This window comes from Cervus elaphus, chromosome 11, assembly GCF_910594005.1.
Source record: "Cervus elaphus chromosome 11, mCerEla1.1, whole genome shotgun sequence".
In the NCBI taxonomy this organism is placed as follows: Eukaryota; Metazoa; Chordata; class Mammalia; order Artiodactyla; family Cervidae; genus Cervus; species Cervus elaphus.
The window spans coordinates 55,306,817-55,446,155 of NC_057825.1; the positions used below are offsets into that span (position 1 = coordinate 55,306,817).

A 139,339-nucleotide genomic window follows, 5' to 3' on the forward strand; every position below is an offset into this window, starting at 1 on the left:
GTTATTGTAAATATATAGGCACTTTAGATATTCTATCCCCATATATGAATTCACTGAGTCCTCTCAACAATCCTAGTAAGGTAGATGCTATTACTATCCCCATTTCATTTACAGATGAGAGAACCAAGGCACAGAGAGGTTAAGTGACCAACCCAAGGTCACACAGCTAGGAAGTGCTGAGCCAGGATTTTTTAAAAATATGTGATATATTTACTCTTTAATGCAATGCTATTTTATTTGTTTTTGGCTGTGTTGGGTGGGGGGAGACCCAAGTCCCCAACATTGCAAGATGGATTCTTAACCATTGGACCACCAGGGAAGTCCCCTCAGCCAGGATTTAAATCCCAGCATGCTGGTCCTCTGCTGTCCCTCAGAAAGTGACATCCTGGGTGAGGCCTGAGAGGAAAAGCCAGGCAGGAAAAAAGCACAGGGGGATGAGTGTTCTGAGCAGGGCCCATGTATGTATCATTCGAAGGTGACACAAGGAGCTAAAATAAGTATTTAACCACAAAAAATGTGAAAGACCCTTCCAGCTGAGAGCAGTCCTCTTTCATCGCTCTTTTTTTTCAGACCTTGGCCTAGAAGCAGCAGTGCAGGGATGAGATGAGGTCTGGGGGAGGTGATCCAAGCTCCTTCAGTCTCTCTGGGCGAGAAATAGACTTTGGTGCCAGGGCTCCAAGGCTTTCCAAAGGCCCATGGCAACAACTGCCTGGGCTCCTGGGAACAGCCTCAGGCATCCGGGATCCTGCTGCCTTGCCAGTCTCTCTGTCCCCTCTTGGCCTCATTTCCCAATGGCCGCAACATCAATCAAGGACGAGACCTAAGGCCCGACCTAGCAAACAGCTGGCAAACTATTTTTAAAATCCAATTTAAAATTGTATATGTGTAAGCCCCAGTGTACTTCTCTGGGGGATTCTATCTTTCAAATGGAAATTTTTTTTTTTAAGTCAAATAAGGTAATCTCTGTTTTGATTCCCATCAAGCCTAAGTGAAGGGCCCTGCAGCCTAGCGGAAGTGCTAATCCACTTTAAGCACAGGCGAGTCGGAGCCTGGGAGTCAGGGTGACTCCAGGACCCAAGAGAGAAAGGTCAGAGCTGCTGATATTTATCGTGTTAACACTGTTAGTGTGTGCTCAGCTTTGTCTGGAGGAAGAGAAGAAATAGAAGATGTGAATTATGGCCGTGGACATGGGGGAGAGCGGGGCCTCTGGGGATCTGCCCATAGGTTGTACAGCTTCCTAACTCTTGGGCCCCTGCGAGACCCCTTCTGAGAAAACAACGAATAGAGTACTGAGTAGAAACAGGAGGGAGAAGACAGCAGGGTGCTGGGGCAGAGAACAGAATAGAGAAGTGGAGAGGGAGGGCAGAGAGGGGTGGGGACTTGAGTCCTCAGCCCTTCACAAGGCCTGCTTGTCTAACTCAGGCCACTGTCTTTTTGGTGATTCTGCTGCTGCTGCCAGGCCTCGGGCCTCAGGCGCCAACGGTGAGATAAAGCATCTTGTCCCAGGGCCAATCGCACAGCTTATCCTAGGAGGATGGCAGTATTTTTTCTTCTCCTGACAAACACCTTTTGCATTCAGCCTCCCAGATTTATTCGTCTGGGCTTTGCTTCTTTGGGAGACCTAAACTGGATGGCTACATCTAGAAAAAGGGTTTCTGTAGCTTTTTTTTTTTCTTTTTCCAGATACTTTCTAAATTCCACTGCTCCTACCTCACTCTTTTGGACACAAACAAACTTTAGGGTAATTCAGAATGACCCTTGGCTGCCTGAAGGGTCAGGCCTGAGGTGGCCACAGCCCTGGCCAGAGTCATCATCCATGCAGGTGAGAGTTCTGAGTCACTGGAAGGCGAGACATCCTGGGAGTGGAAAGGAGAGGGCCCTGGCCAGGCAGGTGGGGTTGGAGTGGAAGGAAGCTCCTGGCGGAAACACCTAATAATTTGTTTGCTGTGAGGGGACCCACAGAGGAGCTGCAGGAGGCTGGTCTCAAGAAAGAAGACAGTTCTAGAAAGAAGGAAGGGGGCAAGGCAGGGAGACAAGTCAGAAGACGGCTTTTCAGTAAAACTGTGAGCCTATAAATATAACTTTCCAGGGCTCACGATCGCTGGTGTCTTGAAGCCATGAAGTCGTCATGGTTTCACCAAGCAGCTCGAGCTCAAGTCTCATCCTATAAAAAGCCATTTTGGGGACTTTCCCGGGTGGTCCAGTGGCTAAGACTCCACCTCCCAATGCTGAGGGCCCAGGTTTGTTACCTGGTCAGGAGAACTAGATCCCATGTGCTGGAAGTAAGAGTTTGTATGCTGCAATGAAAAGATCCTGCATGCCGTAAAGAGAACTGAAGATCCTGTGTGTTGCAACTAAGACCTGGTGCACCCAAATAAATAAATATATATTAAAAAATGAAAAGCCGTTCTTATATTGAACTCATGGATACCAAGCCCTCAGCACATGCCAGGGTCTGGTTCATGGTAAGTGCTTTCCAAATATGAGCCAATATCATGATTATTATTGAGCAGAAAGCTGCCTCTCTCAAATTTTTAGCCATTGGCCCAGTTCTGTCTTTAAAAGCAACCAGGTCCATGTCTGATTGCCTTTGTTCTCATTTCCATAATAAACATCTTTGGTGGCTGCCACTGCATGGCTTCCAGACAACCTCCATGGTTGTCCTCAATAGACAATCAGACCTGTCCGTGGGCCTGTAAAACATTTTAAACTTGGTACCCAGGCTTGACTCTCATATCTCAGGTATTATCATCTGACCACCCAAGAACACAGTGGAAAAGTACTCCTTGAGCTCTCTAACCTGCTAACATGCAAACCATTATACTAAGCATGCATGAAATGCTGGAGATGCATAGATAAATAAAACACAGTGCCTGCTGTTTGCAAGTGCCCCAATAAATTGTGGTCTAGTCACACAAGAGAATATTATTGGGCAATGGAAATGAACTGTTTATGACTGCATACAACAATATGGATGACTCTCATGGATGTGATGATCAAAAAGCCAGACACAAAACAGTAGCTATTATTTCAGGTCTATTTCAAAATTTTCAGAAATGAAGCTAATCTATGCTGTTTAAAGACTGGACAGCGGGGGTTACCTGGTGGCTCAGTGGTAAAGAATCTGCCTGCCAATGCAGGAGACTCAGGTTTGATCCCCGACCCAGGAAGACCCCGCATAGCTAAATAAAAATTTTAAAAAATCAAAAGTAAAGACTATACACTGGCTCCCCTGAGGAGGGATATGGAGCATGTAAAAGAACACAAGGAATGCTTTGGTAGCTATAATGCTTGGTTTCTTCACCTGGGGACTGATTGCATAAATGTATTCAGTTTGTGGAAATTCTGTGAGCTATACATTTAGAATATGTGCATTTTTCTGCTTGGATGTTATATATTAATACAATGTTAAGGGGGAAAAAAATCAGGCTTCCCAGGCGGCACTAGTGGTAAAGAATCCACCTGCCACTGTAGGAGACCTGAGAGACTTGGGTTAGATCCCTGGGTTGGAAAGATCTCCTGAAGGAGGAAATGGCAACCCAGTCAACTATTCTTGCCTGGAGAATCCCATGAACAGTGGAGCCTGGCGGGCTACAGTCCACAGTGTAGCAAACAGTCAGAAATGACTAAGCAGCTGAGCACAGCACAGGGGGAAGAGTATCATGAACAGGATCAAGCTAATTGGAGGAGACAGAGGGAGATAACTTTTTTCAGCAAGGTAAATGTCATGATACTGAAATAAACAATGTTTGTTACAGCCATACACACAGAAGAAGGAGCAAGTAGCTGAGGCTCAGGGATGGAATACGGGCAGTGAAATGTCCTGGGGGGACTCAAGAACTAAACAAGAGCTGAACATCATTCTCTAAGACTGAATACTAGGGAAAGAAGGTAAACCTTGTTTTAGATACACTTATAGAGAGAGGGCTGAGATGTTAAAGGCACTCAACCCTGAGCACCTCGTTTGTTCCCTCAAGTAGGAACGCAAGAGAGGCCACATAGATGAGAGTGGGAGTGAAGTGTGAGAAGTGAACATGGTGAAAATTTGGAATAACTGGGGAATGAGAGCCAGAGCCAACCCAGGATAGGTAGAAATAAATCGATGGATGGTACAGGAAGAAGCCCGCAGAGCTATGAACCATGATCCTGGAGTGGCACGTTCTCACTGGTGGGTGGCCTTTTCTGGACCATAAACGGAAAACCCAGGGTTGGGATGTTGCTGGGCAGATGTGGCAAAAGCAAGGCAGTTGGCACTGGTGAAGGATCAGCTTAAAAAAAATCAGCCAAGGACATCCTTGGTGGTCCACTTGTTAAGAATCTGCCTGCCAATGCAGGGGACAGGGGTTTGATCCCTGGTCGGGGAACTAAGATTCCACGTGCCACAGAGCAGCTAAGCCCACGAGCCAGCAACTGGAGTGTCTGGTGCCTGAACAAAAGATCCCGCAAGACGCAACAAAGATCCTGAGCGCCACAACTAAGACCCGTCAGTCAAATAAATAAATATTTTTTTAATATAGACTATCAGCTTTCCTTTTTAACAACTCTCCTATTTGAAGCTGTCTTTCCGCCTCCACCATCACCTCCTCAATTTGAACCCCACTCTTTTGACCAGTCCCCCTGACTCTGGCCATAACTCCCCTCCACCCTCCAGCTTACTGCCCTGGAGGTCTTCCTAAAACCCCAATGATGGGTCACAATGTTTTCACCAATACAGAGAAAACAAGTTTGCCCTGTGTCAGGAAAAACCATAAACTCCCACCAAAGGGATCCTTCTTCTCTCTCTCATTTATCCCTTCATGTTCCTTGTCTGCTTTTAAAATACTTATTTTTTAAAAAATCTTACATTCACATGACATTAAAAAAAATAGTATAGAAAAGCATCAGATAAAAGATAAAAGTTATCTTTCCTCCTGCCGACCCCTAAACCACCTTCCAAAAGTTACCATTTCTTATGCACCGTTCCTGAAAGAAAAAGTCTATGTAGATCTATTTTTCAATTTAACACAAAGGAGATCACATGGTTGTGCACATTGGTTTATTTTTTTTAAAAAACAAAACACATTTAGATCCTTCTATATCAGCATATACAGTTCTATCTCATGTTTTTAAGAGTGCATACTTTTCCATTACATGGGTGTATTTAACTGGTCCCTTGTTGATGGATGTCTAGGTATGTTCCAATTTTTGTTACTACTGACAATGCGGCTGTGAACATACTTGTGCATGATTTTGGCATAATTTTGCCAGTATATCCCAAAGGCAAATTTCTACAGTAGAATTGCTAAGTCACTGAGAATAAGCATTCAAAATGTTGCAGACGTTGCTAAATTGCCCTCCAGGAGAGTTGAATCTGTTTATACTCCCAGGAATAGTGTATGAGGATGCCTGTTTGCCCATAAGCTTGTGAACACTTGGCATTACTAGACTTTTGTTTGCCAATCTCATTGCTGTATGATGCATTTCTTTAACTATGAGTGAGGCTGAATACATGTCTAGGCTAGGCTAGGTTAAGTTGCTTCAGCTGTGTCCAGTGTTTTGCAACTCTATGGACTGTAGACCGTCAGGCTCCTCTGTCCATGAGATTCTCCAGGCAAGAATACTGGAGTGGATTGCCATGTCCTCCTCCAAGGGATCTTTCTGACCCTGATATCGAACCTGCATCTCTTTGTCTCCTGCACAGGCAGGCAGGTTCTTTATGAGCACCACAAGCACCACTTGGGAAATCCAAATACATGTCTATTCGCTATTTCTTTTTGTAGATTCATATCCTCTGCCTATTTGCTGGTTAAGTTTATGAGTCTGGGTATATGAACCACTGTCTCTCCCGGAGATGATAACAGATTGATAGAATTCCATGAATTTCAATTTTGCCCAAACAGGAGCCTCAACCAATCAAAGATGACAGTGGGGTCGTTCCAGAAAGTTTACGTTAGGATATACTCTTGGAGCTTCCTGTCCACTGATGCTTGATCGACTGACCACTCCCTAGTTCTTGTGCAATCATCACCCCCAAAAGAAGCTCCATATCTATTAGCAAATCATTTCCATTTCCTTTTCCTCTGTCTCTAGACACCATTAATCTACTTTCTGAATCTACAGATTTTTCCTATGCCGAACATTTAATATAAATAGAATCATAATACGTGATCCTTTGTGACTGGCTTCTTTCACTTAGCATAATGTTATCAAGGTTTGTCCACACTCAAGTATGTATCAGTATTTCATTCTTTTTTTATGGTCAAATAATATTCCATTGTATGGATAGATCACATTCTGTTTATTATTGATACAAAATGGTTTGTTTCCACCTTTTGGCTATTAGGAAAAAACTTGTATGAACATTTGTGTATAAGTTTTTGTGTGAACATATGTTTCAACTCTCTTGGGTATATATCTAGGAGTGGAATTGCTGAGTTACATGGTCATTCTACGTTCAGCTTTCTGAGAAACTACCAAACATTTTCCATAGCATCTGCACCATTTTACATTTTCACCAGTAATATATGTTCCATATAATGGGGTGTTCCAATTTCTCCACATCCTTCTCAACACTTGTTATTATCTGCATCTTTTATTGTAGCTTTGCTAGTGAGTATGAATTGGTATCTCATTGTTTTGATTTGCATTTCTCTAATGACTAATGATTTAGACCATATTTTCATTTGGAGAAATGTCTATATACATTTAAAAATTAGACTTCTTGTCTTTATTGTTGAGTTGTAAGAGTTCTTTGTATATCCTGGTTATTAGACTCTTGTCAGATATACAACTTGTAAATATATTCTCCCATTCTGTGGGTTGTCTTTTCACTTCATTGACAAGTTTCTTTTAATGCAGAAAAAATTTTGATTTTGATGAAGTCTGATTTATCTATTTTTTACTTTGGTTGCTTGGGGTTTTGGTGTCATATCTAAGAAACTATTGCCTGGTTAAAGACGACGTAGATTTACTCCTATGTTTTCTTTTAGGAGTGGTTGTAGACTTAGCTCTTACATAATGACATCTTTGATCTATTTTGAGTTAATTTTTTGTATATGGTGTGAGGTTGGGGCCCAATTTCATTCTTTTGCATGTGGCTCTCCAGCTGTCCCTGCAGTGTTTTTTGAAAAGACTATTCTTTCCCCATTGAATGATCTTGGTACCTTTGTCGAAAATCAATTTACCATAGATGTATGAGTTTATTACTGGACTCTCCATCCTATTCCTCCAAATTTTCTTTAATGTGTTATATATATATATCTCCTAAAAAATGACTGTGAAGAAGGGATAGCTGTATCCATGTTCAGCTCCCCAAAGTAAAACCTACATAGGGTCCATGTACTATTAGAAACTATCTTTGATGATTTGGCTGCTTCTTGTTGTTCAGTTGCTAAGTTGTGTCTGACTCTTTGTGACCCCCACGGGCTGTAGCACTCCAGGCTTCCCTGTCCCTCACTGTCTCCCAGAATTTGCTCAAATTCATGTCCATTGAGTTGCGGATGCTATCTAATCATCTCATCCTCTGCCATCTCCTTCTCTTTTTGCCTTCAATCTTCCCCAGTATCAGGATCTTTTTCAAAAAGTCAACTCTTTGCATCAGGTGGCCAAAGTACTGGAGTTTCAGCTTCAGCATCAGTCCTTCCAATGAATATTCAGAATTGATTTATTTTAGGATTGACAGGTTTGATCTCCTTGCAGTCCAAGATTGTTTAGAATAAAATGAGTATTACACAAGAGGCTAATACACACTGCCTTCACTGTGCTCCCAAGTGTTTCTGAGGGAATGTTGGGATGGAAGTATGGCTAGAGGCCAAGGGGAGATGGTCAGAGCCTGGCAGTGTCATTGGTGGCAGCAACGGGCCTGGCATGGGCAAAAGTCCAAGGAGAGGGCAGAGTCTGTACATACCAGGCCACGTTTGCAAGGCTATTCCCGGGGTAGTTAGTGAGAAGTGTTTCATAAGGCCTAGCCAGAGTCCAGAAACCATGAATTCAGTCCAGTCTCCAAGTTAAAAAAAATCTTAATTCTCAATCCAAAAGAATGCCTAGGGTAGTATCTCTGGAATAGGATATCAGAACACTGTAACTTAACCTGGGACTGTGGGCAGTATCCAGGATGTGTGTGTGTGTGTGTGTGTATGTGTGTGTGAGGTTGGAGGGGGTGTTGAGGAGAAAGGGAGAGAAAAAGATTGGGGAGGGGAGAGAAATCTATTTTGGACAGTATTTTGTAAAGTTTGTATATCTAAAAAAATTTAAATTCAGTGGTCTCCCTAGGGACAAATATACTTCAAAGAATAAATTAATGGAGCATGAAGGGGCCTGTCCTTTTCACAGAGGGCTCTGCAGTGGCACTGACACCTCAGAAGCAGGTTGTCTGGTATCTGGAACCTTCCCATGGGATCTGTGCCATACAAAATGACTACTCAGCCTGGGGGCCTGACAAGACGGAAGCAGGTTCATCCACCATACTCCACACCCTAGAGATAACTCATTTCTGTTCGTTGCTGTTAATATTTTTTTTTCAACTTATAGAAATAATTCTTGAAAGTTTTTACAACTTCAAACAACACAGGAGTGAATACAGGAAAAGAGTAAATCTCACCCCACAGAAATAGCTGCTATAAATTTTGGTGCTTAGACTCCCAGAATATAGTCTATGAAACCAAAAATATTATTTATGTATATATATATATATATATATATACACACACACACATTTGTATTTACACATGTGCAGTAATTTTTACAAAGACAAGATGATACTCTATATTGTTTCAACATGTTTGTCTGTTTGTCCTCCTTGCTCGGCTTGAGGGATCTCAAGCCTGACCAAGCACTGAACCTCTAATGTGACAGTGAAAGCTACTGCAAATTCAGCTACCACTGAATTTAAATTTTTTTAAATATACAAACTTTACAAAATACTGTCCAAAATAGACTTCTCACTCCTCCCAAATCTTTTTCTCTCCTTTCCTCCCCATCCCCAAACCACGCACAAACACACACACACACACACACACACACACACCCTGGATACTGCCCCCAGTCCCAGTGAAAGTCCTGATTCCTTGACCACCAGGGAATTTCCTCAACATGCTTTTTCTATACAGAAGAATATCACAGATCTATTTTCAATCTGTACTTATAGTTCTACCTCAGTCCTTTTAATAGCTGTGTAGTATTCTATTATGAATGAATGAATGAATGAACAATATTTCAATCTCCCTGCTAGCATCCATTTAAGCTCTTTCTATATGCTATTTCTTTTGCTATTATAAAAATGCTGTTATAAACACACAACATACGTGCACATCAAATGCTAATATTTCTTTAGACTAGGTTGCTAGAGGTGGGTCTGCAGGATACTAGGGAACATGAATTTAAATTCATGAGATATTTTAAAGGATTCTTAACTTTTAATATACGATTGAGCTTCAGAAATTATGTACAGAACTGTGTGTGTGTATATATGCTGCACGTTTCTACGGAGAGATCCCCAGTGTTCTGCAGGCCTACAAAAAAGGTTATCAACCACTGAGCTGCAGGGAGCTGGCATTTCCCTGTGGCTCTAGAACACAGTAGTGAATTTGCAGGTTTTAAGCAATTTTATTGAGCAAAGACTTGTCCAGCAACGGTTACTTCTTGTCCAGGTCCAGGGCCACCTGCAAGAAGAGCAGTTAGTGGAACAGACGAGAATGTCTTGGCCCTAGAATAAAGGTGGACTACCACAGACACACAGTCATCGCCACAGGCACTTCCTGTGTGTCCAGATGGTTAGGGCCTCCCTTGTGCCTCAGTGGTAAAGAACTTGCCTGCCAATGCAGGAGACTCAAGTTTGATCCTGGGGTTGGGAAGATCCCCTGGAGAAGGAAATAGCAACCCACTTCAGTATTTTTGCCTGGGAAATACCTAGCAGTCTACAGTCCATGATGTTGCAAAAGAATTGGACACAACTTGGTGACTAAACCACAACGTGTGTGGTTGGCTGGTGTTCTTGGATCTCAGGTTGGGAGGCCATCTCCACGGCACCTACAGCTTCGCCTCTAGGCAGTGACAGCAGTGGCCAGCCTCCAGTCTGTTTCACCACCCCTCCTCACTCATGTGGCTCCAACATTCAGGGTCCAAAAGTCTTGCCAAATGGGACTATCCCCTGTCAGGCTATTCTTAGAGACTCAAGTCAATGGTAGTCCACAGACAAGGGCCTTCCACTGCGCAGGGCTGTGGGCTTCATCAAGGAAGACTTTTAAGGACTTACAAGTTCATCCCAGTCCTCAGAGAATGCAAGCAAGGCTGCCTTCTAGACAAAAGAAAGAAAGAAAGAGTTAGTTGCTCGGGTTGTGTCCAACTCTTTGTGGTCCCATAGACTGTAGCCCGCCAGACTCCTCCGTCCATGGGATTTTCCAGGCAAGAATAATGGAGTGGGTTGCCATTCCTTCTCCAGGGGAATCTTCCCAACCCAGGGATGGAACCCGGGTCTCTCACATTGCAGGCAGACTCTTCACCATCTGAGCCACAGGGCACAGATAATTTGGACCTTTACTTTAGAACTTTAGCATCAACCATAATCCTGCAACGTTTCCAATGGCTCAGTGGTTCTCAACTGGGGAGTCCATTTTCAACTGCCAATTGGGGGAGGGGGTGCTACTTGCATCTGGGCTTCCCAGGTGACTCAGTGGGTACAGAAATCTGCCTGCAATGCAGGAGACACAGGTTTGGTCCCTGGGTCAGGAAGATCCCCTGGAGGAAGGTATGGCAACCCATCCCAGAATTCTTGCCTGGAGAATCCCAGGAACAGAGGAGCCTGGTGGGTTACAGTCCATAGGGTCATAAAGAGTCAGACATGACTGACGTGACTGAGCACACACACACTACTGGCATCTGGACGGTAGAGGCCAGGGATAGTGCTACATGCCCTACAGTGCACAGAATAGCTCCCTACAATAAAAAATTCTCCAGCACAAAATGGCACTGACACTAAGGTTGGAGAAACTGCAAAATATCTGATTAGCAGCATCTACACACTATTTTGGACTAGAGAGTCACCACACTTTTGATGCTTCATATGCTACCTGGACCTGGCTCATGTGACGTTTCTGCTTTACAATCAATTTTACACAAACTTAGAGAAATCTCTTTCTTTTCTTTTTAAATTGAAGTATGGTTGACTTACAATGTTGTGGAGAAATCTATATCTAAACAATGTGAGGATGAATTCTCAGAATATCCTTTCTTATCAAATGGATCTAAGTATGTATTCTCTAAATTTCTGTGGCCTTTTGACTCCAAAAATAATTTTTAAAAATTATATGCTATAAGCATGTTTTTAAGCAGACATATAAAGTCTTCTTTCCATCATTAAGTAATGGCTGAAAGGTTGTAACTTTCAGCATATTGTAAACATTGGCATTTAAAATATAATACGCCATCACTTGTAAATAGAGCCAATGGAACCTATATACCATAGAGAGTTAATACCCACAATCATTCATTTAAAAATAACATACAATACAGAATTTCCTGATGGCCCAGTGGTTAGGACTCCATTCTTTTCATTACCAAGGGCCTGGGCTCAATCCCTGGTCAGGGTACTAAGATCCCATAAGCTGTGTGGCGTAACCAAAAAGTAAATAAACAAATAAAAGTAATGAACAATTAATAAATAAAAATGTAAAATACATGAAAAAATTCTTCTTTAACAGTGTAAAAATTTGTATTATTCCTTTTTCTCTGTGAATTCCAATCTACTTCCTCAGAAAAATTGTATACTAATGTAATATATTTTATATTTTATCTTGAAAGTCTTTTATTGATCACCTTATCACCTATTCTGTACCAAAATATGCATATAAAATGAAATATATATATTAGAAAATGCTTATTATTACTGTAAGTTTCTCAGAGTTAGCAAAATTTCCTTTGGTTTGATTTATTAATATAATAATCAGTATACAACTGATCAAAATATATATTAATATATTCTAATTTTTTATAATTATCCATCAAAAAAGGAAAAATATATAAACATACATGTGTATATGTATTGATACACTAGTTTAAGATCCATTAAAGAATATTACTTACTGCTAGGAGGTACAGGATACATTACTGATCTATTTTTCATTTTTATAGACATAAATACTAAGTAACCTTGTTTATATAAACAAGTAAATATGGAAGGGATTTTGTTAGGGCAATTACTACATATCTTCAATTCTTTTTGAGTTAAATGCCCCCAAAATAATAAAAAACCACATAAGGATATACTATCCAAAATAAACCCTGAAAGCTCCACTAAACACCAAACTAATGGGGGAGCTAGAGACAGAGCTTCCTGTTATTTAGAGTCCTCCTTCTACCTCCCCCTCCTCCACACGGCTTGTTTGTCCCAAATTCACTATGCAAATGAATTAATCCATTTCCCTATCAATGAAGTTGAACATCTTTTCATATGTCTGCATCTCCTCCTGGGTGAATTACTCACCTATACTCTTCTTCCCAGTTTTCCTAGCCATTCCAAAATGGCTGTTTGTAGTTTTCTTATCAATTGGTGCTAACTCTTTGTCTGTCATATGTGTTGAAATGTTTTTTCTTCTATTGTTTGTCTTTGAAATTTACTTGTACAGTAATTTTTAATTTTTATGTAGTTGAATCTATCAGTCTTTTCCTTGGTGTTTTTCAGATATTCTCTAGAAAGGTAGAAATGTGAGTTTCGACAGCCACTTGGAAAGTAATCTGGCTCTAACTACTAACATGTAAAAATATAGGTATCCTTTGTCTCAGCAATCCCACTTTGAGATAATTTTTTCACAAAAACAAACATACTGCTTCACAAAGGTATATGTACAAAGATGTTACTCTCACCAGAATTTTGTATAGGGCAAAACTGAGAAACAACTTGAATATCAACCAGTAAGGCAACAGCTGAATGAATTATATGGTAGAATCATACTATAGTATGTTTCATTGTTATAAAAGAATGATTTTACAGAACAGTGTGAATGTTCTTAATTCCAAAGAACTGCATGCTTTAAAATGTCCAAAATAGTAAATGCTAAGTTTATTTTACCAAAATTTTTTAAAAAGAGAAAAAAATTAAAATTATTTCTATTTTTACATAGTGTCCTGGAGAAAAGGCCATGAAAATTGTTAAGAAAAAAATACATGTTTCAGGTAAAATGTGTGTGTGGCGTGTTCATAGAAATAGGTATGGATGGATACAAATCAAATTTTGTGGTTAATTACCTCAGTTCAGTTCAGTCGCTCAGTCATGTCTGACTCTTTGCGACCCCATGAACCGCAGCACACCAGGCCTCCCTGTCTATCACCAACTCCTGGAGTCCACCCAAACCCATGTCCATTGAGTCAGTGATGCCATCCAACCATCTCATCCTCTGTTGTCCCCTTCTCCTCCTGCCCTCAATCTTTCCCAGGATCAGGGTCTTTTCAGAGGAGTCAGCTCTTCGCATCAGGTGGCCAAAGTATTGGAGTTCCAGCTTCAACATCAGTCCTACCAATGAACATCCAGAGCTGATCTCCTTTAGGATGGACTGGTTGGATCTCCTTGTAGCCCAAGGGACTCTCAAGAGTCTTCTCCAACACCACAGTTCAAAAGCATCAATTCTTCGGTGCTCAGCTTTCTTTATAGTCCAACTCTCACATCCATACATGACCACTGGAAAAACCATAGCCTTGACTAGATGAACCTTTGTTGACAAAGTTAATTACCTCAGGGAGTGTGAAATATCTATCCTTTGACATGTAACAAAGAGCATGAATTCAGAGCTCAGATCCAGGCTCAAGTCCACTACCTGGGTGAGTTACACGTCAGTTTTTTCATGTATAAAACAGGAAGAGAAATAGCATCTGCCTCATTGGAATTGTAAGGCACAGAATTGGAATTCCTCATCGGAATTGTAAGGCACAGAAAAGATGCTAGGACAGTGCTTGTCACAATAAATTATAGATGCTGTCCTCATTAGAGTATTGTCTCCATCAGTGTCTTCTCCATTGTACCCTGTGCATTTTTCCATCTCTCACTCCTTAATAGAATTGTCAAAAGATTTGATTATCAGAAGAGAAAAACAGAGAAACAAAAACAGGTTACGAGAAGCCTCACACTGAAGGGAGTCACATAGTATTGGACTGGCCAAAAAAGTTCATTTGGGTTTCTCTGTAAGATGTTACAGCAAAACCTGAATGAACTTTTTGGCCAACCCAATATTTGTTTCAGAACCCATTAGAGTTTCCCAGGTGGAGCAGTGGTAAAGAATCTGCCAGCCAATAGAGGACACGCAAGAGATGTGTGTTTGATCCCTGGGTCAGGAAGATCCCCTGGAGTAGGAAATAGCAACCCACTTCAGTATTCTTGCCTGGGAAGTCCCACGGACAGAGGAGCCTGGTGGGCTGCAGTCCATGGAGTCTCAAAGAATTGGATGCAACTGAGCACATGAGCAGAGCAGAGCTAGTTTGCTTCTGAGGCCATGTCTGAGTTTTGGTCCTAAAGAACTGGCACCATTTTGGAGATAGCCGGCCTAGATTTCCTTCTTCTTTGCCTGTTATCACATAGAAGGTAGTCTGGAGCTCTCTTCTCAACACTGCACCTTCGCTATTGCTTTTTGATACACACAGTGTCATCTCCCTTTCTTTTCCTGCCAAATCAACAGCTTCTTGCACTGCAAATACTTTCTCTTCCTTACTGGTACTCTCTCCTTGACTGGCAGATGGATAAGACCTGCTGTCCAGGTTGTCCACCCACCGGTGTTGACTCTTTTGTGGAACTCCTGCTACATTAATGTTCTTGAGGTTGAGATCTGGAGCCTTTAGGTGATTAAATTTTTCTATGTGCTTTACATTTCACATTCAACAAATCTCATTCACATTGAATATGAAATAAAGCAACAACTCCTCCTAGTTTATTTTAGCCTTGGAACACTAATGTATGCATGCATACATGCATGCTCAGTGGTGTCCAACTCTTTGGGACACCATAGACTGTAGACTGCCAGGCTCCTCTGTCCATGGGATTTCCCAGGCAAGAATACTGGAGTGGGTTGCCATTTTCTCCACCACGGGATTGACCCAACCCAGGGATTGAACCCATGTCTCCACCTCCTGCACTGCGGCCAGGTTCTTCACCACTGTCACCCAGGAAGTCCACTACTGTATAGAATCAGAAATTTCATTACTCTCAGAACAGGATGGCAATGAGCTCCCCTGTCAGTAAAGAGCTTTCAGTGTTATTAATTACAATTCTGGTGACTAAAAGAAAGCCGCAGCTCTTTTCATTGATTTTACATGATCCCTGGGTTTTTTATTTCCCCACCTCTTTGTGCCATTCCTTCTATTTATCCTTTCGTCTCTTTCTCTTTCTCCCTCTCTCTCCTTCTCCTCACATATACATTCTTAAACACCTTCTGTGAATCAGACTCTCAGTGATAAAGCCTGAGCAAAACTGACCACCTTCTTATTGTCATGGGGCTTACAAATCTAATTGGGAGTTGAGACATTCATCAAATAATCCCCAAATCTGTAATTTCAAAGAGCACTGAGTGCCATGTAGGAAAAGAGAGGACCCTGTGAGAAATCTGTGTGGGTGAACATTTCATCCAGAAAGAGGCAGCTGAAGGCTACATCCAGGAAACAGCAGCTGAGCTGAGATGGGAATGATGGGGAACAATTAGCCAGGCATCTCCCCTCACATAGAGCTCTGGGTGGGCAGAGACCCAGACTGTCATAGCACCAATCCTGGGTCTGCTGGACAGAAATGCTCATAAATAGTTGTGGGAAGAAAGGATGGTGTGAAAAATATAAATCAGTGAAAATGTGCTCTGCTTTGTGCTGTGCGTAATCAATTAAGAAATTTAACTGTTAATAGTTCAAAGAAATTCAAAGCAGAAGACAGAGAGGGGAAAGTGGCACAAATGAGGTTAAAGAAATAGCAGCTAAATCACACTGAGGCCTGTAAGGGTAGGTAGGGATTTGGCTCTTTATCCTCACACAATTGGAAGCCACTGAAGGGTTCTTTTTTTTACTGCTGTGCTAAAGACTTTACTTGCGTGATTTTGTTTAATCCTTGATGCAATTCTATGATAGTACAATTATTATCCCAATTTTACAGTCTGAGGACTCCGAGGTTTAGAGAAGGTAAGTTGTTTGCTCAACACTGTTAATAAGTGGCAGAGGCTTGACTCCAAAACCCCTACTCTTAACCATTAAAGTACAGATGCTAGGAACAAGAAGGAGGAGGTAAGCAAGTATGAACAGCTGATTCTAATCTCCTTGGAAGGAATAGTCTCACTGTGGAGTTGGTAGCATAGGGGTATATAAAGGCTTAATGACCTAATAAATGAATTTAATCCCCTTGTTCTGATTCCATATTAATCAAATAACTTTCTAATTATATTCTGGATTCCCCTATAGATTCTTCTGCTGGAAGATCATGCACTGACCAGCCTACACAGGCAACTTGTTTCCGTTGCAAATTTTTTTTTTTTTTTTTCGTTGCAAATTTTATTACATATTGTAAGCTAACTGGCATTCTGCTTTAAAAAAAAAAAAGGTGAAATACTCTAAAACAAACAATAAATTATGAAAGTCTTTGTTTTTCCACGAAGTTAGTCTGAAAAATATAAACCAATAAAACAGCATATATATTGTCTCTTTAGTGATTTAGCCTTGTTCCCTGCTTCGAGGGAACATGGATGTGGTCACAAAGTCTAAAGATGAGCCCTTTTTTTAAGTTCTTTGTCAGAATCCCTAGTGCTTCCATTGTTTCCCAAACAGCAAACCGCCTCCCCCTTGCCTCTTGAAAACCGAAGAGAGGATTGTTCTTCCGAACTTCCCTAATTCTCTGAGCCGCAAGCAGCTGGAGCTGCTGCAAGGGGTCTTATTCATCTCCCAAGGGTAACAAGCACCTTATCCTAGAAGCAGGCGCTTTCCTAATAACATCATTAAACCCAATGTTCACGCGCTCGGGGTCACCGCAACAGCAGCAGCCACCCCCCCTCCACCCCCCATCCTCGGCCCCCTCCCGGCCCTGCACCGTGTCCGTTGCCCCAAGGGCGGGAGGAAGTGACACGGGCCCACCCGCCACTTGTGGGTCTTTCCAAACGGGAGCCATGAAGCCGGTCCCCGACTCCCTGCTCCTCGCTGGCTCAAGTTTGGTTTTGTTCTTTTTTCTTTCCCTAGAATTCCTTTAATGGGCAAAATTGGCACCACGCAGGTGGACATTATATAAAGTGAAAGCTTCAGGAAACAGACCATTCGTTTCACCTTGATCTGCTGAATCACACACAAGGGCGAAAGAGACTCCCCCCGCCCCCACCCCCCCACCGATATTCAACAGTCTCTTGCACAGAAAACTGAAACGACCCTCTAAACATCGACTCTTTTTGTCCCCTCCAAGACATTAAAGTCAGCAAGTGCAAGGTCAGCCTCGTGAGCAGCCTCCTTTCTCGGAGGACAGGCTGGAGCCCAAGAGGCCGAGCGCAGCCTCTGCCGTAGGGTCTGCAAAGGGTAAGGCCTCTCTCCAAAACTCTAGCGCAGGGGGCGGCAATCGTTAAAATTGATGCCAGAATTCTCGTTATTCCCTTTTTCGGCCATTTTCATCACAGAACCATTAACTAAGACACTGCTAGCAACTGGACGGCCCCCCGCAGGACTGCCAGCCCCCGGCAGCGCGCAGGGAGGGGAGGCACAAGGCCGCGCGAAGGCTCGTACGCTGACCGGCCAAGATGGCCACTTTCACGTGGATGTGGGCCACCAGGCTCCCGGTCACCCGGGCATCCCCAGGTAGGGCAGCCGGAAAGACCCTCGGGCAGAGCCAGAGGACAAAACCCTCGTCGATTCCCTAGGCCACCGCTGGGGGACGCGACCTTGCGGCCAGACAGCCGGGCCAACGGTCGGGAGGGAGGTGCCATGTCACAGCACAGGGGAGCAGGCCCATTAAGCCCTTGTTTGTCGTCCTCCCCCGTGGCTCACGGAAGAGTACAGTGACCCTGTACTCTTGTCTTTTCCCCCACCTCTTGTTTTTAGTGCTTAAGATGGCGAATATTCGCAGGAGGGGCGCGTTACCCCCGCTCCCTCCCCCTGCCCGGGACAGTGGTTCGGCCCGAGCTCCTCTCTGCGCACCGCCCCTTCCTTCTTCCCGCGTCCCCGCGCGAGTGGCGCATTGGCGCCGGGCGCCGAGGGGCGGGGCTCGGCTCGGGCGCGCGCGGGCCCCGTGTATAAATAGTGGGCCGCGCCGCCCGCCACCTCGTTCGCTCCGCGCCGCCAGCCTGAGCTAAATAGACTGCTGTCTTCTGCTCGCGCACTTCGCAGTCGTCTTGCCGCTCCCTTTTCTTCTCTACGCCACTTTCACTTACCACCACCACCACCATGAACGGGCAGCTCAACGGCTTCCACGACGCGTTCATCGAGGAGGGCACGTTCCTCTTTACCTCCGAGTCCGTGGGGGAAGGCCACCCAGGTGAGGTGACGGGCCCTGGAGCCAAGCGAGGGTCGGGGTGCGGGATCGGACCTGGCTGGTAGGACCCGCTAGCCGCGGTGTCCACGCCAGTGACTCTCCCGGCTGGTGGTGGGAAGAGCGGCGGCCGCGCGCCTTCCTCGTGGCGCCGCCGGTGCTGAGCGCGTGGCCGCCGCTCCCTCCCCCGCTTCTCTTCCTCTCTTCCCATCCGGCCGCGCGCCCCGGCATGCGGAAGATTCCAGAAAACGAGAAGGGCGGGGGCCGCGGCCGCTCGTGCTGTTGCCGAGGAGGGCTCTATTTCCTCCTCTCCGCCCTGCGTGCCGACCCACCTCGAGTGGGTGACCCGCCCCGCGTGCTCGCGTCCGGCCCGCGGGAGCGCGCGCCCCGCATTGCAGCCGCAACCACGTGTCTGCCGCATGTGGCTTCTGGGCGAGGGAGCCGGCCGGTTTGCAGAGCGCGGCCCAGGCCTCGGGGAGTCCGCGCTCCCCATTAATTCCTTGGCTGCGGTGAAGGATGTGACATGCCCTTAGCCGGTATATGGTCTGGCGTCAAGGTGACAGCCTCCAACTAAATATAGCGCTTGTCGGAGGAGCCCTGCCTTATTTGGATCGCGCGTGAAAGGGACAGGAAACATGAATTGAGTGCGAGGCGCCATTGCGATGGGGCTGACCGTTAAGCAGGGTTTTACTCCACACGTCCTACGGGCTTTGTCCAGCGGTCCGCCATTACGGGGATCAATTTACACGCGAAGGAGTGAAGCAATACCAAGGGACTTTCGGTCGCAGCCTGAAAACCTCGTATGGTGAAGATCACAATTTTACTAGTCTGATCCAGATCTTTCTTAGGATGACCACAATGACAGATGTCGTCTGATGGCTTAAGGAGCCATTTCTCTCTAGTAAGCCTCCTGTGCCGATGGTGAAACGCCACGAGCAACCTAGTGGTCTACGGGAGGACAGACCCTGAGGTCCTAGTGAGTGATGGTCAGATGTGGTGTGGTGGTTTTGTTTGTATTTTCCCAGTGCTGGGAACATGTGTGTTTGACCCACCTTTTATTAAGTTAAAGCTGCAGGCGTTCGAAAATGTTTGGATTGTTTTGGCCTATGGCATGAGTGCGGTACACGTTTTACTTAAGATTTTTTTGGATGGTTATAGAAAATTTAGGAAAGTAATAATTGGGGAGCTGTATAGATGAGTGGAATATCAAGGATTCAGAATACATTTGGGTATTTTCCAGCCTACTCAGCTTTTGATCCTGGATTACTCAACACAGAATCAAATTGTTGCCGATAATCAAATTGTTATCCCCTTTGTTCGTGAAGTGTCCTTGCTTTCATCATTTAACTCTTCAAGTGACATTTTCTCTCACTTCCCTAATTGGTGTTCCTTAGAGGATCATGGAGAAATTGATAAACAGACCACACTTTGCCTTAGATTTATAATGAGAATTTTAAACTTGGGGGGATAAATGTAAGTATTGTTGTCTTTGAAAATTAACGCGTAAAGATAAATGTTCCTTGTTTTGCTTTTGATTGGAAGAAAGCCACTTTCTGTTTCTACTTTGATTTGAATCTCCGGTATGTGGCTGTTCTGTATAACAATGAAAATTGGTTTTGCCTGGGAACTTTAGTTTTTCAAAATGTTTGAAATAGTGGAAAGACGGGACTGATGTCCTTGTTGTATTAAACATGCTAGGTGTTCCGCTGGCTTACCTGAATTGCTGATCTTGTACAGCTGTAGTAAAAAACCAGGGTGTCAAGTTTGGAAACATGTATCACTGTATCCAGCATTCTTCAGGAAAATGGTTTCTGCACAAGGAATGCTTTACTTAGATGGCAGTTAGGTATGCTGTTGAAAATGGTTAAATTGATAACTTCTATGTTATATAGGTTTTGCCACAATTTGTAGGGGGTGGGGTGGGGTGCTGTGCTGTGCTGTGCTGAGGGCATATGGGATAGAGCCCTTGCCCCCTCCTGTGGAATAGTGGAGTCCTAACCACAGCATGGAGGGAATCCCTGCCACAGTTTTAGAAGAAAGCATTCACAAAGATCTTAACAGCTATAGTTATAGGGAGGGAGGCATGACATACTTATATTAGTAGTAAATTAAAGAAATTGAGCCAGGAATTTTTTTTTCCCCCCAGATAAGATCTGTGACCAGATCAGTGATGCTGTTCTTGATGCCCACCTTCAGCAGGACCCTGATGCCAAAGTGGCTTGTGGTAGGTTCAGAACACTTCTCATATGATGAAAAAATAGCATGAAAATTAACTTTATAAAGTGATGTTTGAGTGTGAACATCTCTTTTATTAGAAACTGTTGCTAAGACTGGAATGATCCTTCTTGCTGGGGAAATTACGTCCAGAGCTGCTGTTGACTACCAGAAAGTGGTTCGTGAAACCATTAAACACATTGGATATGATGATTCTTCCAAAGGTATGTTTTAATGAGTTAACTTTCTAACCTCATTTTTTCAGATATTTTCTTCAGTCCTCTTTAGCTCTATTTTATTGAGTGTTCCTAGGAATATTTCATTCCACCTGTATACTTTTACTGTACTTTTGTTCTGGCCCTATGCTTTTCTCTAAAAGTACTACATTTAGGTATATTTTATTTCTTTAGCAGCATTTAGAGTTCCAGATAATTGTTGTAAGTTTAAAAATATTGCTATGGCCCTTAAAAAAACACATTGTTTTGTTTATAGGATTTGACTACAAGACGTGTAATGTGTTAGTGGCCTTGGAGCAACAGTCACCAGATATTGCTCAAGGTGTTCATCTTGACCGAAACGAGGAAGACATTGGTGCAGGAGACCAGGTATCTTGGTAGACATCTGTTTGCATCTCTTCTAACAAATTTTGAAGCTTGGATTGATTGCATTGGTGACTTTTCCTTTTATAGGGTTTGATGTTTGGTTATGCCACTGATGAAACTGAGGAATGTATGCCTTTAACCATTGTCTTAGCACACAAGCTCAATGCCAAACTGGCTGAACTACGCCGGAATGGCACTTTGCCTTGGTTACGCCCAGATTCTAAAACTCAAGTAAGTGATGAACATTGTAAACCTACACCCATTAACACTGGCACAGGACATCAGTAAGGTGGTTTGATTAAAGCTAAGAGAAGAATAGCATTTGTTCTCTGTACTGTAATGTAGGGTAGGGAACCAAGAACAAAGCTATTGTTTAGTAGACTGATGTTCTGATGTTTGGCTTTCAAGGTGACTGTGCAGTATATGCAGGATCGAGGTGCTGTGCTTCCCATTAGAGTCCACACAATTGTTATATCTGTTCAGCATGATGAAGAAGTTTGTCTTGATGAGATGAGAGATGCCCTAAAGGAGAAGGTCATCAAAGCTGTCGTACCTGCAAAGTACCTTGATGAGGACACAATCTATCATCTACAGCCAAGTGGCAGATTTGTTATTGGTGGGCCTCAGGTAAGGCCTTAAAATTTCAGTTTAATTTGCCTTTTTTTTTTTTTTTTTTTAAATCTGTCATGGTTACTTGGAAAAACCTGGCTACTTTCCACCTTTTTCCTAGGTTTTTTGAAGCCTGCGTGTGAATCTTCTGAGGATGTTTGCCAAGTGATACTGAATAAGCATTTAACAGGCAGGCCTGATCTAGAACCACTGGAAAGGATTGGGCATAAAGTAATTTAAATTCTGTAATTTCAGGGTGATGCTGGTTTGACTGGCCGGAAGATCATTGTGGACACTTATGGTGGTTGGGGAGCTCATGGAGGAGGTGCCTTTTCAGGAAAGGATTATACCAAGGTGGACCGTTCAGCTGCTTATGCTGCTCGTTGGGTGGCAAAATCCCTTGTTAAAGGAGGTCTGTGCAGAAGGGTTCTTGTTCAGGTATATATTTTTCTATTACTGGGTTCACTAAAAGGTGTGTAAGTGGGAGGATGTTTAGCAGTTAACTACTTGTCTTTTTTTTATACCAGTCTGTTACACAGTGTGTGGGTCTTTTGCTGATTCTTAATGATATTTAAATTCTTTTAGGTCTCTTATGCTATTGGAGTATCTCATCCATTGTCTATCTCCATTTTCCATTATGGCACCTCTCAGAAGAGTGAGAGAGAGCTATTAGAGATTGTGAAGAAGAATTTTGACCTCCGCCCTGGGGTCATTGTCAGGTAAAGATGGTAAAGCCTATTGCTAGTGAAAAACATTGAGGGTGTGGGTGTGTATATATTTGATATATTCAAATCTTGGAAGGTGAAGGTGTGAAGGAAGACTCAAGTGGGGAAACATCTTAATTCCTAGAATGTGTTAATATCTTAGAAAATTGCCTTCAGTAGAGGCTTAAATTATTAGGAAGAATCTAAAATTCTAGTGCTCCATGGCTTAGACTAACCACCCTAGAAAAGTTTTCCACATTTGATACAGACTTGTGCTCCTGTTACCTGAGGGATGTTTACTTAAAAGAATTTTTAGTACAGATAAATGGGATGTACATGGCTGTTACAAAGAAAATAACCTTGGTAGGGTGTGGGCATGGGACCTTGGTAAGTATTCCATGACTTTAGATGAGTTTTTGATACTTGAAATTTCTCCAAATAATGACAAGTTTTCATATTTGTTGAGCCAGGGACGGAAAAACGAGAACTATAGTTACTGATAAGGACTGTGCAAGGAGTTTTGGACACCAGGGAAGTAACAAATACTTTTGCCACAAACTTCTTTCCTAGCATACCCCAGAGAACTGAACTCATTTGCCAGAAGTCTTGAAAATGAGTCTTGCTGATTGTTTTGCTTTACTTTAATTGAATGCTACATATTAAGTTACGGACTTGTATATTCCAGGGATCTGGATCTGAAGAAGCCAATTTATCAGAGGACTGCAGCCTATGGCCACTTTGGTAGGGACAGCTTCCCATGGGAAGTGCCCAAAAAGCTTAAATATTGAAAGTGTTAGCCTTTTTTCCCCAGACTTGTTGGCGTAGGCTACAGAGAAGCCTTCAAGCTCTGCGGGAAAGGGCCCTTCTTCCTAAATTTTCCTGTCCTCTTTCAGCTCCTGATCAGTTGCAGTCACTCTATAGTCAATGACATGAATTTTAGCTTGTGTGGGGGACTGTAAGTTGGGCTTGCTATTCTGTCCCTAGGTGTTTTGTTCACCATTATAATGAATTTAGTGAGCATAGGTGATCCGTGTAACTGCCTAGAAACAAATCAACAGCATTGTAGTAAATAATGCTTTGAAATTGAACCTTTGTGCCCTATCACCCAACCTTCTAAAATCCTAATTGCATTGACTCTCCCACCAAATGCTGAAAATGTCCTTGTAATGTGCACGTAAAGTACTTGTAGTTCCATGATAGCTTCTCGTCTGGCAATGCCACAGCCCTGTCAGCATGAATTTGTAATGTCTTGAGCTCTATTATGAATGTGAAGCCTTCCCTTATCCTCCCTATAACTTGATCCACTTCTAATTATGTAGCTCTTTGTCAGGGAGTGTTCCCTATCCAATCATTCTTGCATGTAACGCAAGTTCCAGTTGGAGCTCTAGCCTGACATAAAAAAAAAAAAAAAGGCAGTTACCATTAAACCATCTCCCTGGTGCTTATGCTCTTAATCGCCATCTCTTAAACAGCACCAAATCAGAATCTCTCCACTTTCAGCTGTCTTTTGGAGGACGTACGTAATAAGGTTTTTATTTAGTAAACCAATCCTATGCATGGTTTCAGCACTAGCCAAACCACCAATTCCTAGCTCTAGAAAAACAGGCACTTGGCACCCTTGTGATGTCATACAGAGAAGTCACAGGGCAGTACCTGAGGGTCTGTAGGTTGCACACTTTGGTACCAGATAACTTTTTTTTTTTCTTTATAAGAAAGACTGAGTACTCCACACTGCACAAGAACTCCTCCCAGGGTTTTAACTTTGTTTTATTTTCAAAACCAGGTCCAATGAGCTTTCTGGACAGCTGGTGTAGCTACAGAGAAACCAGCTTCCTTCAGAGAGCAGTGCTTTTGGCGGGGAGGAGGAAATCCCTTCATACTTGAACATTTTCTAATTGCTTATTTATTGTATTCTGGGGTATGGCGTAAGTACAGAGAAGCCATCACCTCAGATGGCAGCTTTTAAAAGATTTTTTTTTTCCTCAACACCATGATTCCTTTAACATGTTTCCAGCATTCCCAGGTAGGCCAAGGTGTCCTACAGAAAAACCTTGGGTTAGACCTACAGGGGTTCTGGCTGGTGTTAACAGAAGGGAGGGCAGAGCTGGTGCAGCTGGCCATGGAGAAAGCTGACTTGGCTGGTGTGGTACAGAGAAGCCAGCTTGTTTACATGCTTATTCCATGACTGCTTGCCCTAAGCAGAAAGTGCCTTTCAGGATCTATTTTTGGAGGTTTATTACGTATGTCTGGTTCTCAATTCCAACAGTTTAATGAAGATCTAAATAAAATGCTAGGTTCTACCTTACCTGTGTCCATTATTATTTGTATTCTGGTGGTATGTGGGATGGTTTCCCAACCAGGGATTGAACGTGGACCTCTGCAGTGGAAGCACTGAATCCTGGCCACCAGGGAACTCTTCCCGCCATTCGTAAGTGTTTCAGTATGAGTATGAATTAAACATATTTTAACCCTGAGTAATTGTAATCCTACCCATGGTTTAGGGAAATAACTTCAACCTTGACTATAGGCCTGGCCTTTAAAAGGTTCATAAATTGTATCCCTGACACTAAGAAGAAAGTTGAAGGTTTGTCCAGCACTGCCTGTTTTGGCCAACACAGTGGGCAAAATTCATGTCTTACTACAACAGCCATTTCTGCACTATCAGCAGTGCTTTAAAGGCATAAAAACCATTAAAATGAGTATCATGTGAGAAAAGTGATATTTTAAATCTATTTTCAGTGTTTTGAAAATGTAAAAACAATTTGCTGTCTTAAGTTCCCCTTGTATATAAATGGGTTAAAGGCTACAAGTTACGTACTACAGTTTGAAAAGTATTTTTAAACAACTGAGGGACCAGTTTCTCATACAATGGATAAAGTTTAAACAAAACTGCAGTGAGGATGTGTATTCTGAATTTGTTGCAGTTATGCAGAATACTCATCAACCAGCTCTTGAACCATCCTTTCTTGAGCTGCATGGCCCATGTATATACACCAGCAAATATGAAATCAAATGGTTGAAATGCTTTACTGTTGCAAATGAGGCCCAAGCAATGGCTGCTTGTATCTGTTTGCCTGGAGGGCTAAAAGTTTAGAAACATTTGGGAGGAAAGGCAAGCTTAAATCTTGTGTCTGACTTTGTGACCGCATCAATTGCAGCATGCCAGGCCTCCCTGTCCATCACCAACTCCCAGAGTTTACTCAAACTCATGTCCATCAAGTCAGTGATGCCATTTAGCCATCTCATCCTCTGTCATCCCCTTCTGCCCACAATCCCTCCCAGCATCAGGGTCTTTTCCAATGAGTCAACTCTTCTGGCCAAGGTTAAATTTCAGGGAGTATAAACTCTTGACCTGCTGTGAAACTTGAGAACTTAAACTTTTCATGAAATGAAAAGCTCCAGGATATCAAAAAGCTTTTTAGATGGCCAAGACACTGCTGTCTAACCATGTTGGTCAAATAATGATGGTGAGGATAAAGCATCTGTAGGTTGGTAAAGCAGGACCAGAGAAATAATGGCCTTAAAGTTTGGTTCAGCATTTACTAGGATGATGCCTGGTTACAGCTTGAGAATCAAAAGCATAAAGTGCCAATGAAAGGGAATGTGAAACATGTTTAAGTTGAAAATCATACTTTTCTACAGTTTTAAGGGGGATGACACTGGTCAGGGACAAAAGACCTAAATGCTGGCCTATGGTAGGAAGCAAAGCCTGGCTAAACATTTCAGTATTCAGACCCAGGGTCTCAATACTGAAACCTGGAGAACCCAGATTTTCTCCAGTGAGCAGTTGTTCTTAACAGTATTGGGTACCCACAACATTGTCACTTGGAAAATGAGACAAGTGGTACACTAACAGTTGAGGGAAAGTAACATCCTTGCCTGTATCAAGAAAAATACTTCTGTAAGAGTTCCCTTCCAAAACGAAGAACTACTTTTATTATTTTCACTAAGTAAAAAGGAGGATGGGGCAGCAGTTATGGGGAAGGACACAGTGCCAAGGTGTCTCGTGTCACTGAGGGGATCTGCAGAACTGAAAACCAGTGTTCCCATGCATGGTTCTTAGCAAAGTGCCCTGTGCCACAGCCATCTCTAACCCACAAAATGCCTTGTGTGAATCACAGGAACTTACTGCCAGGCTCCACTTGGATCAGTTGAGTGCACTTAGGCCCAATCTGCACAACTCCCTGGCAGCCCTGCTCTGATCTGTTTCACTGGATTCCAGTATAAAGGCTGAAAGGACAGAGGTAGGAGAGATGAATTCAACAGATCCAAAAAGTAAGAGGTAGAACTGATGGGCCTTGAAATCTTAAGAAATGGAAGGAAAATGGAAGAATCAAAAAAACAGCTGCCATTCAGTAATAAAGAAGCAGGTCTGAGTTGTGGATGAATGCATCTTGTTTATGACAGTTAAAAACTCTGGGGTAGCTAGGTGGAGCTAGATAAACAGCTCTAGAGCACGGGAAAGAAAGTAAGCAGCGGCATCCCTGGAAACCATGGAGTGGACACAATCATCCCAAGTATGTATGGTGAAAAGGCAGCCACCTAGGAAAGAAGCCTGCGATTGGATGGAGTGGAGCATGGGAAAAGAAGACTGGAAACAAATGCGATCCTTTATCAAAGTAACTGGGATTGCCAGCCTGCTGCCGCTGGTCTCTGCCTCCACACAGGATGCCCAATAGGGTTCCCAAACAGGGCCTGTTTTGTTTTTGTTTGTTTCTGTTGCTAATTATGCATTCTCACTTCCTAGCCCAGTACCAGGCCTTTGAATTTTCACAGAATTGAGGATCTTCCTGAATCACATCCAAACCTTATATATCATGACTGTAAACATCCCCTGATTTCATTACATTTGGTTAAATCTCACTTTACATCACCTCCTGCTCATTGAAAACTAGAATAATGCTAAATACTCAGCTTATTTTTTAGATATATACCACTATTAATCATCTAAATTCTGTTATCAGTTTAACTTTCTGCTATTCTATGCTCATAACCCCTAGTAAAAAGCTGGCTGTATAAACAATAGGAACAAAAAAAGAATCAAAATTGCAGTGAAGAGAAAATTACCCTGCATCTAAAACCTGATCACCATCCTAATCACACTTTATAACCAGACAAGTTTTAAGCTATGTTATTTCAAAATTACTGTCAGTGATTCTGAAAATTTTAAGAGGCAGGGTGCAGGACCTTAAGACTTGAGGTTAAAAAAAAAAAAAAGACTTGAGGTTCAGACCATCAGTCAGTCTATCCCTTATTAGGTATACGTCTTTGAGAGAATTATACTACCCCTCAGCCTCAGTTTCCCCAACCACAAAATAGGGCTTATGGCTCTTAAGGAATAAGTGTAATAATGCTGGCACAGGGCTTCACACAGTGCCTGTATATGGCAAGCACTTAAGAACAGCAGCTATTTTCATGGAACATTAACTCTCTTTTGGCAAGGAGCAAGTCACTTTAAACCTTACTCTTAACCCTTGAAAGACATTTTCACATTGCTTTTTAACCCCACTGCCCAAGCCCCTCAACCTTGGAATTGATAAATCTTATCCTTGCTTTATCTCCTTGTCCCTCTAATCTATCCTCTCTGAATTTATTACAGCCGTGGATATGGAGGAAAAACAAAAAATCTGAAGTAGTTTTTTCACATGTCCACTGCCTAGGTAACGGTCCTGTGACTGGCTGCTGCCACATCTGTACTCCACATCTGGCCTCCCTCAGAACTCTGAGTGGACAGGGTCAGAATCCGGCTCAGGAGGGTTAGAATTTGAAGAATCTGTGTTTACAGGACTCGGCTCTCCCACTGGCTCAAAGGGTCGCAAGTTGGCATAAGTCACCTCTTGGGCCAGCTGCTCCAGGGAAGGGCGGCCTAATGCCAGATTTCGAAGTGAGATACAAGTCATGAGAAAGCTGAAAAAGATGGGAAAAAGCCAGCTGTTCAAACTCCTATTTCAACACAGGCAATCCTGCCAAAGCCCTCAGAGGACACCTGGTCATCTGGCCTCTCACCCACAGATAAGAATCTCCCCCTAGACACCTCCCATCCCAGCTGGAAGGGCACCCCACTCTTTACAGTGTCTGACTGAGGATTCCAGGGTCAGGTAGGAATAACCCACAGGAAATAAGCTGAGTCAGAACAAGACAGCGCCCATCAGACACACCATTTACTCTCCCAATCAATGAGGAAGAGGAGCAAGGAGAGAGGAAAAAGGGAGAAGTTTAGCACTGGACTGTCCTCTCCTGGGAAAGAGTCCCTACTGTTACTCTCATCAGAGAACAGTGACCCAGCCTGCAAACATCTGATGACAAAGACACGTACTATTGGGTAAGGCTTACCTGCGGCGAAAGATATAGAGCTTTCGCAGCAAGAAGCGGACAAGTCGCTCATGGAAAGGAGCATTTCGCCGGCGTTCAATCTCCTGGAGCCTTTGTTGGCGTCTAAGGAAGGTCTGGACCAGTGGTGTTGGCTCAGGGCCGCCTTTGACTTCCCCTTCGAGCAGAGGTTGCAGCTCTGGAGGCAGAGGCCCTGTTTCTGTCCGGAAGAGGGCAAAAAGAGGAATCACTGAGAAAAGAGCATTCTCTCTTCTAGAACTCCTCTTTCCCCAGCTAGATGCTTCAAGTTCATTCTTTAAGTGGGCAGATCTTTGATCATGACCCTGACTTCCTGTAAAGTGGGCTCTCTTAGCCCAAATCTTCAGATACTCACCACTTCCATTTTCCACCTTCTCCTTCAATTCTTGCAGATACGCCAGGTCTTGCTCCAGTGCAACCTCTGTAGTGTTGACGTAGATGTACATATAGCAGGAAGGACTGGACGACACTGTGTACACCTTATGGTACTCACCAGCAGGCAACTGAGAAGGGGGAAGAAATGGATCTCTCATCCTCTAGCCTTTCCCTAGCCAGTCTATGGCTTCCCTCCACTTCCCCACCTCCATCTTTTTTCTTGTATTTTGGAATCCAAAGGAACTGACCTCTAGAATCCTGAATGAGGCTATTTATAGCCCCCAGGGCCCTTGCTTTTCAGCCCTACTGCATTGTTGCTATTTAGTTGCTAAGTCCTGTCCAACTCTTTCCTGACCCCATGGACTGTAGCCCATCAGGCTCCTCTGTCCATGGGATTTTTCAGGCAAGAATGCTGGAGTGGATTGCCACTTCCTTCGCCAGGGGATCTTCCTGACCCTAGGATTGAACCTGCATCTCCTGCAATTGGCAGGTGGATTCCTTACCAACTGAGCCACCAGGGAAGCCTCCTACTGCATTACTGTTACATTAAAGCATTTTGTGTTTATACTAAATCAAGTGCACTCATCAAAAGTTTTCTATCATTGTTAATTCAAGCCAAACACCTGCATTTTTTCTCCCTCCTGAAGAGTCTGGTTCTTCTGTTCTGCCACCAGCTCCACGGTCACCTCCCCCTGCAGCAGCTGGATGCTAGTGTTGCCCAGGTCTTCACTCACGAAGTTCTCCAGGTGCAGCCCTGCCAGGGGCAAGAGTTCCCATCCCACCCCAAGGTGGCGTGAACTCACTCCCAGTCAGAACAGAGAAATCACACCTTCACCACCACCTCCACCTCGGGTTTCAAAAACCAGCCTCCCACCAGGAGCAGACCCTCCCAGCGCCATCACACACTGTGTCCCTGGCCTAGGAGGCCAGGAGGGAGACAGCAAGGCCTTTGTGCTTTCTTCCATACCAGGGAAATCTGCAATAAAGACCACTTCGGTGTGGTTGTCCAGGCTGCTCTTGATCTCCTGTAGTTTAGTTCTCCAGGGAGACAGGTCCATCAGCAGTGGCTGCAGCCAAGGTGTACGCCGGAAGGGGGACCAGGCAGCCTGCACGATGTCCACACGAGGGTCAAAAATCCTTGGGGAAGGAAATCATGTTCTATGGAGGCCATAGCCACCAAAATACTGGAATTTCCAGTTCTGTTCATCACTGTTCCCAGATAGGACAAACAGGGTTTTCCAGAAAGAAGAAACAGCCTACGTCAGCATGTTACTGCCAGCTGGGGACAGAGAGACAGAAGAGGGGAAAGAGATTCTGGAGCACTGGGAAGAATGCGGGTTAGTGGCCGCCTGAGGAGAGTTAACAGCTTCTAAGAGAATGAGTTCCCTTTTCTTCGGGATGACAGTGCCCTCTGCTGGATGCAATCAGCTATGCCCACAACCAGGTCAACAGGGACATGCACCAGAGGACAGCCTTGCAAGCAAGACAACACTGAGGAGCACAGGCTAGTCATCTTGGCCAAAAAAAAACTGGACTTCACGTTCTCCCCCTTCTCTGCTCCCCTTGCCCACCTCTGCTGGAAGCGGTCATTGATGGAGACCCAAATATCAAAGTAGATCTGGGGCTCAGTGACATTGTACTTGGGCAGCAGGCGGCTCAGGCAAGTGGCATATTGCTTCAGCATGTCTGCATGGTCCTTCCAACGCCGGCTCTGTGTGAATACCTGCCCCAAACCCCCACATTAGTCCCACCTCGTTGTTATTGAGCTCCGAGACAGGTCATGCAGTGCCGAAGGCACAAAAAGATCCCTGCCTGCTGCCAGTTTTGACAGGGAAGAAAAAAAAAAATGAGAAGCAAAAAACTTCGTGGAAGAATTTTTCTCATCGCTGGGCTAGTGGTACTCACCTTTCCTAAGTCTCATCTCAATTGAGGGATGTGAATGACACTGCCCATTTCAACCCCCACAAAAGAAGGTTCCACCTGGCTCCAGAGAAAGGGCAAAGTGGACCCACAGAGACCAGAGCCCAAAGCTCAAGGGGGCCTCTGAAGGCCAGGAAGTTAGTGGCATCTCACCCCAGGGTTGAGGTAGCCCAGCTCGCCGGTGCGGCCATCACGGTAGGTGATCTTCACGTGCTGGTGGGAGCGGGAATGCACCATCATGTCCCAGGAGTAGCCGTATAGCCCGTTGGTCCAGTTGTTGTACCCCTGAGGAAGCAGGGTGGTGGGAGTCAGCTCCAAGCGCCTCACGCTAACGCTGTCCTCTGCCCAGAGAGGCCCCCATATCTGCCCGCTTCTCTCCTGAGCACTGTCCCCTCTGCCACTATCCAAGCGGACCCCCAGCCCGCACACACCTGGGTGAGGAAGTGGGAATAGGGCAAGAAGAGCTGCTCCAGGAGGTAGAGCAGGGTGAAGGCAGTGCTCAGCTGGTGGCGCAGCCCTGGCTTCTGACTGCCTTTGGCTCGGCTCCTCTTATACAGGCAGGAAGTGCTGGGCTGTGGGGCGGTCTTGAGGGGCAGCAGCTCTTGCAGCTTTTTCGGGCAGTGAGCTACCAGCTTCCGAGGCCACTCAGGAGAGCAGAAGAGAGGGCTGCTGGCCAGCATGACATAGGGGAACATGCCTAGAACAGCGGGGAGGAAACCAGCACTTCAGGAGTTTGACTGGAAAACATGGCTCATCCCCTCCACACACCCCCCTTCCCCTAGGCAGCCTCTCCCAGGTATTCCACTTATGATGAAAGAAGTCCTCAACTGGAGCCTATTACTTCCCACAGAAACTTATCACAAAACATACTAGCTGAGCCCAAAAGCCCTTGGCCGCCTTCTCATCTGTTTCCATCTCTCAGAGATTACATCAGGCTCAGCTTAGCTCCTGTTCCTGTCACCATCTCCCCCTGCCACACGGGCCGCTGGTTCGTCCCTCCCCTGCACACCTGTGGCTTCCTGTTTCCCACCAGATTATAGGAGCTGACCAATGCTGAAAAGCTGGGAATTCATGCAGTGGAAGTAGGACACAAAGACGAAGCCGATGGGTCTTGAGGCATCAAAGAAGAGCAGGAAACCGGCTGAGAGGTCGAGCAGCAATCCACACCAGTGCACCACCAGTAGACTCGTCATCTCCTCGGACAACACAAGTCTGCAGACAGCAGGGTCAAAGCTCAGGCACTAGCATGCATGGAATACTCACAGTTGAGGCACCTCTGCTACCTTCTCCATGCTGCATGATCCACCCTGGCAGGTGGGTAGAGAACTCCACAGAAAGACATCCTCTGGGAGGGTTTTCCAACCCCTTTTCATTTCCACATAATTTAAGAGTGTTAGTCACTCAGTTGTGTCCAACTCTTTACGACCCTAGGGATTATAGCCCACCACGCTACTCTGTCCATGGAATTTTCCAACCCAGGTATTGAATCCAGGTCTCAGTGTTGCAGGCTGGTTCTTTACCATCTGAGCCATCAGGGAATCTCACATACTTCAGGTGTTCAATTTCTTTCAACATGCCCTAAGTAATAAGCAAGGGCAGAGCTCCCAGAGCAAAATTTTTTTTTTTTTCCAGAGCAAAATTTGAATGAGCAGTGTGTGTGTTATGCAGGGCAGGCTCTTCCTGGAGGTATACCTTCTGGAGGTATACTTTAAAAGGGGAATGCTTGGCTGATATAATGATGTCAAACTTCCAGAACTGGGAGGTGTCAGGGCAGAAGGAAGAGTACAAAGTAAGACAAGAAGGGGGTTCCCTGGTGGTCCGGTGGTTAAGAATCTGCCTGCCAATGCAGGGGACATGCGTTCGATCCCTGGTCTGGGAAGATTCCACAGCCATGGAGGAACTAAACCCACTCGCTGTGATGGTGAGCCCACATACCTGGAGCCCATGCTCTGCAACTAGAGCAGTCACAGTAATGAGGAGCCCACACACCACAGCGAGACAGCAGCCCCTACTTGCCACAACTAGAGAAAGTCTATAGCAACAAGGACCCGCACAGCCAAAAGTAAGAGTAAAAAAAGGAAGGCAAAAGGAAGAAGAGATGGGAGGAAGAGAGAAGTCAGAGAGAAGCAGCTCTGCTTTGGGAAGAGTTATTAACAATGGTTTTGTTGGGGAAGGGGAGCTGACTGTCCATCTTCTTGGCACGCCAGTTGAGGAGTCTGGGCAAGAGGCTGGGGCAGCCACCCAAGGACAGAGGGCCCACCACAGCGACTGCTGGGGCACTGACTCACTCTCCAAGTCACCTAGCGCTGGCACTTCCCTTTCCTTTATTTCTCTTCCCTTCGCTTCGGCCCATGCTGTAAGTCTCCCAGGGGCAGCTAAGCCTAGATCTTTTGACATCATCAACTCTGCCTTCTGCTGAAGAGGGAGATGAGCGGACAGAGTGAAGCATGAAGCAAATTTAGGCAAAGTGGGAGCAGCAGCTATGACCGGAGACCTGAAGGAGGTGAGCCCCCCAACCCTGCACCTGGCCACTCCAGGCCTCTGCCCTGCTGCTCACTTGAAAGGGCTGAAGAGCCAGTGCCGAGACAGGTATTCCATAGAGTAGCCTTCCACCCAGTCTGCGTCCAGCTTCTTTATGCCCGCAATGAAGTACACGATGAAGATCTGCAAACACGATATGCAAAACGAATATTCAAACGAAGTCAGAACCTCATCCTCCGCAGACAGTCACAAATCAGTTCTGACCTCAGTCCAGGGCCTGAGAGACGAGATCCACTCTATTCATTCATCTCAGACGTTCACTCACCTAACATCCTACAGATGTCAGGCACAGTATTAGGCAAAGTCAGGACGGAAAAGTCGGGCTTCCCTGGTGGCTCAGATGGTAAAGAATCTGACTACAGTGCAGGAAACCTGGGTTCCATCTCTGAATTGGGAAGATCCCCTGGAGAAAGGAGTAGCAACCCACTCCAGTATTCCTGCCTGGAGAATTCCATGGACAGAGGAGCCTGGCAGACCACAGACCATGCGGTCGCAAAGAGTCGGACAGGACTGAGCAACTAACACTTTCACTTTACTTTCACTTTTGAAGGAAAAGTCATGAAGGAAAAAGGAAAGTCATGAAGCACAGAGGTTACTCTTTCCACATGAAGATTCTAATCTAGTGGGAATAAAGCTCTATTCTTTCTTTGTATGACAAGGTGAGAGACCCCAGAGATTAGGAAGTAGATTAGATTAGAAAGCAGGGAGAAGCCAGTCCAGCTTTCCAGCAAAAAGGGAAAAAGAGGGATGTCCCTGGTGGTCCAGTAGATGAGCGTCTACCTACCAATGCGAGGGACAGGGCTTCAATGCCTGATGTAGGAAGATCCTACCTGCTGAGGGGCAAGTAAGCCCACGCACCACACAACTAATGAGGCCACGCTTTAGAGCCCACAAAGCTCTCTTGCCCAGAGCCCATGCTCTGCAATCAGAGACGCCACCACTCTGAGAAATTGGGGCACAGCACTGAAGAGTAGCCCCTGCTCTCCACAACTAGAGAGACTCGTATGCAGCAATGAATACCCAGCATAGCCAAAAAGAAAATAAATACGTAAAAAATTGTTTAAATAGTTGAGTTTCAAAAAGGAAGAGGGGAGGAGGAGAAGATTCAGGGAGGCCAAGCAGAGTGAAGTCTGGCAGTGGGCAGCCATGCTGCCACTGGCTGTGAAGAACACCCCCTCTCTCCTGAGATCTGGTACCTGGCCACGCAACACAGCATAGTTCCAAAGGGGCACGTGGGCATTCCGCTTCCGGGCACTCAGCAGGCCATCCACAGACCTGCAATGAGAGGGAGAAGGGTGGAGGACAGGTTCTTAGTCCAGTCCCATTTCTCCCTTGCTTTTTAAATGTCATCATCTCTCTATTCCAGGATATCTCTGTAATGATGTCTCTACTCTAGGAGGTCTCCCACATTTTCTCAGTTCTCTGGGCTATTCTGATGCCCTTTCGAATTATTTGAGCACCCTGAAACGATTATTTCAAGTCATAACAGAAACTACTAGTTGTAACTACTAGTGAGTTATAACAACAACAACAAAAAATTCAGTGTTTAACATCTGTTAGTTAGCAAATTAGTCTCTCCTCATAAAACAAACCAGGAAAAAAACTACAATGCTAGCCCCAGAAGAAAGGGGCTGTAGATCCTCCATTCCCCACCCCATGGCCACAGGGCAGCTGGCAGGAAGACTAGTATACATTGACCTCCTGTTACCTGCATGAGGGAAGGTGTACTTCCCCCTGCTCCTCCTGCCACCCCATCCACTGCATGGGAGAAGGGCATAAAGAATCACTGATACGCAAAAAGAAAAAAGATTACAGTGCTAAAACATGACTAAACTTGAAAAAGAAGGAATTTCAGGGAATGTTTGAAAAGCTGGTGTATGAAAATATACACAGTGCATTTAAAGCAAAGTTTCAATTTTCAAGACAAACTGACATTTCACAGACCTGGATGCTAGGATCTAGGGCCAGAGAGTATCTGTTAACAGCTTACCTAGGCTGAGAACTGACAAAACCAGGCTACTAAGATTAGATGTATTCTGGGGAGGCAGAAGCAAAGCAGGTTTTCAAGAAGACACAGAATGAGCAGAGAAGCCAAGAAAGGGGCAGGTTATTATACTGGTGCTCAAGAGCACTGGAGTCTACCATTAGGGAGACCTGGAGTCTCATTTATGCCTCTTAACTGCTTGGTGACCTTAGGCAAATCCTTTATTTCTCTAAGCCTTAATTTCTTCATTTATAAAATGGGAATAGCATGATGGACCTCATGGGGTTATAACATGGAAAAAGCAAAAGTGTTTAGCGTAGTGCTTGGCATGTGTAAAGTCTTCAGTGAATGACCAGTATTTTTTCAAATTGTGCAAAAATCACAAAAATGAGACTTTCTGGGGTATTCTGTCAGAGAGTGTTAGTCACGCAGTCATGTCCAACTCTTTGTGATCCCATGGATTGTAGCCCATTAGGCTTCTCTGTCTATGGAATTCTCCAGGCAGGAATACCAGTCATTCCCTTTTCCAGGGGATCTTCCTGATCCAGGGATCAAACCTCGGTCTCCTGCACTGCAGACGGATTCTTTACCATCTGAGCCACCAGGAAAGCTCAAGTGCCTCTCAATTCCTTATGATGAGAGCTGGCCACTCTAAATGAATGTAAAGGTTTACAAAAAGGGGATATCTGCATAGATGTACTGACAATTGACATGTAATCAGTGACTGATAAATCACTAACGAATCCAGTGTTTGAGTTTTTCTTCCCATGCCCATGTTATTGACAGTTCATACTTGCTTTTTACTTAGTAATAGAAGGATTCCTTAAAGATCATCAGCTCTGCCACCCTGTCTCCAAATCCCTTTTTCACCTCCCCTGAAAGATGGTCACATAAGCCAGAGGTGGGGGAGGGTTACCTCCTCCAGGGACAGCACTGCTGGGCAGCCCTGGTGGGCCCTCTCCTTCTGACATGCTTCTGCCCCACAGCAATGTCTACTCTTGGCTCTAATTCTGTCCCTCACAGAAAAAGTCTGCTCCCTCTTCCACATGACCACCCTCGAAGTATTTGAAAACAGCTATGTCTGGCTTTAGTCTTCTCTTCTTCTAAGAGGATTACAGGAAGTGGACAGATCAAGGCACCTGGGGAGATAGGGAAAGAGTGAAGGGGTGGGAATGGAGCCATTCTGCTTGTGGTCACCCTCAGAGCTCCCACCTTGCTGACCCTTGCCCCTCCCGAGTCCATCCAAGTTACCTTTACTTGTATACAAGTTACCTTTACTCTGCAAAGCATGGTTGAAGATATGCTTGCTGGGACAAGTGCTAGGACCTTACTGGGCCCCTACCTCTGGGGACCATCCTGATGCAGCCAACCCCTCCCTTGTGCCCCCTAGACTCATACCAGTAGTGGTGTGCGTCCACAAATGTCAGCTGAAAGGCCAACAGGCCATACAGATAGGAGTGGTTGTTCCACGACGTCTTGTCCAGGAGAAACACATACCAGTATGGCAGCAGGAATAACACACAGCTTATCCGGTAGCACAGGCCCAGCATCATGCCCAGTGCCCCTGGGATTGGTAGAGGAGAGATTAAAAGGTCAAAGGGTCGCCACAGGCCCAGCTCCCCTGGGACAGGCTATGAGTGGGGTTAAGAAAATCATCAGATGTTTTATAGTCAGATAAAAATAAATTTCAACTAAATGTTATTTCAATATTTTAAAAAGAGTTAAGGGGTCACAGCTCAGATGACACACAGGTCAGCAGGATGAAATTATAAGTTCTAGAAGAAGTGAAATAAGAAAACCTAGAGAATTCCCTGGCGGTCCAGCGGTTAGGACTTAGTGTTTTCACTGCCAAGGGCCTAAGTTCGATCCCCAGTCAGGGAACTAAGATCTTGCAAACCCTGTGGCACAGCCAAAAATAAAAATGAAACCCAAGACCCTGGTCAATCACCAGCATACTTCAGATTTCTGGGTTTTAGGTAGTCCAGTCAATACACCCATCTCTCCTGCAGTTTCTCTCACCCAGAAACATGACGGTGTAGACCAGATACATCCAGTCAAGTGGCAGTGGCTGCAGGGTGTCCAGCAAGGGGAAGCGACACACCTCCAGGCCATCCAGGTATCTTCGGTCCAGGGAGCTGAGACCCCGCTCCTGGGGAATGTCCAGCACCATCATCAGCCCTGAGAAGGCAGAGGGGGAGGGTGCCGATAGGCCTCAGCAAAGGTAACCATGGAACATACTAGAATACAGTTGAGCACACCCAGCTCCAGAAAGAATTCATTCAACAATAACCATGCTTGCTAAGTCGCTTCAGTCGTGTCTGACTCTTTTTAATCCCATGGACTGGAGCCCACCAGGCTCCTCTGTCCATGGGATTCTCCAGCCAAGAATACTGGAGTGGGTTGTCATTTCTTCCTCCAGGGGATCTCCTGACCCAGGGGTTGAACCCGCATCTCCTGCATTGACAGGCAGGTTCTTTACCACTCGCGCCACCTGGGAATTGGTTGAGTGCCTACTCTGTGCTAGGCATTATGCCAGTTGTGGGATGTCAGCCACTGTACCTCCCTGAGCCAATTCCCCATTTGTGAGTAGGGGCTCATAATATTTTGCAGGGTCTCAGAGAAGATTAAATGAAAGAAGTGTACAAAATGCTCGAAGCTATTCAGGTTTTGATAGTCATGTTTGTAAAGGTCTGTCCTACTGGCTACACAAAGTGCTCTGGGGTGATGCGCCCTCAGCCTCTTTTTCTTTTCTGGCACAGCAGTATCTGGCCAGCACACTGGGGTAAACAGAAGGGCTACTCAGGTCAGGCAGCCAGCTCCAAATTAATGCAGGATTTCTCAAACCCAGGACAATTCAGTTTGGCCTGGTTAATTATTTGCTGGAGGTCTACCCTGTGGTTCATAGGTCATTCAGTAGCATCCCTGATTTCTGTGTAGATGCCAGTAACCACCTCTTCCCCTCCCCCCACACCTAGCTGTGACAAATACAAATGTCTTCAGACAATGCCAAATGTCCCCTGGACAGCAAAATCGCCTCCAGTTGAGAACCACTGTATTAAGGAGAGTAATATCTCGGCGTGTCTGTAACCCATTCCAAACCTACATGCTGTGGCCTATGAGTTAGAAAGGTCTGGATTAGGGAGTCACAGCCTAAATGGCTGCTCTGTCACCCTAGCCATTTCTCTGAAGTCTAGTCCTTAGCATAGTTACTGGAAAACTTCATTCTAGTCCTTAGCATAGTTACTGGAAAACTTCATTCCACAAATAAAATGGGTTTCTGTTCCTCTGTCTCTGTATTTCCTGTAGCCTCGGATCAAAGCACTTCTGATCTCCAAGTCCTAATCAGAGGAGACAAAACTGGGTTACAAAGAGTTCTTCCAGGATATTAGTCACTTCAGCTCTTAGAAAAAGGAAGGTTAGCCCACTAAGCAAGTAAGTATCCAAGAAACAGACAAGGGACCATTGTCATTCTCTCACCCCCAACCACGCTGGCACCTCCCAGACACTGGACTTACCGAAGAGAAAACGGAAGACTGCTAGGCTTGCAGGATCCGTGGGTCTATTCAGCAGGGTCACCAACCTCTCCCAGCTGGACACATCTGTCCACTCAAAACCCAACAGTTTCCCCATTCGGCTGCCCTGACGGGGCCCTGAAGTCTGTGCAGCCTTGTCTTTCTTTACTTTGTCTGCAACCAATAAATGGAGAAAGTTGCACGTGCACGTGTGGGAATGGAGATGTTTTAAAACAGACTCCTCAAATCAGAAAAATCTCCGTCTAGGGCTTCTGCAGCCCCTCCTCCAGGATCCCCCAATGCCCCAGAACCTTTCTCAGACTGCAGCCCCTAATGGCAAAGCGCCCTGAATGTCATCACCCACCCCGAAACCGAAGACTGTAATCTCTCTCTACAAGACCCTTCCCACCCGAGGCTCCCTTCCCCAGCCAGGTCCCGCAGGGCATCCCGCTCCAACCCCTCTGAAAGCCGCGCCCCTCTCTATCAGCCAAAAGGCAGGGCTCTGAGCCTACCTGAGCCCCGCGGGGCCCGCGCGGGTCGAGCAGAGACCGCCATGGCCTCGGGAAGGTAGATGTGCCACAGGAACAACCTCCGAGCCCGGGGGCGTCTCCAGGGGCGGCTCCCCTAAGCCCCGCCTCCCCGACACATCAGCACGCGCGAGGCCGGCCGGAAAGCGCGGAGACTGTCGTGAAGGGCCCTAGTCGGCCGCGCCGGACTCCCTGCTTGGCGGCAGAGGGCGGAGCGAGGAGTCTGGGGGCGGGGCAACGAGGTCGCGAGGGGGCGTGGTCAGAACCCGCCTTCTCTGGTGACCGAGGAGTGAAGGTGTACGCGGACCTGTCTCTTTTTCTGTCAAGTCTCGTCCCTGAGGCCTCCCGAGCCCTCTCCGTTCTATCAACCTAAAGAAGACTCTGGGCGCCCACGACCTCTCTGGGTCCCTTCCCGCCCCTGTTAGGTCGCTGCAGATGTGTGAACAGTGCGGGCGCAAAAGTCAGACTCTTCCCAGAAGAGTTTCCAGCCCAGTTGAGGATGCACCTGGGAGGGCTGTCCCGGCCTGGAACCAGAGGTTTGAAAGCAGCAGGAAAACCGGAACGACCTGACTGCAGAAAGAATGCAGAGTAGGGATAGTGAATAGAGTGTGTTTGGTTGGGTAAGGTGAGTCTTGAACAGCTTTGTAACATTGTTTCTCTGCCTTGGAATTGACAAGCAGGATCCGAGGAAGGCATCTTAGTGCAGGGGTTCTCACACTTTTTAGTCTCAGGACCCCTTTACGTTGCTACATACATTATTGAGAACCCTAAAGAGCTTTTTATGAATAATAAGTTATATTTTTCCATATTTACCCTCTTGGAAATTTACCCTGAGAAATGTTTGAAATATGCATTGATTCACTAAAAGGAAAAAAAGTAATGAACCCATTACATGTTTACATCAATAACATTTTTATGAAAAAATATATTTTCCACACTAAAAAATATATGAGAATAGGATTGTTTTACATGCAGATCTCTTTAATGCCTGGCTTAATTGAAGAAAGCTGGATTCTCATTTCTGTTTCTGCATTCCATCTGTTGTGATTGAAGTATATGAAGGAAATCTGGTCTCACAAGTACTGTTGGTAAAAAAAGAAGTATGTTAATAGGCTCTTTAGATAATTGTGGACATTCTTTGATACTACACCTAAACTTACAAGTGGTTGTTTTTTTAAAGGTTAGTTAGATGTGGGGACTTCCCAGTTGGTGCTAGTGGTAAAGAACCTGCCTACCAAGGCAGGAGACAGACAAGGGCTCAATTCCTGGGTTGGGAAGATCCACTGGAGACGGGCATGGCAACCCATTCCAGTATTCCTACCTGGAGAATCCCATGAACAGAGGATGCTGGTGGGCTACAGTCCATGGAGTTGCAGAGTCAGACACGACTGAAGCGACTTAGCATGTGTGCAATCAGATGTGGGATTGGAAAACATAAAATGAACTTTACACTCTACTACATTGAAATCGAGCTTCCCTGGGTGGTTTAGACGTTAAAAGAATCTGCCTGCAATTCAGGAGACCTGGGTTTGATCCCTGGATGGTCAAGGATCCCTGGAGGAGAAAATGGCAACCTGCTTCACTATCCTTGCCTGGAGAATCCCATGGACAGAGGAGCCTGGCAGGCTACAGTCCATGGGGTCACAAAGAGTCAGACACAACTGAGCAACTAACACACACATTAAAATCATTGGTATATCTTGCAGAGGGAAAGGATGAATGGGAGGACAGTTAGGGACTTTAGAATCAACATGTACACACTGCTATATTTAAAATGGATAACCAATAAAGACCTACTGTATAGCACAGGGAACTGTGCTCAATATTATGCAATGACCTAAATGGGGAAAGATTTTGAGAGAGAGTAGATGCATGTATGGGCTTTCCTGATAGCTCAGTTGGTAAAGAATTCACCTGCAATGCAGGAGACCTGGGTTGGATCCCTGGGTTGGGAAGATCCCCTGGAGAAGGGAAAGGCTACCCACTCCAGTATTCTAGCCTGAAGAAATCCATGGACTGTAAAGAGTCAGATACTACTGAGTGACTATCACTTTTACTTCACAGGTGCATGTATAACTGAATCACTTTGCTATATACCTGAAACTAATACAACACTGTTTTGTTTTTTTGTTTTTTTTTTTTTTTAATTTATTGGGTTGCGTTGGCCCTTAGTTGCAGCACACGGGATCTTCATTGCAACATGAGGGGTCTTCAGTTGCTGCATTCGAGCTCTTAGTTGTTGCACACGGGATTTAGTTCCCTGACCAGGGATTGAACCTGGGCCCTCTGCACTGGGAGCGCAGAGTCTTAGCCACTGGGCTACCAGGGAAGTCCCACAACACTGTTAATCAACTATACTCAGATATAAAATAGAAAGTTTTAAAAAACTGTTGGTATATCTTGCACTTGAATGGATCTTTTACTCCTGACAATTTTATAAAATCATACAGATGGTCATTTGGAAAATACTGACCATTTAAAAACTAAGATGTGCAGCTCTTCTAAATGTAAAATTTCTTAAGTGATGGGAAGCTGCCAGGCACACAGTGGCAGATACAAGTTTTCTCAAATTTTAATTGTCATTTGAAAGCTCAAATTTTACCATTGGCAACCGATACCATCTATTGTTTTCCTTGAATCGACAGGTTCCTTTCATTTTTGATAAAGTATTTGCTAAATGCACCAGTCTGAATAATCATAGTTCTTCTGTCCAATGTCCTTTCAAGTAAAATGGTACTTCATTTTAAAAGAGAAAAGACAAAAACAAAGATGCTTCACATCTTATTAGGATATTGCAAATGTGGCAATGCCCTGGTGATCCAGTGGGCAATTTCACTTTCATGACCTGGGTTCAGCCCCTGGCCTGGGAACTAAGATCCCACAAGCCCCACAGCATGGCCAAAAAATAAAAACAACAGTGAGATTCTAGAAATCCAAGGCTCAGAAAACAACAAATGCTGGTCAGGAAATGGAGCAACAGAAACTCGGCTTACATTGCTGGTAGGAATACAAAACAGTTGGAAGGCAGTTTGGCAGTTTCTTACAAAACTCAACATACTCTTACCATATGATCCAGCAATTGTGCTCCTTGGTATTTACTCAAATGAGTTGAAAATTTATGCCCATGCAAAACCTGCACAGGAATGTACCTCAGTTTTATTTATAACTGTCTGAACGTGGAGTCAACCAAAATATCCTTCAGTAAGTAAATGGATAAAATAAACTAGCACATCCATCTGATGGACTATTCAGTGATAAAATGAAATGAGCTATCCACAAAGACATGGAGGAATCTTAAATGCATATTGCTAAGTGAAAGAAACCAATCTGAAATGGCTACATACCATGTGATAACCTGGAAAAGGCAAAACTTTGGAGATAGCAAAAAGATAGGTGTTTGCCAGAGGTTGTGGGGGAGGAAGGGAGAGATGAATAGATGTAGCACAGAGGATTTTTAGAGAAGTGAAACTATTCTGTATGATACTCTAATGGTGTCATGATGAATTCATGTTGCTATATATTTATCAAGACCCATAGAATGTATAATATAAAGAGTGAACCCTAGGGACTACTTTTCTGGTAGTCCAGTGGCCAAGACTCCCAATGCAGGGGCTCTGGGTTCGATCTCTGGTCAGGGAACTAGAGTCCATACACTGCACTTAGGAGTTCGCATGCTCAATAGAGATCAAAGATCCATCGTGCTGCAACTGAGACTCAGCAAAGCCAAATGAAAAATAAATTAAAAAGATTTTTTAAAAATAAATTAAAAAAAATAGTGAACCCTAATGTAAACCATGAACTTTGTTATTAATATCAATATTAGCTCATCAGTTGTCACAAATATATCACACTAATATGTCAGTATAGGAGAAACAGGGAAAGCATGAAGGGTGTATGGAAACTACTAAAAAAAATCTATTAGTTTGAAAACAAAGGTGAGTTCACAGTTTAATTGCACAAGTATTCTTTCCTAGAATAACTGTGAGACTATCATTGTATTTGGGTATACAGAAGCATTGTATTCATATTTTCCAGTTCACACAAAAAAGTTAAATGATCTGTACGCCAGTGACAGGAATTTATAAAATTAATAATTTTATACTGCTTTACTAACAGCATTCTTTTTATAAAACTTTTTTTTCCCTTTTTCTTTAATTTTTTTTGGCTGCATCTCCTGGCGTGAGAAACTTCCCTGACCAGGGATCAAGCCTGCACCCCCTGCAGTGGAAGCACAGAGCCTTAACCACTGGACCGCCAGGGAAGCTCCAAGAGTGTTCCTACTTGATATTGGCATTTTTTAAATGTGGTAAGCTCATGGCGGGGAGGGATGCAGTGACTACTACTACAATTGGGTACCACGGTCTCGCTCCTGCTAAGTTGCCAACAGTTTTGCCCATTTTTCTTTGCATTATCAGTTCAAATGTTAACACAGTTAAAAAGGCAAATAACATTTCAGTATTAATATAGCAAGTTTTGCCCCTGAAGACTTCAAGGGTTCACGGACCATGTGCTGAGAACCACTATCCTAAAGGAAAGAATTGGCAGGGGTAGATGTAGTAGAGATTATTGGGCACAGATGTGTCTGACAGGTGGCTTCACCAACTGTTCTTGCTGTTGAAGTCTGGCCCACTTGTAGGTCATCCTGATACAACACTTTGGAAGCCATAGATCTATTAATATTTAGGGGATGCATCTCTTAATCCACTCTCAAATCCCAGTCCAGGTGAATACATTGTGGATTGGGAAGTTTAGGCCAGATTTCTAGGATCACTCAAAATTAGATGGCTCTGGACTTTCCTGGTGGTCCAGTGGTTAAGAATCCACTTGCCAATTTAGGGGATATGGGTTTGATCCCTGGACTGGGATGGTTCCACATGCCTCAGGCAATTGGGCCCCAGTGTCACAGCTACTGATCCCGTGTGCTGCAGCTACTAGAACCAACACTAGAGAGTAGCCCCTCCTCTCCGCAGCTGGTGGAAGTCCGAGAGCAGCAATGAAGACCCAGCGAAGCCAAAAATATATAAAAATTTAAAAAATACTAGATGGCTCCATTTTTTTAAACTATTTATTTTTATTTTATTTACCATCGGAGCCACAGGGGCTTCCCTGGTGGCTCAGATGGTAAAGAATCCGCCTGCAATGCAGGAGACTCAGGTTCAAGCCCTGGGTTGGGAAGATCTTCTGGAAAGGGGCATGGCAACCCACTCCAGTATTCTTGCCTGGAGAATTCCATGGACAGAGGAGCTTGGTGGGCTATAGTCCATGGGGTCACAAAGAATCAGACATGACCGAGCGACCAACACTTTCACATTTTTATTTTGGCTGTGCTGTGTCTTCCTTGCAATACCTGGGCTTCTCTCCAGTTGCGTGCACAGGCTGTAGAGCACAACGGTCTGTAGTTGCATGTGCCGGCTTATTTGCCCCGAGGCATGTGGGATCTTAGTTCCCTGACCAGGGATTGAACTCATATCCCCTGCATTGGGAGGCAGATTAAAAACCACTGGACATCTGTTTTGTTTATTTTTTAATTTTTGGCTGCACTGTGTGGCATCCGGGGTCTTAGTTCCCCAACCAGGAAAGTCCCTAGATGGTTCCATTATGTTCAGTGTTGATCATATGTGCAAAGAACTGGACAAGTTACAAAGGAGGAACCAAATGATTCAGTTGTGGCCTCTGTCCTAAAGGAGTATAATAATAAAAGTATATAAAAAAAATAAAAAATAAAAGTATATAGAAATAATAAAATAATAATAGAATATAGGAAATCATAAGTTTTAAATGAGGTTCAAAGTGCTACAGGAGCACTAGGAAGAAATGAATTACAACCGGAGAAATCAGAAAAAAATTTTTTGAAAACTTGGGCCTAAAAGAATGAATACAATTTTGAGAGGAGAGGGAAGTCAAAAATTCAGAATAGTCTGGGTGAACTGAGAGCATGCTCTGTAGAGAAATGCAGTTAATAAATGAGATGTATTAACTCTTCACCTCTCCATCCCATGATTTTAACTTGTTTTTGTTCAAGCAGTTGATTTCTGGTTTACCCTTTCAGGACCAAAATTTGGAGACTCATGGCATTTAGCATTCACTTATCCAAAAATACTCCAAAGCTTGTGGTGGCTCAGTGGTAAAGAATCTGCCTGCAATGCAGGAGATGCAAGTTTCATCCCTGGGTCGGGAAGATCCCCTGGAGGAGAGCATGGCAACCTACTCCAGTACTCTTGCCTGGAGAATCCCATAGACAGAGGAGCCTGGCAGGCTCAGTCCATAGGTCCCAAAGAGTCAGACATGACTAAAGTGACTTAGCACACACACATGCACATGCAGTTAATGGTAAAGCTTATTGTAGATTTTCTAAAAGATACAGTGTGATGGTGATCAGAAGAGGAAGAAATTGAATTTCAGTGGGGAAATCTGGAAGACTTCATGGAAGCAATGATGAATGAAGCAGGATATTCAATTGTCTCAATGACACAAGTCCACTTGAACAAAGATGTAAAAGGGGATGGTTTGTTTTGGGAAGGACAGGTAATTTAGTATGGTCCCATCACTTCATGGGAAATAGATGAGCAAACAGTGGAAACAGTGTCAGACTTTATTTTTTGGGCTCCAAAATCACTGCAGATGGTGACTGCAGCCATGAAATTAAAAGACGCTTACTCCTTGGAAGGCAACTTATGACCAACCTAGATAGTATATTAAAAAGCAGAGACATTACTTTGCCAACAAAGGTCCGTCTGGTCAAGGCTATGGTTTTTCCAGTGGTCATGTATGGATGTGAGAGTTGGACTGTGAAGAAAGCTGAGTGCTGAAAAATTGATGCTTTTGAACTGTGGTGTTGGAGAAGACTCTTGAGAGTCCCTTGGACTGCAAGGAGATGCAGCCAGTCCATCCTAAAGGAGATCAGTCCTGGGTGTTCATTGGAAGGACTGATGCTGAAGCTGAACCTCCAGTACTTTGGCCACCTCATGCGAAGAGTTGACTCACTGGAAAAGACCCTGATGCTGGGAGGGATTGGGGGCAGGAGGAGAAGGGGATGATGCCGGGCCTGCCGGCTAGATGAACAGGTCAAGGACGCAATCACCAGTGCACCTGAGAAATAAAAGACTAAGAAAGATGGGGTTGAGAGGGACGGAGTCAGCTTCTGACTGATTCCGACGACTTTATTGAGGGGTAACATACATATATATACTAACAGGATTCACCAAATTTTAGATCAAAGACTTGCATACGTGCAGAACTGCAGATACTAGTTTTAGGAGTTTTATCTTAACCCCAGCAGAGCATGGCACCAGCGTCTTACAATCAGGTAAAGACTACCTAGACATAAGCCATTCACAGGAGCCCGATAATCTTATCTGAGTCAGGAAAATAGGCAAATGGTGGCTGCAGCGATTTCCTTGAGGGAGGTGAGAAAGGCCAATTTGCACTTTAACAAATCAGGGGTGGCGGGACAGAGAGGGACCTTTTGATCTCTCTCAGGGCCGAGAAGGGGCCTGAGCAGTCAGGCCGGCTCCCCGCATCTCCCCCTTTTCTTTTGACTAATGGCCATTATATCTCCCTCGAAGGAAATGGCCGCATTTGCAAACGGGAAAACATCAGCAATCTTTTATTTATCATCTCAGATAAGCATTGACAAATGCAAGGGCCAAAACACAGCAATAACAATATGCACATAATGATGAAAATTATAGATTTCCACCAACCACTATGAAACCAGGCAGATATCTGACGCCAAATGCTGGAGTCAGAAAAATCCATAGCGGCTACTTGTTGTTTCATATCTTCGAAAGCATCAGAAACATTTGAGGAATAATCAGGAATATATACACAACACTCCATTTTTATTAAGGCACATGTTCCCCCTTGAGAGGCTGTTAGAATATCCAGAGCTATACGATTTTGTAGAACGGCTTTTCTCATCTGTTTTTGTTCTTCATTAAGAGCCTCTAAAGCTCTTCTAGTATCTGTCAAAGCTTGTTTTGTAAAATTGTTCAAAGCCTCTACCCTGAGCATAATATCAGTGGCTCCTAAAGAGGGCACAAAAATTGAGGCTAAATAATCATACCAATGAAAAACAGAGCGTGACCACCGGGCTTTAACATAAGGTAAATTAACAGGTTGACTAATTTTTTGCTTATGAATTCTCCCAGGGGTAAACACAAACCCTAGGGTACATCTCCCCACCCATCCTACAGGGAGCCAGGGCCAAAGGTTGTATCCACAAATCCATCGAGTGTTATTTGGGGCTACCCATCTTATACCAGGGCTATTTTCCCAATCTGTCCCTGGCCAAATAACAGACTTGTTGACAATAAACGTTACATCCATTACAGTCTTACATTTGTGGGTAGGCAATAGTCCCATATGTTTCATGTGATATCCTGGAAATTCTCGGCCTCCAAATGTTGGTACATGAGTCTTTTGCTCCCAGCAAATGTCAGCAGGGGTCAGTAGCTGTCCTTTTTCAGGGGTCATCCAGAAATATTCGTCCCAAACTTGGTAGTAGTTACCCTCAAATCGATTAAAATCATTAGGAGAAGAAACAGATCTATTTTCGTAATATAAGTATGCATTAACACTCATGCATCTGCTGATTTGTCGGGAGAAGATTCCTCTGCTGTAAAGTCAGCCAACCTAATTGCTGATTCAGTGATCTCCTCCGTCTGGCGTACCAGCCTTTCCGGGAGCCAGCGCGGTGCTTCGGCGTCCTGTGGAAAAACACATACCTGACCCCTCCCCCAAATTAACACGGGATCTGGGCCATGCCAGTTATTATCCAGCGGGTCTTTCCACAAGACCATTGGCCTTTTCAACCAGGGCCAGAGCAGCTCGCCCCTCATCGTTTAGTATTCTAGGGGAGGAAGGGTCAGTTGTTGATTAAGGTTTCGAAATTGTCCTTCCTCCATTAGCATGTCAAAAGTAACCTGCAGCCCATTACGGCGGTTACGGTCTTCAATGATGTTACAGACCTCGCCGTATTTTGAGCACCACAAGAGATTAGGAGGCAAGTATTGAGATGAAAGACTTTCAATTATGGCTAGAGTAAACGGCGCAGTAGGCCCGTATTGAGTGCAAGCTTGTTTCAGTTGTTTAAAAGGCAGAGGCTCATGATACCTCTGATGATTAGCATCTTGAAAAACAGGGAAAATCATAGAATATCCCTCAAGATTTTCACCCTGTTCTCGGGGGCTGTTTTCACAGCCATTTGTAGTGGTGAAAGTATTGGCCTTTTTAGGCTAGATGGAACATATACTGGCGCTGTTGGAATCAAAGGCGCTTCTGCGAGAGGAGGGGGAGGGAGCGGGACCGGCGGCGGCAGCGGGTCAGGATCTAAACCGGCTATAACAGATGGCATTTTAGAATGCAACGGCTTAGTTGTATTTATGGGCGATAAGTCTAGTTGTTCCATTCTCTGAGATATGGATGTTAGCATCTCTCTAAGTTCAGAAAAAGGGGAGCCTTGGTCTTTATTCTTTTGTTGAGTTACTATAAAGGCATCCCATCCTTCTTTGTCATGCTCAAAAGCCTGCTCTTTTAAATCGTCTTCCTCATCAGGAGAAAGTTCTGAATCTGAGTCTTGTTCGAGAGCAGTAGTCTCATTATCATTTTTTCTGGAACCTGAAACAGTTGGGGAGTCATATATGTGCTCCGCTACCCGTTGGGGGGCACCTGAACACTTGGGTGTTATAAATTTCAAGGCTGTTTCAAATTTCCTACTCTCGTGTTCTGGGTTTAAACAATCTCTTATTAGAGTCCATAGAGAATAAGCATCAAGAGGAACTTTGTCTGGTCCACAGAGGGTATAAACTGTTTGAATTTGTTCTCCCACCTTTATCCAAGTTTCAAGGCTAATAGTTCCTTCCTCTGGGAACCAAGGACAAGTTTCCTCCACAAAGACAAGAAATCTTTCTAGTTTCTGTTTAGAGACAGAAATTCCTCTGGCTTTTAGCATAGTTTTTAACATAGAAACAAAGAACTGTCTACTATTACTTTGCCCCATAATTTTTACTCTCAACTATACCCTCTCCACCCACAGTTTTCCAACAATACCTGAATAGGTGAGGCTTTCTCCCGGGATCACTTTCAATATTTTTGGGTGGCTGTGCTCTGGGGTCCGCCCACGTTCCTCGTTCTGGCGCCACTTGCCGGGCCTGCCGGCTAGATGAACAGGTCAAGGACGCAATCACCAGTGCACCTGAGAAATAAAAGACTAAGAAAGATGGGGTTGAGAGGGACGGAGTCAGCTTCTGACTGATTCCGACGACTTTATTGAGGGGTAACATACATATATATACTAACAGGATTCACCAAATTTTAGATCAAAGACTTGCATACGTGCAGAACTGCAGATACTAGTTTTAGGAGTTTTATCTTAACCCCAGCAGAGCATGGCACCAGCGTCTTACAATCAGGTAAAGACTACCTAGACATAAGCCATTCACAGGAGCCCGATAATCTTATCTGAGTCAGGAAAATAGGCAAATGGTGGCTGCAGCGATTTCCTTGAGGGAGGTGAGAAAGGCCAATTTGCACTTTAACAAATCAGGGGTGGCGGGACAGAGAGGGACCTTTTGATCTCTCTCAGGGCCGAGAAGGGGCCTGAGCAGTCAGGCCGGCTCCCCGCAGGATGACAGAGGATGAGATGGCTGGATGGCATCACCGACTTGACGGGCATGAGTTTGAGTAAACTCTGTATATTCTTTGTCTTTGGGGTGGAGGTTGTGGGCTATCTATGACATTGTAGGAAGTTAAGCATCCTTGGCCTCTTCCCACTAGATGCTGGTAGCACCACTCCCCCATCAGTTGTGTCAACCAAAAATATCTCCAGACAGTGTCACATTCCCTGGAGGGCAAGATCAACCCCACAGAGAACTATTGCTCCAGGAGAGAGGGTGGAGTCAGAAAATGGCCAAGGGCAGAACATTCCAGTTCTAAGGGCAAGGTCAGAAAGAAAGAGAGCACCTTGGGAGAGATGGGGGTGACTCGTTGTGTAACAGTCTATAAAGAGAGGTTTGGAGACCAAAGAGGCCTTGGCAGCGGTGAGAGATTTCTGATCTTCCAGGAGCAATTCCAGTTGAGCCTCCTGAATGTGCTTCCTCCTTGTTCTCTAGCCTTTCCCCTGAAAGGTACAGGAGTCAGCTGCCCACTGGGGCCATAAATGAGACTGGGGTATATGCCAGTGTATAGCAAAGCTTGCCTGATTGCTTTGCAGGCTGTTTATATTCCTCTTCCCTTCTGTCATTCCATTTGTTCTACCAGTCTCCTTTTTCATTTGTAATATGCTTTAGCAGAAATACAGATATATATACCCGTAGTATTTAATCCTAACAATAATCCTGCAAAACAGCTTTCATTCTTTTTCCCATTTTGCAGATGAAGAAATCAAAGATCCCAGAGGGAAGTGATTTACCTAAGACTCCACAACAACCGGCTTCCTAGGTGGCTCTAGTGGTAAAGAACCTGCCTGCCAGTGCAATAGACATAACAGATTCTGGTTCGATCTCGGGGTCAGGAAGATTCCCTGGAGAAGGAAATGGCAACCCACTCCAGTATTCTTGCCTGGGGAATTCCATGGACAGAGGAGCCTGGTGGGCTACAGTTGCAAAGTCAGGGTTGCAAAGTCAGACACTGCTGAATCGACTGAGCACACAAAGATGCCACAGCCAGGCGGCAGGAGGACTGATGCCCAAATTCGATCACACAAGGACTAAGAAGACTCTTCAGCATACTCCAATTGCTTCTTTGGCTGCAGCTCCTACCACATGGCGTCTTTTCCTTACAAAGTGACTGACACTCCCCTCGTCCTAGGATAGAGCCTCCTTTGACTAAAGGAATCAGTGACTTCTGTTCTCTTGTTCCCTGCCCACAGCACTATTTCCGCTCATTGAGTATCATTCAGTGCCTTCCTGAATGTCTTACCTTGTGAGGGTGGTAGCCAGATGCTCTTCCTTTTTTTTGGCCACACTAGCTTGTGGTATCTCAGTTCCCCAACCAGGGATTGAACCCAGGCCACAGTAATGAAAACCCAGAGTCCTAATCACTAGGCCATTAGGGAACTTCCAGATGGTTGTCTTTGGGTCCTCGTTACTGTGCGGGCTTTTCTCTAGCTGTGGCTCGTGGGGGTGACTCTGTCTCAGTGGGCAGGCTTCTCGTTGCTGTGGCTTCTCTTGTTGCAGAGCATGGGCTCTAGGACTTACAGGCTTCCATAGTTGTGGCTCCCAGGCTCTAGAGCACAGGCTCAGTAGTTGTGGCTCACAGGGCTTAGTTGCCCCAAGGCATGTGGAATCTTCCCAGACCAGAGATTGAACCCACATCTCCTGCGTTAGCAGGCAGATTCTTTGCCACTGAGCCACCAGGGAAGCTCCCAGATAGTTTTCTGATAAAGGATAACAATGCAGTGTTTGTACAGGTGAGGCTAAGCCTGCAGCAGTTCTGTAAAGTGAAGACGAGGGCCCAATTCTGTAAGGTGAAGATGAGAACGAACAGGTTACAGGTCCAACCATAGGCACTGCTGAATCTCCCTGACAGTTGCTGGATCTAGGCCAAGGGTCAGCTCCCTCAGGAACATCCATGTATGTCCAAGGCTTGCAGTGGCATACCAGACCTAATAGCTCCTCAACTGTTGTAACTCTACTTACAACAAGGAACGTCCAGGGAATTCCCATCCAGGGAATCCTCTTGCATTTCTTCCTGTTCCCCTCAAACATCCTACTCTGGTCTTTGTTTCTTGGTATCTCTCATGTTCCCTTACCCACCAGTTCACTTAGCATCTGGAATTCTTAGTAATCACAAAAGCCACCATTTACTGACAGTTTCTTAAGTACAGGCACAGAATGGAGGTAATTGAAACTTAGAGATGTTACATAAATCTGTCCAATGTCACAAAAACGTTAAAGGATAGATCAGTGTGTCTATAGAAATATAATTTGAGCCACATTGGTAATTAAACAGTTTCTATTAGCCAAATTAAAAGAGAAAAGAAACAGGTGAAATTAATTTCACCAATATTTTTTAAGTTAATATATCCTAAGTGTCTATCTATTAACATATAAATGGATAAAGATGTGTACACACACACACACAATGGAATATTACCCAGCTATAAAAGAGAATGGAATTTTTCCTTTTAAAACAACATGAATGGACCTCAAGGGTATTATGTTTAGTGAAATAAGTCAGAGAAAGACAAATAGTGTATGATATCATTTATATATGGGATCTAAAAAATATTAATACAACAAACTACTGAATTTAACAAAGAAGAAGCAGACTCATAGGTATAGAGAACAAACTAGTAGTTAGCAGTGGGGAGAGAGAGGGGAGAGGAGCAATTTAGCAGTGGGAGATGAAGAGATACAAGCTACTATGTACAAAATGAGCTAAAAGGATATATCATACAACATAGGGCATACAGCCAACATTTTATAATAACTATAAATAGAGTATAACCTTTAAAAATTGTGAATCATTATATTGTATACCTGTAACATATAATACCAGAGATCAAATTGCCAACATCCACTGGATCATCGAAAAAGCAAGAGAATTCCAGAAAAACATCTATTTCTGCTTTATTGACTATGCCAAAGCCTTTGACTGTGTGGATCACAATAAACTGTGGAAAATTCTGAAAGAGATGGGAATACCAGACCACCTGACCTGCCTCTTGAGAATCCTGTATGCAGGTCAGGAAGCAACAGTTAGAACTGGACATGGAACAACAGACTGGTTCCAAAAAGGAAAAGGAGTATGTCAAGGCTGTTTGTTTTCACCCTGCTTATTTAACTTATATGCAGAGTACATCATGAGAAATGCTGGACAGGAAGAAGCACAAGCTGGAATCCAGACTGCCAGGAGAAATATCAATAACCTCAGATATGCAGATGACACCACGCTTATGGCAGAAAATGAAGAGGAACTAAAAAGCCTCTTGATGAAAGTGGAAGAGAGTGAAAAAGTTGGCTTAAAGCCCAACATTCAGAAAACTAAGATCATGGCATCTGGTCCCATCACTTCATGGCAAATAGATGAGCAAACAGTGGAAACAGTGTCAGACTTTATTTTTGGGGGCTCCAAAATCACTGCAGATGGTGATTGCAGCCATGAAATTAAAAGACGCTTACTCCTTGGAAGGAAACTTATGGCCAACCTAGACAGTATATTAAAAAGCAGAGACATTACTTTGCCAAGAAAGGTCCGTCTGGTCAAGGCTATGGTTTTTCCAGTGGTCATGTATGGATGTGAGAGTTGGACTGTGAAGAAAGTTGAGCGCCGAAGAGTTGATGCTTTTGAACTATGGTGTTGGAGAAGACTCTTGAGAGTCCCTTGGACTGCAAGGAGATGCAGCCAGTCCATCCTAAAGGAGATCAGTCCTGGGTGTTCATTGGAAGGACTGATGCTGAAGCTGAACCTCCAGTACTTTGGCCACCTCATGCGAAGAGTTGACTCACTGGAAAAGACCCTGATGCTGGGAGGGATTGGGGGCAGGAGGAGAAGGGGACGACAGAGGATGAGATGGCTGGATGGCATCACCAACTCAATGGACATGAGTTTGAGTAAACTCCGGGAGTTGGTGATAGACAGGGAGGCCCGACGTGCTGCAGTCCATGGGGTCGCACAGAGTTGGACACAACTGAGTGACTGAACTGAACTGAACATATAATATTGTACATCAACTATAATTCAATAAAAAATAAAGCACTTGGGACTTCCCTGGTGGTCCAGTGGTTGGGAATCTGAGCTTTCACTTCAGGGGGCGTGGGTTTGATCCCTGATTGAAGAACTAAGATCTGGCATGTTGTATAGCATGAACAAAAGTATAAATAAATAAAGCAAGTTATAAATTTTTTTGAAAAGAAGAAAAAAGGAAAAAGATCCAAAACATTATTTCAATTTTATATATTGATGATTATATAAAATTACTAAAGTGATATTTACAGTCTCTCTCTCATAATAAATCTTTTAAATCTGGTGTGTGTTTTACATCACACCTCAGTCAGAGGAGCCACATTTCAAATGTTCAACAGCTACTTGTGGTCAGTGGCTACTGTACTGGACAATGATAGTATATATCAACAGGGACTTCCCTGATGGTCCAGTGGTTAGGACTTGTAGTTTGCAATTCAGGGGATGCAGATGTGATCCCGGGTTCAAAAACTAAGATCCCACATGCCGAGGGGCAACTACTGAGCCCGCACACTCTAGATCCCGTGCTCCGCAGCAAGAGAAGCCTGAGCACTGCAATGGAGAAGTCCCTGCATCCCACAACTACAGAAAGCCCACTTGCCCCAGGGAAAATCCAGTGTAGTCAAAAAACTTAATAATAATTTTAAAAAGAAAGAAAGGATAGATCAAAGATACTGACCCACCTCTGCTTGGCTTCATTGTTGCCTTTCTAAGAATGATGAGGAGTGGGGTACCACGTTCTCTGTGAAAGCAGGCTGATACTATCCACCAAAATTCAGGTGCGTGCATGCAAAGTCACTTCAGTCGTGTGTGACTCTTTGCAGATCGTGGACTGTAGCCCATCAGGTTCCTCTGTCCATGGGATTCTCCAGGCAAGAATACCAGAGTGGGTTGCCATGCCCTCCTCCAGGGGATATTATGACAGAGCGATGGAACCTGCATCTCTTTCTGTCCCCTGCATTGGCAGATGGGTCCCTTACCACTAGCACCACCTGGGAAGCTAGAATAAAGGGTCTCCAAATGCTACGGATGTCCAAAGTTTACTAAGCTCTTTAAAAAAGTGTTTGTCAAAAAAAAAAAAAAAAAGCATTTGTCAAGAGAAGCTGCCATTTCCCTCTTGGAACTGTTACTTCTGGGATGGGACAGGAATGTTTGTTTCCTTCTGAACGGGTCTGTTATTGTTCTTCTGTCTTGATAAACACCATCCGGGAAGGGTGGATTTTCTCTGGCCTGCAGCCAGGTCAGTGGAAAAATCCTTTGCCCTGGGCCCCCTCTCTGGTCAAGAGGGCAGTCATTTGCTCATTTCTGTTGGGGTTCCCTAACACTCGAGGTGGCCCCCGAAGGGACGTGCAGGACGGTTGAACTCTAGAATAGGAGAGTTGGTGACCCAGCATTTCCTGATTGGAGCAGTGGGCAGCCCTTTGTTCCAGGCTGTGCTAGGTACATGGCGTAAGCTTTTCTTTTACTCCATACCACCACCCTCTGAGGTCAGGATCAGCACCTGCAAAGACCAGAGAGGTGGAGAGGTTCACTCGATGTTTGCAGCTTCTGACACCAGAGCCCAGGATCACAGCATTTCAGATTTTGGGGGTTTCAATGCTTTCTGCACTAAAACAACTTGGGAACAAGGGTTGTCCAGTAAGAAATGTTCATATCTGCATTCTGTTTCCACATGAACAAGGTCTGACAGAGTGCTTAGGGTTGATTTCATTCTTTAACAATTGGGGATCAGATAATGAGGACATTAAAAAAAAATTTTCTTCTTTTTTTTTTTTTTTAAAGTGAGGTACTTCTCTAGCCGTGCAGTGGTTGACTCTTCGCTTTCACTGAAGCGGGCGCCGGTTTGAGCCCTGTTGGGAAACTAAGGGCCTGTATGCTGCGTGTGCGGCCAAAAAATAATAATGAAAAATTTAAAAAGGAGACGGCTGCCCTTTCTACATCAGGAAACCTAGGAGGGCTGCCTGATCTTTTCTTGTTCCTAAATTAGAAGAAATGTGGTGCTCGGGAACCCTGTCGCTTTAAGCCTAAGCCCCGGCTCCGGAGGAGACTGGGAGGACAGCGCAGGGTGCCCGCCTACCTGGAGAACCTGAGCGAGGTGTGGCCGGAGCCGCTGGGACGCGAGGTGGGCGGGGGCGGGCTGAAAGTTGGACAAGCAGGAAGTGAACCGACGGCCGCCTGGGAGGAAACGGAGTAGTCAACGAGTTCGGCTGCCGGCAGGCCCGAGCCGCTTGGAAACATGGTGAGAGAGCTGGAAAGAAAAAGGGGCAGATTTCAAGGCCAGCCAGAGAGGGTCGGGGGCCGGGGATTACCCAGGGAAAGTTGGTTGGCAAAGTCCGAGGGCTGGGCCAGAGGCTGCCAGAGAGGTCTCTTCTTTGACAGCTTGGCTGCAAATAGGTCTGAGCTGCCTGGGTGGGTGTTCCTGCTCCTTCTCTGCTCCCTCCCTCTCCTGACCCCTGAGCTGATCTGGAGTGGGCTTCGGTGCTTCGGGTGGCTGGAACCTAATTCATCCCCTCCTCCAGCCGCTGCCGGCTTGCGGGTTTTGTGACATTCCTGGGCTGTGCCTGTGCAGTTCCGAAGGCAGAGCCCAGCCTATCGGCTGGAATCCCCCTCTGTACGGAAACCGAAAGAATTTGTCTCTCAACTGAGTCCAAGGAATCTACCCGCCCCCTCCTCCCACCCCCGGGAAGAGAGCTGAGGGTTCGTAAAAGACTCAGAAATTGGTTCTCTGTGATTATCTAGCAATAGTTTCGACCCCTACCCCTGATCTGTTTCTGGAAGTCGAGTGGGTCAGGGAGGGAGGAGCTTAACAGTGTATTCCCCTCCCTGTTCAAAAACCTTATCATGAAGCCTGGGGATGAGGCTGCAGCCTGGGAGGATTTGCCCTCCATTTCCCCCAACGCCCAGGCTGTCTGTATTTTTTTATACTTGCCTGAGCAGGCCATGGCCTGGTGCTTGCGCGTGGTGCTAAGTGGTGGGGAAAGCAGAAGTTTGTGGCCCAACTGTTCTCTCTCCTGGGGCCTTGTGAGGGACTTGGAGCCTGGTTGCCTAGCTCTGGGTCACAGCCATCAGTCTTCCCAGGAGGCCGGAGCAGCTCTCCAGCTACTGTCTGAGAGGGAGGGTGGGCTTGGTGAGGGTGGTCCGCGCCCAACACAGGCATTTTTAATGAGGACCCATGGGACCTGGGAATTTTGTACATAGTGGTGGAGCTGTGCATTGGGAGATACTGGCTGAGCTGTCTCCTCTGACCCTCTGAGGAACAAGGAAGCAGTGGAGAGGGGTTTGAGGGTTGCTTCTTGTTCTGTCAAGGGCCCTGAGAATCCACAAAGAAGTTGGGTTCTGTCTGTCTCCTAACATGGATGGCTCTCACCGCCTAGGGCTTATAGAGGCATTTGGTTTTGATTACCCGAGTTCTTCAGAAAAACATTCTCTTTGCAAACAGATCAAGCATTGCAAAAAGCTAAAGTCCACCTCAGGCCTCCCCCTCCTCTGGCCTCTGAGGCTGGGTCTCAGTCCCTCCAGCTCTTGGCCTAATTAACCCCTTGTGTGGCTGCCCAGGAGGCCAGTGGCGGTGGAGATGACCGTGTGCGGAACCTCCGGAATGAAGTGGAAGGGGTCAAGAATATCATGACCCAGAATGTGGAGCGGATCCTGGCCCGGGGAGAGAACCTGGACCACCTTCGCAACAAGACAGAGGATCTGGAAGCCACAGTGAGATGACAGGGAGCCCTTCACCCTACCCCCCAGGGAGCTCCCCCACCCCCTCCCAGGGGATAAGAGGAAGAGGGGGAAGGAAGATTACCGGGGGCGTGGTGATCATGGTGGCAGAGTGAAGGAGGGAAGTCTGTCTTTCCATGTGTGCTGGGAACTGACGTGAGCTGAGTCCCCACTTCTGATTCTGCTATACTCCACTGATTGGAATTGAGTTTAAGGACAGATTTGGGGGTGCAGGGGTGGATCCATGGAGGGATTTTCTGAGACAGAAAATCAGTCAGCCTGTGCTCTCTTAGGTTTCTCTCCTATGAAACTGATTTTCCCTTTGAAGGCTGCCCTTGACTCTCATTTGGGATCTGTATTTGTCCTGGGATCTGGCTATCCCAGGACAAAAATATTGGCCCCAGAACATCCTCTTAGGGCTGCTGGCCTTCCCCAGGGTTTTTAGGCAGGGAGTGGAAAACTGTTAAGAGTCTTGCTGAGCCAGCTTTAAAAAGAAGCTGGGAAGAGCAGTAAAAAAGTCTTTGATCCCAGGCTCTTCTGCTAGCTGAAGGCTAGAATAACATCTCCCACACATCTGGCTAGATATTCTCCTGTCTCTCCAGCTAGAGGCCAAAGCCAGCTGCTCAGGGAAGGGGTGACTCTAAAGTTCAGCAGAGGGCTGGAGCCTAAGATCCCATGTCCACTGGGAGAGACTGGCAGTGGCTTTCGGAGTCCTGCATGTAATCTTGAGTATTGCTCATTTAACTTATGGGGACTTAGTGTTTCTGTCCTCAGCCTGATCTGGGGAGCAGGGCCCAAGGAAACAATTTTTCCAACTCATGTTGGGAGAAGGAAGAACACTTGCCCTCAACTCCAGCCTCTGTACTGCCCTGAGCCCCTCCTCTGGCTTCGGCAGTCCTGATGGGGCCAGAAATCATAGAACCAGGAAAATATATCCCCCCTGGAGCCTGCACCCCCTCAGCCCGGTTGTCTGCCCTCCTAAGGGCAGGTTGTGCTGCTGTTGTCACAAGCCTGGGTGGAAACATGTGTCAGAAGCCAAATGTGGAGGACAGGGAACCAGAGGGAGCCCCACAAATTCTAAATTTGAACTTGGCCCACCAGATGGTTCTGAAGGTACATTTGTCAAGATAGGAGGACATAAGCTGTCTTACTTAGCAATCTGTTAGCTCCACTTAGCACTTCAATATTTAGATGGAACGGCATGTTGGTCTGTGTCTGCCTTATCCCCAACAGTCAGAGCACTTCAAGACCACGTCACAGAAGGTGGCTCGGAAGTTCTGGTGGAAGAACGTGAAGATGATTGTCCTCATCTGTGTGATTGTTTTTATCATCGTCCTCTTCATCGTGCTTTTTGCCACCGGTGCCATCCCCACTTAGGGAACCCCTCCCTCCCTGCCCTCCTCCTTGGCTGCCACCTTCCGTGGTGCATGCCAAGGGGGGGCCCTCTCTCCTGTCCTTCTTCACGTGGAATGCTGCTCGGTCCTGCCGCCCTGCACTCTGAAGCCCCCTGTCTGCCCCAGGGAACACTGTGGTCCCCAGAAAGAGAGAGCTGGACTGTGGCTGCATTTCAGGGGTCCTCAGAGTTGGTTGGAGAGACCCAGAGGGCCTAGCACATGGCTGGAAAACTGATGGAACTGAGGGTGGCCAGTGGGCAATAAAGACCTTTCAGTATCCCTATGCGTGTGAGGTCCTTTCTCCCTTTCCACTGTGCCTTTGGCCCTTCTATTTTGTTTCTCCCCAGGACACTCTCTGGCAGAACTCTCCCATCAGAGGCCCAAACTGTTGGAGGGGTGGAGAACATAAGATTGGAGAAGAAAGACGGAAACTCTTTTTTTTTTTTTTTTTTAATCGCCCCTCGTCCCATCATGGGTCTCAAGAGCAGGGATTTTCTGGAACTCTTGGAGTATGGAAAATTCAAGGCGTTCCCAGCATTTTAGGGTGGTATATAAGACTCCTAAGTGTCCTCTCTGGGTCTTGCCATTGTCTTTCATTCTTTTTCTTTTTCTTTTTAATTTTTGGCTGTGCTGGGTCTTCATTGCTGAGTGGGCTTTTCTCTAGCTGTGGCAAGCAAGGGTTATGCTACAGTTGCAGTGTGCGGGTTTCTCATTGCAGTGGCTTCTTTTGTTGCAGAGCATGGGCTCTAGGGCCTTTGGGCTTCAGCAGTTGCAGCTCCTGGGCTCTAGAGCATAGGCTCAATAGTTGTGACACACAAGCTTAGTTGTTCTGTGGCATATGGGATCTTCCTGGATCAGGGATTGAGCCCATGTCTCCAGCATTGGCAGGTGGATTCTTTACCACCAAGCCACCAGGGAAGCCCCTTGCCATTTTCTTTATTACTTTCTGCTGGAAATGTTAGCTGAGACATGCAGTGTTCCTAGGCAGAGCATTTAGAAATCTAAATCCTCCCCTCCCCCCACCCTCCTACCCCACCATCATTGGCATTTCTCTTCCATGGCCCTGTTGTACTCTAGAAGGGAGGGATGGGGGAGGGTGGAGGAACTAAATTGCTCTTCCTTCTCCTGTGGTTCTGCAAGTTCTGTTTGTCTTTTGTCTGCCACTGGCCTTCTGGAGCTTAGCGGAGCCTCTGGGTCTTAGCAGTCCTGAGGGGGTGCGCATCTCTCACCCCTGTGTCCCGTGGCTGGACACAGTCAGTGTCACAGGACAGGGCCTGTGGCTTTCCTTCCCCTCCTGGACAATGGACCTCTCTGTCTTTGGGCCTCCCTCCTCCCCACCAGGTCCCACCATCATTGTTACTCTTTCCAGTGCCCAGTGCATCTTGGTTTGGGGGGAGGGTTCTTGTCATCTCTGCCCTCTTTGGAGGAAGCAGTCTGGAAGGGGCGGGGTTGGGAGATAGGACTGGGGACTAGTACTGGCCAATCCAGTTCTAGAAGGATGCTCTGAAAACTAGGAAGGGAGGAAAGCACCGAAGAGCCCTTTGGGGGGCAGTCTTGGTCACCATCATGTCCATCTTCTCCCTTCTCGGTCCACTCCTAGACTCAAAGTCCAAGCAACTGGGATGAGTGGGACCTAGACCTTCCAGGGTGAGGGTGGGGTCTGTGCTCACAGGGGCCTCAACCTGGGAGAGGGAAGTCAACACCCCCTTCCTCAAGAGAGGCCACATGTGAGATGTTGGGTTGGTATGAGGCCGGGTAGAGAACTGGTTGGTGTTGGCTTCTGTGGAGCAGTGAAAGGAGAGGCTGAAGATGGACAGATTCAGCTCAGGAAGGCTCTGGACAGACAGACACGCCAGCCTCCCTCATCTTCCAACTGAGGAAGCGGGTCCTATCAGGGCAGGGCTGCCATGGCCCATGTGGTGAAGGAGAAATAAAGAAAAAGCTAGGGCTAGCACCTTCCCCACACTGGAGTCTGTCTGCTTTTTTAATTGAGGTGAAATTCACAAAACATACAATCAACTCTTTTCAAATGTACAATCTGAGCTTCCCTGGTGGTTCAGATGGTAAAGAATCTGCCTGCAATGCAGGAGACCTGGGTTTGATTCATGGGTCAGGAAGATCCTCTGGAGAAAGCAATGGCTAACCACTCTGATGTTCTGGCCTGGAGAATCCCATGGACAAAGGAGCTTGGTGAGCTACCGTCCATGGGGTCGCAAAGAATCAGACACAAACTGTGCAACTATCACACACACACATGTACAATCCAGTGTCAGGCAGTGCATTCATGATATTTATTGTGAATAAACTTTATTCAGTTTCAGAACTTCGGAGGGGTGGGCGTCGGTTTTTGGTTATGGGTGAGTTGCACTCACCAAGGTGGCAGAGACACTGGCCGGACTCTTCACTGCGTCTCCAGTACCCTAGCACAGCGGGGGACAATGGCGCTCCTTCGAGCGCCTGTTGAATGAACAGATGATGCCTGTCCAGGTGAACTCATCTACCTGATTTGGATGCAGTTCCAGAGAGGACCCGTTGAGCCCGCGTTCCCGAGCCCACTCCGCTGTGACCATCTCATACACAGGACTCCTGAGGTGTAGATCTGGCACCAGGCTGATTAGGTGGAGCCCCCACTTCACGAGGCCGGGGAATCCTCCCGAGCCGGGCGCCGCCGGCCCCAAGAGAGGCGCTGTGCCCGGATCCCGGGAGCCATCGCCAGCCGCTTTCGATTTGACCCGGTCTCTGTCGCCTCCGAGAGGAGGCGCGCCCCCCGCCCCCGCCCCCGCCGGGCAGGCCCCGCCCCGCCCTCCGCTTCCTCCGGGGCCCCTGGTACTGCGGCCACTTGGGCAGAAGAGCCGGAGCGAGCGAGGCGGCTGCAGCAATGGTGAGGGCCCGGGGCGGGGCAGGGGGCAGAGGGCGAGCGTGGGGGTGCGGGGCGGCAGTCCGAAGTCCAAGGGCGGGGGCACCCTTCGCGACCCGCGCCCGTTCCCCGGCGAGGTGACGACGGCCGGCCGAGAGCCGGGACCCGTCCGGACCCTTTGCTCCCCGCGCACATCTCGGGAGGGAAAGTACTGCGCTTGCCGGTCCTGGCTGCCCCGCGCCCAGTGAGTGAGCGGGACTTGCCGGAGCTGAGCTGTTAAACGCACCGGCTTTCGGAGTGAGACCCCGTGCTGAGGTCCTGGTGGCGGCCACTTACCCTCTCTGACCCCGGGGCAAGTCACTTAGCCTCCCTGAGCCTCTTTTTCCGCATGGTGAAGTGGGGTCAGCAGTATCTGCCTGGCTGGGTCCTTAGGAGGTTGAAGGAGATAGTGGCAGAGATCTGTCTGGCGCTCAGAACCTGCTCCTGAGAAGTGGTGGGTAATATGATGACCTCTGCAGCCCTTCCTGGGGCCGTGAGGAGCCAAGTCTGGCCCAGGAGTTGGAAACCTGAGCAGATGGGGTGGTAGAGGCCAGGCCAGCCCTGTGGCAGGGTGTTGGAGGGCAAACTCCTTCTCCTGGGGAAAGTGAAAGGAAGATGTTTACAATAAAATTTCCACTGAAGTTATCAGTGGGGCATAGCTTGACTCCCTTAGAAGCCTTACCTAAGGGACACATTCTTGAGTTGAGTCATGCCCTACTCCGTGCTGTAGACTCCAGCCTCTGTCCCTGCTTGTCATTTCCAAGGCAAAGGTGTCAGAAGCTGGTGGTGTCAGTCGCTTCTCCCCTTGCCTGGAACTCATGGGAAGTTGTGTCCAGCAGGAAGCAGGCTTAGTGCTTTAAAATTCTGCCATGCAGGGACTTCCCTGGTGGTCTAGCAGTTACGACTCTAGCATCTCCCAATGCAGGGGGCATAGATTCAATCCCTGGTCAAGGAACTAAGATCCTTCATGGTGTGGCCAAAAAATAAGATCTTGCCATGGAGAAGCAGCAGAGGTGTGATGGATGTAGTCTGGCTGGGGGTTGAGGTGCCTAGATGGCCTCATCTCCAGGGAACTGGAGGCAGGAAGAGGAAGCCAGGCAGGAAGGTAGCAAGGAGTTCTAAGGCTGGGCCCGGAAACCTAGGGAGGCCTGGAGAATGGGACAGAGCCTGGAGCCCATTTCCCAGCATGCAGAGCAAGGAATCAGGCAGGGTTAGGATGGGCTTGCAGCTGGCCCTTAGCACTTGGTGAGAAGAGGAAACTCCTGAAATGAAGGCTGAGGATGGGATCAGTTATTGCGGGGTACTGGAAAACTCTGGGACTCTCACAGATTCATCTCAGGCAAATAGTGGATCTGAGCCTGAGACTTGATCTCTCTCCCAACCAACTCCTGGCCCCTTCCCTTCTGCATTTTCTCTCACTCCTGCCCCTTTGTCCACCCCTTTCTTCTTCCCATCTGGTCCTTCCCTACCTGTTCCTTCTTCCTTTCCCTTCTTTTCTCCTCTTTTTTTTTTTTTTTTTTTTAATGTTTATTTATTTATTTTTCGCTGCTCTGGGTCTTTGTTGCTGTGCTCAGGCTTTTCTCTCACTGGGGAGAGCAGGGGCTACTCTCTAGTTGTGGTGCACAGGCTTCTCATTGTGGTGGCTTCTCTTGTTGCGGAGATGTGCTCTAGGGTGTGTGGGCTTTAGTAGTTGTGGTGCATGGGCTTGGTTGCTCTGAGGCATGAGGAATCCTCCCAGAGCAGGGACTGTATCCATGTCTCAACCACTGGACCACCAGGGAAGTCGTTTTCTTTTCTTTGCTGATTCATTCAGTTAACAAGTGTTTCTTGGGCATTTCCCTTGCCAGTCATGGTGACGGGTACAGGGAATAGAGTAGAAACAAAATAGTGATGGGAAAGGCAGAAACTGAGTGGGGACGGACTTGATTCATTCATCTTGTAGATGGTCTTCCCTTAGGCACTGTGCAAACAATTTGGGTTTTTGAGCCACAGGCCTTCCTCATTTGCACACAGGTTGAGGAGACAGCATCAAAAGGTCTGATGGGTCTTTAGCCAGTCAGCTAAAGCATTTGACTTCCCTTTACCGCCATCCAGTTTAACACAAGGGTTAAGAATGTGATCCTTGGAGTCTAAGTCAGTTCAACTCCTAGATCTTCTATTCACTGACTCTGTGACCTTGGATGGGTGATTTAACCCCTCTGAACCTCGGTTTCTTATAAAACTGGGATAAGGGTACTTTTCTCAGTGTATTGTTGTGAGGCTTTAATGAGATAAAGTGAGCAGTCAGCTGGCAGCTCAGTGCTTAGCTCAGAGTATGTGCCCATTGATTGGGAGCTGTTATTACTGTCAAGATGTAAAACCTTCTCAACAGCCTGCAATGCCTGATGGAAATGCACTAGATGTAGGTTATCAAAGGCCCATGTCAAATTCTATATATAGGTTAGAAACAATTATGTGCACAAGTTGGCCATAGGGAAGAGCTTGCTTGGCTGTGTATTTTGTAAAAATATTTGAATTTTATTTTTAAAAAAAATTTAGATTCATTTATTTATTATTTTATCTTGTTATTTATTAAAATTTTTTTTGGAGCATAGTGGGTCTTGGTTGCTTCACGCAGGCTACTCTCTAGTTGCAGCATGCGGGCTTCTCATTGCGGTGGCTTCTCTAGGTGTGTGGGCTTCAGTAGTTGTGCCTAAGAGGATTTATTAACCACAAATATTGTGTGGTTCCTGGGATCTGACAGCTAAAAAAAAAACTAGGGAAAATTGGGCTATAGCAATTTATGAAGTGTTAGCTCCTCAGCTGTGTCCGACTCCTTGAGACCCTATGGACTATATCCCACCAGGCTCCTCTGTCATGGAATTCTTTAGGTAAGAATACTGGAATGGGTTGCCATTCCCTTCTCCAGGGGATCTTATAGCAATAATAATGGCTGTTATTTATTGAGCATTCAGGAATTGTGCTAGGCATTTTATTTCTAATACGTCACATGCCTTAGCTAATGTGGGAGATGTTATTGTTACCACTTTATAGATGAGGAAGTGGAGGGTCAGAAAGGTCCTGTCCCCAGTCTTTAGTCACTCAGCTGTTGAGCAGCAGAGGCAGGATTTGAAGGTACTGGTAGCTGTAATGCTGGGTGCAGCTCTTAAGCTCTGAGCTCAGGTGTGAACTGACCCAGGAAGGAGTTGATACCCCACATCACTGCCTGGGTGGGTCTCTCTAAGGATGACAACCGTGACAGCTGGCCTAGGGTTTCATAGGCACTAACCAGGAAAAAGGGCAGACAGAATGTTTGAATGGGAGGTTTTTTGAGAGCTTTGTTTTTCCGAGGAACTAGCTGTTTCTGGCCGGAAAAACCTGAGGGGAGATTTGAGAAATGAAGGAGGCATGTTCTGCACACAGGAAAACGGTCTGTTGATTTCCTGTGTAACTACCACCCTCTGTCCGCCAGCAACACTGCCCCCCACCCCTGCCCGCACTCTCGGAAGTGCCTCTCACCCTTCCTTCCTCTCTCACTCACCCTTCCTCTCTTGCCTTCCACCCTCCCCCAGCCTGCAGACATCTCCACATACCCTTGCTGATGGCACTTCTACATGCCTTCTAGTGGCTTCTGACCTGAGTTATCTCACTTTCGTCCGTGCCAGTCTACCACCAACACAGAAGTTCTCCTCCAGGCTCATAAAACCTACGCTAGTTCTTGATTCATCCATCTCTCCCTCTGCGAGAGCATCCTTGTTTTTTTTGGCTACCTCACACTGCATGTGAAATCCTAGTTCCCAGACCAGGGATCAAACCTGTGTCCCCTGCAGTGGAAGCGCCAAATCTTAACCACTAAACCACCAGAGAAGTCCTACTTCTTGACTTTTTGGGGCTTTCTCAGGCCCCACCCTGCCCCTCCACCCTTAACTCTGTCTGGAGTGTTTCTGTCTGCCTGTGGCAGGAGCATCCAAGCTCTACCTTACCCGGTCCATCTCAGTTCTCAGGAATCACTTGTCTGTCGGCAACTCCAACACTCCCTATTTGTATCTCATGGTGTGAAGTCATCGCTCTCCTCTAATTGTATCATATACATCTCTTTCCCCCAGCCTATAGCCATCTTTTCAAGAACAACCCCAACTCATTCAGAAAATATTTTCCACACAGCCACTGTGTGCCAAGCATTACGCTGAGTTCTGTGTGGCAGGAATCCTGCCCTCTGGTCCCTTATCTCCTTTTAAATCCCGCAGTTCTTTATTTTAATCACTGCCAGCAGAGACTCGTGCATATAGTGTCCTTTTTCCTCTGCTTGAGAAAGGCCAAGGAGGCCCAGAGACTTGAACCTTAGGCCTGTGTGTTCCCTGGAGTGAATGTGTTCTTTTAGGCCTGGGCCCATCTAGGCTCCAGACAGGCCTGGCTTTGCCTTTGGGGGATGGAGGCTGCAGCTTGCAGTGGGAGGCACAGCCAGCTCTCCAGAAGAATGTGACCCAACATCACCCCATGCTGGAGAATAAGATAACAACAGCTGTAGCATTTAGAGTAGGAAAAAAAATGACGTGCAGCATTCCACAGTCTCCAGCAGGGGTTCTCATTTAAAAAAAAAAATAGTTTTTGTTTATTCGTTTATTTTTCTTTGGGCCGCACTGGGTCTTCGTTGCCGTGTGTGGGCTTTCTCTAGTTGCCAAGAGTGGGGGCTACTCCTGAGTTGTGGTGCTTCTCATTGCAGTGGTTTGTCTTGTTGCGGAGCACAGACTTTAGGGCACGTGGGCTTCAGTACTTACGGCTCAGGGGCTCTAGAGCTCAGGCTCAGTAGTTGCCCCAGGGCATGTGGGATCTTCTCTGACCAGGGATTGAACTCATGTCTGCTGCATTGGCAGTCAGATCCTTTACCAGTGAACCACAAGGTTCTCATTTTTTAATCCTTCCCAGGTTTTTGCCTTGAACTATTTGAATGTAGGAATGCCTTGGACTATTTGAATATGAGAGATTCCAAGTAACAGAGTGTAAGTCGCTCAATTGTGTCTGACTCTTTGCGACCCCATGGACTATACAGTTCATGGAATTCTCCAGGCCAGAATACTGGAGTGGGTAACTGTTCCCTTCTCCAGGGGATCTTCCCAACCCAGGGATCGAACCCAGGTCTTCTGCACTGCAGGCGGATTCTTTACCAGCTGAGCCACAAGGGAAGCCCAAGTAACGGAGACTTGCTGATTATTCATATAGTGGTGATGGTGGTTGACTCAGGAAGAGATAGAGATGAGTACAACTTCCCAGCTTGCTTCATGATATTTCCTCGTTCCCCAACTACGGCTTTCCCCAGTCCAAATGCACCCTTCTATTGTGGTTTGCTGGCCCCCCTTTCAAAACAGGTTGCTTTTCTAGCTCATGAGTAAATATTGACCTACTTGGGTTTCAGATGCCTGCCCCCTCGAAACTCCTGCTGGGCTAGAGAAATACACTGGGGTAACAAACTTGAGCATCTGAGTTACATTTGGATAAGTTATAATGCAATTGGCCCACTCACTGACTCCCTGCGATGGTCAGCATTGTGCGCTGGCCTCCTGGGTCCCCAGGCTGGTGGCAGACAAAGGCAGGGCACTGGCCCCTGCCCTCCCTCTGGGAGCTTGTGGTCCAGTTGGGGAGAGAGAACTCATATACTGGGAATGCTTGGACGTTATGTGCAAGGCAGCTGCGAGGATCCTGAATGGGGATTCTTGCCTGAGTAGGAGGTGGCCCTCTGTGACCACCAGATCCCTTTCCTTTTTCTGGTTTTAAGTGGAATTCAGTCAAATGCTGAAATGTCTGCTGCAGACAATGGGCAATATAGTCTGGCAGGAAAGTGAGCTTGGCCCATGTTCTGTGGGGAGGAGATGAGAACAGGGTTGGGCTCTGGGGGACTGGGCTGGGAGAGGAGGGAGTTGCTGTGGTTTGTTAATCTACTGGGATTCATCTCCTCCTGGCAGCATGTCTCTGGACTCCAGTCTTCTGCCATGGGTCTCTCCCCGGTGCATGTGTCCGAAGCCTAGTTTCTTCCTTGCTTGTGACCCATGCTTTCTTCCTCTTCCTGACCTCTCCCCCAGCTTGGACCCTGCATCTCCCTTCCCAGTCCTCTGAAATGAGCCAGGTTCTTTTGTCAGATGAGGCTGCTGCCCAGGCTGGGAAATCCAAGAGCTGAATCCCAGAGAAGACCTCGGCTATAGCTGAAAAGCTGGAGGCCAGAAGCCAGGAAGGCCAAGGCTCCCAGGCAGACAGGGAGTCAACTCTGAGCATTGATGCGGGAGCAAGGTCAGGCCAGGAGGCAGAACTGGCCTGACAAGTCAGAGGCTGGGGAAGGGAGGAAGGGAGATCTAATCTGAGTGTGTGTCTGTAGGGTTGGGCAGAGGCTATATAAGATGTGGTGGTCCAAAATGACCGCTCTAGCTCTGTGGGCTGGATCTCCTTCTTGTCTGGCTGTGGCCAAGTAGCTCAGTTGCTTGTTCTTCAGCACCTCTTTAGGCCAGTGGGAAACCACAAGGCAGGTGCACCCTGAGTTGAGGCCATCCTAGAACAGGTGGGGCTTCCCTGGTGGCTCAGACAGTAAAGAATCTGCCTGCAGTACAGGAGACCCAGGTTCGATCCCTGGGTGGGCAAGATCCCCCGGAGAAGGGAATGGCAACCCATTCCAGTATTCTTGTCTGGAGAATTCCATGGACAGAGGAGCCTGGCGGCCTGTAGTCCACGGGGTCACAAAGAGTCAGACATGACTGACTTTCCCTTCACTTTGAACACGTGAGCCGAGTGTCTGCTTCGGGGGAGGGTGGGCAGGTTCTGGGAAGGTCTCATCCTGGGGCACCTTAGACGAAGGTGAGATGCTGGAAGTCAAGGCTAACCTAGGACCTGCCTTGATGGGCATGGGAGAGGGGAGCCAAAGACGAGCCATACCCCCCGAGAGATCAGCCCTTCATTCAGCCCATATCAGACCCTTATGTGAATAATGCAGTTATAATGCTGTTCCCCTTACTCATACACTGCACACACACACACACCGAGGGCAAGGAGGCCTCTGGGTCTCATGGCCAGATGTGGGGGCATCACGTAGCCCTGACCTTGGGCTTGGTGCCCAGGCAGGGAAAGAGTTGGAGCGATGCCAGCAGCAGGCGGATGAGGTGACAGAAATCATGCGCAACAACTTCGACAAGGTCCTGGAGCGTGACGGGAAGCTGGTGGAGCTGCAGCAGCGTTCAGACCAACTCCTGGACATGGTGTGAGGCCTGGGGAAGCAGGGAGGGCGAGGGAGAGGGACCCTTGGAGGGAGCACTCAGACGGTGCCCAGGGCTCTCCTGGCCATGGGTGGGGCCTGACGCTTACCAAAGGCCAGTGTGGGTTTCTTGAGGGCCCCTAGCACAGCTGGCAATGGGTGGGGAGCCTCGTGAAGGCTGAAGGCCTTGGTTTGAAGCTGTGGATCATCCTAAAAGGTTGAAGACTGGTGTTGTTAACTGGGAGTGAACCCGCAGGGCTGTGAGTCGAGGGCTACACCAGTGTCTAGACCAGGAGTCAGGCTGGGAGGGTCCCAAGACAGGCTTTGTGGAGAAAGGGAGCTGACAGGTTGAGGAGGCTAAGCAAGGAGACAAGGAGACCCCTTTGGGGATGGGGTTGGTAGGAGCTGGTCTGGGGCTCTGGGGAAACCCCTAACTCCCACCCTCTGTCTGGGGGGTGTCTACAGAGCTCAGCCTTCAGCAAGACAACCAAGAATCTGGCCCAGAAGAAGCGCTGGGAGAATGCCCGGTGCCGGATCTACGTGGGGCTGGCAGTGGGCAGTGCCCTGCTCATCCTCCTGATTGTGTTGCTGGCCATCCTTCTCCCACAAAGCAGCAAGGGCAGCAGCGCCCCACAGGTCCAGGATGCAGGCCCTGCCTTGGGGCCTGGGGAATGACTCAGCAGGGCCTGGAAAAGAGGCCAAAGAGCCACACTGGCCAGTTCTGGTCTTCAGAGAACCCTGGAGTTTGTGCCCCTCTGAGCCACCCCAGTGAGTGTGGAGGGCAGCCTCAATGTGTGCACCTTGGGTACTTCCTGTCATACCACAGACTGGCCCTTGAGGGCAACCTGCTGCACTGGCCATGCCAAGCCAGCCCCACCTGGAACTTAGTAAAAACCACTGTTTGGGTAAAAACTGGTGTATGTGTGTGTGTGTTTGAGGGCTTCCCAAGTAGTGCGGTAAAGAGCCCGCCTGCCAATGCAGGAGACAAAAGAGATGCGGGTTTGATCCCAGGTTTGGGAAGAGTCCCTGGAGGAGGGCACAGCAACCCACTCCAGTATTCTTGCCTGGAGAATCTCATGGACAGAGGAGCCTGGCGGGCTACAGTCTATGGGGTCACAGAGTCAGACATAACTGAGGCAACTTAATGTGTGTTTTTGAAGATCCTCAGATTGGTTCATCCTGCTCTGCCTCCACCCCCATGGCTGCTTAGAAAAGAGAAAGTCCCAAAGGACTCCAGCCCTGGGAGGTGGCATCTTCTCTCTTCCCCATGATCCAGTCTTACAGACAGATCCCTCTAGGGTGCAGGTATAAAGACACAACAGCCCCCAAACCAGAACCTTCAACTGGTGCCCTCTGTCTCCCTGAGGATGAAATCTGTTATTCTTCTGAGTTTGGGGTTGTTCAGAAGACCCGTAGGGTGACAAAGAGGAAGGCACTCCTGTGATCTTTATCTCACAGGCTCTTACCTTCAGAGAGGCTCTTCCCCCTTGGGTACCTCCTCTCTAGTTTCTGCCCCCAAGTTCTTCCTCAGGCTCTACACCAGATTACAGATGCCGCATGCGTATATTTTCAGTTGTGTCTGACTCTTTGCTACCTCGTGGACTCTAGCCAGGCTTTTTGGTCCATGGGATTTTTCCCTGAAAGAATATTGGAGTGGGTTGCCATTTCCTACACCAGGGGATCTTTTCCCAACCCAGGGATTGAACCGAAGTCCCCTGCATCTCCTACATTGGCAGGAGGATTCTTTTACCACTGGGAAGCCCATACAGATGTAGCAGGTGGCAGGAAAAGGGAAGGGCTTTTTTCTCTGTGATGCTGTAAGGTGCAGAGTCACAAAGGATGGCCTGGAGTTTGCCCTGTGGGAAAGAATTCGGGCTTTTCAAAGCTCTAGGACTGCACAGGGCCAGGGAGGCAGTGCCTTCAGGACACCAGGAAAGAGCACTGGGTAAAGGCCAAGTAAGAAGGAAAGGTCCTACGAAAACCTGGGAAGCAGGGCAGCCACCGCTTGAGCTACTTAATTGCACCTCAAACTCAAGTGTAGGTAGGAAGAGGAATTCAGGGTCAAGTGTGTAACAGAAGCAGTTCCTTGTTAGGGGGAGTGAGGGCTACTGACAAAGAAACAAGAACAAACCCTCCAGTTGTGTGGAGCTGTACCCTCAGAGAGCACGTTACTTCCGCTAGGCTCACCACCATCAGCCTTTCCTGGGAAAGATGGAGGGAAGCACCGAGTACTGCACTTAGGTCTGCAACACTGCTTAGAGGTCCTGTGGAATTGGACTTGGGTTTTTACATATGTAAAAGCAATAATGATACTTCTCGTTGTTCAGTCAGTAAGTAGTATCCAACTCTGCGACCCCATGGACTACAGCATGCCAGGCCCCGCAGTCCTCCACTATCTTTCAGTGTTTGCCCAAATACATGTTCACTGAGTTGGTGATGCTGTGTAACCATCTTGTCCTCTGCCACTCTATTCTCCTCCTCCTGCCTTCAATCTTTCCCAGCATCAGTCTTTTCCAATGAGTCAGTTCTTTGAATCAGGAGGCCAAAGTATTGGAGCTTCAGCAACAGTCCTTCCAATGAATATTCAGTGTTGATTTCCTTTAGAACTGACCGGTTTGAGGTTTGATCTCCTTGCAGTCCAAGGAATTCTCAAGAGTCTTCTCCAGCACCACAATTCAAAGGCATCAGTTCTTTGGCACTCAACCTTCTTTATGGTCCAGCTCTCATAGCCATACATGACTACTGGAAAAACCATAGCTTTGACTATAATGATACTAGCTCCTGGATAATTGTGAGGAGTATTTATATTTATACTCTGTGTACAATATAAATGTAATGGTTCTAGTTGCCAAATAAATGATAGCAGCCAAATCATTTAGTACACACACACACAGAGCTAAATCATTTAGTACGTACACACACACACACACACACACACACACACACACACACACACACACACACAGGCTTAGATCAGTTAAATTTGAGACTAAACATCAGATGTGGAGTTTTGTTGTTTTTTCCCCTAAAGCTGCAATCTCTCCTTTCCTCCTCCAAGAGATTCATGGGTGCCAGGGATGCAAACTACTTATTAAATTCAAGCCACTAATTTTACATAAGCTGAGCAATGGGCTAAAAGATCACACAGATAGATAGTTCCTTGAGCTGGTAAGGCCTCTCTACTCGGGCGGGGAAGTTTACCCCACCTTTTATTATTGTGCCTAACACAGCAGAACTGAATAGGAAAGTTTTGTTTGTTTTGCGGGAGTCAAAGTGGCGTCAAGTGTCTAGTCCTGAGCCGACCAGAGCGCAGCGGGTGCTGAAGTGCCCGGCGAGGATGCGGCAGAGCCGCGAGAAGCCCCGACTCCAGGCTTCTCTAGGCTCGCAGAACCCTGACACCTGAGTCAGCGCCTCCCTCTCTCTGAGAGGCCTGTAAGATCTGACCTGCCGAGACCCTCTGAGCCGCAGAGCGGATAGAGGACCCCTATAGCCCAAACATTTGGCTTCTCAAGATTATGCGATCCGCTCGTGTCTCCCAGAAACCTACCCTAGACAGGGGCTCCAAGAGGACCGTTTTCTTTCTTTCTTTCTTTCTTTTTTTTTTTTTTTTTGAGGACCGTTTCCTGACCCACCTCGGTCCCTGCCATTGGCTTTAGCCCTTGGTCACCTGACTTATTCGAGCCAATGAGAGGTGACAAAATGAATACTTCCTCTTCCTATGTGGCGAAAGAGCCACTGTGCCCGCCTTTCGGGGGCTCTGATTGGCCGCCCTCCCTCAACTCGCTAGTTTATTGGCCAGCGCCACAAGACTGAGGTCCGGCCGGGACTGAGGACTGTGTCAGACAGCCCGGCTGCCATGGCGTCCTATTTCGATGAACACGACTGCGAGCCGTTGGATCGCGAACGGGATCCCCGAACAAACATGCTGCTGGAGCTTGCAAGGTGGGTGTGCGGGGCTGGAAGGTAGGGCCCACACAGCAGGTGTCTGGGCTGAGGCTGGCTGGAGAACACGGATTATCTGGGGCAGCAGTTTCAGGGTAAAACGGATAAATAATATGCAGAGTTAATTCCGCAGTGAGATTCGGGAGGAAGTCGATAATTTGGGTCGTCCGTGGACGGACCAGGGCAAGGGAATTCTGGAAAAAGCGATCTGGAGTGTGGAAGAGGGGGTGTCCGGACTGGAGTAGGTATATCCGTTAGGCACTTCAAGCACGGAAGCCACACTGCCACTTGGAATCTGGCTTTATCGGGTCATTCCTGAGTGGCCCGAGTAATTTCTCTAAGTTGTCTCCTGTGTAAAACTGGAATAAATAGCTTGCATGCTTGGGGTGTCTGATGGCCTGGGGTTGTATGATAGCTGCTGTAAGCCATTTCACACGGTGCTTTTTGTCTAGTGAGCTCTACTGAGGGGTAGCTATTAGTATGACTAGTCGGGCAGGGTATTTGTCTGTTAATGTTTAGTGGATTGTGGAGGCAAAGATTCTTTGGTTCTGACCTTGCATCCTTCTTCCCAGGTCCCTTTTCAATAGGATGGACTTTGAAGACTTGGGGTTGGTAGTAGATTGGGACCACCACCTGCCTCCACCCGCTGCCAAGACTGCAGTTGAGAACCTTCCCAGGACAGTCATCAGGGGCTCTCAGGCTGGTGAGAACACTTAAGTCTTTCCATTAATTCTTTGGGGCAGGTCTGCCAGACTGACCAACTCTGGAAGCCAGATTACAGTCTGGCCCTTCAGTTTTCCAGGTCAGGCTGGGGCAAGTGTGTCCTTCAGGAGTGGGAGCTGGGAGGTAGGTCCTGTGGCAGCTCTCCTGATTAGCACTCCCTCCTCAAGAGCTCAAGTGCCCCGTGTGTCTTTTGGAATTTGAGGAGGAGGAGACCGCCATTGAGATGCCTTGCCATCATCTCTTCCATTCCAACTGCATTCTGCCCTGGCTGAGCAAGGTACTGTTTCCTTTCTCCCAGCCCTCACCCTGCCTTGGGCTTAGTCCTCAAGCCTCTTTCTGTTGATGGACCTTTGGGGTGGGGTGTGGGATCAGAGATGGGAGAGGGGTAAGGGTAGGGAATTGGGAGCTGGGGATGGTTGTTTTGCGCTTATGAAAACCAGACAGGCTGGTACACTGCACTGCTTTTCCCAGACCAATTCCTGCCCTCTGTGCCGCCATGAGCTGCCCACTGATGATGACACTTATGAGGAGCACAAGCGAGATAAGGTAGGGGGCTGGGCAAGTGGAGGGGGTGGTCACAGGGCTCCCTGAGTCCCTGTTCCTGATGCTCTCATTCCCCACCTTAGGAGGCCTGAGTAGGCTCACAGTCCATGACTCTGGCCACCTTCCCAGTGACTGTGGTGAGGGGCAAGGGCCTTGGCAATGTTCCTGCCAAAATGCTAGGGGCCTGAAAACAGTGAGCCAGCCCCACGATGGCTGCCCTATCCCTTCACCCACAGGCCTTTGGGGATGGCCCCCGACCAGTGTGCACTCTTTGCTTCAGGCTCGCAAGCAGCAGCAGAAGCACCGCCTCGAGAACCTCCACGGAGCCATGTACACATGAGGTGGCTAGGGCTGGACACTGGTCCTCCGCAACATGTTCTTCTTGCATCTTGAATTCTCATTAAAGGTTTCTTCACTCATCCTGCTGCTGCATTGCTCTCAGGCATGGGCAGGGGCTATGTGCCCTCCATTGGGTCTCTACTGGAATGGAGTCCTGAACCGTAGAAGGTCCCAGGCTGGGTATCCCTCCCTACCAAGCCTGCTGGGCTGAGGGTAATAGGGCCCAGGTCAAGAACCTGGCTACCAGACCAGCCACAGCCTGGGCCTACATGTCTGTGGTTGGAAAACAACATGTGTCAGGCAGGGCACCTAGTAGTGACTTAAAAATGGTAACCAAAACTACCCCACATTTCTTCCTCCCAACTGCAATCTTTAGTCAGTGTTAGAGTCCCCAGGGCTTTAGCTTCATTGCAGATTGCTTTTAACATTTTCAAGTTATTCTCTGTACCCTGTCCTTCGTCATATCCCTTAGTATGGAATCAGTCTTCAAGCCAGACAACTGAGCAGGGTGAAAAAAAGTGAAAGTGTTAGTTGCTCAGTCGTATCTGACTCTGCGACACCATGGACTATAGCCCACCAGGCTCCTCTGTCCATGAATTCTCTAGGCAAGAATACTGGAGTGGGTTAGCCATTCCCTTCTCCAGGGGATCTTTCCAGCCTGGGGATCCAACTGGGGTCCCTGCATTGCAGGCAGATTCTTTACCATCTGAGCCACCAGGGGAGCCCCTGAGCAGGGTAGGAAGTGTGAAATAATCAGGTCAGCTCTTCAGGCTGTTTAGAGGCCCAGAAAGGGCTTCAAGCCCTTCAGGGGTACTTGGATAGCACTTGGCATCCTTTGTTCTTGGCAGCTCTGCTCTCGATGGGCACTCAGGACCCTCCCTGTGGGCAGGGGCTTTCTCCCATCCTTTGTCCAGGCGAAGCTGTTCTGCATAAGGCCCTCTTCTTCAGGACAGACTACAAACATGCAAATTAGAATTCTTTTAATAGATATATATATAAAAAAAAAAGTACTAAAATACCCACGTGGTTCTGCTGTGTTATTTGCCCTAAAGAAAGGGGCAGAGTGAAGAATCCCAGTGCAGCTCAGTGGGCCCATAGAGGGCCTTCCCATAGACTAAGGAGTGCTCACCCCCACCCCTGAGACTGGTAGCCCTCTTGCTGTTCCCAGCCCCCAATTCCTGCAGCAGGAAATCCCAGTGGTCCAGCCTTGGCACTGAAGGAGGGAGTAGAAGGCACCTGAAGGGCTGGCTGGGTGAATGACACGTGACCTTTAAAACATAAAGACAACACTGCGGTGTGGGGAGCGGGCTGTGTGTGGCTTGGGCAGCCTGCCAAGAGGCCCACTCCTCTATGGCACAGGTGTGGGATGGCCCCTCCTCCAGAAGCGAGGCAGCCTGTGTCCCAACAGAATACTTTTCGGAAAATCGGGTTTTTTTGGTACAAAAGAAATGCAGAGGAGACGTGGGGAGCTGCGGAGGCAGGGCCAGCCATCCTCCCCAGACCTCAGATCATGGCGACGCTCTCAGGGCTACAGTTGAGGTGGGTGGAGGTGCTGCTGCTTCCAGAGGACTTGCAGGCCCGGCTGGGGGTGGGTTGCAGCGCGGCCACCAGTGTGTCTGAGGAGACCGCCCCAAACTCGTAGCTGAAGGTTCCATAGAAGACGAGGATGTCAATGACGAACACCCACTCACACAGGGCTGCCCCATGCTGCAGCTGAGAGCTCTCATGGATGAAGAAGACCCCAGCTGGGAAGGGGCTAAGGAAACATCAGGGAGGAGGTGCGGGAGCCTGGTGACACCCTTCTGCCTTCCTGGATATAGGCTGGGGCAGAGGACCAGGTCTCATCTCCCAGGAGTAGGGGGCAGAAGACCAGACTGGGCAGGGGTGTTTGTTCCCCCTGCTCCCCCAGCATCCTGGGTGGTAGAGGGCCTGAGCTACAAGAGGAGTTCCTGGCCACCCCATCCTGGAAGGATACTGAGGATCAGAGTGACAAAGGCGATGGTTGCCAGCACAATCCGCAGGTAGGCCATGGCCAGGTCCTGAGGGGCGTTGGCCCCGTGGTAGGAGAGGGCACAGTGCAGGCAAACGAAAAGCAGGCCGGCAGTGAAGGCCACACCGGTTCCGACATAGTGCAGAGATTTAGCGTGGTCCACCTGGGCCCAGAGAGCGAGCACAGATCAGCCCCTCCCCTCCACCCCTTCATCCCCCACCCCCCCATCTTACCCCCTCCCCACCCCCCCCCTTGCTGTTCCTCTAGGGGAAGCTGAAAGGCCGGTAGGCGGGCGTACCTGGAAGTTGCCCACCACCACCAGACCCGCAGCGTTGGTGCAGCCTGTGATGAGCGTCGTGGTGTTGACCCAGGAATGACGGCTCTGCTCCAGGAGCTGCCCATAGCGCAGGAAGCAGATCAGGGCCACTGGGGGAGGAGAGCACAGCGGGGGCTGGCTCTTGCGCCTTCTCTGGCCCTGACCCAGCCCAGCTAGCTTTCCCCAGATGCTCTGAGGGCCGGAAGGGAATGGACAGGCAGGGGTTGCACTATACCAGGGTGGCTGTGTGGGAGTCAGCCTTGGGCCTTCATGGAATGGAAGTGAAGTGGCCCCACTGGCCTTAGCCCTTGGTGCGGTGGGCTGCACAAAGCCAGGGCTTCCTGGGGAGTGGAGGTGAGGGTAGGCTGGATTGGGTGGGGTGGTAGTGGGGCGCCGAGGGCACAACTCACCCATGAAAGCACCCAGGTTGCCAATGAGGCTGAAGAGGCAGCTCTCAGGGGGGTACAAGCCACATTTGCTGAGAGGAGGGGGTGGGGACAGAGTGAGAGGGGCAGAACCACTGGAAAGCCCCACTCCTGGCCCACTTGCTCTCTCTAGCCTTATGTGCACCTGTTCCTTCGTAGGCCAGACCCTGATGGATAAAGGCCAGTGTCCCTTACAAACAAGTGGCCCCAGGCTGACCACACCTCCCCCTAAGGCAGAGTGCTGGGTGTTTGCTGGAGTTGGGAGAGCCCAGGATTGCCTAGTAGACCCCATGGCTCCGTGGGATCCCTGAGACTGTCAAGGTCCACAGTGGGTCTGATTTCCCTTATGCCAGGGCTTAGAGTGGGCAGAGAGCTGGAACCTAAATATAGGTGCCTCCACTCACTAGCTGAGGGATCTGGATGGATGACATAGTGCAGTCTCAGTTTCCTTGCCTATAAAGTCATGAAAACAATAGCTGCCTCAGTGCTGGGAAGGTGAAATGACCTTAGGCATGTAAAGGATTCAGTGCAGGGTCTGGCTCATAGTAATTGGTAAGCAGTATCGTCATGTGTGCTCTTAATGGAATTACTATTTCTGGGACCCAGGGATATGCCTTGGCTTGAGGCACTTGGCTGGGAGTCTAGCTGGGCCTTGGGTCTCCGTGACCTCCCAGGTTTCTAGGCCTCACCTGATGAGGGGGATGTCATCCAGGGTGCAGCAGATCTTGGGGCCCCCTTGCTCCGTGGGGTCAGGAGAGCAGGATTCGTTGTAAGACCTGGCAGGTAGGACAGAGCATAGCCTGGGGGGAAGGGGTTCCCTCTGGTCTCTCAGAGACACCCTCCCAGACCTCCCTTGGCAGGGGCAGAAGAGCCCACTTCCCAGGACCCCTGAGACAGAAGCCAAAGGGGCAAATGACGGTGGGAAGCAGGTAGGTGGGCACGAAGCCATGCCTGGGGAGGGGGCAGGCGCTGCCAATGTCAGAGAAGAGCAGTGAGGCCCAGTGTCTCCATCTGGCTTGAGGCAGCCCCGGCCCAAGAGGGAACAGAGATGAAGGGAGCTTTAGAGTGAGGCTGTCTGCAGAGTGCGCCATACCAGTTCTCCACGGGGCACACGTGGTGGTTCATCACGGCCATGGCATACCTGCGGGAGCACAACTGTCACCCTGCCCCACGACGCGCCCAGCCTTCCCCCACCGACTCTTTTCCTTCATCCAGTCTCACTCTCCTTTCTGGGGACTTGAGTTGGGGTGGCCCTGCGGCCCGACACTATTCTAGCACCCACAGCCTGGTCCCAAACTAGGGGACTTCTGGAAGTTGCCCTGGCTAGAAATGTGTCTGTCTGCATCACCCCGCTGGACAGCAGTGGTGCCAGCTTGTCCCAAGGGGCTGTGGGCCCAGGCACCAGGCCAGGCTCTGGAGACAGCCAGAGTGACCCTGGGTGCCACCCTGGAGCCTACCACAGGACAAGGGGGCTTTCTGTGTGCCATCAGGCTCCTGTTGGGTCCTGGCTGGGCCCTGTCCCTCCTCACATTTTGTTCCCTCGTTGCCTACCCCCCATCCCCCTCTGTACTCACACAGTCCATAGGCCAGTGATGGAGAATGCTGACAGGCTGACAGGAAGGAGGATCCAGGCGGTCATGAGGGAGGGAAGCCAGGGTGGTGGTGATTGGGGGGGGGAGGACAAGAGGTAGCAGGAGAAGAGCAGGTGGGCCGGCTACCTTAAGATACTTCGTCAAAACCATCAGCTGCCCGGGCCTGGTGGAGAGAGACAGGTCAAAGTCCAGGGTCTAGTGACTGGCCAAAGCCGGTGCTGGGGAGAGAAAGGTGGTCAGCACCAGACGCAGGGCTCCCTCTGCGGCTCTGAGCGCCCACGCTTGGGGCTGAGCCCCCACCACAACGTGGACACCCTCCGGCATTCACTGGGGACCCTCCGTCATTCACCGGGGGTCCTCCGCATTCCAGCCTGATGTTCAGACGCCGCGGGGCCCTAAGCTCTGGAAAGGGAGCCACCCTCCCTGGCCTGAGGGTCCCGGGCTGGGAGAGGGGCTGGAGTCAGGACAATCCGGAGCGGGTCACGCCAAGAAAAGCCTGCGGAGGGGGTCCGGGGATGGGCGGAGAATCAGCGGGGCGCAGGCAGCTACCTGAGCGCCGGCGCCGCGGGAAAGGGGCGGGTTCACGCGGTAAGCCCAGCCCGGTCCCCCGCCCGCCCGCCTGGGCGCCCGCAGCCCCCAGCACCTGCGCCTTTGCAGGTGGTCTCTGGAGGTCTGAGGGAGGAAGGGGCCCCGTACGCACCTCCCCGGAGCGCCCCGCCGCCGCGTCCTGCTCGGCCCCCGCGTGGCGCCGTCCCCGGCTGCGGCCCTCGGAGCGACCCTGAATGGTTTAAAGGGCCGGGAGGCCCCGCCCCCAGCGCCCCGGGCCGCGCCGCGTCGCCCGCCGGGACTTGGAGTCCGCACCGCCCCCGCCCCGGCGCCACAAACCGAGCCAGGAACTACAGTTCCCGAGTCCCCGCGCCCGCGTCATGCTGGAACGGTGGGCGGTGCCCCGACTTGGGGGGAACCTGGGCTCTGTGGGCGGCGGCGTGGGACCCCAGCCGAGGAGGATCTGATGCGGAGATACCTAGAAGATAACCCCGTCTTCCCTGCTCCTGTGGTGGAAGCTTCGGGAGGCGGGAAGCTCCGGGGTCTGCGCCTCCTTCCGGGGGCACCTGTGATTGTCATTGCACACGTGGCTAAAGGATGCCTTCCTTCGCCGCCGCCGGGCACATTTTGCAACCTGGACTGGCCGACGGGGACTTCGGACAGTCTCCCTCAGTGTGGCGCCCCGTGCCTGCCTCTGTCCAAGGCGAGGCCGGTCTGCAGGGCAGAGGGCACAAAGTCCTGGCTGTTCTTTAAGAAATTCAAGCGCCCTGCATCATTTGGCTTCTGCTTTCCTCGGACTCAGCAAAGTCTGGAGGAGAGCTACTTTCATCAGATACATTTTATTTTCAAGGGTACAAGTACACAGGGTACCGTCCAGAAGTCAGCGTCCAAAACAGGGTTCCTGACTGCTGAGCACTGGCTTGAAACAATATCCATTCTAAGGACACCCCCAGGGCCAGGGGTTGGTAGGGAAAAGAGGAGAGGAAGGCTGGAGACCCAGAGCAATCTGGGAAAAAGCAAACAGGATAGTGTGAGGATAAATTACCTAACAGCTTCACCAAACCTTATGTTGACTGGGGAAAAAAAAGCACAACCCAAAAGTTGAGGATTGTGTTTTATTTGGCAAACTTTCTAAGGATTCCAACCCAGGAGGCAGCCTCTCAGATAGCTCTGTGGGACTGCTCCAAAGAGGCAAGGGAGCAGTCAGGCTATAAAGGAGTTTTTGCAAAAAGCAGGTAGTTGAAATATCAAAAGCTTTACTGTTAATTAAAGACCAGTAACCAGACGTAATGAGTTTAGTGTTAATGAGTTTAGAGTTTTTCTTCGGGAAGATACAAGAGTCTGGGCTCACTGAAAGCATTCCTTTGATATGCACCTCAACTATCGAGCCAACAGCCTGCTTTTCTCCACCTTGAATCCCCTCAGGGTGCAGTTGGGGGTGGCTACAGTGGCTACTGCCTTGATGGCCACATCCTTTGTTTACTGATAGGGCAGGTGACACTCCATCCATACTTTAAGGCCAAGGGTGCCCTCCTGGACATTGTTTTCATGATTAAAAGGGCAGGAAAGTATTCAAACTGGCAGTCCAGTGTCTGTTGGAGTCCATATGAGGCAACACCGGGGTCCACAGACCTTTACTGAAAGGAGCATTGTGTCCATGCTGCCAGGAACCGGGGAGCTTAAATTCAGCAGGACTGGTGAGGTAAAGGTAATAGTCAGAAATGGCCTTGGACTGTGGGGGAAATGGAATAGATACACTAATCGGACAATGGCTTGAAGGAGAAACCTTTCTGAACCTAGTGGAAGGTAAAAATGGAACCAGGAAGCCTGTTGGAGGACCCTCTTCCAAACTGCATCAGGGTAAGTAGTTAAAACTGGGTCAAGAACTATGGCAGTACAGAGCGACCCTGTACAAGAACACCTGGCTGAAGAATCAGGGAGGTATAAAACCAGTCCGCCTTCTGCTGGCCAGGCTTTGTGCCCCAGGACAAAGGAGTGCCTCTGTCTAATTTATCGAGATCACCATCTTCTTGGCCAGGGGTGTTCCCCTGGGAGCAGGCAATTTTTCTTATCTGCCAAATAGTGCTGTGAGCCCTTAGCATTTCCTACCTCTTTGGAAGCTTCAGTTCAGTTCAGTTCAGTCGCTCAGTTGTGTCCAACCCTGTGCGACCCCATGGACTGCAGCACGCCAGGCCTCCCTGTCCATCACCAACTCCCGGAGCTTACTCAAACTCATGTCCATTGAGTCGGTGATGCCATCCAGCCATCTCATCCCCTGTCGTCCTCTTCTCCTCCTGCCCCCAATCCCTCCCAGCATCAGGGTCTTTTCCAATGAGTCAACTCTTTGCATGAGGTGGCCAAAGTATTGGAGTTTCAGCTTCAGCATCAGTCCTTCCAATGAACACCCAGGACTGATCTCCTTTAGGATGAACTGGTTGGGTCTCCTTGCAGTCCCGGGGACTCTCAAGTCTTCTCCAACACCACAGGTCAAAAGCATCAATTTTTCGGCACTCAGCTTTCTTCACAGTCCACCTCTCACATCCATACATGACCACTGGAAAAACCATAGCCTTGAAGCTTAGCGATTCTTAATCAACACTTACTATCTCCTGTTGAGGTGGATTTGTGTTCCTTTTTAGCCATGATTGTGGAGAAGGCCCAGGAGGACTACTAGGGTTCTAAACTGTCTGTTCTATCCTAAAATGGGGGTAAGGCAAGCAGTCCAGAGCCTTGACAAGGAGGCAGATTTTGACTTAATACAACAATCTAAGTAGTCCCTAGAACAGAGAATTAGCCCGAGACAGAAGGGCTCTTCAAGGGATGTTGATAGGGATGAGTTGCATATCAATAGAAAGTAGGACCAGAAGTCTTTAAAAGGCCCTTCCAGCTCCAATGCCATGTGAATCTACTTGTTATGCTCCAACCAGGACAGTCCTTAAAATAGTCAGGCAGAACAAAAGATCAGATTTTTAGTGCTGATTCTGTGCTGACTGACTTTAGGAGAGCACGTAGTCTTCTCTTCCCTATGTACACAAGTGATTTCACAACTCTTGGCAAAAACAGTGCTTATAAAAATAGTACGTTTATTGGTTAAAAAGAATGCTGTATTTGCAAAGTACCTTCCTTCCAGGATTTTCAAATAAATTTGCAACATGTCATTTTATTCATCCATACAGCAGGAACATTGGAAATGAGAAAACAGAAGAAAGTATGGCTTCTGATACGTTATACAACCAGTTCCTCATTCTGGTGGCCCTGGGAAGGCAGAGAGGCCATTCCCTCTCTTCCCTTCTGGCATCACTCCACCTCCTGGGGAAATTTGGGGTGGGTGCCTGTGGTTTCTTGGTCATATGATTCCTCGGGGGCAGGATAGGAATTCAATGAGGGAACTTAAAATGTTTCAGATAACAGTCAACATTTCCTTGATGCTCCTCCCCAAAGAAGGCTCGGAGGTGGGAAAGCCACCTGTCTTTACTCTTCTGTCTGCAAAAGGCTGCATTTACATGTGTGAACCAGTTGGGGGCCCGACCTTACCACCAACAGACGGTGCCACATGCACAGTAAGCTGGATACCCACCACTCCAAAGGGTTTCCTCCAGTTTTGTGGGCTAATCTCTGCACGGCAATGCCCCTGGGAGTGGACCAGTGGAGATGGAATGTCCCTTTTCAGAGGCTTGTCCGGAGAGAGAAGCATTTCTTATCGCCCACGCTGGTCCTACTGGCCGGTTTCCTACTCTCATTCAGGACAAAAAGCTTTACGTTCTCCTTTTCCCATCTTGTATTACATTCTTCAAAGACTTTCATCCTTGCCAGCTGGCTGGAACTCAAGTGTTAGTGTTTACTCTCGCACAGCCCCAAACCCCTGCAAACCCAGCTTCCTTCTATTAGTAACATCACCCACTGTGGCCCGGGACACACAATGCCTTAGCATCCAAGGCTTAGCCTCAGTAAATGAAGAATGCTTCATTTTGGATGAACGTGAAATATGCTTATGAGGCTCCCAGACTTTTTTTTTTTTTTCCCCAGGCAGCTGAGACTATATCTAGTCAAATAAGTGCTGATCCTGAAGCAATCTGCCAGAAAGCTAGTCTAATGCTGTAGCCAATGCACGAAACAGCAGGGACAGTCCTCTTTCAGACAGCTCTAGGGCCTCTGGGAGATGCCCTGGAAACTGCTCCTTGAGGGCAAGGCACCAACAACTGAAAATGGCTGAAAAGACATCAGGAGGCAAGTCCAGTAAATATACTGGAGAGTAGGACACCATCTTGGACTGCAGTGAGGGGTGAGAAGCAATGAGCGGAGCTCCAAGGCTGTCAATGGGCTGAGAGCTGTTAGTAGAGAAGCATTCCGGACACACCTGGAGCCATGGCAGCATCAACACCACTAGGCCTGGCCTGAAGGACAACCTCTCATTTAAGTACCAGGCTTAGTGCTTCCTATAGTTGTGCAGCATAAACTAGCTAAGAATTAGAATGCTTTCTTGGGAAGATATTTTATATGCACTCGATTAGCAAAGCGCCTCAACAAGTTTACACATGAGATGTTCCCATCAGTCTCTTACCTGAGAGTGTGAGGATTATGCGATCAACACACAGGAGGACAGAATTGGTACATGAGTCTCACAAAACAGGGCTGAAGGCTAAACTCTCAGGGGTCATGCCCCCATGGACTTGTTTCTAAATTCTATAATAAATCCAGGAAAACAGGCCATCCAGCTATGAGAAGACAAACCCAAAAAAGTATTTCCAGACTAGGAAGCCTAAGAGTTTCGGTGAAATCCTTTGTCCAAGTCAGCAGATCAGCTGAAGAGCTGCAAGACTAAAATGCCTGGTGCTCTGAGCTGCAGGAAGACAGGGGACAGAGTATGGCGCAGTCTCCTCGATCTGGGCGGCTCTGGAGGGTAGTTAACCTTAAGAATCAAAAGGCACTTCTAGCCTGGCCAAATGAGGGCAGACTTACTTCACCGGAAGAGAACTGAGCCCAGCACTGGCAAGTTGAAGGCATTTGACTTTGGGCAGCTCTGGGAGTCAGGATCTGCTGGTCCTTGTCTGCCTTCACAACCAGGCCCTTCTAATTTATCCACCTCACTCACCTTCCCAGAGAGCTGTAACTTGCTGCATTTTAATGATGTAGTTGAAGTAGCTGCCTTGCCCCATTTCTGAGCTGGTAGATTTTCAGGGCTGTAGGGCACAAAGCAAAAGTGCCCTTAGATGTCCTTTATGAGCAAAGTTGCTGAGAGGGACCGGCCAGACTGATCTTGAGACGCTGAGGTGAAACCTCTGGGGCAGGGGGAGTGTTGGTCTGAAGAAGTCCCAGTGCTCATGGGCTCCCTTAAATCCCATACTTCAAGTCACTGAGGTTAGGCCCATTTGCTGGAAAACCACAGAGGCTTGGTACCGTCATGTACGGGACGGCTGGTAGATTTCTCAGACCTTAGTCCAACCCTCATTAGGAAGAATGTTCACTTCAGTGAAAGCAGTGATATTCCCGGGATCTTTAGTATTTAGGAGTTTTATATACTCTTGGGAGGTAGGACAGGAGAAAGAGCAGGGGAAGGGAAGAAGAAAGAGGCTTGCTTAGCTCCCTCCAGGAGACTTTTCAGGCTCCCCTCCTTTTCCCAACTAGGGCTCCAAGTGAAAGAGAAACTGTTAGTTGCTAAGTCGTGTCTGACTCTTTTACGACCCCATGGACTGTAACCCGCCAGGCTCCTCTGTCCGTGGAATTCTCCCGGCAAGAATACTGGAGTGGGTTGCCATTCCCTTCTCCAGGGGATCTTTCTGACCCAGGGAATTGAATCTGGGTCTCCTGCATTGCAGGCGGATTCTTTACCGTCTGCACCCTAGGGCTCCAAACAGGCAATAATTGTTCACGTTGAATTTGCCTTTGTCCGTACATTCAAGACTGCTAAATCACATTTGGAAACACAGTTTCTGGCTTGTTTTGAGAGTTCTCCTTTAGCCTGAGCACAGATGGTTTGTTCACAGCTAGGGATCAGGTGGGAAGCTGGAATTATGTAGTCCTAGCCCAGGCAGGTTTTGCGGCAAGAAAGCCTCACAGTTGAGTTCTGGCATCATCTTTTGAGACTGGGCGAAGTGATGGAGCATGGGAGAAACCTGCAAAAGCCACGTAAGGGGAGGGAGACATGCTTGCAAGTAGGCATCAAAGAAAGTCTCCCTTGACTGGTATCAGAAGTACTGGGAGAGCTTGCCAGAAAGGCAGAGGCCAGAACCCCCGCACCCAAAATCCTTAGCAGCTAAAGGTGGGAGGTGGGGGGGATTGTGACTGATGCATTGGGAGACAAAAAGATGACTGAAAGAAGAGAACAAAGAAACGCCAGAGAAGAAGATCTAGAAAACGCAGACATGGAAGTGAGCAGAAGGCACGGAAGTAAGGAACCATAAAATAGCAAACAGGGCTCAAGGAGCTGGGTGGAGCAGCAGCGGCCAGGTGCCCTGGAGGACATGACCTTGGTGAGAAAACAGCACTTTGGCACAGGGTTTCATAAACCTCAACTCTCCCCAGAGTCTTTGCTTCCACAAAACCAAGCTAACCAAACAAAATTCTCAAAAATGTTCAGAATATTAGGCTGGTCAAATGGGCCAACATTTAAGAAAAAACAGCTACAAGGGAGATGGCCAGACCCAGTCCCTGTGACACCCTTTTCCTGTGGATGTGGCAGCTTTGGTGGGGGTACAGGGGTGTCTTGAGATCAGCTCAGACTGGTCCCGGCACCCCCGAACTAGGGATGGCTCCCTGGGCAGTGACTCCAGTCTGTTCAGTGTCGGCTCTGGCGCTTTGCAATCTCCTCCTGGATGCGCAACTTGAGGGCCTCTCGCATGAGTGGCTCCAGAGGCGTGTGGGCTGACACCTCCTCGCTCACCCTTCCTGGATCATCATCCTACGTGGAGGAAGAGTCAGGAAGCTCAGGGCACAGCCTCTTCTGGAAAGGTGGCCTGCCCTGTCCCTAGGCAACACTCTCACAGGTCTCCGTGGGACTCACAACTTCTTGCCAGTGCCTGTCATTGCCCAGGTGTCCCCTTAATAATGATTCTCGACTGTGGGCCATGTGCCCTTCCCATCGCCCGCTGAGAATCACTGTGATGGGAGTGGCTTGTGCTCAAAAGCATCGCCTAGCAGTCTGTGCTCCCATGTGGGACAGATACTTCCCACCAGTCCCTGAGGAAAACAGTGGCTCCGGGTCTCACAGTGATTTCCACCACGGCCCAGGACCCTCAGGCTGCAGCTGTTTCCACCAGGCGTACCTGATACACGATAACTGAGGTGATGTCTCCGCTGTCCGCCTCATACTCTAAGCAGAAAAGCTGATGGCCAGGAGGCTCTGGCTCAGAGCTGCCACTACTGCTGCTTTCACCGGACTCCTCACAGTCTGGGTTGCTTGGGTGGGTAGAGCCATCTGGAGGGATGAACCAGAGTGAGAGAGAAGAAAGGAAGGCTGTTGGAACCCTTGACCAGAGATGATACAGGAAAACAGACTGTAAAGAAAACCCCAGACTTCTCTGGTGATCCAGTGGTAGGGAATCTGTCTGCCAAAGCAGGGGACAACAGGTTCGATCCCTGGTCCAGGAAGATCCCACATGCCTCAGGCCAACTAAGCCTGTGCGCTCTAGAACACAACTACTGAGCCTGTGTTCTAGAATCCGAGCCCCGAAACAAGAGAAGTTACCGCAATAAAAAGCCAAAGCACTGCAAGTGGAGAGGAGCCCCTGCTCGCTGGAATTACAGAAAGCCCGTGGGCAGCAATGAAGACCCAGCACAGCCAAAAATAAATAAATAAAATTAAAAAAAGAAAAAAGGCTGAATTTACGGGGGGAAAAAAGCACCGGTCTTCTCATGGACCCAGAATGTGTGTGTGAAATGTGCCGCCTATCAGGGATTTTATTCACCTTTACACCTCTGCCTTAGCACCAGCACAGTCAATCACGTGGGAAGTACACAACGCACAACTGTCCACAACGCTGGAAGGTGGTAGAGAGGCGGACTGCGCTCTCCCTGGGTTCAAATCAAGGCTCTGCCATTCACCTCCCTGAGATCTCAGGCAAGTTACTGAACCTCTCTGCATCCGTTTTGCAGACTGTGAAACACAAATGATAATGGTTCCCATCTTATGGGGTCCTCTGACAGCTAAATGAATGAAATGTATACAACCTCTAAAGGCACTCCTAGGGAAGATCAACAAATTTAGCATCATATGTTACCTACTGTAATTGCTAGGTCGAAATGAAGCTGGGAAAAAAAGGCCATTAAGTTGGTTTGGGCTTCATTCCACAAGTATGTCCTTATCGCCTAGAGCAGTGCCAAACTTACTTTCTGTTAGGTGACAGGAATACGAAAATAGTGTGGTGGAGAGAAAGCGAAAGACAACTTCTTGCCGACTCCCAGGTTTGTCCGGTAACAGTGATGCTTAACTTGAGCCCTCTCTGTTCTACGGGGAGAATCACTAGCGGAGCTGGGGACACGAGGTAGACGTTCCAAGAAGGGACGAGATGAACTGAGCCTTGGGGGCTAAGAAGTAGCTTTTTCCCATACAGGAAAGAAGAGTGCACTGAGGCTGAGCCGGAGCCAAAAGAGCGCGCGGGCTCGAGGAAGCAGGCGGGTGGGGCGGCCTCACCTCGGTGTCGCGGCAGGTACACCTGCAGGTCGGGCCTTCGGGGCCGAGTGGGCGCGGGCGTGTGCCGCCTCCTCGCCTTCTCCTTGGCCGCCTGCTTCACCTTCTTGTCGTAGTCGTCCCTGCGGGGAGCCGAGCGGGAGTCAGGGACGGCCGGGCCAGGCCAGGCCGGGGCTGGCGGCGGTGGCGCGGGGCGGGGCGGTACCGGGCGAGCTGGTTCCGTCGGATGTGGTGCACGAAGCCGTGGCTCATGTCCAGTCGCCCTCCAGGCTTGCAACAGAGTCCCGGCCCGGGACCCGGCGCCGCTTCCATCTTAGCCCCGTGCGCGGAGCCGCCGCCGTCCCTGCCTCAAGGCCCCCAACGGCCACCCTCCCTCCCGGAAACTCAGCACCGCCCCTCGCTCGACTTTCGGCCACTAGCCCTGACGTCGGGAAAAGGAGGGCAGGGCCGAGCTTCTCTGCGCGCAGAGTTCCAGGCGCCGGCGGGGCGGGGCGGGGCGGAGGGACGGGGCGGAGCAGGGCGGAGGGACGGGGCGGGGCGGTGCGGCGGCGCGGCGGGGCGGTGGCGGGCCGGGGCGGGGCGGAGCGGAGGAAAAACAGCAAGCTTAACTTCCTTTTCCTGCCGGGGTTTTCCTTTTGTGACAGTATCAATAGGAAAACAGGATTTAGGCTTACTGCTGATATATCAGAAAATGCAGAAAAACACAAAGCACCCATCACACCACTCAGAATTCGCTCTAGAGCCTTCCCTTCCCTTTTCTTCTGCTGGGATGTGTGACACTCCATCACCAGCCGTGGCATAGGCCGACTGTTGAACCCAGCCGTGCCTCAGTTTACTCATTTGTAAGTGGGGGCACTGACAGCAGCTGCCTCCAAAGAGATCCTGAGGAGGCGAGGGCCCGGGCTGGGCACACAGCGGCGCCCTGGCCGCGCAGCCCAGCCCCCGGCCCTCCAGGGTCCACAAGCGGCGGACACCCCTCCCATCCCGCCCAACTCCCGAGTTCTGAGTATTTTCCCGCCGCCTGGTTCATCTCGGCGCCCACTGGGCCGGCGTCTTAACTCTTCCCCGTGGGTGGCCCCAGGGCCTTTCAGACATCTGAGCCTGTGTCATTTTTGAATCCCTTTAAAAAGAGACAAAACCAGGAGTTCATGAGTAGACAGACTGGTACATCCACACAGTGGAATGCCGCTGAGCAACCAAAAGTGAGTTGTTATATACCCAACAAGGTGGATGAGCCGCAAAACAAATAGGCGGAGCAAAACAGGCCAGGGGTTAAAAAGAGGACTCGCTGTGTGTTTCCGTTTATATAAAACTCTAGAAAGTGACACTGATCTGTAGCAACAGAAAGCAGATCAATGGTCAGGGCAGGAAGACACTTTTGGTGAATGGTGACTAAATTCATTTTATACATCTAAATATATACAAGTAAATATATATATTTGACTGCACCGTATCTTAATTGCAGCATGTGGGATCTAGTTCCCTGATCAGGGGGTCAAACCCAGGCCCCCCTGCTTTGAAAGCGAATCTTAGCCACTGGATAACCAGAGAAATCCCTAGGTTCATTATCTTGATCGTGGTGGTGGTTTCAGAGTGTATACATACCTCTATCAATATTCAGCAAAATGTACAACAAAGCTAGGTGATGGAATTCCAGTTGAGCTATTTCAAATCCTGAAAGATGATGCTGTGAAAGTGCTGCACTCAATATGCCAGCAAATTTGGAAAACTCAGCAGTGGCCACAGGACTGGAAAAGGTCAGTTTTCATTCCAATCCCAAAGAAAGGCAATGCCAAAGAATGCTCAAACTACCGCACAATTGCACTCACCTCACACACTAGTAAAGTGATGCTTAAAATTCTCCAAGCCAGGCTTCAACAATATGTGAACCGTGAACTTCCAAATGTTCAAGCTGGTTTTAGAAAAGGCAGAGGAACCAGACATCAAATTGCCAACATCTGCTGAATCATCAAAAAAGCAAGAGAATTCCAGAAAAACATCTATTTCTGCTTTATTGACTATACCAAAGCCTTTGACTGTGTGGATCACAATAAACTGTGGAATAATCTGAAAGAGATGGAAATACCAGACCACCTGACCTGCCTCTTGAGAAATCTGTATGCAGGTCAGGAAGCAACAGTTAGAATTGGGCATGGAACAACAGACTGGTTCCAAATAGGAAAAGGCGTACGTCAAGCTTATATATTGTCACCTTGCTTATTTCACTTATATGCAGAGTACATCATGAGAAACGCTGGACTGGAAGAAGCACAAGCTGGAATGAAGATTGCTGGGAGAAATATCAATAACCTCAGATATGCAGATGACACCACCCTTATGGCAGAAAGTGAAGAAGAACTAAAGAGCCTCCTGATGAAAGTGAAAGAGGAGAGTGAAAAAGTTGGCTTACAGCTCAACATTCAGAAAACGAAGATCATGGCATCCGGTCCCATCACTTCATGGCAAATAGATGAGGAAACAGTGGAAACAGTGGCTGACTTTATTTTGGGGGGCTCCAAAATCCCTGCAGATGGTGACTGCAGTCATGAACTTAAAAGACGCTTATTCCTTGGAAGGAAAGTTATGACCAACCTAGACAGCATATTAAAAAGCAGCGACATTACTTTGTCAACAAAGGTCCGTCTAGTCAAGGCTATGGTTTTTCCAATGGTCATGTATGGGTGTGAACATTGGACTATAAAGAAAGCTGAGCACCGAAGAATTGATGCTTTTGAACTGTGGTGTTGGAGAAGACTCTTGAGAGTCCCTTGGACTGCAAGGAGATCCAGCCAGTCCATCCTAAAGATCAGCCCCTGGGTGTTCATTGGTAGGACTGATGTTGAAGATGAAACTCCAATACTTTGGCCACCTGATGCGAAGAGCTGACTCATTTGAAAAGACCCTGATACTGGGAAAGATTGAGGGCAGGAGGAGAAGGGGAGGACAGAGGATGAGATGGTTGGATGGCATGACCGACTCTATGGACCTGGGTTTGGGTGGACTCCGGGAGTTGGTGATGGACAGGGAGTCCTGGAGTGCTGCGGTTCGTGGGGTCGCAGAGTCGGACACGACTGAACGACTCAACTGAACACTTTAAACGCGCATTTTATTGTATATCAGTCACACCTTAGTAGAACTGTAAAGTAGTTCAGGGTTGTGGAAGGGGTCATGAAAGTCACAGGCCCTGAAGCTTCAGCTTTATTGACGTCACTCTCTAGTTTCTCTCTGCTCGTCGTTCGCATTTTTCTGTGATTCCTCTAAATGTGGAATTAAGAGTCGCCACGTTCCTCCAAAAAGGGTATGACTTGGGAATGTCGCCTGGTTCTGTGCAGGGGTGTCGATCTTTGAGGAGCGGAGACTGTGGAGACGACCTCCCAATTCTGGTTTCGGGACACAAAGTGTCTTGAAGACACCGGGGGTCCAATGACAGCTTCTGTTATCCAGAAATTCCGCAGTCAGTAAAAGGTTCTTGCCTCTTTAAACCGGAAAAGGGTAAAGTGCAGTAGGTCCGCCTACTGGTCTCCGGTGCGCTCGCAGCAGCAAAGAGGCCACAAAAAGCAGAGTACTTCCCCGAAGTTCTCTGCGGGGTGATTTGTCCCGGTCGGCGACTCGTAGAAAACCTTGGACTCCATAACAGTGCAGCTTCTGATTGGCTGCTTGCCGCGCGCTCTGTCTTGTCTGGAGGCTGCGCCCGGCGACTCGGCCGGTAGTGGCGATGTCCAGCCGGTCCAAGCGGGAGTCTCGCGGTTCCACCCGCGGGAAGCGCGAGTCCGAGTCGCGGAGCAGCTCGGCTCGTGTCAAACGGGAACGAGATCGGGAGCGGGAGCCCGAGGCGCCGAGCTCCCGGGGCAGCCCGGTGCGCGTGAAGCGGGAGGTCGAGCCGGCGAGCGTGCGTGAGGCCCCGGCGCCGGTGGTCCCAGCGGTGCGGGTGAAGCGGGAGCGCGAGGCCGACGAGGACTCGGAACCTGAGCGGGAGGTGCGAGGTGCGCGGGGCCGGGCTCGGGCTCCTCTCTCGCGTTCTTCTTTTTCTTTCTCCAACCTTCTCTCCCCGCGGGAAAGTCACACTTTACACGCGATCCAACTCGACTGCTTTTTAATGAGGACTTTACTTGTCTTAGTAATCGTAACTCTAATATTTCTAGCAACATTAATAATAACGGCAGCTTTCGTTTATCGAGTGCCTAGCTTCGGGGCTAGGCACGTTGTTTTACAGGTGTTATCTCCTTGAGTTTTTACAAAACACCTGAGAAATGAGTCCTGCTGTAATTCCTGAAATCAGACCATTCAGAGTGGAGAGCCTGAACTCTGGGCATTTGGACTATACTGCTCTGTCACTTGGAGTTGTAGCTGCCAGGAGGTTTGGATTCTAGTCCGGCCTCTGAGACTGAGTCACTGGTTTGGGAAATGGGGGTTTCATGTGTCTGTCCCTCTTTAAGTCGATGGAAGGAGCCCTGGAACCCATGAGTTTTGAGAGCCCTGTCAGTCCCTTCTGTGACTGTACTCTCTGCCTTCTGCTGGACTCATTCTTCTTCTGGTAATTGCTGGAGATCTTTTGGTCCAGCCTTGGTACTCTGGAGTGCGTACACTCTTTTCCGACTTGTTGATATCTTACCAGTCACTAAGTAGGTTTCCATCACGTCTGAAGCTTTTCCTGTTTAAGCTCAGTTAATCTTTTCCATATCTGAACTTGGAACTTCTGATTTGAACGTGTTTCCTATATACTTGTTTTCTGGTGAGTTAGCAGGTAAACATATCACTAGGCTACACTGTAGGGGCAGTGTTCTTTGTTCCAGGATTGTTCATTCTCCAAGACTTTATAATTCTGTCTCTGTGCCTGTTTATCTGTATAAGATTATATTCTTGGGGACTTCCCTGCTGGTCCAGTGGCTAAGACTCCACCCTCCCAATGCAGGTTTGAGCCCTGGTCAGGGAACTACATGCCACTAGATCCCACATGCCACAACTAAGAGTTTGCATGTTGCAGTGAAGATCAAAGAGCCTGCATGCCATAACTAAGACCTGGCACATCCAAATAAATAAAATAAATAAAAGATTATACTCATATTAACTCTTAAATTTCTTGCTTAAGGTTTTGCATTTGACATATTTTATATTATACACAGAGTCTAGGATCGCACCTTGCTCATGAAAAGTACTTGATAAATATTCTTTGAATAATCTAATAATTTCAGGGTATTCTTTGGTTTCTTTTACTTATATATTCTGTCAGCCTCAGGTTTCCCTTTCTCTGAAAGAGAAATTGTTTCTTAGATATTTTGCTTAGTTGTGGTCAGGAGATTGTTTTCTCTGGGACATACTAGGATACCAATTGTGGTTACTGTCTTATTTCTTTTTTTTCCTTTATTTTTATTATGAAATAGATCATAGGTACTAAGATGGACTAAATGTCACACACATGTATAGTTTAAAGAAGAGTGTGGATATATAGCCTTAAATCTACCACTTGTCAAGGACTGTGAAGGGTCTGACCCTGTTTGTGCACTACCAAGTTAGTCTGCCACGGTTTCATGGATGCTGTTGGAAGACATCGAACTACTGGGCCTCAGACAGCATTCTGCAGCAATAACAGTAGCCAGAATATAGCAATTATCATCATTTCCTGAGTCAGTTCCTGTAGTGCAACGTGATGAGAATCCATACACACAGGGAGTGGGCGCACAAGACAACAACTCTGAGCTTAGAGAACCCAAGTCTTCTACAGTGGGCCTTGAGCTTGCCTCACCTTTGCTCTGTAAGGACAGATGATCTCTGACTTCCAAGGCTGTACAAACAAACTTCACTATACAAGCATCTTTGGCGAGATAATCTGGAGGTGGTCAGTACCTCTGGTCACAGTACATGCAGAAACAGGAGAGAGCAATGCAGAATTGTCTCCTGACACTGTTCAGCTTCAGAAGTGGTGCTTAACTAATACCTTGTTGTTGTTTAGATGCTCAGTCGTGTCTGACTCCTTGCAGCCCCATGGAGTGCCACACACCAGGCTTCCCTATCCTTCACCATCTCCTGGAGCTTGCTCAAACTTGTGTCCATTTGAGTCAGTGATGCCATCCAACCATCTCATTCTCTGTTGCCTCTTTCTCCTCCTGCCCTCAATCTTTCCCAACATTAGGGTCTTTTCCAATGATTCGGCTCTTTGCATCAGGTGGTCAAAGTATTAGAGCTTCAGCATCAGTCCTTCCAATGAATATTCAGAGTTGATTTCCTTTAGGATTGACTGGTTTGGTCTCCTTGCTCTCAAGGGACTCTCAAGAGTCTTCTCTAGCACCATAATTTGAAAGAATTCATTCTTCGGCACTCAGCCTTCTTTATGGTCCAACTTGCACATCTGTACATAACTACTGGAAAAGCCATAGCTTTGACTATACAGGCATTTGTCAGCAAGATGATATCTCTCCTTTTTAATATGCTGTCTAGGTTTGTCATAGCTTTTTTCCCAAGGAGCAAGCATCTTTTAATTTCATGCTGCGGTCACCTTCCACAGTGATTTTTGGAACCCAAGAAACTAAAATTTGCCACCGTTTACACTTTCCCTCCATATATTTGCCATGAAATGATGGGACTGGATGGCATGATCTTAGTTTTTTGAATGTTGAGGTTTAAGCCGGTACCTTAGAAGGTCCAACAGGCCCCTTCCCAGTTGCATCTGCCTTCCTTGCTTGCTGGGGTAATCACTGTTCTGAAGTTTTTCTGTTTCTATTTTTATTGTTTTATAGTTTATATATATGTAAAACTATAAACTATATATATAAACTATGAACTTTTATAGTTTATATGTATTTACCTCATGTATATATATGAGGTAAATTATAGTTTTACCTCATATATATCCCTAAGTGGAACTGTATTTTATTTTGTATTTATTATAAATGGAATCATACTATATATAGTCTTCTGTTTTGCCCTTTTTTTTTTTTAAACTAGTCACATTGTTGAGGTTCATTTGGGTAGATGTTCATGGCAACAAAGTGTTCTATTGATGATACCTGTGTGTATGCTCAGCCCTGTCCAACTCTTTGTGACCCCATGGACTGTAGCCTGCTAGGCTCCTCTGTTCATGGAGTTTTCCAGGCAAGAATCCTGGAGCGAGTTGCCATTTCCTCTCTTCCCGACTCAGGGATCAAACCCGATTTCTCCCATTTTTGGTATGTGGTAGGCATGTTGGTTGTTTCCAGTTGGATCTCTTTCAAATATTGTAGCTATAAATATTTTTTAGTAAAATATTCTTGATGCACCTGTGCAGAAGTTCTCTAGGGTAGATATAAGTATTAATGGAAGAGAGATTGCTGGGTCAAAGGGTCTGTATATTTTCAGCTTCAGTCTAGCTGCACTATTTTCTAAGAAATTGTAAGAGTTTACATTCCCACCAGCAGTCTATGAGCCTTCTCATTGCTCCTTGTATTTGTCAACACTTGGAATTGCTTGATTTTGTTTTATTCTCTCTGGTAGATGTGAAGTGGTATATTATTGTGCAAGGAAATCTGCATTTTCTTGATTATTGGTGAAGTTGAGCATCTTTTCATGTATTTGTGGGCTGTCTTCCTCATTTTCTGTTAGGTTGTCTTTTTTAAAAACTCTTCACCAGATTTCTTTATGTAACTGCAAGCAATTTCTTTGTTGGTTTTATGTGTTTCAAGTATATTGTCTCAGTTTGTAGCCTGGTGGCTCAGACTGTAACGAGTCCGCCTACAACGCAAAAGACCTGGCTTCGATCCCTGGATTGGGAAGATCCCCTGGAGAAGGGAATGGCAACCCACTCCAGTATTCTTGCCTGGAGAATCCCATGGACAGAGGGCTATACATAGCCCATGGGGTCGCAAAGAGTTGGATACCAGTGAGCAACTAACACTTTCACTTTCTGTTAAAGTGGGCATTTTGGGGTGTTTTCAGGCTATTTGTAACAGAACTTGTCCTGATTAGTTTTTCCCATTTTTGTGTTTGTTTGTTTGTACTGGTAGTTGACCATGAGTATGGGTTTCCCATTTTCAGAGCTTTTGATGATTTTCCTTTCAGCAAAGAATGGCCGCGTGGATTCTGAGGACCGGAGGAGCCGCCACTGCCCGTACCTGGATACCATTAACAGGTGGGTAGCACAGGGATGCCTGGGACAGCAGACATACAATGGAATCTTTGTAGAAAATTCTTTGTATTGTATGATATATTCAGAAACTATCTCTTCTAAAGCTTTCTGCCCAGGAAACTGTGCTTCTTGCCAGGTTTTTTAATCTTTCCCCTCAGTTTAAAGTGTCAGAGGGCATGTTGTTTTAGGGTGGCACATGCAGAAAGAGCTTTCAGCTCGTTTTGAATTTGTATGAGGAAATAAAAGGATATATGGTATCAATGGCAATTGCCAATTTAAATTTTTATTGAGAAATCAGTATGTGCTGGGGCTTCCCAGGTGGCTCAGTGGGTAAAGAATCTGCCTCCCAGTGCAGGAGATGCAGGAGACTTGGGTTCAATCCCTGGATTAGGTAGATCTCCTGGAGGAGGAAATGGCAACCCACTCCAATATTCTTGCCTGGGAAATAGCACCAACAGAGGAGCCTGGTAGGCTACTGTCCATGGAGTCGCAGAGTCTGACACCACTGAACACGCACACACATGATGTGCTAGGTACTGCTCTTGGTGCCTGGGATTCAGCAGGAAAAACAGACAAAGACATGTCCTAAAGCAGAGGTGGTCTTCTCATCCCAATGCATTCTTTGGTCCCAGATGCATTACAGGATGGTTTTTTCACTTAGGCTCTACTGTAGCCTTGACTACTGGACTTTTTTTGCAACATTGGAATTGCTCTTTGCAACAGTGGAATTGTCCATTGTGGTAGGCACAAACCACTTGTGGCTGTTGAGCACTTGAAACGTGGCTTGAGGAACTGAATTTTAAATTTTATTTTAATTATTTTACATCAATAGCTGTGTGTGGCTAGTGGCCCCTTTAGTGGACAGTGCAGCTTTCCAGGGACCACTAATAATTAATTAGAGTTAATGCTTGAGAAGGAAAACCCTTGCCACCTGTGGATTTACTAGAGGTAACTTTTTTTTAATCACTAACTTGCCTGGTACTCACTGTGACTTTGCACTTGAACAGATAGATCTTTTTGTAGGTATTCCCCTAAAATTCTTCAGGCTTCTGACTTTTTTTAATGGACAAAAATAAAATTTTCTTTTATGAAAGGGGTTATTCACTCTTTTTATGTCCTTCATTTTATGTCTTGTACTTTGGAATGTTGTTGGAGCCCTGTTAATTTAGTCCTACTTGTGGCTTTTCCTCCAGAGAAAGTAATGGGAGATTCTCAATGTGGATACTTAAAGAGGGTCATTGTAGAGATACCTTTGCACTACTTTGGGGGTTGGTGGGTTGGGGCACTATATTAAATGTCTAGGTGAAAGTGTTAGTTGCTTAGTTGTGTCTGACTGTTTGCAACCCCATGGACTGTAGCCCACTAGCTTCTCTGTCATGGAATTCTCCAGGCAAGAATACTGGAGTGGGTAGCCATTCCCTTCCCCAGGGAATCTTCCCAACCCAGGGATTGAACCCGGGTCTCCTGCACTGCAGGCAGATTGTTTACCATCTGAGCCACCAGGAAAGCCCGAATGTCTAAGTAAAGAAGAGTTAATGTTCCCCACAATTTGCATGTGATTGTTGATCTGTTCTTGGAAGGATGCTGCATGACCCTGGGAAGCATGGAGCCAACAGTGCTGCTTTACTCAGGTGCTCACCTGGGCAGCCATCACCATTAACTGTTTCTGTCTTGTTTTCATCTCTTAGGAGTGTGCTGGACTTTGACTTTGAGAAATTGTGTTCCATCTCCCTCTCACACATTAATGCATATGCTTGTCTGGTGTGTGGCAAGTATTTTCAAGGTAAATAAATATTTTGCATTGTGTTTTCAGCATTAGCCACAGGTCTTTGGGTTTTTGTTGTTGTTTTTTTAAGAGAGTAAGCAGCTGTTAAGAGTCATGTCTAATAAACCTTATCTTTGTTCCCAGGAAATTGGAATACTCTTAGAAAATCCATGGGAGGTTCTGTATTTGTCAGAATCTGAATACATGTGAAAGGGAGAAAGAACTCACCACGTGTGAGACTTTGTGGGAAATCTCAGAAGCTCTAGTTTTATTGTTATTTTTTTAAGGTGGTGGCTTTCTCTGCTTAATGCTGGTCGTTGCCAGTGAATGAGGACAGGCGAGGCCACTGAAGCCCTGCTGTCTCCAGCCCCACTGCCTCTGGCCTTGCTGCTATTTATTTAACTTTTCTGTTTGGTTGTTTGGCCTGTGAACCGACCACTGGGGAGAGCTCTGGGATTGGCTGGCCCCTGGTGCTGACCGGCTCTGTGTTTTTTAATCTCTGATATTTTTCTATACTCAGTGTCTTTTTCTGAGAATTCTTTTACTGTAAGGAGTTTTTCATTTTGTCCTTTTCTGAAAATTAACTATAGCAGTTTATTCAGACCAAGCTAGTGCTATTTGCACAGTATAGTGGAGGATTTAGAAGAAATGTAAAGTACATTCCTTGCTCTTATAAGGATCTTATACATAGTCAAGGGTAACACATAAAACTATCAGCAAACTCTGTTAAGACCATAAAGATCACTGCTGGCCCATGTGGCACTGAGTGTAAATAAATAAGGATGGTAGGAGTTGAAATATGCAAAGATCACTGTTAGCTGGAATGTTTGTGTCAAGTTCATGAAGGAGGTGGAGGAGAAACTTGTTCTCTCTATGCAGGAAATACAGAGTTTGAATGGGTGAAGGGTGAAATATTCTAGAAAGGAGTGGTAACGTGAACAAAGGTTACGTAGATATGGGATTGTCCTGAATGTGGGCAGCTGAAAAATTAGGACTAAGTGATGATGGCGATACGTACATATGTGTATGTACGTGTATTATTTATAATATATATATGTATATCCCTAGTTTCTGATAGCACATGAAACTAGCTTGAATACATACACATATACATACTCACACATACATACATACACATATGCACATACTCACAGATACCCACACGTTTTCCATATTTGTGTATGTGAAATTAGTCCCCCTATGTTTTATGCTGTCTAGAGAATAAAGTGCTATTCTTTCTTGCTAACTTGTATGATGAGAGGAGTTCATGCAGAGATGAATTTTCATGAATGGTGTAGTACTTTGTTTTTGCTGATATTAACATGTTCTGGTACAAAATGAAGAAGGGAAAATTACACGCGATCGGTGTGCTTCTGGAGTTTGTGCTTCTCTCACAGCCTTCCCTCCTTCCTGCAGGCCGGGGTTTGAAGTCTCACGCCTACATTCACAGTGTCCAGTTTAGTCACCATGTCTTCCTCAACCTCCACACCCTCAAGTTTTACTGCCTCCCTGACAACTATGAGATCATCGATTCCTCACTAGAGGATATCACGGTGCGTGTCCAAGAGGATTGGTTTGGAACTAGTTCTCTTGGGAGCTACGTCAGGGCTCCTGGGGGTCTGCCCCACTGAAGGTCAGGAAAGAGTCTCAGTCCTTTGGACTTGGAGAATCTTCTTTCCCTTTGGGAGGAACCAGGGAAACTGAAGAAAGAGGTCATGTGTGCTCAGTCGCGTAGTCATATCTGACTCTCTGGGATCCCATGGACTGTAGCCCACCAGGCTCCTCTGTCCATGGGGTTTTCCAGGCAGGAATACTTGAGTGGGTTGCCATTTCCTCCTCCAGGGGATCTTCCTGACCCAGGGCTCAATCCTACTTCTTCTTCATTGGCAGGCAGATTCTTGACCACTGAGCTGCCTGGGAAGTCCCACAATTCGTAGTCATGGCCCATGGTCTGCAGCCTAGCTATCATTTCGTTTTTTAGTTAGGACTGAAGAAATAAGGCTCCTTTCTAATTGGAGTGAAAGCATTTTTGTGAAATAAATTACCCTTCCACACATTGGTGTAGTGATGTGAATTGAGCCTGGTATAGCCAGGTGTAGGACAGAGATTTATACCAGTTCACAGCTCCTTTTGGACTTCCCAGGTGGCCCTAGTGGTAAAGAACCTGCCTGCCTATGCAGAAGACTAAGAGACATGCGTTCGCTCCCTGGGTGGAGAAGATCCCATGGAGAAGGGCATAGCAACCAATTCCAGTATTCTTGCCTGGAGAATCCCCATGGACAGAGGAGCCCGATGGGCTCTAGTCCATAGAGTCGCAAAGAGCTGGACACAACTGAAGTGACTTAGCACACATGCACGGCTCCTTTTGACATGATGTGGCCAAAATGGCCAACATGTTCCACCTGCAGGCTCCGATTTGTGCCTTATGCCAGGAGTCCCTGTACTTAAGTGGGGAGCCTGGAAAATCCTCTTGGGCTTTGATTACTGTTGGAACTGTTGATTATTGTTTTCCTTTTCAGCAAGTGGCTGCATGTTCAGTAGAGTGGAATGCTCTATTTAAGGAAAGGTTGGTGTTCAGAGTGTTTGAAACACTACTTACCTCACTTCCATAAGTTTCATAGTCCTGTTAAAATTGAAGTTTTAAGTGGTTATACACAGAGGGAGAAACTGAAAGGAATTCAAGCTTATTTTTATTAAATTCAAGCTTTCAAAGTGAGTCAGTGGTGACTTCTCTGGTGGTCCAGTGGTCAAGACTATGCCTCCAATGCAGAGGGTGCAGGTTCGATCCTTGGTCTGGGAGCTGGGACCCCACATACCTCTCGGCCGAAAAACCAAAACATAAAACAGAAACACAGTGAGTCAGTGGCGCCCTCTGACCAGGCTGTGACCTAATGACCCTCGTAACTCTAGGACTGGGAAGGGTCTGATCCTGCCCCTCCAGTCGCAGGGAGTCACAGCATCTCAGACCTCCACAGAGAGGGGGAATGACATTCCTGCTTATGCATCGGCCCACGTGCTGACCCTGCGTGAGCTCCTACCTGGAACTCAGACTCCTGCCGCCTGCAGACTTGAGTATCCTGCAGTTTCTCACTGTTGTTTGTTATGGGGTTGGCCAGACATGCTCTCTGAGGGAAGGCCTGGGACTCAGTGATTTTGGGTTTTTGATAATCACCTCTTTATGGATGAGCAGTGTGCAGTGGGCCCATTCCATGTCACCTCCATCCTTAGACCTACTGTTGGGAACCCTTTGGGTGGCTGTTCATGGCAAAGTATTTTTTGCTTTTGGTAGAAATTGCTGTTGCAAATATGTCCTGTCAGCTCTATAGATTGTCCTAAAACAATTTGGAATTTTCTTTTGTTTTGCAGTATGTGTTGAAGCCCACTTTCACAAAGCAGCAGATCGCTAACTTGGACAAGCAAGCCAAGTTGTCCCGGGCATATGATGGCACCACTTACCTGCCAGGTATTGTGGGCCTGAATAACATAAAGGCCAATGACTACGCCAACGCCGTCCTTCAGGTAGGGTAGGATGGGATGGGAACCGTGCGGGAGGGGGCAACCTAGGAACACTGAAGGTCAGCCAGGAAACGACTGCTTTCTGGTGGAGTCTGGTGACCTGGTGGTCCTCAGATCCTGATTCTTTGCTGGGAACTCTGCTGGCCTATTTGTTCTGCACCAAGCAGAACTCTCCTGTGTCTGCTTGAGGGCTGCTGCCAAATGGTGGGCCTGTTTCAGCCTCTGGAGTGTATGGGGAATGAGGGGTAGAATCTGCCTGTGGCCTGCAGGACCGAATAAGAGACATGTGTGCTAGGTGATGCTTTTTTTTCCCCATGGTGTAGATGTTCATTGTGTTGGCTCTGAGGTGTCACTCTCCTGTCCCTGTGTGTAAACCCTGAAATGGGAAAAGCAGAAAGCCAAAGTTGTCCTATTTTCAATTAAGTTTTGCTTTTAAAAAAAATCACATGAGTAATAGTGTACATTGTAGAAAATATTGATAAGAGTAAATAAGAAAATTAACAGTAATTCTGCCTCACTCAAAAAAAAATGATTAAACTACAAACAAATTGCAGAGAGTGGGGAAGAAAGATACAGAAAGTATAACATGAGAGCTTTATTCCTTCTGTCCTGGGGTAGTTAACAGTATAGAGAGCCCCAGAACTGTTCTAAACACACACACACACACACACACACACACACACACACACACACACACACACACACACACACACACACAGAGGCATAATGTCATGTGGCAATATTATGGTTTATTTTATTTTGTTATTCCTCAATTGATAGATAAAATTTCACTTGTCTCAGGGTTTTTTCTGTTACCAGTGTTGCAGTGTGTATCCTTCAATATATATAGTCTTGCACTTTTTGTGACACTCTTACATTTTGTTTTATTTCTTTTCTAGACTTTTCAAATACTTGGATTTTTAATCTAGAAAGTAACATAGTATATGTGTGTATCTTTGTATATATTTCAACTTAAAAGCCTATTGTGAAATCAATAAATATTCTTGTACAGCATCCTTAATGATTACATGTCATTCTGTTTTGTTGAATTTGATTCATTCAACCTTCACTTCTTGTATTAATGCACTGTGAGCCTTGATTCTAGGCTATAGAGGAGTTGTAGTGGTTTATAAACCCACCAGCCACAGAAAAGGCTGCTCTTTTTTTTTTTTTAATTGAAGTATAGTTGACTTACAATGTTGTGTTAGTTTCTGATAAACAGCAAAGTGAATCAGTTATAGATATTTATTTTCCTCTTCATATTCTTTTCTCTTATGATTTACTACAGGATATTGAATATGGTTCCCTATGCTATACAGTAGGACCTTGTTGTTTATTTTAAATATGGTAATTTTTATTTGCTAATCTAAAATTTCTAATTTATCCCTTTTGGTAACCATAAATTTGTTTTCTGTGTCAGTGAATCTGTTTCATAGATAAATTGTGTTGTGTATTAGATTCCACATGTAAGTGATATCATATGGAATTTTTCTCTTTCTGGCTTTACTTAGTATGATAATCTCTAGGTCCATCCATGCTGCTGCAAGTGGCATTATTTCATTCTTTTTTTTTTTAACGGCTGAGTAGTATTCCGTGTGTGTGTGTGTGTGTGTGTGTGTGTGTGTGTATCACATCTTTATTTATCTGTCGATGAACATTTAGGTTGTTTTCATATCTTGGCTATTGTATATAGTGCTTTCATGTATATTAGGGTGCATGTATGCCCAGGAGTGGAGTTGCTGGATCTTATGGTAACTCTATTTTTAGTTTTTTAAGGAACCTTTATGCTGTTCTCCATAGTCGCTACACCAATTTATTGATACATTCCTACTAACAGTGTAGGAGGAGTCCCAAAGGGGTGTCACATTGTCACTTTTACCATTAAAAAAAAGTTCTTCCATTTTGATGGAAGAACTCCATCAAAAGTATCTCCATTTTAACTTACTTTTTAAAATTAATTTCTAAAGTTGATTCTTACATTTTTTCATGAGTTGTGGGCCTTATGTGCTCATTTTTCTATGTGTTACACTATATTGAGTTTTATTTTATTTTATTTTTTTATATTGAGTTTTAAAAGTATGTGTATATTTATATATATATATGTGTGTATGTGTGTGTTGCACATATTCTAGTTCTTATTTGGTTGGCCTTTAAACTTTGTGTATGGTATTTTTGCATAAAGAATTGGGTAAAACATTGCAAAAACATATCTCTTGAGTTTTGCCATCTGCTGTTGGTGTCATGCCTGGTCCCTTGTTGTTTGGTCGCTAAGTTGTGTCCGACTCCTTGTAACCCCATGAATTGCAGCATGCCAGGCTTCCCTGTCCTTCATCTCCCGGAGCTTGCTCAAACACGTCCACTGAGTCGGTGATGCCATCCAATCATCTCATCCTCTGTTCACTTCTTTTCCTACCTTCTATCTTTCCCAGCATCAGGGTCTTTTCCAGTGAGTCAGCTCTTTGCATCAGGTGGCCAGAGTACTGGAGCTTTAACTTTATTTATTTATTTTTTTTGATAGTGGAGTGCAGTTTATTATACTGGCGGGTCCAAGGCAGAGTCTCCTCTTAGCCAAGGACCCCGACCAGCATTTGTGAAAATCTTTTATACCCCATGTGTACGTGTCCAAACCCACCAGCCCAAATCCCCTGAGGCTTACAAAGGAAGGGTAAATACAATCACAATAACCCCATCATTCACGTGTTATGTGTTCAAACAGTTAATAATCAATAAGCCCGTGGTTATATTCCAACATCCTTCCAATGAATATTCAGGGTTGATCTCCTTTAGGATGGACTGGTTGGATCTCCTTGCAGTCCAAGGGACTCTCAAGAGTCTTCTCCATACTGCAGTTTGAAAGCATCAATTCTTCAGTGCTCAGCCTTCTTTATGGTCCAACTCTCACATCCCTACATGACTGCTGGAAAAAAATCATAGCTATGACTATACAGACCTTTGTCAGCAAAGGTCTTTTTAATACACTTTTTAATACACTATCTAGGTCTGTCATAGCTTTTCTTCCAAGGTGCGAGTGTCTTTTAATTTCATGGCTGCAGTCATCATCTGCAGTGATTTTGGAACCCAAGAAAATAAAGTCTTTCACTGTTTCCAGTGTTTCCTCATCTATATGCCATGAAGTATTTGGACCAGATGCCTTGATCTTAGTATTTGAATGTTTCTGGTCCTTGGAAAGGTTGAGTTCTTAGATGGAGAGAGATTTTGCTGACTTTTCCTCTTACAGCCTCTCATGGCTTTGTGAAGACTATTCGAGGACAGATAGGGTTTTGAATACAGTCAGGGAAGTTGTGACTTTGTGATGGATTTTAGCCCCTATAGGAAGTTCTTTTTATTTATACATGTAAGTAGATGAACAAATCCTCTGTGATGTTTCCACTAAAATATTACTGAATGGACCAAGTAGTCCACAGAGCTGATTAATTTCTCTCTGAGGACACCTGCTATTTGTGTTGTCACTGAAGCCAGGGAGCAACCTCTGTCCACAGTGGAGCATGAATAACAGAACTAGGATAAACTTTATCCACACGCTTTTCCTTTTGAGAGTAACTCGCAGCAGGAAGGGCTTCCCTTGTGGCTCAGCTGGTAAAGAATCCGCCTGCAATGCAGGAGACCTGGTTTCGATCCCTGGGTTCAATCCCTGGGCTGGGAAGATCCCCTGGAGAAGGGAAAGGATACCCATTCCAGTATTCTGGCCTGGAGAATTCCATGGACTACAGTCTGTGGGGTCGCAAGGAGTTGGACATGATTGAGCAACTTTTACTTTCAGTTTCTCAGCAGGAAATCCTTGTTTCTTTAGCTGAGCTAAACTTGTAGACTTTCGGGCTGTTGCTTCAGTCATGTCCAACTCTTCGCTACCGCATGGACTGTAGACCGCCAGGCTCCTCTGTCTATGGGATGCTCCAAGCAAGAATACTGGAGTGGGTTGCCATTCCCTCTCCATGGTATCTTCCTGACCCAGGGACTGAACCTGCATCTCCTGCGTTGCAGGCAAATTCTTTACTGTTTGAGCCATCAGGGAAGCCCCAAACTTGTAGAGGCTTTCTTGATCACCTCTATCATTATCCTGAGTTGCCCCCTGAATTGTTTTCCCCAGAGATGCCTGGGTTTATATATTTAGCAGCATTTTTCCATACTCCTTGCTAAAGGGATTACCCTGTCAAAGAAAGTTGTGCTCATGGTAAGCACAATGCTGATGAGGATTCATGACCCTATCAGAAAAGACCTGAGACTGTATTTATTTAGGGTCTGTTCTGTGGTCTCCTTCCCCATTTCATATATCACACTAATAAGCATGTGTTTCTTCCTGAACTAACATGGTGGATCTTTATCTTTTTGCTTAATGAGATAAAATTAATTTCTATTCTCTTAAACTCTTTGACTATTTATCCATCATAACAGAGTACATTTATTTTTATATACAGTTGTATGGCTTTATTACCACCCTCTTAATACCACGTGTGGGAAAGACACCTTTACTTTAGAAGCAGTTTTTAGAAGAGCTTAAGTAGATGAGCCTAAGTCCCAGGGGTCGGGCCGAAGGGCTGTGGATTAATTGGAATGTTTGATTTCCAGGCTCTGTCTAACGTTCCTCCTCTCCGGAACTACTTCCTGGAAGAAGACAATTATAAGAATATCAAACGTCCTCCTGGGGATATCATGTTCTTGTTGGTCCAGCGTTTCGGAGAGCTGATGAGAAAACTCTGGAACCCTCGCAATTTCAAGGCACACGTCTCTCCCCATGAAATGCTGCAGGCTGTTGTCCTCTGCAGCAAGAAGACTTTTCAGATCACAAAACAGGGTAAGGAAGGAGTAATTCGTGTCTTCTGACTTTTGGGCAACAGCACTAGTTTGGTGAGCACATTTACTTCTACTTTGCAGTGAACTCTGCAGCAGCCGGAGCGAGTGGCCAGTGCATAGCATGTTCAGGTTCCTCACTCTTCCTTCACCAGCCTGCCCTGCCCAGAGTCCCAGGGCTTGTCAGCTGGATAGGAAGTCTGTCTCATTTGCTGAACTAAACTACGACTCGGGAAAACCAGGAGGCTGGAAAAGCCACCAACCATTATTAAGTACCTGCCACTTTTGCTTCTCATTTTGTCATGTCGCAGACTGTTCTATTCTGACTGTTTTTATCCCTCCAAACCCAGTGATTTATTGCCACACGAGTAGCTCATAGTCCCTGGATGTGATATGATACTCTCTAGTTTCCAGGTCAGTTGATTGACCATTCACTGATGGTGCTAGTTTTTAATGCTGCAGGGTTAAAAAACACAGTTTTTTCCTTCCAGGAGCTCCTGTTCTAGGGGGGAAGATAGTTCTGTAGAAAGATGATTATAGGTGTTAAGTGCTGTGATAGCAGAAGCACAGCATGCTGTGGGAGGGTACATAGGGCAAAGAGGCCTGTTGAACACATGGGAGGTGAGCTGAGGTTCAGAGAGAAGGAAGAGACACCTGAGTTTTAGGCAGTGGGGAGACAGGCTGGGGGTGGGCGTTCCAGGTAGAGAGGACACTGGACAGGAGCATGGAGGTGCCTGGCACAGAGAGAGGACCTCTTGTAGCCAGACCTTTGGATCCAACAATGAGTGCCTAGATGGACCAAGTGGTTCGGTTTATTTTCCACGGCTATAAGGAACTTGGATTACATGTGGGGAGTCAGTGAAAGCTCTTAAGTAAGATATGCTGTCACATGTTTGTTTTAAAACATTCTTGTTGAGGAGTGACTTAGAAATTCAGTAATGGCTATTATTATTATTTTAATATTTTGACTGAGCTGTGTGACTTTCAGGATTTCAGTTACCTGACCAGGGTTGGAACCCGGTCCATGGCAGTGAACGTGCTGATTCCTAGCCACTGGCTCCCAGGGAACTCCCAGTAATGACTTTTGATGGGTGATGAGACTCAGGGTTGGAATAGAGATGATGACTGAAGGTTCTGGTTGACCAGATAGTCTAGGGGGTGAGTAAAGGTCAGAAGACTAAGACCTTGGCCTTGAGGAGTGTCAGTGTGTAGTGGCCAGATAGAGGAGGTTGCCCACTGGATGGGATGGCCGGAGAGGAAGGAGGAAAACTTAGAATGTGGAATCATGCCAACCAGCGTGTGGTTTGGACTTTCATTTGGTCTGATGTCCCACCTCTCCTTTTCCAGGGGATGGAGTTGATTTTCTGTCCTGGTTTTTGAATGCTCTACACTCAGCTCTGGGGGGCACGAAGAAGAAAAAAAAGAGTAAGTCGTGTTATTTTGTGAAGGAGAGCACTTTTTTGTTTGCTTCTTTTTGGAAACGCTTTGCAACTTTTCATCCTTTTTTCTTACCTGTGTATTTTTTGTGTTAGGGTAGAGTCTCTGTACACATGGGCTAAATCTTGTTCCTGAATAGTTTCCTTTCCATTTTTCTTTATTAGAGCATGCTTGTATATAATGGTATTTTTAAAAAGTAGAAATGGATATGATTGTACTCTAGAAATCCTGACCTAGTTTTAAACTGAGAGGCTGGGCAATGTGTTGTAGGCATGCTGGTGGGCTGGTGGGACCAGAGTGAAGACTTAGTGGATAGTCCTCAGGCCTGGCTGCTTCTTCAGAATAACAGACTAAAAGCTAGTTTCTTGCCTTGAGCCTATACTTGGAGAGATAGGCTGGCCTCCCTGTATAGTCTCAGACCTTGAGTCCCTGTGTTCTTAGCATCCAGGTTGGCTTAGCGGTAGTTGGACATTTTTCAAGAATGCCTTAAATAACTCTTAGCTTAGAGACTGCCGAACCAGGTAAGTTGTTTTGGAGACCTAACGCAGTTTTCTCCTCTCTGTGTTCTGATGGTGTTGGTTTCTTGATATGGGATTATGGCCTGGTGCTCTTTTTACCAGATGGCCCTGCTCCCTCTTTAGGTGTCTTCAGCCTGTCCACCCCATCCATCTTGGGGAGAAGAAAGACATAGAATAATTGTTAAAAAAATATTTATTTATTTGGCTGCAGTAGGTCTCAGTTGCGTGTGGCGTACAAACTCTTAGTTTTGGTATGTCGGATCTAGTTTCCTGACCCGGGATCAAACCAAGGCCCCTACGTTGGGAGCACAGAGTCTTAGAAATCCCCTAGAGTAATTATTTACACAAATAAGTAGAAAGGTATAATTTTTTGGTATATGTTACAAAAGTATTTCGGTTTTAAGTGAGAGCTTTGGGTCTTATGCTGTAAGATGCTGATTTATTTCAGAAATGTAGGAGTTAGGACTGAATTTTGGAAATGCTTTCAACACAGAAGTTGCATTTTGATTTCTGTTTGTACAGCGATTGTAACTGACGTTTTCCAGGGATCCATGAGGATCTTCACTAAAAAACTGCCTCATCCTGATCTGGTGAGTGGCTTGGACTGGTTTATATTGCCCGAGAGGATTCAGAGTTGACAAAAAGATGCTTAGATAACTGGTACAGCCTTTTGCTCCAGGAAGAGGTTCCTCAAGGCGCCTGCCAAGTGGCATGTCCCTTAGGTTCCTGTGTACCAGTGTGCTAAGTTTGGGAGGTGGTGATTGATTATACAGTTGACCTTTGAACAACACAGTTTTGAGCTGCACTGGTTCACTTATACATGGATTTTTTTCTGTATATAAAAGCACTCTGTGTACATTTAGCAGTTGGTTGGGACTTGGTCATCCGCGGAATTTGGTATCCAAGGCAGGTCCTGGAGGCAACCATAGATAAGGAGGGATGACTGATTTCAGTGTTCTGGCCGCTAGGTGGTGCTAGTGTGTTTTTTCCAAAAGCTCAGATAACCTTTCTAGATTTCAGATAGTCTGGTATTTAAATAATATCTGTCTGAAGATGAAAGACCAGTTTTTGCATTAACCTATAGGGCTTCCAAGGTGGCTCAGTGGTAAAGAATCTGCCTCCCAATGCGTGAGATACAGGAGATGCAGGAGATGTGGGTTCAATCCTTGGGTTAGGAAGATCCCCAGGAGAAAGAAATGGCAACCCACCCCAGTACACTTGCCTGGAAAATTCCCATGGACAGAGGAGCCTGATGGGCTACAGTCCATAGGGTCGCAAAGAGTCAGACACAATTGAGCACACATGCATGCAAACAAGTTGTGCAAGTGCCTGTGGAATTGCACAGTCTCTTGGGTACCCCTTCTGCCTTCAATATTAAATGAAGTAAGTGTAAGCGTCCCAGAAACCTCATTTCTTTCCAGCTGTGGTATTCTATTCTGCTCACACTCCTTCCCTCCTTCTCCTTCTCCCTCACTTCTAGCCAGCGGAAGAGAAAGAGCAACTACTGCATAATGACGAGTACCAGGAGACGATGGTGGAGTCCACATTTATGTACCTGACACTGGACCTTCCCACCGCCCCCCTGTACAAGGATGAGAAGGAGCAGCTCATTATCCCCCAGGTGCCTCTCTTCAACATCCTGGCCAAGTTCAACGGCATCACTGAAAAGGTAACCCATTTGCACACCTGCTCATAACCCTTTCTCTCTCTTCCTCTCTCTTTTTTTAATATATCATTTTTTGAGGAGGGGAATTTGTGCTGGGTCGTTGTTGCTGCCTGTGAGCTTTCTCTAGTGGTAAGTGGGGGCTACTGTTTTGTTGTGTTGAGTGGGCTTCTCATTGTGGTGGCTTCTCTTGTGGAGCACAGGCTCTAGGAGCATGGACTTCAGTAGTCGTGGCTTGTGGGCTTAGTTGCCCTATGGCATGTGGAATCTTTCCAGATCAGGGATTGAACCTGTATCCCCGGCATTGACAGGTGGATTCTTGACCACCAGGAAAGTCCAACCTTTTCACTTTGACGTTTTTCTTTTTATACTTGAAAATCGCCACGTGTGTGTAATGCATGTATTTTAAAGTGTATGGTGTTTATTGAGCCTCCCAGACTTTCTGCTGTTTTACCCTCAACTCAACTTGAATTGAAAGGTTAGTGAAAGTATTAGTTGTTCAGTTGTTTCTGACTCTTTGTGCCCCCGTAGACTGAGGCCCACCAGGCTCCTCAGTCAATGGGGTTTCCCAGGCGAAAATGCTGGGCTGGGTTGCCATTTCCTTCTCCAAGGGATCTTCCTAACCCAGGAATCAATCCCAGGTCTCCTGCACTGCAGGTGGATTCTTTACCTGGGGGCTTTCCCGGTCACTCAGGTGGTAAAGAATCCACCTGCCAAAACAAGAGATGCAAGAGATGTGAGTTTGATCCTTGGGTTGGGAAGATCCCCTGGAGAAGGAAATGGCAACCCACTCTAGTATTCTTTCCTGGAAAATTCCATGGACAGAGGAGCCTGGCAGACTGTAGTCCATGGGGTCATGAAGAGTCAGACATGATTGAGCTACTAACACTTTCACACTTCAGCTTGAATTAAAGTGCCTCTGGGTTGTATGGAGAAAGGAGAGGGTATTTAGGAGAGTAGAAACTCACAAAAGTAGGAAAAACTCCAGTCTTTTAAAAAATATAAGGTAGATATTAAAACAGAAGAAAAACACTAAAATACAAATAAAATGAAAAAGTGTATTCTTACTATATAACATTACCTTTCATCAAGTTGAAAGTTTCTTTTTATCTGCAGAGTTAGTTGTTTCTTGGTTTAATTCCTTTCTTCATCCTAGATAAATTTAATCCTTTTTCATTCTTTTAAACTTAAAAAGATTTTTTTTTTTACTTGATGCCTCATTCCGGACCCTTTTCCCTGTCTTTTTTAGACTCATTTCATTTGGGGGAGGTGAAAGACCTTAGGGCTTATCTAGATCTGTTTATTTTATTTGGTTTTATTTTATACTGATTTTACATGACCGAGCTGGGGATCTAAAGTCAGGTTTTTCATTTGACTTTTTCAGTTATACCACATGGTCTCTATTATTACTGTTTGTTCAAATATAAGTAATATTGAGATTCCTGTGGACCCTCAGTATTGGTTTACATTTATTGTTATGATAGTATTACTTAAATCAGTGTAAACATCAACATTGGTATACACTTTTCATATCTATAGTTTTTAAGGAAAGTACTAAATTGTAACCAACTTTTATATAAACAAAACTTTGAAATCAATAAAACTGGATAATAGCACTGTTGTAATGTGAGTTTAGCTAAAGCCTTGCTGTGTGAATGCGGTACTGATGTCCAGTGTGAAATTCCTCCCCTCCCTCCACCCGTGCAGGTTTTTTTGTTTTGTTTTGTTTTGCTTTACTATATTCACAGATATGGGCTACCACAGATCTGGTCAGCTTTAGAATACTTTCATCATTGATTTTTTTTTTTTAATCACCCTTTAGTTATCATTTTAACCCCCTTGTGTCCCCCTGCCCTAGACAGCAACTAATCAGTTTTGAATGACATTTGATGCTTGCAAATTTTGAAACAAATTTTGAGATCATGGTCAGTCTACAAGTTTTTGTTATGGACAGGTTTTCATTTCTCTTGGCTGGATATTGAGGAGTGGAATTGCTGGGTGGTGACTCTTACGTTTAGCCATTTGAAGAACTGTTTTCCAAAGTGACTACACTGTGGCTTCCCTAGTGGCTCAGCGGTAGAGTCCACCTGCCAGTGCAGGAGATGCAGGTTCGATCCCTGGGTGGGAAGATTCCCTGGAGAAGAAATTGGCAACCCACTGCAGTATTCTTGCTGGGGCAGTTCCGTGGAGCCTGGCGGGCGGCAGCCCATGGGGTCCCAAAGAGCCGGACATGACTGAGCGACCCAAAGTGACCACAGTGTCTTATATTCCTACCACCAGTGTACGAGTATTCCAGTTTCTCTGCATCTTCACCAACGTTTGTTATTGTTTATCTTCGGGTTTTAGGCATCCTAGTAGGTGTGAAATGGTATCTCATTATGGTTTTAATTTGTATTTCCCTGGTGACTGATTTCATGTGCTTATTTGTATATCATCTTTGGAGAAATGCTTATTTAGATCCTTTGTACATTTAAAAAATTAGTTTATCTTTTTATTATTGAGTTGTAAGATTTCCATATATAGTCTCAATACCAGTCACTCATCAAATTGTATGATTTGCAAATATTTTTTCCCATTCTATAGGTTGCATTTTTACCCTCTTGATAGTATCATTTGAGGCATAAAGGTTTTAACTTTGATGAAATTATTTAGTTTTTCTTTTATAGTGTGGGCTTCTGCTGTCATATGTAAGAATCCATTCTTAAATCCCAGGTCATGAAAGTTTACTTCTGTGTTTTCTTCTAAGACTATCATAGTTTTAGCTCTTACATTTCAGGCCTTTGTTGTTGTTGTTTAGTCCCTAAGTCACGTCCAGCTCTTCTGTGACTCCATGGACTGTAGCCCATCAGGCTTCTCTATCCATGGGATTTTTCTAGGCAAGAATACTGGAGTGGGTTGCCATTTCCTTCTCCAGGGGATCTTCCCAGCCCAGGGATAGAACCCACATCTCCTGCATTGGTAGGTGGATTCTTCACCATCTGAGCCACCAAGGATGGGGGATTTTTGCAGAAACGAACTAATGCCTGTGGTCAGTAAGTTTATTTTGGTTAGCCTGAAACTAATTCTGTTATTTCACTAACACTTTGTGAGTTATTACATTCAATAGTTACACCTGACACACCTGTAGAATCTTCTAATTGAATTGCAGTGTCTTCAGTTCACTCTTCTGTAGAAGCAAAGGGGCCCTCTCCAGCACCATGAGTTTCATTTACACTTTCCATATCAGAATCAGTCACTAAGGTTTTTTGTCTTTTTGTTGGTCTAATATTCACATCATCTGAATCAGAACTATATTCCGAAGAACTGTCATTTTCTGAGACACTAGTGTATATATCACTCAGACAATCAGAGAAAATATCTGCATAAAATTCCCTGAAAAATTCTTCTTCACTCAAAATTTCATGATGCATCATTTTTGAAAAATTTTCATTGGAACAAATACCTAACAGCAAAATATAAACGATAATGACAATCATAAGTTGTGTAATGAACCCTTCATCAATTTTAAGCTCTAACTTCACACAGTAGTATTTATTGTATCACTCTCTAGAAACATACTGATATGGCTTATGGGTTTAGTAGTGTATTAAGTTAAATTTTAGTATATAGTGTAAAGTACAAAGTCTAGTTTTATTCTTTTGCATGTGACTGTCTAGTTGTCTTAGCACTATTCGTTGACAAGACAATTCTTTTCCCATTGAATGGTGTTGGCATCCTTGTTGAAAAATCATTTGACCACAGACACATGGGTTTATTTTTGGACTCTCAATTCTGTTCCATTGCTGTATATGTCCGGAACACAGTCTTGGTTATTACTACTTTGTAGTTAGTTCTGAAATTATAAACTGTGAATTCTCCAACTTTATTCTTTTACAGGATTGTTCTGGTTATTTTGGGTTCCTTGCAGTTTCTCAAGTTTGAGGATCAACTTGTGGATTTTTACAAAGAAGCCAGCTGATATTCTGACAGGGATTGTGTTGAATCTATAGATTAGTTTGGGAGTTATTACCAACTTAATAATAGCAATCTTCTGATTCATAAACATGGGTTATTTTTCTATTTATTTATCTTCTTTAATTTTCTTCAATAGTGTTTTATAGTTTTTGGAGTATAAGTTTTGAACTATTTTAATATAAATTTTCATTGTTTTAATTTTTGCTGCCCTGGTCTTCGTTGTGGTGTGCAGGCTTCTCAATACAGTGGCTTCTCTATTTGCAGAGTGCAGGCTCTACGGCTAGTGGGCTCAGTAGTTGTGGCTCATGGGCTTAGTTGTGATCTTGTGGAATCTTCCTGGACCAGAGATCGAACCCATGACCCCTGCATTGGTAGGTGGATTCTCAATCACTAGACCACCAGGGAAGACCCCACAGTTGATTTTTGTATATTGATTTTTGTAGCCTGCAACCTTGCCAAACTTTTGAAGTTGATTTCTTAAGATTTTCTATATGCAAGATCATATCATCTGCAGACAGAGATAGTTTTACTTCTTCCTTTCTAATCTGGATGCTTCATATTTATTAAGTGTTATTGCCTGATTGCTCTGGCTGGAATCTCTAGTACAGAGTTAAATAGAAGTGGAAAATGCAGATATCCTATCTTGTACCTGATCTTGAGGGATAGCATCCAGGCTTTTACCAGTAAGTATGATGTTAGCTGTGGATAACATCACATATCTGTTTTTCATAGATACCCTTTATCAGGTTGAGGAAGTTCCCTTCTGTCTCTATTGAGTGTTTTTCTCATGATAAGGTGTTGGATTTTGTCAAATGCTTTTTTGTATCTACAGAGATGATTGTGTGGGTTTTAGTTATTGCTATTTGTTGTCTTATTTTGCTATTTATTGCCTTATTTTCTTATTATTATATGATACAGTACATGATATTAATTGATTTTTGGATGTTAAGCCACCTGTGTATTCCTGGATAAATCATACTTGGCCATGTATAATTGGTGTATAATTCTTTGTTGTTGTTTATGTTGGAATTGGTTTACTAGTATTTTGTTGAGGAATTTTGCATCCATAGTCATAGAAATACTGATCTGTAGTTGTGCTGAGTTTTGGTATCAGGGTAATGTTGGCCTCGTGAAACGAGTTGGGAAGTATTCCATCCTTATATTTTTGGAAAAGGGTTTGAAAAATTGGTGTTATTTCTTTAAATGTTTGATAGAAAATACCAGTGAAGAAATTTGGGCCTGGACTTTTCTTTGTGGGTAGTTTTTTTAATGACTAATTCAATTTCTTTACTTGTAGGTTTATTCAGATTGTTTCTTTTTAAGTTTTGGTAGTTTGAGTCTTTCTAGGAATTTATCCATTTCATCTAACTCATCCACTGTTTTGGCATACAGTTGTTTATAGTGTTCTTTTATAATCATTTTTATTTCTGTAAAATTCCTAATAATGTTCCCTTTTTCATTTTTGATTCTAGTAATTTGATTTTTTTTTTCCTTGTTCAACTAACTAAAGGCTTGTTTTTTCAAAGAAACAGGTTTTGTTGATTTTTCTGAAATGTTCTTTTTCTATTCTGTATTTTTTTAACTTGTCGTCTGATTTTTTTTTTCTTTTTTCTGCTTGCTTTAGGTTTAGTTTGCTTTTTCCCCAATGTTTTAAGGTGGAAGGTTATTGATTTGAGATCTTATTTTTCAATCTAGGCATTTATAAATTTACCTCTTGACAGCTGCTTTAGCTACATCCCATAAGTTTTTATATGTTGTATGTTCATTTTTATTCATCTTGAATTCTTTCCTAATTTCCCTTTTTATTTCTTTTTTGTTTAACCTATCACTTATTAAGGAACATATTGTTTAATTGCCATATATTTGTGAGTTTTGCAAGTTTCTTTCTGTTGCTGATTTCTGTTAATAATTTCATCCCATTGTGGTCAGAGAACATACTTTGTGTTGTTTCTATATTTTATGTTTGTTGAAGTTTGTTTTACGGGCTAGCATATGGTCTTTGCTGGAGATTATTTTTTTTTTTATTTTTTATTAGTTGGAGGCTAATTACTTTACAACATTTCAGTGGGTTTTGTCATACATTGATATGAATCAGCCATAGAGTTACATGTATTCCCCATCCCGATCCCCCCTCCCACCTCCCTCTCCACCCGGTTCCTCTGGGTCTTCCCAGTGCACCAGGCCCGAGCACTTGTCTCATGCATCCCACCTGGGCTGGTGATCTGTTTCACCATAGATAATATACATGCTGTTCTTTCGCAACATCCCACCCTCACCTTCTCCCACAGAGTTCAAAAGTCTGTTCTGTACTTCTGTGTCTCTTTTTCTGTTTTGTATATAGGGTTATCGTTACCATCTTTCTAAATTCCATATATATGTGTTAGTATGCTGTAATGTTCTTTATCTTTCTGGCTTACTTCACTCTGTATAATGGGCTCCAGTTTCATCCATCTCATTAGAACTGATTCAAATGAATTCTTTTTAACGGCTGAGTAATATTCCATGGTGTATATGTACCACAGCTTCCTTATCCATTCATCTGCTGAAGGACATCTAGGTTGCTTCCATGTCCTGGCTATTATAAACAGTGCTGCGATGAACATTGGGGTGCACGTGTCTCTTTCAGATCTGGTTTCCTCAGTGTGTATGCCCAGAAGTGGGATTGCTGGGTCACATGGCAGTTCTATTTCCAGTTTTTTAAGAAATCTCCACACTGTTCTCCATAGTGGCTGTACTAGTTTGCATTCCCACCAACAGTGTAAGAGGGTTCCCTTTTCTCCACACCCTCTTTTGCTGGAGATTATCCCATGTGCACTTGAGAATGTACATTATGCTGATGGCAGTGGAACTTTGGGCCTGATTATACTGTTGTTCAGGTCTTCTTTTTCCCCTGCCTAGTGGTCCCCTGTTGAAAGTGAGACACTGAAGTCCTGAGGGAGGCCTCAGTTAAGTGTTGCTCAACAGACTGTACTTGACTTACGAGTCTCGGAGCCTGGGAGGAGGAAGGAACGTGGAATGTCAGTTGACAGCTCTTCTGGAAAACCCTCAGTTTTCCAGGGCTCCTTGTTGGTCACAAGTGCCTGTTCCGTGGTGCATGTGTCTGATGGTCAAATAGTCAGGACATTCTTCTTTATTTTAAATTAAGTGAAACTCTTAATTTTTTTTAGGGGCTTCCCAGGTGGCTCAGTGGTAAAGAATCTGCCTGGCAATGCAGGAAACACAGGTTCGATCCTTGGCTCAGGAAGATCCCCTGGAGAAGGATATGGCAGCCCACTCCAGTATTCTTGCCTGGAAAATCCCACATACAGAGGAGCCTGGTGGGCTACCGTCCCTGGGGTCACAAAGAATCGGATACGACTGGGGGACTAAAACAGCAACTCATGGTTTTTAAATTCTGATCTTTTAACAAATCCTCTTTTTCACTTGACATTTTTGTTTTGCTTATAGAAACAAATATCTACATTACTATGGTTAGAGTTCAGCAGTTTGCTGGCTGAAAACAGTTTGTTGGCTGAAACACAGCCCACAGATGAGGTACTTCAGCTTTGGCCAAACAGCTATTCTTAACCCTTCTGGGTGGTTGCTGGGGTCAGGTGTCTTCTGGATTCTAAGTGGAAGACAAAATTCTATTAAAAAACCCAAACCAAGCCAAAACAAAACTCGTGTTCCTGCTCTAATGCTCCAACACTAACTTGATCATTTTCTTTTCTCTCTCTAGGAATATAAGACCTACAAGGAGAACTTTCTGAAGCGCTTCCAGCTCACCAAGCTGCCTCCATATCTAATCTTTTGTATTAAGAGATTCACTAAGAACAATTTCTTTGTGGAGAAGAATCCGACTATTGTCAACTTCCCGATTACGTGAGTGTTCCCCTCCTTCGCTTCCTATTAGGGGCAGTGAGCTTGAGTTCCTTTTTTATTTCTTTGTGCTACTCTTAATATTGGACTATCTTAGTTGGAGATTATAAGGAACCTACCTACACTATATAAGTTAAGGTTTCTATGGGAAGGATACAAACATTTTAGGGACTTCAAAGATGAATGTTTACTTGGAGGTAATTCCCCTTTTGTCTTCTCTCCTTGTTGACTGCTGGGAATTGTAGTCTTTCAGTATAGGGATGAACAGTCGGTAAAAGTAGGATGAACAGTCGGTAAAAGTAGGACAGGTAGGATTCTCCTGGCTTTGAAGGTAATCTTGAACAGTTAGTCTGTACGTTTGTCTGCCTATCATTGCATCTTGTGTGCTATAGTTAAAGTATGGACAGTGGGGATGACTCTAGATTTGCGTTACTCTCTTGGAACCCTACTATCTTATTTCTTCCCTAGAGGATATAGTCTGGAATGTGTTCAATTTCTGCCTTTTGATGAGAAAGTTATAAATTTTGATGTATAGTCTTATTTTTAATTGACCATGCAGTTCTTTTTGCAGATATTTGTATAAGTTTTGTTTTTCAGTATGTGTCCTTTATTTTTTTATTGGAGTATATTTGCTTTACAATGTTGCGTTAGTTTCTGCTATACAATGAAGTGAATCAGCCACGTGCATACATATATCCCCTCCCTGTTGGACCTCCCTTTCACATCCCACTCCATCCCCTGCTCTCGGTCATCACAGAGCATGGAGCTGAGCGCCCTGTGCTATAGAGCAGCTTCTTACTAGCTATTTTACACATGGCAGTGTATTTATATAGTCAATCGTAGTCTCCCATTTCATCCCACCATCTCCTTCCCCTTCTCCCCCCACTCCCGTGTCCACATGTCAGTTCTCTATGTCTGCGTCTCTGTTTACAAGTATTTTAATGGGGAATTTGGAGGAGCTGTAGAAGGCTCCTGCAAGACCCCTTTGGGGGTAGACAGTTGGTTTTTAGTTCCCAAGAGACGAGACCACAGAGAGGCTTGGTGGTGGGGCTGGCACGAAAAAAGGTGCGTCTGTGTGTGGGCCTTTAGATAAGGGAGGAGCCCTAAGGTGATTTCTTACTGGAAGGATTTGAATGGTTAGAAGATAGGATTACCATGCTGTTTATCTCAGAAGTGTGGTTATTTTTAAACCTCAGAAAGTAGTCTGGGGGGCTGTAATGGGCAAATGGTCATTTCCTTTTCTTGTCTTTCTCCTTCCATCCCCTCCAGTTTCCAGTTGCCCAGACTGAACTGCCAGTGTTTTCCTTTGAAAATAGTACCACTTCTTAATTCTGTGTAGCATTTAAGAGGGTGGCAACTTAAAAGAAGTCTTGAGTTCTGTGTTGTCCTATCCGTATGGCCTTGCGCAGGTCCTTTGTGTACTCTCTCCTGGATTAAATGAGAGGCCTGGACTAGATGAGCCCTAGGGATCCTTCCAGATGTAACATTTTATTATTTCTGGTTCCAGCATCACCAAGACTCTGTGAACAGTGGTGGATGAGGAGAGAAAACCTTTGTAGTAGTTAGGGTTACAGGAGAATTTCTTTCTCTCTTTTCATGCAGTTTTCTTCCTGTTCTTCTCTAATATTTTGTTTGTGTGACAAGTAGAGTGAAATCTGGGGATATGAAGGCCAGCTGTCTGCTAACTTGAGTAGGACCACAGAGGGGCTTTCTCTGAAAGACTAGGGGTTTTAATTCAGAGCTGGACTTTTGTGAATTGCTGTAGTCACCAGTCTGTTCCTGAGAGGAAGGAGCCCTCTTGACTCTAAGGCAGCTCCTGAGGCAGGACTGTGTGTTGATGGTAGTTCCTGCTCAGTCAGCACAGAAATTTCCTTTCACTGGTAGGAGGTTTCTTTTATATTATGGACCTGGAGTATGTTTATTTTGCCACCATTTGGATTTTTGGTCACTGTGACTTCAGTAGCTTGTCTATCAGAAAGCTTTGGAGAAATTGAGAAAAAGATTACTTGTCCACTAGTCCGATGGAGACCATTATACTGTGTGACTATCCTGGAAACCTAGACTTTGATTATTAATGCACTGTCATCACTTTTAGACTAATACAGTTCTCATTATGCTCAAGTTCCCATTTGAAAAACCCTTCGTCAGATCTAATTTTTCTCCTGTGTTTTGTTCATAGCAGAGATCCATCAGATGTGCAGTGATTAGCGGCCCCCTGCTTGTTTGGAGATAGGGTTTCTGAGGCACAGGTGTAAAGTTTCACTTCCAGCTAGTTAGGTGGTCTCAACATTGGACTCTTCTCCTGGGGGAACAAATAGGGTTTTCCCCATTGACTGTTTTCTAAAGCAAAACGATTTAACATCAATTTATTCCCTTTTGCCACTGAGACAGTTTGGATTCAATCATGAAATTTTTGAGCATAAATACTTCTGAAGACTTCTCTAGGACTTGTTCAAAGAAGTCTAAACAGCTGTTGTTAAAGCTGAGAAGACAATATGAGAAGTCAGTTCTTGGCAGCTGGCAGGCATTTTGGCTCTCTTGAGCCCTCATAGGTTTCCTCAGACTCATATCTAAAATGTATTTTAACAATGGCTGTTTAGGGACTTCCCTGGCAGTCCCGTGGTTAGGACTCAGCACTTTCACTGTGTTCCACAGTTGGGGAACCAAGATCCTGCAAGCTGCGTGGCAGGGCCAAAAAAAATCCAAAAAGCCCCAAAACAACAATGATTATTTATTGCAATCTATATGGGACGCTGTCAGTCTGTGGGAATAAATAGCTATCCTTAACACATGGAAAGTTACATAATATAGGTAGAACAAAGTTGCCTGCTTATTAATACATGGTTTACATTGAAATTTTTTGTATTTTTGGACAGATGATATATTCATGAATTCATAGTGTAAAATTCAAAAGGAGATACATATCTGGAAGTGATCCCTGGATGTGACCACTGTTAGCATTTATTGTAAATCCTTCTAGAGATGATAGCGCTGTGTTTCATGTTATGAGTGGTAGCACAGCAGACAGTTCTAGAGATGAGAAAAGGATATAATCTCTCTTGGGCTTCCCAGGTGGTGCAGTAGTGAAGAATCTGCCTGCCAGTGCAGGAGATGCGGGCTCAATCCTTGGGTTGGAAAGATCCCCTGGAGAAGAGAATGGCAACCCACTCCAGTATTCCTACCTGGAGAATCCCATGGACGGAGGAGCCTGGCAGGCTGCAGTCCATGGGGTCACAAAGTGTTGGACACAACAGAGTGACTGAGCACACACATACTCTCTCTTATTCTACCTTGTATTTAAATTTTTATAAATATTTATAGGCGTCAGAAGGTTATATTTTTCCTGAAAATAGTGTAGTTCGCTTTCTCTTAATAGTTGCGTTAATCTGTCAATCTATTTCCCTATTTGAAGTGAAGTCACTCAGTCATATCCGACTCTTTGCAACCCCATGGACTGTAGCCTACCAGACTCCTCTGTCCATGGGATTTTCCAGGCAAGAGTACTGGAGTGGGTTGCCATTCCCTATTTGAAAGTTCTTGGTAATTGTCATTGCCATGTTCACAGTAAGCCTGTATTATAGCTCTTGACTTCATAAAAACTGTTAAACATTTATACCACACTTATACATCAACTGATAGAATTCAACAAATAAAACACAAAAGGAGGTTTTATTCCAAGTACATCAAGAATGCTTCTCTGTGTTTAAAAAAATGAGTGTTCAAGTGTTAAAAATAAATTTGATGTTTTTAAGTCCCAATTGAAGGAACCTAGTCAGTAGTCTCTATTGACAATTAGAACTGAGAAATTTGGAAGCTGTGGGGGAGTCAAGGTGGGTTCTATAAAGGAGAGAAAGCTGGATGGGAAAAGGAAATAGCTGGTGTCAAAGCAGAAAAGAGGGCAGGTAACTCTTGGATCTTGCTGCTTCTCTAGTGCCCGGTTTCTGCTGCATTTCCTAGTCTGACACCTTGAATCAATTAATCCCACTTTTGTACTTAGGCTGCCCAAGGTGGATTTCTGTTACTTGTAACCATTCTGCCTACTTGACTAAAGGCAAAATAATCAAATAAACACAGTCCCATAAAGTCAAAGAAAAAAACAAATCTGAATGATCTGCCTGGTTTGCCATATTTTAAAAAGTTAATTGATATATTTATTTTGGCTGTGCTAGGTCTTTGTGGCTGTGCATGGGCTTCCCCTAGTTGGGGCAAGCAGGGGCTACTCTGGTTGCGGCGCAGGAGCTTCTCATTGTGGTAACTTCTCTTGTTGTGGTGCATGGGCTCTAGAGCTTCAGTTGCAGCTCGTGGGCTTAGTAGTTGCACATCACAACTTAGGGGTGGCTTAGTTGCCTGGCAACACGTGGAATCTTCATGGACCAGGGATAGAACCCATGTCCCCTGCATTGGCAGGCGGATTCTTAACTACTAGACCACCAGGGAAGTCCTGTTTTGCCACACTGGAAGTGTTACAGTGATTGTATACAGTGATAACTGACATGATCAGGTGAGCAGGCTTCTATAGCCCGAGTCCAGAGACCAGGTACCCCCTGAACACTGCCACTGCAACTGATTCCCTGATAGAGCAGAGGGTGAAGCGGTTACCCTTGTTCTCATCTCAGAGGAGATGGTGACTCTCATTCTCATATAGAAGAGCCTTAGCTTATGTCACCTGCTTAAACTTACACACAGCTCTGAGGTGACAGAGCCTCGATTCCAGTTCAGGTCTGAATGACTCCAGGCTGTGTACTTTAGACTGCTAGATATGCATTAATTTCTATTTTTGAATATTTTTTGGCCATGCCTCATGGCTTGAAGGATTGTAGTTCCCCAATCAGGGATTGAACCAGGGCCCCCGGCAGTGAAATCATGGAGTCCAACCACGAGACCACCAGGCATGACTCCCCTAGGCATGCTTTTATTTATTTCTTTTTAAAATTTTAATTGCAAATATTATTTATTTGGTTGTGCAGAGTCTTAGTTGCAGCATGCGGGATCTTTCAGTTGCAGGATCTTTAGCTGCAGCTTGCAAACTCTTAGTTATGGCATATTGGATCTAGCTCCCTGACCAGGGGTTGAGCCAGGGCCTCCTGCATTGGGAGTGCAGTCTTAGCCACTAGACCACCAGGAACGTCTTTGAGCATGCTTTTTTATTTTTAGTTAATTAATTAATTTATGGTGGCACTGGGTCTTTATTGCTGCATGTGGGCTTTCTCTAGTTGCAGTGAGAGGAGTTGCGATGGGCCGGCTTCTCACTTTAGTAGTTCTCTTACAGAGAACAGGCTCTAGGGCACCTGGGCTCCAGTAGTTGAGGCCTGTAGGCTCAATAGTTGTGGCACACAGGCTTAGTTGCTCTGCGGCTTGTGGGATTTTCCTGGACCAGGGATTGAACCTGTGTCTCCTGCATTGACAGGTGGATTCTCTCCCACTGAGCCACCAGGGAAGCCCTAGGCATGCTTTTAAAATGTGCTCTTCCCATAGAGCCAGTCTTCCTAGTTTGACCCGTTTTTGTGGCAAACTGTGAATTTCCACAAACCTGGGCTCCCTAGCTATTCAAGCCCACCTAGATCCAGGTTCCTGAAATAGGGTTCCACAGCTTCATGGTCCATTTAGGGAGGACAGTTAACCTCTACAGGACTAACCTCGTAGGCTTTGTCTGGTCTTCACTTTATTTTCATCATCCTCAGAAATGTGGACCTGAGAGAGTATTTGTCTGAAGAAGTGCAGGCGGTACACAAGAATACCACCTACGACCTCATCGCCAACATTGTACATGATGGCAAACCATCCGAGGGCTCCTACCGGATCCATGTGCTCCATCACGTGAGTAGGGCTGACTTCTCACTGTACAGAGTGGCAGAGGCCACTCTGTAGGGCTGACTCACTCTGTACAGAGTGGCAGAGGCCGGTGGTGTTCCTTGGCCTTTTGGAAGGCAGCTCCTTTCACTTTGCTCTTTCTTGTCCTTGACTTTGGGATTCTGTGAGAAACAGAGTTGCCAGTGACCAGTTTAAGGCAACTGTTCTCAATTTTGGCTGCACATGGGACTTCCCTGGGGGCAGGTTTTAGACTGCTGAAGCCTGGGCCATCTCAGACCAGTTATGTGAAAACAATGTAATTTGTGCCTGTTGATTTTCCACTGGGGCAGAGGCCAGAGAAGCTGCTGAATATCTTCCAATGCACAGGCAGCCCCCACAGCAAAGAGTTTTCCGGTCCAAAATGTTGGAGTCAAGACTTGATTAGATTATCTGGAGGTGAGAACCAGGCATCTTGATGGTTTTAAAATTCTCAGATTTCCAGTGTGTAGCCGAGACTGAGAAGCACTGTCCTAGACTACCACCTGCCTCCTAAAGTGCCTTAGATCCACAGTATTGACATCACATGAGAACTCGTTAGAAATCGTAGAATCTCAGACCCCTCACATACCTCCTGAATCACAGTCTACCTGTTAACAAGAGCCTCTGAAGGGTATGAAATTAAAGTTTACAAAGCAGTGGTAGAGAGGTTCCCTTTCAGCTAAAAAAAATTTTGTGAATTTGCTGAAAATAGGGGAAACATGTGCTTAGGATGTATTTGTTATCATGCAGATTACTGGCACAAATTGTTCTAACTTCAGTCTTCTGAGCATCTGAATTTAATAATAACCAGTACTTGTCCGTGTGCTAGATAGTATGCCACATAGTTCATGTATGTTTATCTTGTTTATATCCCTAAAACACACTTCCAAGACAGGTGATAATACCATCTTTTTACAAATGAGGAACCTAGCTTAGAGTTGTAGTAACTGATCTGAAGTTAGCAGAGTTGGCATTTGAACCTGGATACTCGGTTTCACTGTGTTCTTATTAACCAGTCCTCGCACCAGGAATAGGGATTTTCATTATGGGATCCCGAGCTTTTGTTGTGTATCCTATTTGAGCTACTGGAATATCCAGAATAACTGGAATATATCTGTCTTTGGCATTTCGTGAAAGTTGGGATGGATGAGGCAGGTGACCTTCCAGAAGTATCTCTGCCATAATCCAGAAAGCTCTTTTCCTCTTTGTTTATAGAAGCATGAAGTGAGGTAGATTTTGCTATATTTGCAGCACTGCTTCTTAGGCCAAAGGAAACAGGTTAGTATGAGGGACAGTGTCCACCAAGGAGTCTTTTTCTGTCCAGCTCTTGCTATGTCCTCTGGGGCAGGAGTGGGAATGTCCATTTTTGGTTAATGCTGCACCTTCTAAGTGAATGTGTTGATTGTCACTTCAGAGCAGCAAGGGGACATCTCAGGTGAGGAGCAGGGGCTTCCTTTTTTTTCTCTGTGCTGTCCTCCTAGTCTCTTCCTAAAAGACGAACAGTGTTTGAGACTCCACTGTGCTTTAAGGAGTCCTCAGCAGAACTTGTTTGTCAGGATCAACACCCTAAAAGCTCTTGATGTTGAATGATGCCCAGCAGAAGTCTTGTACTTTCTTACAACTCTTGCTGGGTGATGGACTAGTGACTGTTCTGACTTTTCTAGCTTTTGGCTGCATCTCTTTCCCTCTAAAACTCTGTTGGTTTCTGGGAGCAAACTGACCTAGCTCTTCATACTCCTTACAGGGGACAGGCAAATGGTATGAATTACAGGACCTCCAGGTGACCGACATCCTTCCCCAGATGATCACACTGTCGGAGGCTTACATTCAGGTGGGTTGGCTTCACTCGATGAGCGTGGAGGTGATGGGGTTTGGGGGCTGGTGAGAGGAGTGTTGTGGGTAAAGGCAGGGAGTGGGACTGAGTTAGCTTGGGTGCCTTTCGACATGCAGTGGGGAGTGAGGCGGGGCCAGGAGTGATCTTCAGTGAAGAGAAGGACAGGGAAGCATGAACAAGTTATGAGTGAGCATGGAGGTTATCTGTGTGTGGTCAACCAGGTTAGTTTTGCAAGTGTGTGGTCTGATTTCAAGGAGGAAGAGCTCAGAATCATCCAGAGTCATCTCTGAAGCTCTCCCCAGTTCCCTGGGCAAAGTCAGCACTCTTTGTGAGCCCACAGCACTGTCCCATGTCTATGGAGCAGCAGCTGTATGTTTTAACTGTCCTTTCCACTGTGTTGGAAGTTCATGGAGCTGAGGGGCTCTATCTTCTCTTTCTTCTTCTTCTTTTTTTTTAATTTTAATTTTTGGCCACACTGTGAAGCATATGGGATCTTATTTCCCCAACCAGGGCATCGAACCCATTCCCTCTGCAGTGCAAGCACAAAGTCTTAACCACTGGACCTCCAAGGAAGTCCCCCGTCTTCTCTTTCTAACTGTCCTAGTCCCTGCAGAGAAGGAAGACTGAGGCTAAGAAAATGCCACAGCTTTATAAAAAAGGAGAGAGACACTGCTTGTTCCAAGGAGAACTCTTTCCTTGGTAACTTTGTCTAAAGCTGCAGGCCTGACTGTTAGTCCTTTTTCAGAAAAGGAGTTTGGCATGGGAAGAGAAGGATGGGTAGAAAAGTGAAAATTGAATGAAAGGGAATTTTCTGAAAGATTATGAGTTAGTTTCAGGGGACTTAGCAAATACACAGTTGGGGTGATAGTTTTTTCATTTCCTAGCACAGATTTAGGTGCATGATAAATATTTCTGGACTGAACACAGGCTCCTAAGTATCTATTGTATTCATTTCTTACAGATTTGGAAGAGGCGAGATAATGATGAAACCAACCAGCAGGGGGCATGAAGGAGGCATTTAGAACTTTGCTCCCAGGGGCTTTGGCTGACTGGTTCTGAGCGCAGGTGGATGGCACAAGCCCCTGAGCCAGCCCTGTGTTCTGGTTCTCACCAGAGCATCAGTGGTCCATCTGCCTCAGATGGCTCTGTGCTTTCACTCAGCTGGTCTTTGGTCATTTACAGTAGATTGGTGCCCCTTTCTCCTCCCTGGCTAGCTCCCTTCTAGCAGGCCAGAACTCTTTTACAGATGTATGTAATTTATTTCCGAATAGCCAGGAATAGCTAAAAGACTAGATGGGTTTCTTTGAAACATCAAAGCCTCAGGATTATAGGATTTAGAGCTTGAAGCCAGTAACACCCTTCTTCCATCATAGGTAGATAGTTTTCCTGTGGGTCTCTTCATTTCTTGATATGTGTTTGGGGATGAATTAAATATTTCCCTGTTTTTAAACCAGCCTCTTGTTTCATATCATTCCCTTGGGCTTTTGCCTAAGAGGGGATTAAAAAGAAAGTCCTCACAGACTCTCCCCTGTGATCTTTCATCTGGTGGACATCACACAAATTGTCTCTTCCTGTCAGCCTGTGCGTGGTGTGTCAGTTAGGATGCATCCATCTCTAAGTAAGACAGTATCTGACTAAAAGATATAAATCATTATCAGTCTTAGCTGGAACTCTGGAAGTGGGCAGTTTCAGCCTGCAGTGCAGGGCTCTGTGAGGAAAGACAGAGGGAAGGAGGGAGGAAGAGTGTCTGACCACAGTACAGTTCTGAGAACATCTCAGCCAGGTCAGCAGGGACTTGGAGCACAGAAACATCAAGCAGAAGTGGTTTTCGGCCAAGCTTACTCATTGATTAGGAGCTGCCTGGAGGAAGTGTGGCCTGGGCCTGGGCACTGTTGCTGACCTGGAGATACAGACGATCTTGAGATACAAGTGTGGGTGGCAGTCAGTCAGCTGCAGCTCCTTCTCCATGTGGCAGGTCGGAGCCCTGCACCTCGGGCTGCCATTCTTTGCTTCCAGGACACAACAGAGTCGTCCCTTGGTATCCTTGGGACCTTGGTTCCAGGACACCCCTGGACACCAAATCCTGAGGAGGCTCAAGTCCCTTATATAAAATGGTGTAGTATTTCCACATAACCTACGCACATCTTCCAATCTACTTTAAGTCACCTCTAGATTACTTACGATGCCTGATGCAATGTAAATGCTAGGTAAATAGTTATCAGGCATATGGCAAGTTCAAGTTTTACTTTTTGGAAACTTCTGGAATTTTTTTGCCCTGAATATTTTCAATCCGAGGTTGGTTGAATCCACAGGTGCAGAACCTGCAGGTGTGGGGGGCCAATTGCACCGTCTTTGTTTTCCTCCACCTCTTACAGTTCCAACAACCCTTTGCAGGTTCACCAGGGCCTCTCTTCTCACTGTTTACTTTTTCCCTGGGCCATTTCAGCTATGCCTGCGGCTTTATTTACCAATTTAAGGGAGATGATCCCAGTCTTTTCTTTTTTTCTTTTTGGCTTCACCTCACAGCATGTGGAACTTGCCTGACCAGTGATCTAACCCATGTTTTCTATAGTGGAAGCATGGAGTCTTAACCACTGAAGTACCAGGGAATGCCAGATGACTGTACTCTTAATCTTTAAGTAAGTGTAAAGTGAAAGTCGCTCAGTCGTGTCCGACTCTGCAACCCCATGGACTGTAGCCCACCAGGCTCCTCTGTTCATGCAATTCTCCAAGCCAGAATATTGGAGTGGGTAGCCATTTCCTTTTCCAGGAGATCTTCCCAACTCAGGGATTGAACCCAGGGCTCCCACATTGCAATCGGATTCTTCACTGTCTAAGCCAGCATTGAAACCCACTCTTAATCTTAGACTCCACTAAATTCTTGAACTTTGGAGCCAACTGCCTACCTGGTATGTTTTGGGTATCTTAAAGTCAACTCAAGCTCAACACTGTTCAAAACTGAACTTGTAAGTTTTCTCCTCAATTGTGACCCCTTTCTGAAAGTCTCTGTGTAGGTGAAGGGTTCCCCTGTTCATCTAGTCTATAAATTGGATATTTTCCCAGGAGTCATCCTCCGTCTACCTCTACTTCCCTTGTCTAATCCATTACAAAGTCTTATCTTTTACTTTATATCTCTTGAATCTCCCCACTTCTCTTGTATCTTTGAACCTCCCCACTTCTTTCCATTTTTCCCACTGTTTAGTCACCACTATGGAGAAGGACATGGCAACCCACTCCAGTATTCTTGCCTAGAGAATCCTGTGGACAGAGGAGCCTGGTGGGCTGCTGTCCATAGGGTCGCACAGAGTCAGACATGACTGAAGCAACTCAGCATGCATGCATGCATTGGAGAAGGAAATGGCAACCCTCTCCTGTATTCTTGCCTGGAGAATCCCAGGGACAGAGGAGCCTGGTGGGCTGCCGTCTATGGGGTTGCACAGAGTTGGACACGACTGAAGTGACAGCAGCAGTCACAGCAAGTCCCAGCTTAATGAAGGTCCAATCAGGAGAGAGAAACCGTAAAAATTTGATCAGAAAAGGTTTGATTTCAGGAATTATTAACTGTAATGGGACTGGAGTAATGAAGAATTGGCTAGAAATAAGAGAATAGGAGGGCTTCACAGGTGGGGCTAGTCATAAAGAACCCTCCTGCCAATGACGAGACATTAGAGATGCGGGTTTGATCCCTGGGTCAGGAAGATCCCCTGGAGGAGGGCATGGCAACCCACTCCAGTATTCTTGCCTGGAGAAGTCCATGGACAGAGGAGCCTGGCAGGCTATTGTCCATAGCATCGCAAAGAGTTGGACACGACTGAAGTGAATTAGTACACACCACAAAAGAATAGGAATAGCAGATAGAAGGAACAGCTGCTGCCCCTGGGGGTGACATGGAGTGTCCAAGGCTGAAATCCAGACTTTGCTGAAAATCTGTCCATTGGAACCTGTCAGGAATGCTCTCTTTAGTGCACTAAGGGAAGCTGTTTACAGCGAGGCCTCTTGCTGTGCTACCGAACTGCTTGGGGAGAGGGGACATGCCCGGTGAAGCTGCTGGCTGCTGCTGGCTGCCGTGCACCACAGGATCCAGGCACTGGAGGCTCTTTGAGCATGGCCAGAGCCTGCTGCTGAGAAAGCTGCGCATGATGCCTGCCAGGGAGCCCACAGGAACCAGGAAACCAAGCCCTTTCTTCCTGTGCTGTGTCTCCACCACCCTCTCCTGATAGAGCCTCAGTGGCAGGTGGGGGTGAAAATCTAAAGGCTCCAGTCCATTCACAGAGCAGGCAAAAGGTGAATTTGGAGCTGAGGGCCACTACATTAATAAGTGGCCCAGCCCATCCCTTTGATGACTCAGCCACCATATGTGCTTTGGCACGCCCTTGAACTCGAATACTACTACCACTGCAATGAAGAAGACAACTGTCTTTATGCCTTACAAAAACAGCTGCCCTTCCTACAACAGAACAGTTATCAACCTTTCTCAAACTGAGATGCAGCTCCAAGAGTCATGTGTCCATTGATATTTATATATTTGTTGTTGTTCAGTCACTAAGTCACCTCCGACTCTTTGCGACCCCATGATCTGCAGCACGCCAGGCTCCTCTGGTCTCTGCTATCTCCCTAGTTTGCTTGAATTCATGTCCATTGAGTCAGTGATGCTGTCTAACCATCTCATCCTCTGCTGCCCCCTTCTCCTTTTGCCTTCAGTCTTTCCATTCCCTCCTCCAGTGGACCACATTTTGTCAGAACTCTTCACTATGACCCATCTGTCTTGGGTGGCCCTGCATCTCATGGTTCATAGCTTCAATGAGTTATGCAAGCCTCTTCGCCCCACCAAGGCTGTGATCCATGAAGGGGCTAGTTATATATATTACTCCACAAATCAGTCACAGCCACACTGAATATTATGTTCCCTAAAGACTTTGGTTGTAGAGTTAACAAGGTAACTTAATGGGAAGAAGAGAAAAAATGGTTAGTACATATAGATTATCATGTACATGTAACAAGCAAATAGAAAATGAGCAAAGCTACTTAAAGTCCTCATTTCTGTAAGTGGTCACCATGCCGTGATTGATACCAATGTTTGCTTCTTCCACCACACCTCTGTGTTTACTCTGCTCTTAGTTTAAACCACAGCTATTCAGGTTATTTACCTGGTGCAATGACCGGAATCATCAGTCTCTAAGGGCCTGGCTCCTTAATCATCCGGCCCACCCCCTCATTTTGCTCGCTGTAATTTTTCATTAACCTTTGCTATTGGACATGGGCTTCCCTGGTGTTTTAGTGGTAAAGAATTTGCCTGCCAATGCAGGAGACTCCAGTCAATCCCTGGGTTGGGAAGATACCCTGGAGAGGGAAATGGCAACTCACGCCTGTATTCTTGCCTGGGAAATCCCATGGGGGAGAGGAGCCTGGTGGGTTACAGTTCATGGAGTCACAGAGAGTTGGACATGACTTAGCAATTGAGCATGCAGGCACATTAAACAGTCTATCTTGCCTCCGTTGTGTAGAAGCAACTCAGTTTCCCTTTGGTAATCAGGATCAGTCATTCAGACAAATACAGATTACATTCTCCCACTGCACTCCCCCCACTCCCTGGCCACCTGTTGGTTCACTAGCATAAAGAGCTCAATATGTCCAGGTGGTTGTCTCATCTTCCGATTCAGTGGAACCATTGCGTGTTCTAGTGGGAGAATTCCTTCCTTGGGAGCTAAGATCCCCAAACCAGTGGGGTTTTCAATTGTTGGGACTGGAAGCAAAAATTCAATGAGAAGTCTGTTAGGAGCAGTAGAGGAGTCACTCTGACATCCACCTATTTTCTAGGCCCAGGTATGAATATTTTGGCTACGGGGGAAAGAACACCATACAGTGGTCTCTGATTCAAAGCACATATTACATCCTGTAAAACAAGCACTGTGGTACTATAACTTTTTTGTTTGTTTTAGGACCTATTTGCTCATTTATTTTTAATTGGCCATGCTGTGTGGCTTGTGGGATCTTAGTTCCACAACCAGGGATTGAACCTAGCTTTTGACAATAAGAGCACCAAGTCCTAAACCACTGGACCGCCAGGCAACTCTCTGGTGATTCTTTTAATTAGGCTCCCCACTTTCAGATGATGACGTGTATGTGGTAAGTCAATTAATCCTATGGGTATGAGCCCATTGCTGCGCTTGCTTTGTTATAAAGAAGAATTCTTTGATCACATACAATGCTGTGTGGAATGTCATGATAATAAGGCATTCTGAGAGTCCATAGATGGTGATGCTGGTAGAAACATGGGCAGGGAAGGTAAATCCGTATCCAAAACACATTTCTATTCCTCTGAGGTTGAACCTCTGCTCTTCCAATAATGGAAGATGGTAATCAACCTGGCACCAGGTGGCTGGCCAATCCCCATAAGGAATAGTGGCCATACTGGGCATTCAGTGTTAATCACTGGACTTGCAACTTAGATCCAGATCTGCGGACCTAGACAGCATATTAAAAAGCTGAGATACCACTTCACCGACAAAGGTCAGTATAGTCAAAGCTATCGTTTTTCCAGTAGTCATGTACTCACAGTAGTTATGTGAAAGATGGACCATAAAGAAGGCTGAGCGCTGAAGAATTGATGCTTTTGAACTGTGGTGCTGGAGAAGACTCTTTGAGAGTCCCTTGGACTGCAAGGAGATCAAACCAGTCAATCTTAAAGGAAATCAACCCTGAATATTCATTGGAAGGGCTGTTGCTGAAGCTGAAGTTCCAATAATTTGGCCACCTGATGTGAAGAACTGACTCATTGGAAAAGACCCTGATGCTGGAAAAGAAAGACTGAGGGCAGGAGGAGAAGGGGATGACAGAGGATGAGATGGTTGGATGGCATCATCGACTCAATGGACGTGGTTTTGAGCAAACTCCGGGAGATGGTGAAGGACAGGGAGGCCTGGCGTGCTGCAGTCCATGGGGTCACAAAGAGTTGGACACAACTGAGTGACTGAACAACAATACAAGTACAACTCAGATCATGGTAGCCTGTATTGTTGAGCCCATGCATAGTCTCTGTCCCTGCCACCATAGCTCATGAGGTCATTGAGCAAGTGCTAGGGGCAGCTGGAGAAAGAAGCTGCTGGTGACATCCACAAAGCATCTCATTTGTGTACCCCTGACTATTAAGGATCTCTAATGCAGCAGATGCCTTTTGGTGGGCATTCATATGGAACACAACTATTATTGTGAATAGTCTTACTCAAGTTGTCCATCCATATACCTCTTCCCCAACCTTCTTTTTCACTAATGTTACAATCCTATGCCTTCTGAATTCCTGATCATCCAGCCAAATCATTGGCAAATGCCTCTGAATTAGTCTAGATCTATTCTTCTGGCCATCTCACACTCCAAACAGTGAACAACCAAATATACTGCTTGAGGTTGTGGCCACTAGAGGATTTTCCTTTATTTCTGTCTTTCAGTGTCACCCTGAGTGGGGATGAAGTGCTGCAACTGTCTGCTTACTGGTTGTGCCAGCATAATGTACAAATCCGTCCATAAGCCTGGCTTGAGTTTTGTCTTTTCTTGGCCGACTGACCTGAAAGAACACCCCAGGAGGCAATGCAACAGGAGTTGTATCACAGGAATCTGCTCAAGGACTTCTCTGGTGGCTCAGTGGATAAGAATCCGCCTGCTAGTGCAGGGGACATGGGTTTGATCCCTGATCCGGGAAGATTCCACGTGCTGCTGGGCAGCTAAGCCTGTGTACCACAGCTGCTGAGCCTGGGCACCCTAGAGCCTGTGCTCTACAAGAAAAGCTACCACAGTGAGAAGCCTGTGCAACAGCAATGAAGACCAGCGCAGGAAATATTTTTTTTTTTAAAGGGATCTTCTCGTGTTAACGTGGGGCTTGGCCCTGTCTGAGCTTGGTCTTGTGTGCTGGGTCCACTTAATGGTAGTTTGCAGCTGTACATGCCCAGTATAGCAAGGTGTCAGACGGCAGCCAGTTCATGAGTGGAGGGCCAGGCTACACGGCCACTTGATGTCCTATTGTTAGGTGCTCCATCTCTACCACTTGCTGTAAACTATTTCTTAAAGGAGAACAAGTATTTGCAGAAGAGGGCGTAGCTTTCCTCCAAAATCCTGGAGTTCTGCACTGTGATTCTCCCACTTGTGCTTGCTGGAGGCTCCATACAGCATTTCTGCTTGCCATGGACACTTCAAGATATCATAGATTTCCTGGGTAATAAGGCCCAAGTAGTAAAGTATCTGTTCTCCCACCTAAATTTACTGCAGAATCTTCTCTTTTTCTGGTCTCCATGAAGCTACAGTTATACAGCTGCAAGTGGCTCCTAGATCGATCAAAGTAGCACACTCAAATGTGATACATGTTGTCTCCAAAACTCAAAAATCCTACTAAATTGCCTGTGTGTGTGTCTGTGTGTTAGGTCATATGAGGTCCAGCACCTTTGTGGAGCTACTTTGCATACTTTCAACCAATGACCCCAAGAAACTTCACTGAGGTGACCAGTCCCTGAATTGTATTGGGGTTAAATCCCATTCTCTTGTTTGTGTGTCTTTTTTTTTTTTAATTTTATTTTTAATTGGAGGATAATTGCTTTACAATATTGTGTTGGTTTCTGCCATTGTGTATGTCTCACTAAGACATTTAAAAATACTTGATATGGGATGGTTGAGAATCCACCTGCCAATGCAGAGGACATGGATTTGATCCCCATTCTGGTAGTATTCCATATGGGACACCTAATCCCTTGAGCTGCAACTATTGAGCCCACCTGCCACAACTACTGGTCCTGCGTTTTAGAGTCCATGCTGTTCGCCGCAACTAGAGAGTAGCCCCTGCTCACCACAACTAGAGAAAGCCTGTGTGCAGCCATGAAGACCCAGTACAGCCAAAAATAAATAAAATTGAAATAATAAAGTACTTGATACTTCCTGCTTATTGGACCTTATGACATCCAATGTCATCAATATAGTGGACTACTGTTAAGTTCTATGGGATGTCAAGATGATCAAGGGTGTCTGTAGACTTTTGATGATAGAGAGTGGGAGAATTGACATCATTCTTATGCAAAAATGTGAAGGTACACTGTTGGCCCTACCAGGGAGAAGCACATGACTTCTGAGGACGTTTATAAACTAGCGTGGAGAATGAGGCATACCAAGTGGCAGAGGCTGTGCTGGATCAGTAAAGGCACAGATCAGTAGATATGCAGCATCAGTAAAGATGATGCTGTGTCAGTAAGATGCTGACACATCTGGGACAACGTCTTCCACTGGAGTCAGCATCTGATTAAGTTTCTGATTGTCTGAAGTTACTCCCTAAGATCCATGTGACTTCCACACAGGCCCTCTGCCACTGTCATTCTTGTCTAAGCTACTGCCAAATTTCTCTCCACATGCACTTTAGTTAGGGTAATCATTTAAAGCACAACTCTAACTGAATCATTTCTTTCCCACACCCTGATCTCCCTCTTAAGACACTTCTTGACTTTTACAATACTGACTGAAATCCTTAGCCTGTCTAGTCTCACCTCTCAGGACTTTTGTTCTGATCTTGATTTCCAGACTCACTGGCTTTCATTCTGTTGCTCAAATGTACCACCAGATACCAGGCCTTTGTGCCATCTGCTTCCTCTGCGTGGGGTGCTCTCTCTTTTGCCACTCTACTTTCACCTCTCTGGCTCCCATGTCTGCTCAGTACCATGCATAGTTCTAATTGATGGCACCTGAAGTTTCCCATTTTGTTTTCTGTGATTCTGCGATTAATGTCTGTGTCCTCAACTAGACTCTAACTTCCAAAAAGGCAGACAGAAACTATTTCTTTTGTGCCTAGTCATAGGTGGCTCAGACTCTAAAGAATCTGCCTTCGATGCAGAAAGACCTGGATTTGATTCCTGGTTTAGGAAGATGCCCTGGAGAAGGGAAATGGCTCCAGTTTTCTTGCCTGGAGAATTCTGTGGACAGAGGAGCCTGGTGGACTACAATCCATGGGGTCGCAAAGAGTCAGACTCGACTGAGAACACTTTCACTTTCTAGGGAAATGCTTGACACCTTGGAGTCAATGACTAATAGTGTCCATTAAGCAAATGGCATAGTGCTGAGTCTGTGTTCTTTGTAGCCTTCTTTTGCACAGATGATTTTTTTTTGTCTCTTTACACCCCTCCCAAGGTGTTGATGAGATGGTGGAATGGCATCACTGATGCAACAGACATGAGTTTGAGCAAGCCCCAGGAGATATTGAAGGACAAGGAAGCCTGGGGTGCTGCAGTCCATGGGGTCACAAAGAGTCAGACACGACTTAGCAACTGAACAACAACAGCACCAAAGTGTTGACAATAAATGCAGTTGTCTGAAATGTTGAGGACCACTGTCCAGGCTGAGTGTCATGTCTTGTTGTAGCTTGTGGTCCTTTGTGGGTGATATGTGGCTGGCTCTCACCACTACTGTCTGAACTGGGGTCTGGGCTCATGTGTCTTTACAGCTGTGATTTCAGCAGATGCTTCTTGTTTGGAGACCTCAAGCTCTGGCCAGTCGGAATCGCAGATGGAAGTGAAATCCATGCTTTCTTAGCTGGCTGTCTCAACATGTGGAAAACACATCCCAAATTTGAAAGATCTATACTAGGGGAAATTTTGCAGTGAATGGGACAGTAAATAAATAAATATACCTGATATATTTTTACTGGCAAGACAATAAAAAGAATTTCCCAGTGTAAAATCAGGCAAGGGACTTCCCTGGTGGCACAGTGGATAAGAATCCACTTGTCTTATAGGGGACATGGGTTTGATCCCTGGTCTGGGAAGATCCCACATGTCACGCAGCTACTAAGCCCATGTACCACAACCACCTGAGCCTGCGCTCTAGAGCCCGTGAGCCACGACTACTGAAGCCCTGTGCTCTGGAGCAAGAGAAGCCACCACAATGAGCAGCCTGTGCACTGCAACAAAGAGTAGCCCCTGCTCACAGCAACTGGAGAAAGCAAGTGGAATCAATGAAGACCCAGCACAGCCAAAAATTAATTAATTAATTAAAAAAAAAATCATGCCAAAAACCCAAATAGGCATTTCACAAAAGATGAAATATAAATGGCTAAAAAAATGCTAAAAATAGTTTACTTAGTAACCAAAGAAGTGCAAATTAGAATAACTAGAGGTCTTTTAAACTTTAGTAAAGATTTGAAAGATTGCTAATATCCAGGGTTGATGAGTGGAAAAAAGGCACTTATTTACTGTTGAGGCAGAAATTGGTATGGCTGGCACAGAGGCAGATTGATAATACAGACTATATTAGAAGTAAAGATGTACATGGTTTTTGTCCCCAGAATTTCATGTCTTGGAATTGATACTAAGGAAGTAATTGGACTGGTAAACAAAGATATTACTGCCAGGATTTTTATTCTTCACAACATTGTTGATAATAGTTGTTTTAAAAAACAAGGAGTTTTTGTCAAGAAAAAAAGCATGGAGCAGTTAGCAGTGATGATAGGTATCTATATTTATTAACATAGAAAGATTTTTTTTTTAATTTAAAAAATTGTTTACTTTCCTTGATTGATGTATAGTTGATTTACAATGTTGTGCTAGTTTCAAGTGAGCAGCAAAGTAATTCATACACACACACACACGCACACACATATATGTATATATATACTCTTTCATATTTCCATTCTAGGTTATTAAAGGATATTGAATATAGTTCCCTGTACCATATAGTAGGTCTTTGTTGTTAATTTTATTTAAATGAACAAAGTAGTTTACAAAACTGTGTATAGGATATTCACATATTTGTCAGTCTGTTATATCTATCTTTGCACATGTGGAGAAAGGTTTGGAATAATATGTTATAAATGTTACAATGATTGTGTTATAGATTTAAAACGTCAGTTATTAAGCAGGGGGGACATAAGCATAATTGTCTTTATTTCTCTATAACTGAACTCATTTTGGCTTGTAAGTTCCTCATACTTAATATTTCCATTTGAAAACAACCCAGTCCCTTCTTGTTTAAAATGCAGCCAGTTCATCTTGGGTGACTAACCACTGAGCCCTCCTTTTGTTTCCCCTGAGATTGATTGACAACTTACACTGTCTTGAGGAGAAATGTTGGCAACTGTGCTCTCCTGGCCCTCCAGGTCCCCTCCCCCAAGTGTCACTCATCTTGCCTATCTTTACTATCTCATGTTGGCTACACAAGTATGACTTCTAATCTTCTCCAGGTCCTTGAAACTTTCACTGCTTCATCACCAACTGTGGGCTCTTGCGAGCCCACCCATCTTGTTAGAAATTAGAAAAAAAGCATAAAGCCAATCCTGATGGCCTCTGGGCTGTGGGGGGTGCTTGCTCTTCTGTATCAAGTCAAAGATGATGGCATCTGCCCCATCACTTCATGGCAAATAGGTGGGGAAACAATGGAAACAATGACAGACTTTATTTTCTTGGGCTCCAAAATCACTGCAGATGATGATTGCAGCCATGAAATTAAAACACACTTGCTCCTTGGAAGAAAAGCTATGACAACCTAGACAGCATATTAAAAAGCAGAGACATTACTTTGCCGATAAAGGTCAATCTAGTCAAAGCTATGGTTTTTCCGGTATTCATGTATGGATGTGAGTGTTGGACCATAAAGAAAACTGAGCACTGAAGAATTGATGCTTTTGAATGGTGGTGTTGGATAAGACTCTTTAGGGTCCCTTGGACTGCAGGGAGATCAAACCAGTCAATCCTTAAGGAAATCAGTCCTGAATATTCATTGAAAGAACTGATGCTGAAGCTGAAACTCCAATACTCTGGCCACCTGATGTGAAGAGCCAACTCACTGGAAAAGACCTTGATGCTGGGAAAGAATGAAGGCAGGAGGAGAAGGGGGTGACAGAAGATGAGATGGTTGGATGGCATCACCTCGTAAGTTTGAGCAGGCTCCTGGAGTTGGAACTGATTCTAAGGAAATAATTGGACTGGTAAACAAAGATGTTACTGCCAAGATTTTTATTCTTTACAACATTGTTGATAATAGTTGCTTTAAAAAACAAAAAGGTTTTATCAAGAAAAAAAGCGTGGAGAAATTAGCAGTGATATGTTGGAGTTGGTGATGGACAGGGAAGCCTGGCATGCTACAGTCCATGGGGTTGCAAATAGTCAGACATGACTGAATGACTAAACTGAACTGACTGACTGAGGGGCTCCCTCTGAGGCGGCCCCCAAGCCCTCCTACCTAGGTCTCTCCCAGAGTCCACTCTGATGTGTCCTCCTCAGGCCATACCCTGGCAACTGAAGAACAAGCCCCCCATTCACTGGGGCCCTAACCCCTCCTGGAGCTTCTCCTTCTCACCTTCTTTTGGGAGTGCAGGGTGCTG

The 139,339-nt window shown here is 46.0% G+C and overlaps 8 protein-coding genes and 1 long non-coding RNA gene across 11 annotated transcripts; 5 read left to right on the forward strand and 4 right to left on the reverse strand.

Moving 5' to 3' along the window:
- Positions 1 to 18,219: 18,219 nt before the first annotated feature.
- Positions 18,220 to 24,870, forward strand: MAT2A (methionine adenosyltransferase 2A). Its single transcript, XM_043917781.1, has 9 exons — positions 18,220 to 18,442; positions 20,583 to 20,660; positions 20,752 to 20,874; positions 21,143 to 21,255; positions 21,340 to 21,483; positions 21,661 to 21,879; positions 22,117 to 22,299; positions 22,447 to 22,580; positions 23,251 to 24,870. Exons 1-9 carry the CDS (start codon positions 18,352 to 18,354, stop codon positions 23,351 to 23,353), a joined length of 1,188 nt encoding a protein of 395 aa, XP_043773716.1. The 5' UTR covers positions 18,220 to 18,351; the 3' UTR covers positions 23,354 to 24,870.
- GGCX (gamma-glutamyl carboxylase) lies at positions 23,882 to 39,917 on the reverse strand. 2 transcript variants are annotated; one of them, XM_043917780.1, is made up of 15 exons: positions 39,758 to 39,917; positions 39,249 to 39,419; positions 37,753 to 37,911; positions 37,132 to 37,297; positions 34,946 to 35,024; positions 33,766 to 33,872; positions 32,257 to 32,420; positions 31,640 to 31,905; positions 31,362 to 31,493; positions 30,860 to 31,011; positions 30,256 to 30,425; positions 29,912 to 30,042; positions 29,269 to 29,416; positions 28,899 to 29,094; positions 23,882 to 28,472 (listed from the first exon to the last, which is right to left on the reverse strand). In XM_043917780.1, exons 1-15 carry the CDS (start codon positions 39,798 to 39,800, stop codon positions 28,280 to 28,282), a joined length of 2,277 nt encoding a protein of 758 aa, XP_043773715.1. In that variant the 5' UTR covers positions 39,801 to 39,917; the 3' UTR covers positions 23,882 to 28,279. The 2 variants fall into 2 exon arrangements, with proteins under 2 accessions (XP_043773715.1, XP_043773713.1); XM_043917778.1 differs by having other exon boundaries at positions 29,912 to 30,090.
- Positions 39,918 to 40,043: 126 nt separating this feature from the next.
- LOC122703496 lies at positions 40,044 to 56,667 on the reverse strand. Its single transcript, XR_006343506.1, has 3 exons — positions 56,535 to 56,667; positions 55,141 to 55,958; positions 40,044 to 40,854 (listed from the first exon to the last, which is right to left on the reverse strand). It is a non-coding gene; the product is annotated as an uncharacterized LOC122703496 (long non-coding RNA).
- Positions 56,559 to 59,848, forward strand: VAMP8 (vesicle associated membrane protein 8). Its single transcript, XM_043917786.1, has 3 exons — positions 56,559 to 56,696; positions 58,013 to 58,165; positions 59,405 to 59,848. Exons 1-3 carry the CDS (start codon positions 56,694 to 56,696, stop codon positions 59,546 to 59,548), a joined length of 300 nt encoding a protein of 99 aa, XP_043773721.1. The 5' UTR covers positions 56,559 to 56,693; the 3' UTR covers positions 59,549 to 59,848.
- A 2,470-nt stretch (positions 59,849 to 62,318) lies between these two features.
- On the forward strand, positions 62,319 to 70,586 carry VAMP5 (vesicle associated membrane protein 5). The gene is made up of 3 exons (XM_043917785.1): positions 62,319 to 62,446; positions 69,541 to 69,678; positions 70,140 to 70,586. The coding sequence occupies exons 1-3, from the start codon at positions 62,444 to 62,446 to the stop codon at positions 70,347 to 70,349; spliced, it is 351 nt and encodes a 116-aa protein (XP_043773720.1). The 5' UTR covers positions 62,319 to 62,443; the 3' UTR covers positions 70,350 to 70,586.
- Positions 62,376 to 75,301, forward strand: RNF181 (ring finger protein 181). Its single transcript, XM_043917784.1, has 6 exons — positions 62,376 to 62,446; positions 73,462 to 73,616; positions 74,189 to 74,319; positions 74,507 to 74,616; positions 74,811 to 74,885; positions 75,163 to 75,301. Exons 1-6 carry the CDS (start codon positions 62,444 to 62,446, stop codon positions 75,220 to 75,222), a joined length of 534 nt encoding a protein of 177 aa, XP_043773719.1. The 5' UTR covers positions 62,376 to 62,443; the 3' UTR covers positions 75,223 to 75,301.
- An 883-nt stretch (positions 75,302 to 76,184) lies between these two features.
- TMEM150A (transmembrane protein 150A) lies at positions 76,185 to 80,359 on the reverse strand. 2 transcript variants are annotated; one of them, XM_043917783.1, is made up of 9 exons: positions 80,245 to 80,336; positions 79,894 to 80,040; positions 79,527 to 79,707; positions 79,046 to 79,093; positions 78,642 to 78,728; positions 77,938 to 78,005; positions 77,510 to 77,637; positions 77,197 to 77,374; positions 76,185 to 76,966 (listed from the first exon to the last, which is right to left on the reverse strand). In XM_043917783.1, the coding sequence occupies exons 3-9, from the start codon at positions 79,589 to 79,591 to the stop codon at positions 76,725 to 76,727; spliced, it is 816 nt and encodes a 271-aa protein (XP_043773718.1). In that variant the 5' UTR covers positions 79,592 to 79,707; positions 79,894 to 80,040; positions 80,245 to 80,336; the 3' UTR covers positions 76,185 to 76,724. The 2 variants fall into 2 exon arrangements, with proteins under 2 accessions (XP_043773718.1, XP_043773717.1); XM_043917782.1 differs by lacking the exon at positions 79,894 to 80,040 and having other exon boundaries at positions 80,245 to 80,359.
- Positions 80,360 to 83,153: 2,794 nt separating this feature from the next.
- Positions 83,154 to 89,191, reverse strand: C11H2orf68 (chromosome 11 C2orf68 homolog). Its single transcript, XM_043917787.1, has 4 exons — positions 88,922 to 89,191; positions 88,720 to 88,838; positions 87,353 to 87,504; positions 83,154 to 86,988 (listed from the first exon to the last, which is right to left on the reverse strand). Exons 1-4 carry the CDS (start codon positions 89,026 to 89,028, stop codon positions 86,866 to 86,868), a joined length of 501 nt encoding a protein of 166 aa, XP_043773722.1. The 5' UTR covers positions 89,029 to 89,191; the 3' UTR covers positions 83,154 to 86,865.
- A 3,179-nt stretch (positions 89,192 to 92,370) lies between these two features.
- Positions 92,371 to 127,447, forward strand: USP39 (ubiquitin specific peptidase 39). Its single transcript, XM_043917788.1, has 13 exons — positions 92,371 to 92,699; positions 96,748 to 96,817; positions 98,503 to 98,597; positions 99,996 to 100,132; positions 101,946 to 102,098; positions 106,683 to 106,908; positions 108,252 to 108,329; positions 109,382 to 109,449; positions 110,340 to 110,528; positions 118,195 to 118,337; positions 124,016 to 124,151; positions 125,908 to 125,994; positions 126,959 to 127,447. The coding sequence occupies exons 1-13, from the start codon at positions 92,432 to 92,434 to the stop codon at positions 127,004 to 127,006; spliced, it is 1,698 nt and encodes a 565-aa protein (XP_043773723.1). The 5' UTR covers positions 92,371 to 92,431; the 3' UTR covers positions 127,007 to 127,447.
- The last annotated feature ends 11,892 nt before the right edge of the window (positions 127,448 to 139,339 follow it).

Bases quoted from the DNA above. Each gene is read 5' to 3' on its own strand.
- MAT2A (XM_043917781.1), top strand. From the start codon at position 18,352: ATGAACGGGCAGCTCAACGGCTTCCACGACGCGTTCATCGAGGAGGGC. The intron at 20,661-20,751 runs GTAGGTTCAGAA...CTCTTTTATTAG, and splicing joins TGATGCCAAAGTGGCTTGTG to AAACTGTTGCTAAGACTGGA. The intron at 22,300-22,446 runs GTATATATTTTT...AAATTCTTTTAG, and splicing joins GCAGAAGGGTTCTTGTTCAG to GTCTCTTATGCTATTGGAGT.
- VAMP8 (XM_043917786.1), top strand. The intron at 58,166-59,404 runs GTGAGATGACAG...TATCCCCAACAG, and splicing joins CAGAGGATCTGGAAGCCACA to TCAGAGCACTTCAAGACCAC.
- C11H2orf68 (XM_043917787.1), bottom strand. From the start codon at position 89,028: ATGGAAGCGGCGCCGGGTCCCGGGCCGGGACTCTGTTGCAAGCCTGGA. The intron at 87,505-88,719 runs GTGAGGCCGCCC...TCATCCCTCCAG, and splicing joins GTACCTGCCGCGACACCGAG to ATGGCTCTACCCACCCAAGC. The intron at 86,989-87,352 runs GTACGCCTGGTG...TCCTCCACGTAG, and splicing joins CCTCAGTTATCGTGTATCAG to GATGATGATCCAGGAAGGGT.
- VAMP5 (XM_043917785.1), top strand. The intron at 69,679-70,139 runs GTGTGAGGCCTG...GGGTGTCTACAG, and splicing joins CAGACCAACTCCTGGACATG to AGCTCAGCCTTCAGCAAGAC.
- TMEM150A (XM_043917782.1), bottom strand. From the start codon at position 79,591: ATGACCGCCTGGATCCTCCTTCCTGTCAGCCTGTCAGCATTCTCCATC. The intron at 78,006-78,641 runs GTGAGGCCTAGA...CCCTCCTCTCAG, and splicing joins GATGACATCCCCCTCATCAG to CAAATGTGGCTTGTACCCCC. The intron at 77,638-77,937 runs GTGAGTTGTGCC...CTCCTCCCCCAG, and splicing joins CAACCTGGGTGCTTTCATGG to TGGCCCTGATCTGCTTCCTG.
- RNF181 (XM_043917784.1), top strand. The intron at 74,320-74,506 runs GTGAGAACACTT...TCCCTCCTCAAG, and splicing joins CATCAGGGGCTCTCAGGCTG to AGCTCAAGTGCCCCGTGTGT. The intron at 74,886-75,162 runs GTAGGGGGCTGG...TCTTTGCTTCAG, and splicing joins AGGAGCACAAGCGAGATAAG to GCTCGCAAGCAGCAGCAGAA.
- GGCX (XM_043917778.1), bottom strand. From the start codon at position 39,800: ATGGCGGTCTCTGCTCGACCCGCGCGGGCCCCGCGGGGCTCAG. The intron at 33,873-34,945 runs GTACCAGATCTC...TCGTGTTTGCAG, and splicing joins ATGCTGTGTTGCGTGGCCAG to ATCTTCATCGTGTACTTCAT. The intron at 30,091-30,255 runs GTATGGAAGAAA...TCTGACTGGGAG, and splicing joins CTTTATTGCAGATTTCCCTG to TGAGTTCACGCCACCTTGGG.
- USP39 (XM_043917788.1), top strand. From the start codon at position 92,432: ATGTCCAGCCGGTCCAAGCGGGAGTCTCGCGGTTCCACCCGCGGGAAG. The intron at 96,818-98,502 runs GTGGGTAGCACA...TTCATCTCTTAG, and splicing joins TACCTGGATACCATTAACAG to GAGTGTGCTGGACTTTGACT. The intron at 106,909-108,251 runs GTAAGGAAGGAG...CTCCTTTTCCAG, and splicing joins TTTTCAGATCACAAAACAGG to GGGATGGAGTTGATTTTCTG.